The following is a 144,179-nucleotide window of genomic DNA, read 5'->3' as shown; positions in this document are numbered from 1 at the left end:
GCAAATAGAGATAATCTATTCAACTTTTGTATACGGAAAGCGAAATGATGTGGTTGTTAGAGGAACATACTTATTATCAAAAGATGACATTAATATAGAAATGAGTAATATTAATTAAATGAAATACTCAAACATATGAGGCTAGCTGAGGTAGGCTTATGCAAATAAACTTTATCATTTATAAGAAACAGACAAGATGTTACAAATGTAAGACAGTTTGGTACAATTAACAGATACAGGAAGTAACAGGTAATAGAAACACGAAATTACAAATGATACACAGTTTCCATGTAAAAGATACAGGTAACTGCAAGTAACAGAGCTATTTGTACAATACGGGGAGGGTTCAACGTTTATAGCGACCTCTCTCTCTCTCTCTCTCTCTCTCTCTCTCTCTCTCTCTCTCTCTCTCAATGCATATAGTCATCAAACATAGGGAATACAATGTCTCACAATACAGCAGGAATCACAAAAAGAAATCAATTCATTCACAAAGCACATGTAATATCGAGTGAGCGTGGGGGAAATACTCGTAACCAGATACAACACAGATGAACCGCTGATGCACGCACGTAAACACACATCTACTAATACACTTAACACAATAGAAAAAAAAATATCATAACAAATCAGTTAACAATGAAAGATCATGTAACTAGGGCCATCATTCACCTCACAGATGATAGAGGAGTGATTTAAATCAGGACATTTGATGATGCTACTCTTTTTTTTTTCAAAACAAGAACTTTTACATGTAGGATGGGACAAGTTTCACATGACGCTACTTATATAACGTCATGATGACCATAATACATCCCTATGAACTGAGTTACTGATACGCAAACATTGCCTGAAGAATGGTCCAGTTCTTGACGTTGGTTAATGGGTCTCTCTACAGCCGAAAGTGATGATTCGACTATGAAATATTGCCTTGAGTGCAGGAGGCTCACATTAACGTCCTGTTTTCACGACCCATGGCTTAGTTTGCCGAGCCTGCGTTCCTGGTCTTACAGAATGTATGGCCCTTTTATATCTCAGGACCAAGAGGCTGTGCAGTTTTAGAACACTGACGATCCACTAAGTTACCCAGAGGTAATGCCAGATGTTCCCCACGACACCACCTACCCACTCAGCTGAGAGAGAAAGACATGCTAAATTCCTAACAGATTCCCAGTGCGTCGCTGATGGCCGAATCGATCGACAGTTAGGATTTTAAACAACGGCTGACCCAAGGGCGAATTTACCCTTAACCTCAAATCTAACCCAAGATTAGCTTTGACGCGAAACCCGTGGCCTTTACTTGCTGGCGGTGTTACTTCCCTAACTCAGTGTTCTAGTAAGTCCCAATCGGATCCAATGTGGCCTCCTCCTGTTCTTCAAATACTAGGCGACAGTAACGAGAATTTCTTCACCTAAGTACTTCAGCCCTCCACAAATACTCTATCTTGCTGTACTTCAGCCCTCCACAAATGCTCTACCTTACTGTAGATTTAAGAATGCTACATGTTGGATCTACAGCCATCATCGACCTTTGGGTAGGTTAGGATGCGAAGGATCTGAACATCGATTTATCACCTCACACAATAGTCTTTCTCCTCTCCGTCTTCGTCAGTGAACAAGTGAACAAATTTGAAACAGGTTAGGGGTAACTTATGTATACGTATAAAAACAAACAAGTTGACCTAGTAGTCAAAGCAGTTCTTACTAATAAGGTGAATGTTTTCTTACCTTTCTATACTCATAACTTAGAAATTCAGCGACAAATAATCAACACTCACGACCAGACGTATCTTGATGATAATATGATAATACAAAAAGTTGTTAACAGAGGGAATGGAGAGACATATACAATACTTACATTTATCTTGTTCACCCTGTGTCTTTGGGCAACGAAGGGATAGTCTAGTCATTCTGTGATTTATTTCAACAGAAAATCTGAGTCACCTAAAGTATCAGCAAACTTGAAAAAGATATTCCTGACCAACTCCGAATTCTACTTCCTTGAGGGAATACGCCTACCCTAGCCCACTTACTACAAAGCCATTAGATAACTGGACGAATAACCGGTACAAGACCCAAGGATTTTCTTTTATGGCAATGGATATTGTCTCGTGGGCTTTACGCGATTCCAATAAGTAAAAAAGTACGAATAGCGCAAACGGGATATTTCTGTAGTCTAGTGGAACCAGACCTAAATTTAAATATGAAAAATGTTAATTACGCTTTACGGAACAATGATTGCCCAATTCTAATTCTATTATCATTAACAGTGAAAGATAGCCCATGATACTGTATCTTACTCCACATGGAATGTTTTGAGTGAACGTTGCTGTCGGATGTACAGTGTTTTGTCATCAATTACCCCACACACTGGGGTTACAATGTACGACTTTCAAGTAAATGCATATTTTGTAGCAGAAGCAAAGCCATGCAATTTATTAATCATGTACTTATTTCGTTAAGTCATTAGGCTGAGAGAATAATGTAAATGTGCCAATGTCCACCTGCTCGTGGTTCTCCCTTTGAAATAGTCATATATTGTTCCGTTTTAAATGAATATTAATCAGCTGATATAATCAAATATGTGATGGGAAATTTAAATCAGCTTGGTAAAGGATACATATTTATTATCATGAATATTTAACTGAAGTGGAGGGCTCCAAGTGAATGGTTATTATATATATATATATATATATATATATATATATATATATATATAAGAAAGGGTGATCGTAATTCAGTAGTTCATATAATTTAGTTTCTTGAAACTTTACAAAACACTTCATGATTCAACGGAAGAAATCTGCCTCATTAATTGAAAACAATTCGTTAAGTCTCAGCTCCTTACAGGGGTGTGTGATGTCTCCATGGTTGTTTAATTTGTTTATGGATGGGGTTGTAAGGGAGGTAAATGCAAGAGTCCTGGAAAGAGGGGCAAGTATGAAGTCTGTTGGGGATGAGAGAGCTTGGGAAGTGAGTCAATTGTTGTTCGCTGATGATACAGCGCTGGTGGCTGATTCATGTGAGAAACTGCAGAAGCTGGTGACTGAGTTTGGTAAAGTGTGTGGAAGAAGAAAGTTGAGAGTAAATGTGAATAAGAGCAAGGTTATTAGGTACAGTAGGGGTGAGGGTCAAGTCAATTGGGAGGTGAGTTTGAATGGAGAAAAACTGGAGGAAGTGAAGTGTTTTAGATATCTGGGAGTGGATCTGTCAGCGGATGGAACCATGGAAGCGGAAGTGGATCATAGGGTGGGGGAGGGGGCGAAAATTTTGGGAGCCTTGAAAAATGTGTGGAAGTCGAGAACATTATCTCGGAAAGCAAAAATGGGTATGTTTGAGGGAATAGTGGTTCCAACAATGCTGTATGGTTGCGAGGCGTGGGCTATGGATAGAGATGTGCGCAGGAGGATGGATGTGCTGGAAATGAGATGTTTGAGGACAATGTGTGGTGTGAGGTGGTTTGATCGAGTAAGTAACGTAAGGGTAAGAGAGATGTGTGGAAATAAAAAGAGCGTGGTTGAGAGAGCAGAAGAGGGTGTTTTGAAATGGTTTGGGCACATGGAGAGAATGAGTGAGGAGAGATTGACCAAGAGGATATATGTGTCGGAGGTGGAGGGAACGAGGAGAAGAGGGAGACCAAATTGGAGGTGGAAAGATGGAGTGAAAAAGATTTTGTGTGATCGGGGCCTGAACATGCAGGAGGGTGAAAGGAGGGCAAGAAATAGAGTGAATTGGAGTCATGTGGTATACAGGGGTTGACGTGCTGTCAGTGGATTGAAGCAAGGCATGTGAAGCGTCTGGGGTAAACCATGGAAAGCTGTGTAGGTATGTATATTTGCGTGTGTGGACGTGTGTATGTACATGTGTATGGGGGGGGGGGGTTGGGCCATTTCTTTCGTCTGTTTCCTTGCGCTACCTCGCAAACGCGGGAGACAGCGACAAAGTATAAAAAAAAAAAAAAAAAAAAATATATATATATATATATATATATATATATATAATGCTAATTCGGTTTCTCGCGTTGCGAGGTAGCGCAAGGAGCAGGAAAAGTAAACAACTGCTTATAAGCACTGTCTAGTTGTCAAGTATGATGCTTAGAAATCAAAGGCCCCTTCCCCTCCAAAGCCAAGCCCCACAAATCATTCTGGTTGTTCCTCTGACTATTTCATATACCATGGTTCAGCCTAATGACACCACGTGGTCCCTGATATACCATACAGTTTGTTCCATCTCACACCCTATACAGGGCCTGATACTTCCCATCTCTTTCTCCGTCTACCCCTCACCCTCGTTCCCTCCACTTCTCCCACGCGAGTCCTCATTGTCAATCTCCCTTCACTTATCCTCTCCATAAATCCAAAAACCATTTCAGCACACCCTGTTCATCTCGGTCATACTCAGCTCACGACCAGACCTCATGTACATACCGACAGACACATATACATGGATAAATAAGATGCACAAATGTTTCTGAATGATCGAAATTTAACCTGAACTACAAATCAGCATCTAAATATGCCTTGGGTATCCGTACGTACCAGATATATCCTGTGGTTGGCTGAACATATCGCACATTCAATCGTTCCAATTGCAGTAAAGAGACGAGCAGCACAATGGCGTTCTGTAGCGGCGCAGGATTACCCCATATTTTCCACTCCGTCGTAACGGCCGCGCCACTGCCCACGATCTTGCCATATCATTGACAATAAACCTATATCTGGGAATTATGACAAAATGCCATACGTTGGTATTGATAATGATAATATCTATAAGAGGGTTATCGTATTTATTGCAGCCAAAGTGTGAAAATATACGGTACACGAAGATATTTACTCAACAAGGGTATAGCGAACCTCGAAAGGGAGTTAAAACGAAGTCTTTCACAAGCATTGGGTTAGCAGTCTTGATTATTGAAGATGTTCACTGGAGGTGGCATAGGACTGTTCTTGTAGGTGTCTGTACGAGATAGGATGGGGGCAACTCCCCTAAAATCACTCATCCAACTGAACCAGGACATGTACTTCCCTCACACCATGCTGAGAGCGTTACGAGACTAAACAACACAATAAACCTCTGCCCATAAACGAAAGAATGAAGACCTGTTCCATGTGCGCCGAACAAAACTCCACATGGAAACTGTGTTCACCATCCCTACACCTGTGTGATCTGTGGCGACCTTCACTCTGTGCAGGGTAAGGTCAGAAAGGCCGTCATGAAAGGGAAATGCAAGGAAATGACAGGTAGCGCAGTACACTGTATATACCTACACTCCATAGACCCTCCTAAGACTCCACAAGAAAAAGATCTTCCTGTATATCTCGAAAACAAAGAAATAAAATTAATCGTCCTTAATGGCTTTTATCGTGATGATAAAGGACAGGAGGTCACAGGACAGACCCAGACCACACGAAAAAAAAAACATAAACCATGATGTACGATAGCAGAAACCTTCTTACGGCTGTGCTGGACCAGCCAGTTAAATAACTGCCTCAGACAAGCCAGGCTAGTCACCTGATCCACGTGTCTCCCAAGGCGTTAACCACACTGACTGCACCCATCCCAAGAGTAAGCCCAACCCTCAGGGAAAGTCCAACATAATCACCATTCTCAGGGTAAGCCCAACATGTTCACCATCCTCAGGTCAAGCCCATGTTCACCAACCCTAGGACAAGACATGCTCAAGATTGCTAGGACATGCCAACATGCTCACCATCCACAGGGCAAGCCCAACAAGCTCACCATCCCCAGGGCAAGCCCAACCTGCTCATCATCCCCAGGGCAAGCCCACATGATCAACATCCCAGGTCAAGTCCATATGCTCAACATCCCCCATGCTTACCATTTCCGAATCAAACCTACATAGCTCACCATCCCCAGGGTAAGCCCACAAGTTCACCCTCCCCAAAGTGAGCTCGTTAGCTCACCATTGTTGAGGCAAACCCACATGCTCACCATTCCTAAAGCAAGCAGCCTGTGCAGTGAAATGTGAATGATTGAAAGGAGTGCAAGGAAAAATGGCTGGAGGTATAAGGCAATGAAATGATGAAAAAGATGAGGACTCCAGAAAGAAGACTGGGGTGTTTAGAACATGGTGGTAAGCAGAATGAAAAAATCATGGTGAATTGTATGTTAAAAAGTGGAGGTACTAAAAGTCCTGCACAAGAAGGGTGTTAGAATAGCAGGAGTGAATAGAAATATAAAAAAGTTTAAAAAAAAGGGTAGGAGTGCTACTGACTGGAAAGGAATTTCAACACTTCTATGGCAAAAGGGAGGTATCGGAATACTAAGAGTGCTTGTATAGTGTCCTTGTATAAAGGAAAGGCGTACAAAAGTAAATGTTTGAAACACCATAATGTGTCTGTTTTGTATACCTGGTATATGGGGGACTGGTGACTAACAGCATGAAGTGGGGATAGCATTAAAAAAACATCTAACTGAACAGGAGGAACATGGCTTCAGTGACTACGTGGACCATATATTTCTGTGAAAATCTTGTGTGAACACCACTGAAAGAGAGAGAGGAAGTGTATGAAAGAACTGATAGAGAGATATTGTGGATGGTGCACAAATATATGGGGTAAATGGAAGGTAGAGTAGCTAATTCATATTTGTAAATGTCACTAGATCCATCTTTACTTATTAAAAGTGGTTAAGAAAATACTAAGCACAAAAATAAGGTAAAAATGACACAAAGAATAGAAAAGTACACTTATTTAAAAGATCAACTGCACATTTAAATAATGAATACATACAAGTAATGAAAGCTTCAGCATGAACTCTAAATAGCATAAAATTAAATGAATATTTCAGACTTGCAGGCAAAAAAACATTTTAGATGACAACACATGTAAATAAAGAGCAAAATATTTATCATAAAACATCTTTTGAAATACCCACTTATCATTCCATGCCGCTCAAATCCCAATGAGTTACTTCTCCCTAGCTGGTGCTACTGGATGTTGCTTGTTCTCGTGAACTCTTAAGTAATGTGTAATTATGGCAGCATTTTCCATCACTGAAGCCCATATCTTATGACCAAGATTGATCTAAAACTCATAACACTCATTCTGCTCTGATATTACAATGATCACATGACTGAACACTCAGTCAGTATCAGCATCAGAATGAGGTAATATGAGCACTGTTAAAGGGTTATAAGTTCTTCAAATGGAATCTCCCTGTGGTATCCTTGTAGGTAGCTATTAGCACTAAAATTCTGTAAAAATTCTCCAAGTTTATATCATGCAACTAAATGCCAAAAGATATCACTAAATGAAATGGAAAGTAGCTAATATACCAAAATATGTCACTAAATAAAATGGAAAGTACTCTAAATCTAGCAAAATCCCTAAACTGACATTCCTGTTTGGAGCCTGAACATTAAGAAAAGTGGGAGACATGAATGAGATAGCATGAACTGGATCAATGTGATACACAGGCAGTTACATACTACAAGTGGAATACACCAAGGCATACAAAGTGGTGGATGTGGGTGATACGCTCTGGTTTCGACACATTTCACAAGACAGATAAGATGTGGTTGTATGTAAATGAGGCTATTTTTCATCTGCTCCTAACACTACCTCACTGAGGAGTAGAATCATTTGTGAATAATGATCAGAAGTGTCTAAAGTAAGTGATGGGTATCAATAGTCAGTAATGCCTATTTCCTTAGTGCAAGCTTGCTATAATAATTACCTTAAATATTTTCTGACATTTAGACTACAATTTTACATGAGGTGTCCATTACAATTACACTTTTCTTTTTATAATATCCGAGTGATAGGAAAACAGTTTCTATATGCAGAGGTTTATTTTCAGTATAAACACGTTATCACACAAACATAATGACCATAACATAAACTTATTCACATGGAATGAATGTTTCATAAAGACAAACTGCTTAATGTGTATTTACATAATGAACACAGTAGTTATTTTTGTAAACTTTTATGTTTTTCTTACAAAATTTAATATTATATTATGCTTAAAACTAATCAAAATTCCTTTACTAAAATTTTTTTGGTAAGAAACTTGTACCTCACTGGCAGTCTAAGATGAATTATCTTTAAATAGCTTAAATATTCTTGACCTCAAAAATCTGTTTCCTGCTTTTCTAAAGTTACGACTGTTAAAACTACAAAAGAAAAGAGATTTATAAATTCTCTTTCTCATAGTAACCTCCCAGTCTTGACAAAGAAAAGAATAAATTCATTTATGTAAATATACTCAAATCCTGAAGACAGTATCATACCAATATGTATGGCAGTTATCATGTAGATTTTTTTATGACATGACATCTACAACTGGAAAATATAAATCAGATGATGCAAATGTGAGCTAAAATCAGTACACACTGAAATATGGTCAAAAAAAGGGAAAACACTTAAAAGCTCTGAAAGATTGATTCATATGAATTATTTTACCACAGAACTTTGAGGTATCTGTTCTGTTGCATAAGACGTCTAAGTACACCATAAGTCCATTAATTGAAATACAGACCAGTGTGAATGCTGTCATCCAAATTTTCAACACCAATCTTTAGCTAAAAGAAGAAAACTGGAGAATCACCACACACAACCCATGAAACTGCTGATATTTTTAATGAACCACAGTATCACAAGGTTGGAGGTAAAATGGAAACCCCTCACTATGAATAAATTAAATGTAAATCCATAAAAAAGCCACACACCTTGTAATGCATCAGTAGATATGAATAAATCCCTCATGTGACTTTTCAACAGTCAAGTAAGAAGCAGGTCATGTTTAATTTTCCCACATAAAATCTACATCTTTTTGACAAGTATTTCCATATTTGGAAGTACAACCTTCTAGATTTACCTTTTAGGAAGTTTTGATATGCATGTCACATGATGATGATAAGTGTGTGTGGCTCAACAGGTTCTGGGTGTGCTATCTTGATGGTAGGTGCACTTGTAATAAAATGGACAGGTTCAATAGGTCCAATGTTTATTCAGTAAAGTGAATCAAAACTGTCTCTTGGGATTCAAGGAATGTTTGTTGATATCAAAGCTGTGTCTGTTGATATCAAAGTTGTGTCCATTGGTAATAAAGCTGCATCTGCTGGTATCAAAATTATGTCTGTTGGTATCATAGTACAAGGATGAAAGTCTTCAAACACGTTTGCCAAACCCATATTTGATTTATCCGCCAATCAAGTTTCATTTCTACAAGCTCTGTATGCCAATACAAATGTTGTCCTCATTTCCATACACCTAATGTTTTTCTTTTAAGCAGTATTTCCTTGTTGATAAATTGCACATCTTATAATTCCTGCTTAAAATCTATTGGATTATAATAATCTAAAAAGATATGAGGATGGGGAGAAAGAATACTGCCCATGTATTCTGTGTGTGTCATAAAGGCAAAAAAGAAGGGTGGGAGCAGGAAATCCTCCATTCCTGTATTACTTTCAAAAAGAAAGAACAGAGCAAGGAGCCAGGTGAGAATTTTTCCCTCTCAAGGCTCCATCATCTGTTCTTGACACTACCTCACTCATGGTATGCACATATGGAAAAAGATATGAAGATTACAAAAACACATTTCCCTGGTAGGGTAAAATATCTGAAGAGAAATCCAACAATTGGAACATATAAAGAATATATCAAATAGATAAAACTGGTAAACAGCAACTTAATTCAAAAGAATATAAATTTACTAAAAGTTCTACAACAACATAATGTACTCAACAATAATCCTTTATCGAAGAATACCCTACTGCTTACTTTTGATATGTATATTTACAGGTTTAAACAAAGATGGGTACTATAAGGTTACTGACTGTTTTCAAAATATTGATCCAATTAAAAGTATTTCAAGGCTCTTCCTATTATAGCTCATTCCAGGATAAAATAGACGGGCAATATAATGTTTCTGACTGCTATGAAAATATTAATGAAATAAAAAAATATAGTCCTTTTTTATAACACTCAATCTGTCCTGAATGGTCATTGTAAATATCAAAGGAATTCAACATCAAAATACTTTACCTATTCAAAAGAAAATGTAAATGGAAACTCAGATGTCCTTGCTGAATATCCTAATAAAGAATAAAATGCTTCTGTAAAACTATTACCAAAATTATATTTTTATTATCATCATAAACAACGTTTTCATGAAATCACGTTTCACTGCAATAATAAATAAATATATTGCTACATTCATTACAACTACTTATACAAATGTACTGGTTTTTCATTGTGAATAAAAATGAACACTGACCTTACACACAAGGAATCTCTTGTTATAAAAGTCTCCTACCAGCAGAATATATTTCAATAAATATTTAAGAATTATAAGGTTTATCTCAAGATTTTCTTTTCCATTAATCACTCTTCTATTCTGCCACATTCCCAGTGGAGTGTAGGAAATCTTCACAATATCATTAACTGTACAATGACAATTAATTCTAAAATCTCTCTGCTTTCCTGTTGTGTAATCTAGCTAATATATTTCCTCTGGTAATCCTTAACTTTTCTAAACAGTATAAATTAATGCCAACTACCTAATACATGATAACCCAAGTAAGGACAAAATTTCTTTGGCAATTATTTCATATATTGTAGGTAGTCTATAACACATTAGTATGTGGATACATAAGGTGTCTGACGTACTGGCTGCATGCATAAAACCTGTTATAAATTCAAAAATCTTGATGTTGGATATCAATACACAGTACATATAAATATCAAACGCAACTAACTGACATCTGTAGCTTCCTTGCTTTTTAATTTCAGTTATCTCTCTCTCATATACCATTGGTGATTTAACATCCTTTAAACCACCTTCCTCTTATTGTGCATTAAAATCTACTCATCAGAATCATGATTCGTGTTATCAGCCTTCTGCACGACATAGTAAATAATGACCTGAATACCATGAAGACTGCAGGTTCAAACCTGTATCTCATGGCTTGTGAGTACAGTATGTTTATAATGCATGACTGCATACAACAGAAATACTTCATATTGAGAATGAAACCCTGACCTCCAGAGTAAAAGTAAGGCTAGCATTTAAGCAAGTGAAACAGATGAGAGCCATGTAAGAAGCTCTCCATTATAATTTCCACTCTTCAGTTGAACTAACAACTTTGCATAAACCTATTTGGAGATATCAAAGGTATTCCAAACTTAAAAAAATACAAAATAGCTTTACAAAATATGTGTTTGAAGGAAAGAAATACTTCTGAGTTTCCATTTATTAAAAAATATAAAGTAACTGGCAGTTTTTGGATGATACTTCAAACAGGTAATCTATGAATGAAGTACTGGACAGTAAAATGAAGGTTTATATCTAACTATATATCTACTGTATATAAAAGGTATCTGCATTTAAGGTACCATAGTATAAGAACCACAACCATGTCTACTCCTATGATTCACCACTAATTCTACATTCCACTAATTCAGTCACAAAGAGAAAAATTACACGATTTGATGGTGATAACATTCCCGGCTATTTGTGCGTCTTTGCTTGTAAACTGAGGACCCATCAGGTCCTCACAGGCATAAAAAATCCCACATCAAATCTCAAGTTTTCTATATAATCAAAAGGGAAACCCAGTGGCCTCCCACTTCCCCTCAAAGCCACAATTTCCCTACTATATGACTTGAACTTTATGTCAAATAAACCTTTTCAATAAGGGGTGTTGTGACAAACCAAAAATATTTACACTAGCTTAGTGGTGTAATTATAGCAAAAACCTCTTAAATCTTGAACAAAGCTATTGTCGGAAGAGAAATGGCGACAGTACAAAGAAATAAAAGCAACACGTTACTGATGCTAGACAATGAGCTTAGGGGTCAGTAGCCATCAAAGTGTTGGAGGAGAGAGTACAATATCTGCTCACTGCCTGACCATCTTTAGCACCTGCAGGCCCATCTAAAGCCTGAGATGTAAATATTGTATGGACAGTAAATATCCTTATACAAAAGTCTAATAAACTCTGTGAGGTATAGTTTGAAGAAGAAACAGTGAAAAAAGAAACTGATGGCCGATAACTCTGAAAACAGAACCGACACTGCAAATAGGCGACAAAAGCAGATGTAGGAGATCAGCTGGCAGTGGCTCTCCACATGATATTGAAAAATTAAATATGTACACATGTAATAATGATGAAAAAAAAATTTGACCTCAACCTAAGACACTGGAGAAAGAAGGTAAGTAAACCAACAAATAGCTTATCATCAAATGTTTCAGGAGATGGATACAGTGTACAGTATTTACGAAATAATCAAAGCCTTTTCCTCTAACTTTTCTTGCAAATATAATTTTTCTCTGTAGTCACTCACTCTATACAATACATAAATACTAGAAAGACAACTAAGACCTCCATAATGAAATAAAAGAAAACGTGGTCTGAATTAACTTTCCCGGGAAGATCTCTGCAATGTTCCAATATGTGTCAATGGTAATACGTATTCAGGAAAAACAAATATACCCATTCCAGAAAAAAATAAGATATTCAAACTAACTGATCTGTGCAAATGCAAACACTATAGAACCCACATGCATGAGTGGAATAAAAAAGTGGAAATAGGAAAACAAGGGAGAAAACTCATGCCTCAAGCAATGCTACTAGGACACTTATACAAACAAACTTTGACCCTTCTACAAAATGGTTATGGGAGTTACCAGAACATGTTATACTTGTTTTTACTTACGATTTCAGGTCAAAATATGAAATAATTAGCCCTCTGATTTATCAAAATCCCTCCTCACATGGGATATCTTTATATCTACAGTAGGCTGCAGAGAATGGATTACAATTCATTATAACCGTTTTCTCTATTACTCTATCTACACTATAAACCAAGAAATCAATATGCAACTGAATCTTCAAGTGACTACATCCAAGACACCATATATGTTATATGAAGCTGAAGCTGGTTACCAAATGGAAAATATGTATGAAAATATTGCAAATATAGGAAAGGAGATAGGTAATCAATCAACAGTAATAGATGGTAGTCCATGCACAAGTTTGCATCACCAAAATGGCCAGAAGCCAATGCAAAGGACAATGATATCTAAGACTTATCAGTAAAACTCCCTGGCATTTCCCTGTAGGAAATTCTTCACTTCTCTTTCCCTGTCTTCCTTGTTCTGTGGGGATCATGAGCCATGGCTTACAGTATATTTGCAAAACAATGACTTTCAAAGTTTGAAAAGGCTTGTACTGTGAGAAACAGAGAGAAACATTCCTCAGCTATTTCTAATTAAAATTTGTTAAAAATAAAAACTGGACCATTAATGAGGAACAGTTGATTTTTCTTACTCTTGACTAGCATGTAAATTCCATGCTAAACTGGTTGATTATAAACTAACCATGTTTCTGACAGCAACATATTCAATCAACATTAAAAGTGCTATCAACTACAACTGAGTACTGCGGCACAAGCAAGACTAATTTGATTCTGGAATGAAACGTCACATGTCTGTGACAGGTACACCTAGTACTCACTCACTTTTTAGATAAACAACATGCACAACTCCACTACAGTTTTCAGTTTGGCTTACTTTAATGACGTATTCAAATCATTTGTTGTATAGTTAGCAGTTTAGTCACAGCTGTCTGAAGCAATGACTTAGCAATGAGATTATACATAAAAGTGAATCAATTTCTTAAGTGTAAATTAGCCTAAAGGTGTAACAATAAGGGACTTTGAAAATCATCAACCAAACTGTAATAAATAAATGAAGCATTTGCCTCCTACAGTCCCCCAGTTTGTCAATCAACCAACACATTTTTGCTGGTTCACTCTAAACAATGCAAGTAATCATGATGCAGTCACCTGATGTCAATTCCAACACTGCTGGTTAATTTTTGGCTGTTAAGGCAGAGAAACTAGTGTTTACCAAATAAGACACAGTGGTAGTTCATGGTAGGGCCAATATCTGCAACTGGCAGGCAAAACACAAAGCTGGTTAATGGACGAGATAAACCACAAACACAAAAATGAGATTTTTGCTGACAGATGGAAAACATGGCAGATTTATAGTTGGAACTAAACTGGTTTACTGCTGGGAGAAAATGCTAAACGATGGGTGGGACCCATTACTGTGAGAGATATAAATACACTGTTGACTCATGGATGAAAGCCACTACTGTCAGATTCTAATATATCACTGGAAGACTGTTAAGACACATTACTTGCTGATGGTTGATTTGAACAATTAGATGATTCTTCAGACACACTACTTACTGAGTGAGTAACACTATTAGGCGACAAATGAGAAAAAATGGAAGATGACTGTTGAGAATCATTACTGGTTGATGGCTGTGACAAGTTACTGGGCGAATGGTGATACATGTTATCATTTGTTGAGGTCAGTATATTTCCAGGCAATAGTTCTGATACATTACTGGTAGATGGTTGAGTTAAACTGCTGGTTGATGGGTTTGAAACATTACTTGTTGGTAGCTGAGAAATGTTACTGATTGATGGTTCAAACAGAGTTTGATCATCTTCTGGTACTTCAATTATCTGATATCTATTTACTGATAATGGTTTATTTTTCTGTTGTGCCAAATGAATGTTCTCATGCCCTTTTGGCTCTTGAACACCTGAAGACTGGCCCTGGTCCTCTGAGCCTCTGTCTGTGTTCTTTCTTTGGTTACAATTTAAAGCCAACTCCCTCTGTAACTCTAGCTCTTCAGGATGGAGGAAAAGCTTCTTCAGATCATCAATGGTGACTGTATTTTCATCTGTGTGAGGTGTATCATGGTGGTGACGTAAGATATGATGCATTCTTTCTTCAATTGTTTCCCGCACCAAAAATCGGTGTACCACAGTTTCCTTAGTCTGGCCAATTCGATGAACTCTTCCAATAGCCTGCAACTCTGTAGCAGGATTCAGGATGGGCTCAACAAGAATGACATGGCGAGCTTCAATAATATTTAACCCGTTAGCACCAGATGATATAGGGAGCAGTAGTGCAGTGATTTGACTGCTGGTTTTGAATGAAGAGAGATGTCTCTGTAATGATAAATATATGACATCTGTAAAATGCAGAAATTATTCTCCAATATAATACTGTAAAATGTAGAGATGATTCTCCAATATAATAAATACCAAGAGCACAGAGTCCTGCAAAGTACGCAAAGAAAACCGAGTTAATTCAATTAAGGTGGCCAAACACCATGAGGTCTAACATCCATATCACCACTACATGCACTATCACTACATAACTTAGAAACTGACCCAAAAGTCCACACTCAAGGATAATATGCTGAGTTTACTCAACAGATGGCTACAGAACAGATCTGAGGGTGCCATTCACAATTCAACTTACTTAAATATGATACATCTACCCACATATATGAATCAACCTTTTTTCTACACTCGTAAAGGGATGTACATGAATCTTTCATCAACATTTTTGTTGTTAACCATCTTGAGACCTCCAAGAACTTTAAAAGAATACAAGACATTCAATGCACATTTCATCACATTAATCAAAATGTGTGGAAGAAAAAAGTACTGAACGTTAAATATTCATTGGTCTTCAATACATTTTGCATTAACTTCAGCGCTGCTTCTTAGCCTTTAGTACCTCATTCTAAACAGGCTACCAGCAGAGAGTAACTCTAGTGCAGTGTTTGCAGAGGATCCTACCTAATGTTCCTACTAACTACTTGCATCTAATGCTGCTGCCTAATGTTTATACCTACTACCTCCACCTAATATTTCTACCTAATGCTCCAGCTTAAATGTTCCTTCCTACTACTTCGATCTATTGCTCCTATCATTTTGCCAAATGGCAGGGCTAACAAAGAGTACTCACTGCAGGATAATCGAGAGTTACCAAGAATGAGCTGCGTGAGTTAAGGTCTCACCAAGTGTTATGTGTGACAAGAAGAGATTGTATGTTTGTGGACAGAATGCAAGTGGTCCAAGTGTAGGTGAGGCAGAGAGGCTGCCAATCAACCAAATCTTAGCAATGGATTCCACATGCTAACAAGCATTTGCTTAAAGTTCAATATACTGATCAGTGTTTACAGCAACAAGTTGGTATTCTAAAATTCCATGAACCAAATAACAATTGCTCTAACGCTACTAACCTGGAACTTTGAACGCTGGTGAAGAGCTCTGTATGTAATACCATTCTGAGCAAATGCATCAGCTATGACATCAAGAACATCCATCCAAGATGAAAACACCAATACTTTGGCCTCAGGGTCTGCCAGCTTAATTTTTTTCATAAGACGAACTACTCCCTCCATTTTAGTAGAAAGACTTCCTTGTACCTGTGAAAGATTTAATGCTATACCATAATGTTTATTAGAATCTCAATTCACAGATATTTTAGATATTCATCTATGATCAAATTACACTTTACTTAGACTTAAGAAAAAATTCAATGTACAGGTTAAACAATATGGTGTGCTTCTTTCAGCGTAATCTACTTAAAAATAATTTTATCTTTATTAGACTTGATCGCCATTTCCTGTGTTAATGAGATAGTGCCAGGGATAGACAAAGAAAGGCCACAACCAATCACATCTATTCCCTAGCTGTCATATGTAAAGCACCGAAACTACAGCTCCTTATCCACAAACCAGCCCTACAAACCTTTCCATGGTTTATTCCAAACTTTTCACATGTCCTAGTTCAGTCCAGTGACAGCATGTCAACCTGTATATACTGTATCACTCCAATTCACTCTATCCTGTGCACACCTTTCACCATCCTGTATGTTCAGGCCCCGATCACCCAAAATCTTTACTCCATCATTCTAGACAATTTACCAGGTAGACTCATTAAACCCATACATCCATAATTCGAGCATTCATTCTTGCCCGCCTTGCCTTCATACATGGGCACTACACGGGAATACTCCTTAGGCATCCCACCTTGAGCTGTACATACACTGAAAACCAAAACTAAAATTTTGTGGGGCCTGGATGTGGAAAGGGAGCTGTGGTTTTGGTGCATTATATATGACAGCTAGAGACTGAGTGTGAACGAATGTGGCCTTTGTTGTCTTTTCCTAGCGCTACCTCGCACGCACGCGGAGGGAGGGGGGGTGTCATTTCATGTATGGTGGGATGACGACAGGAATGAATAAAGGTAGCAAGTATGAATCATGTACATGTGCTGGAAGTGAGATGTTTAAGGACAATACGTGGTGTGAGGTGGTTTGATCGAGTGAGGAATAATAGAGTAAGAGAGATGTGTGGTAATAAAAAGAGTGTGGTTGCGAGAGCAAAAGAGGGTGTTTTGAAATGGTATGGTCACATGGAGAGAATGAGTGAGGAAAGATTGACCAAGAGGATATATGTGTCAGAGGTGGAGGGAACGAGGAGAAGTGGGGGACCAAATTGGAGGTGGAAAGATGGAGTGAAAAAGATTTTGAGCGATCGGGGCCTAAACATGCTGGAGGGTGAAAGGCATGCAAGCAATAGAGTGAATTGGAATGATGTGGTATACCGGGGTCAACGTGCTGTCAAAAGATTGAACCAGGGCATGTGAAGCGTCTGGGATAAACCATGGAAATTTCTGTGGGGCCTGGATGTGGAAAGGGAGCTGTGGTTTCAGTGCATTATACATGACAGCCAGAGACTGAGTGTGAACGAATGTGGCCTTTGTTTTCTCTTCCTAGCGCTACCTCACGCACATGCAGGGGGAGGGGGTTGTTATTTCATGTGTGGTGGGGTGGCGATGGGAATGAATAAAGGCAGACAGTATGAATTATGTACATGTGTATATATGTATATGTTTGTGTGTGTATATATATGTATACATTGAGATGTATAGGTATGTATATTTGCGTGTGTGGACGTATATGTATATACATGTGTATGTGGGTGGGTTGGGCCATTCTTTCGTCTGTTTCCTTGAGCTACCTCACTAACGCGGGAGACAGTGACAAAGTAAATTAAATAAATAAAGTATATAAGTGTATGTCTGTGTATGTATATATATGTATATGTTGAAATGTATAGGTATGTATATGTGCATGTGTGGACATGTATGTATATACATGTGTATGTGGGTGGGTTGGGCCATTCTTTCATCCGTTTCCTTGCGCTACCTTGCCAACGCAATAGACAGCGATAGAGTATAGTAAATAAATGAATAATATAATGAGTGGATGGGTCGTCATTTGTTTCCTGGCATTACCTCACTAACACAGGAAACGGTGATCAAAATAAAAAACAAAACATTCTATACACTCAGATTTTCCCTGTAATTATATCTACTTTTTTGAAAGCTTTATTTCATATAAAAAATTGCAACAAATTATTATCATATCAAGTTACACATGATAATAAATCAATTAAATAACCATAATATATACAAAAATACTAATGTAATTGTTTGTTTATTCTCAAATAATTGATGGTGTTTTACTTCAGGGAAGAGAGTGGGGGCTTACATATATATAAATTTTATGATATAGTGAGACAAGCTATGGCTGGAGAATGCTGGTAACATATATGGATAACTGTTGGAATCAATTATTAGCTGGGAATTCAAGTGACAGCAGGAACCATAAAATCGTCAATTAACAATAGGAGTAAGGAGCCATGCATCAACTAATGATCATGGCAATCAAATTAAGAGTTAAGGATGGAACAGTGGAAATGTAGATCTCTGAGAGGGTTTTGAAAAGCTGGTAAACTGATGGAGCTTTAAGGAAAGAAGTTAATGGAAATTATGGGGCACTGAAAAATACATTTGTGTTAAAGTGAGCCATGCTTACAGAGGAAGGACTGATTTAATAAGAGGTGGATGTAGCATTAAACAAAATGACAAGAAAAAGTGCTTGTATCACACAAGTAAAAGAATCAATTTTCTGAGGAGTATGCCATTAAATGTAAAAAAAGCAAGGTAGGAATGGTGAAATGACACTGAGAAACAGCACTTTGAATACAGTATTTGCTGAAATATAAAATGAAGTATTGGAGTCATACAGACATTCAGAGAAAGTGTTTGTAGAGTATGAATTAAAAGAATAGCATATGAAGAAAATGAAAGTAACATTTACTGGGAATGTATCTGGAAAATAACAAAAGACTATCTCATTAATATGAAAGTGACAAATAAAAAAGGGCTAAATTTAGGATGATAAATCACAGAGAATTAGTATACATGAGAAGGATGTTCTGGATGAAGAATCTTAACCAGTGAGCCACGGCAACAGAGTAAGGATAAAAGTTTAGCTGTATATCAGAAAAGAGGTCTGAAAGGGAACTATATCTCATTATGAATTAATTCCTACCTTGACCTCCTCCTCTTCTTTTGCTTTTGTATCCACATAAGAAATTTCACGAGTCTTGGTTGGCTGACGGCACATAGGACACTTTACAGTACTTTTGTCAATCCCATTAAAACCCCTATTTGACAAAGTTCTTATGCACTCCATACAATAGCAATGACCACAGAGGAGAACAGCCCACTTTTCTCCAAGTTCACCTTGGCAAATTGGACATGGCTCTGGATTTTTGCCACCTCCTTTCCCAAAGTCTGTCTTTGCAAGATTCTGTAAGTATAGAAGTTGACCCAGCTTGATCTTTAAGTCATTAGCAGCAACAATTTGGTCTGATTTCAATTTTAACTCTTGTTGAGGTACTTCCCCTGGTTCTATTACATATCTAAGGGCTTCCATCTTCTTTTCCAAGTTATCTCCATCTTTCTTCTTTTTCTTATGCTGTGGCACCTCCTCATCTGAAAAACGTAAACGAAGACGGATCGTGGCCATGTTGACTTCATCCATAGCTGACACAGTATTAAATACAGCACGCCACAGTATTCGATAATTCTTGAATTCTTTCTTTGTTGCTTCCCAAACCTTAAAATGAGTTTGAGAATCCTCATATATTTCCTTTTCTACTTTTTCTAATGATTTAGTCTGTAAATATCTCAAGACTCGCTCAGTCTCACTTTGGCCCCAGTTTCCTTGCCGAGTGGCTTGCTTCACTAGAGCTTTATCTTTTATGTCCTCTGTTTCTTTTGATACTCCAGTTGTTCTGCTGTGTTTCAACTCCCGCATTGAAAAGAGGGTTTCTTCATAGTCTTCAAAAAGTTCATGAGTAGCACATAATAAGCACTGAGGTGGCTTTGATTCTGTAGGGCGCAAATGACAATCAATGGCCCCATCGAGCATAGAAGCTGGATCCAAAGTCTGCAGATGTCTCACTCCATTAATCATATCCAGTCTCTGATCTTTAAGCTTTTTCATCTCAGCATTCATAACAAGTTGTAGGTGTGTTCTTGTTCTAACAGGAAATAGAAGGCATTTATGCTCCTCAAACCTAGAATATGAAGACAGCATCTCATCTCTAACCTCAAGTACAAAGTCATCATCAAAAGATTCCAAGGCACCAAGCCACCAATTGGTACGTGAATTATAATTATCTTCTAAACTCTGAACAGCTTTAGTGTTCTGAGTGCATTCTAAATCAGATGCTGTAACTTGCTGCGGATAATGCTGTAAATAACGTTTCCGGATAGACTCAGCTTCCTCCCTCAGAGTGCTGTCCCTTAATGTGGGTTGGATGTTTTGATGCCCTGCCTCCAATATTTCTGCAAGGTTATGAAGAACATGGAGTTGCTGAAGAGAGTCAGTCTTGATGCCAGCATGCTCTTGAATTGATCGCAGCACATCTCGGTACATTTCAACAGCTTCTGGCCACTCCTCCTTTATAATGTGAACACCAGCAAGACCATTCATAGAAGCAATCACAAGACGATGGGCTTCTTCTGCCTCTAATTTTGTCTTTTTAACGAGGTTTTCCAGAAGCATTTCCATTGTCATTGTCTTCCGGTTTATTGAAATAAACTGTCCTTTCACAACCTGCAATAATAATACAAAATTAAAAGAAGCACTCAAGCTTCATCACATTCATAAAATTCTTTCTTACTGCATATAAATGCAAAATCAATCTATCAAAGATTTAGTTCAAATGCAGCTGCACTATCTTTAAACCTTGCAATGTCTGTGTAACCTCTAAATTTCTTCAGTCATCATCTAACCCTTTGTGTAGCTGATACTTGTAACACAGTATTACTTACAATGATAGAACAAACATATCTATATGACACATTCACCCCTTGATCCCCAAAAGAACCTTAGTGACAGCTCATTCCTGCATTATTTCTGACCCAATCTCTATTCTTGAAGTAACCTTTATATCATTCAACTAACATCCCATGTACATAAAAAATTTTAAAGGCATTTTACCACTTATACCCTGATCATTATCATACAAATTTTCTTTTGAGCCTTAAAAAAATTCTTACATCGAAAATTCATGCTTAAGAAATTCCTCAATTTAAACAACATATTCTAAAGAATTAGTTTCTATGTTACAAAAATGGGCTAAACGAACTGACTAGTTCTCTGATGACTGAAACAAACTACATTCTTGATAAGATCCTTAATATTCTTTTGGTTAATTTTACCTCTAATTAACCCATTGCCTTCAGATTTGCCATATATGGTATCAACCACCTATGGCAGCTGACTGCAAAAGAGCTGCCTATTGTCTATGGCATTTAAAACTCCTAGGCATGGTAAATAGCAAAGTAGTGAACAAAAAAATTACTGGCAACTCAGACAGTTTCCACATCGTTTGCCAATATCTTTTTAACACAGTTGGTCAATAACCATCAAAATGCCTTGGAGGATAGTATTTCAATTTTGCGCTACCCACACAGCAAGTTAAGTATGCATAAATACACTACACAGATTTGTAAAAAAAAATGCATACAGATGTACACAAATATTAGAATAGACATTATTGGAAATCATGCCATCAGGAAGGATGCATCATAAAGCATTTATACATCTGATAAGCTCACCACACATGCTAATATTTTATAATACAGATATAAACATATTTTTTTCAGAAAAGAAAAACAACTAATGATGCAAGGTGAGGATTTTTGGGTGCTGATTTGTTTATCACACATTTTTTGTGAATCTGCTTCAGAATTAAATAATCCAAATGTTTAATCATACCTGAGGGTGGTTACATGCTTGGCGTAGTTTAAGTAGCGGATGAAGAAGAGAATTGAGAGTGGGTCTGTCCAATGAGCTTAGTTTCACTTGACTGTCAGGAAACTTCTTCAGTCTTTGCTGAGCATCATAAGAGCACTCTATATGCAACCGCTGGTAAAAGTGCTCTTCAACTCGAGTAAAGGACAACCAGTGGACCTAAGATGAATGACGAGGTCATATATCACTAAAATAGGCAATTTACTCATTGTCTTCAACACTTTAATCAATAACAAACATGTTCAAACATTCAAAATGCATGTATCTTTTTATGCACAAGAGCCTTTGCCTACTCCCGTTATTTTCTTTCCCAAAAAAAGGAACAAAGAAGGGGGCCAAGTGAGGATAATCCCTCTGAGGCTCAGTCCTCTGTTCTTAATGCTACCTCACTAACACAGGAAATGGCTACTATGTATGAAATTTTTTTTATTTATCATACTTAATTGCTGTTTCCCGCATCAGCGGGGTAGCGCCTGGAAACAGACGAAGAATGGCCCACCCACTCATATACATACATAAACGCCCACATACGCATGTATACATAAATATACATATCAACATATACATACACATACGCAGACATATACATACATACATATGTACACATTCATGCTTGCCTTCATCCATTCCTGTTGCTACCCTGCCCCACAAGAACCTGCACCACTACCACCACATCAACGAGGTAGTGCCAGAAATGAATATGCATGAAAAAAAAGAAAAAAAAAATATATATATATATATATATATATATATATATATATATATATATATATATATATATATATATATATATATATATATATATTTCTGTTGTTACATATGTCATACAAGTTAGCACAAATGAAGTATTTTCTTGCTCTTATCCACTTTCTGGACGTAAACACACATTAACCAGTTGATGCCTCTAACAAAGCTACAACCAATATCCTACTAAAACCCAATATGAGACCAACATTCATAATTCTCCAAGTCAGTACATAACCCCCTTGCCTGTTTAATATAACCCATGAAAAATATTAGGTAAGTAACTTACCTTTCCTGCTATTTCCAAGAGTTTTTGGTACATTCTAATCTTCAAAGAATGGCAATGCTTTTGGATATCTTCAGGCAATCTCATAAACATACTTTGTCAGCCTTTCCACATACACACAATCTGATATTTCAGATACATGACTTCATTCTTATTGTCACTACTTGGCATATTTCCAACTGTTTATAGTGGGTTGTTATTGGTAGGCAGCCAATGGGCAGGGAGGTATATTACCAATACCACCAGCCTAGATATCAGAAGGGTTAATGACAGCTGCATAGTGAGCCAGTGTTTCAGTGGTAGTCAAGTTAAACTCCTTTGATCCAGAAAGCTGTCTTTTCTTTCTGTCTTACCCATGCGTAGACTACTGGCATTCTGTCTACAAACATGCAATCTCTCCATGTCATACATAACACTTGACAACTTCTAACTTACACAACTCATAACTCCAAATTTTCCTGTGGTAAGCACTATGCCCAAGCCCTGCCTTTTAGCAAAATGGTAGGAACACTTCAGGAGCATTAGGTAGAAACATTAGAGAGCATTCGGTAAAAATATCAAGTAGAAGTAGCTGGTATGAATACATTTGGTAGAATTAGTCAGTAGGAGCATTAGGTAGGAGCCTCTACAAAACACTGTTCTTGAGTTGCCCTCTGCCAGTGGTCTGTTAAGGGTGAGGCACAAACAGCTAAGAAGCAGCACTGGAGTTCACAAGTTATAGAAACTGTTGCTATGGCCACCCCCACTGAGGGAGTTCATGTTGGTCACTTGACTTGCCCTCTGCTAGTGGTCTGTTAAGGATGAGGGGCAAAAGGATAAGGAGAGACTCTATTGCTATGGCCACACAGACACACACACACACACACACACACACACACACACACCTGCCGAGGGAGTTCCAGTTGGAAACAGGCATTACAGATATAGATATATAGATACATTCATACTACCTGAATAATCTATCCAAATCAAAAATAAAAGTATTCCAATCTTAATCCATTCATGCAAAGGAAAACATTCCAAGAAAAACACAATTTGAAGATATGCCTCACCTCTTCAAGTTGTGGAGGAATATCAATTTGGTGGATGACATCTTTCTTTGCAGTCCTCCACATGTACTGTGCAACCACATTATGGAGGGGTTCCTTAATGCCATGGCAATAGGGTACAAAAAGGCATCTGTTCCACCACTGTGCCACCCAGTAAGGATCTACTCCTAAAAACATCAACAAGCCCTGTTTGAAAAGATGAAATACTACAAAGTAAATGAATATAAAACAAGAGCAATGTTGACATTTCTGATTTCCTTTACTCTACTGAAAATGAGAATCTGTACAAATCGTAATTTCTAATTCAAATAAGTTGCAAGAACTTCATTCTCAAGAGAACAGGGACCCTAAGCATAATATGGTTAGGAGCCTTAATTACAATGTTATCATTTTCAATTGACTTTACACATGCATTAACAACATAAATTTTTCTTTGCATTAATTCCAAAGTCTATCAGCCTCATTAATCTGTTCAATTAATCAAACAGCATTATTCATCAAATTATCTTCTCTTATTCTAAATCTAAAAAATATATCAAATTCTTGAATATATTGCTTCAGTGTTGCCTTTTCATCCATAAAACACATATTATATCCTTTATCATCATCTTCACAATCTATCCCATATTCTCATCCACTCTTGTAAACTAGCCTTAATCTACCCATACTAATATCCTTACGTCTTTTCTTTCCCTAGGTATAAGATATCCAAAACCTGTGTATATTCCATCATATCATCTGGTACTCCAGTTTTTCAAAATATCCTATCTTTTCAACAGCTCTACTAAATTTCCTCATGACAATATTCTTTACCTGTCTTACATACAAGAAGATCCGTCTCACTCTTCCTATGTCCATCTTTAGCTTAGTATCACTTAATCTAATAAATGCAAGCACTTAGATGAATGTAACATTTCTTCTAGTTTTTTTAATTCCTAACACTACATCTAATTTCCTTAGCAAGGACAATAAATAGTGATGACTGTAATAGAATGAGTGAGAGAGGCAGCATGTCAGTGAGATGTGGTGGGTGGGTGGGAGGCAGTGGATATCATAAAGCTCTACTCTGGATGATGCTAATCCATCTCTGCATCACTAAAATTGATTTAGGTGGAAACCTCATAAATCAAACAAGGTACAAAATATAGAGGAAACAATCTTATGTACAACAGAAGTATCCTACCTGTAGCTCATTAACTGTTTTCTGAACTGGGGTGCCAGTCACACACCACCTGTTAGTAGCAGCAAGTCTGAGGGCCATATCTGCAGTTTTGTTGGTGGTACACTCCACCATCTGTGCCTCATCTAAACACACACGCCACCACTCAACACATGGGAGAGGGGATGGAGTGGCCATAAATCTCTTGGGATATCGAAACCTGTTGAAAGAAGATCAGGCCTTTTCAATATTCATAAGTGTGGTCTTTGATAAATGGGCTTTATGCATAGAAAACAGTGTGTGGAAAGGCTGTATGTGAGATTTACAAATATTTTCTGCCTAGTCATCCAACATCGTGATAAAATATTAAATGTGGATAGGCTCGTTTGTGCACTCTGACTGATGAAGCTTCAAATACATATGCTGGGGAGTCCTTTGTCTGCTGGAACTTGACAAAGAAAGTTAAACTACCTCATAGAGTATCTGCTCCTACCAATAGCTGTTGAAAGGCTAAACAATAACGATCTCTAAAATTAAAAAGAAACAGTTATCAAGGTGTTACCCCAACTGGAGTCACTGAGTTCATGACTTCAGATCCTGTAACCACCACCACAACCAAGAAAATAATAATCACACAGCTCTGAGGTTACAACATTCCTTGCAGGCCCCACAGAACTTTCCATGGTTTACCCCTGACGCTTCACATGCCCTGGTTCAATCCATTGACAGCATGTCAACCCCGGTATACCACATCATTCCAATTCACTCTATTCCTTGCATGCCTTTCACCCTCCTGCATGTTCAGGCCCCGATCACTCAAAATCTTTTTCACTCCATCTTTCCACCTCCAATTTGGTCTCCCACTTCTCCTTGTTCCCTCCACCTCTGACATATATATCCTCTTGATCAATCTTTCCTCACTCTCTACATGTGACCAAACCATTTCAAAACACCCTCTTCTGCTCTCTCAACCACACTCTTTTTATTACCACATATCTTTTACCCTTTCATTACTTACTCGATCAAACCACCTCACACCACATATTGTCCTTAAACATCTCATTTCCAGCACATCCACCCTCCTAAGCACAACTCTATCTATAGCCCACGCCTCACAACCATATAACATTGTTGGAACCATTATTCCTTCAAACATACCCGTTTTTGCTTTCCAAGATAACATTCTCGACTTCCCCACATTTTTCAATGCTCCCAGAACTTTCGCCCCCTCCCCCACCATATGATTCACTTCCGCTTACATGGTTCCATCCTCTGCCAAATCCACTCCCAGATATCTAAAACACTTCACTTCCTCTAGTTTTTCTCCATTCAAACTTACCTGCAATTGACTTGTCCCTCAACCCTACTGTACCTAATAACCTTGTTCTTATTCACATTTACTCTCAGCTTTCTTCTTTCACACACTTTACCAAACTCAGTAACCAGTTTCTGCAGTTTCTCACCCGAATCAGCCACCAGCGCTGTATCATCAGTGAACAACAACTGACTCACTTCCCAAGCTCTCTCATCCTCAACAGACTGCATACTTGCCCCTCTTTCCAAAACTCTTGCATTCACCTCCCTAACAACCCCATGTGTCTGTGGGTTGGGCTGGGCCATTCTTTCGTCTGTTTCCTTGCGCTACCTCGCTAATGTGGGAGACAGCAACAAAGCAAAATGAAATAAATAGAAAAATATTGTAAAACTTTATCAACCAATGACTACTTTCTGATAACCTTTAAAATGCCTGATACTGAAACACACAACCATCTTAATTCTTCTATTTAGCAGTTCCAGATATAATGCTCTACAATTTCCCATCATTGGGATATGATACATACTGGTACATATGAGCTATCTATCTACCTATCTATATCTATGATGCCAATTCCCTCCAGAAACTCCCTGAAAAGGATGGCCAAGACAAAACGAGTCTCTACAATTGGTGAACTCTAGTGCTGGTTCTTTGCCATTAGTGCCTAATCATTAACTTCATCCTTAACAGACAACAGTCAGAGGGCAACTCTAACTCAGTGTTTCCAGAGACTTCTACCTACTATTCCTACTGACTACTTCTATTAATGTGCCTACCTATCGTTCCAACCTACTACTTCTACCTTATGCTTCTGCCTAATGATCCTACCAACCACTTCCACCTAATGTTCCAACCTACTACTTCCATCACTCCTACCATTTTGCCAAAAAGAAGGGCTAGTGCACAGCCCTTATAACAGGAAAAACTAGAGTGACAAAGAATGAGTTGCATGAGTTAGGCGTTGTCAGTGAAATGTGAGAAAAGGACAGATGATATGATTATGGGCAGAATGCCAGCAGGCCACATGTAGGAGAGGCAGAAAGAAAAGAACACTACTTGGGTCAGAAGAGAGCAACTTGACAACTACTGAAGCACTGGCTCACTAAGCAGGTGTCACTAACTCTCCCGATACCCTGGCGGGTAGTACCAGTAATCTACCTCCCTCGTCAGTGACTACCTACCAACTACTACCTACTTACATATGAGCTGGCTTAAGAAATATAATAATCAAGATGCAAAAAAAAAAAAATTACCTTCTTCCAAGTTGGCTGTTAGTATGAGGCAAGTCCACATAGTTTAGTTCTCGGCTAAGAGTCTTATAGGTGGTGATGACAATATCAAAGTTGGCCAAGTACTGTGGCTGCATGTATCCCTGAGTAGCCACACCTTTATATACCAACATCCTAATGGCTTTGTGCTTTATATGTTTCATAATTTCATTTACCCACTGAAAAAGTAAATCAGAGAGTCAACTGCAAGAAATAAAAAGTTGGTTTTAATAGCATGAGTACATGTTAATATAAGTGAATTTGAGAAAAACCTTTAGAGGCAATTATTCCAAGATTTTACAACTGAAATATGTACTATAAAATAATCTAGTCTCTAAAAAATCAAAATCAATGAACATTTTCATGAAATCAATACATGCAAGCCACATGTCTGAATGAGAAACAAAGTCGAAAGTACCATTAATGTACATGCTACAGAAGATTACTGTACAAGGCAAAGGCAACTAGACTGTTAAGACTCTAGGAAGGTCTTCATAATTTTAATCCAGGATATAATTTGAGTGAGAACAAAAGTCACCTATAAGCCATTGAAAAAAAGATTAAAATACAGCCCTAATATTCCCTTACCTTCATGTACTTCTCTCAGGACCTATGGAGTTACCTAAGTAAGGAAGCAGACCACTTTAATCATAGCACAATCATGCAAAATGCACGACAATAAATACCAACCTGATTTGTTGGGAGGGTAGTCCAAAAAATCTGTCTTCTACATTTCTGATGTCTGTTACCTTCGAAAACTCCCTTAAGAGGGTGGCCATGGCAAAAGTGTCTCCATAACTGTTGAACTCGAGCACCACTTCTTAGCCTTTAGTGCCTCACCTTTAACAAGGTATCTATAGCCCACAGTTTTTTGAGGCTCCTACCTTGTGTTCCTACTGACTTTTTCTACTTAATGTGTCTGCCTGCTCCAAAACGTTCAGTATTTACTGCTTACATTACAACTACCTCGCACAACTGACTATGGTCTTATACTACTGAAAATCCTCCCACTTGGTCTACATGTACACCAGCCTTAGACCACAAAAGGATGTCAAGTGCCATTCTTAACATGTAAGAAGGTGAACTGGGCAATGAAGTGAGAGCTAACAAGAAGCCTGACTTAAAAATTTGCTTTTCAACAGCTCAAAGCAAAATTTTAAGCAAACTTCATCACTTGCCCTCACCTTTAAGAGGCCTTAACAAATATTTAACATGAAAAGTTTTCCTGACCAAGAAAATTTTCTGATGTTACAAACATAAAAAAATGTAACTCCCAGGTTAACTTTCCCATGAAGCAAACTATCTAGCTCTCACTTGTTTTACTAAGCTTAATCTTCCAAGGACCACACATCCTTCCAATGATATATCATTTATGCAATTATCATACAAAGAACCTTTCAAAAACCTTACTGTCTGATCAGATTTTAAAGAATTGATCATAATTACATTAAAAAATTAAAAGACTACTTTTTACCCTCAGGAATTTTTTAAGCACAAGGAGTGGATTACACGTATATGGTTGAGCACGAAAATTATCAGCAACTTGTATTTTGTAATGTGGGTAATGCAGTAAGTCATGATAAACACTGGTGAACACCTGCCAATCATCCACCAGACTGCACATAGCTACTACTGTGTGAAGCTATGCCCACATAATTAACACTCATCACCTAAACATACCTTTAATGAAGATGGCCTCTGGAAGAAAGGGCCATGGAATCAACAGGCTGACCTGATCATATATAAATACCAGAAACCAATACAATTTGTAACTGACCTGATAGCTGATGGATGATGGCGTGACAATAAGTGTAGCGCCTGACACAACTGGCTTTTCTTGTGTCCAACAATGTGGACAGATGTATGGTCCTCTGTAGGGATCCTTCACATCGTACTGCACACAATCAGCATGTTGCCATAAACTGCATACTGAACACTGCACTCTAAATTTATCATCACGAATTTCAATTTCTGCAGAACCACAAAGACATTCAAAATAACTCTTCTGGGCCACTTTAGTGTCAAAGAAGCCCTGTATAGTCCGTTGTGATACCACTTCTCTGGCACTGTATTTTGCAATACTGTTATTGTACTGAAGTTCTAGTCTTTGTTTCATTGACATCATGTAATATGGATCTTTTTTCCTCATCTTCAAAAACTTGCGAAACTCCTTATACGAGCCCTCCTTTTTGTATTCTTTAATTTTTCCATCCCAACATTCTTTAACAATAGCAGATTCAATGGATGACCAATAAGTGCTCTCTAATATTTCCTGTTCCACATTATAACCTGACTTTCTTACAGGAGATTTTTGAACTGCTTGTTTCTTCTGTGGAGGCTCATAATTATCTTCTTCCCCATCCTCATCATCGAAGGAAGCATAACCACTAGAAATCTCAGCAGCTTTTCTCTTTGGCCTTCCCCTTTTATTCAAATTTTCTTGTTTTTCCTCAGTATCTTTCTTTGGTATGTGAACTTTGATGCGACTACGGGGAATTTCAGCATCCTCCTTTCCTCCATTTGCAGTAGCTTCATCCTTTGCTAAAGATCCTGTATTTTTACAATTTTGTGAATGCTCAGACATCTCACCCAAGCCAGAATCCATGCTAATACTATCATTAAAACTATCATCCATGACAGAATTTCCAGTCCCCTCCTCCTCCTCCTCTAACACACCACTGAGGGTGAATATGTCATGACCAGTTAATCTCTTACTGGATTTTCTTCGGCACTTAGTCTTTTGAGACTGAACTTTGATTGGGTCTTGATAAGGTGGCTTTTGGACATTTGTTCTTGGGTGACACAACATACATGAAAGCACCTCCACTGTTTTCCCCAGCCCCATCTCATCTGCTAGAATACCCCCAGGAGTTGATAATACAGCCAGAGGTTTATCCTTAACAAGAAAACCTCCATATTTATTAAAATAAAGGATGATACCATCTTTACTTGTAATTTCCACAAATAAACAGTGCAAATCACTAGAGCCATCCATTCCTTCTTTCCTTACCTGACCAAATTTCTCTTGGTGCAACATCCACTTTACAGCTGACTTTTGATATGGCCTTAGCTGGGGAATTAGGCTAGGGTGTTGAACATCCACAGAGTTGTATTCTTTTTTGGCATGCCACTTTTTGATGGCAGAATAGAGATCTTCCACATCATGCTTCAGGTTCTTTACACCAGAGTATGTACACATACTGACACCAAAGAAGTATGATACTACCACACCCAGTGACTCATTACATTGTATAATATCACTGGGATGTTGTAATTCAGATAAGCCTCCTTTTTTTAAGAAAGCACTAAATGTCATTTCATCATTGGATTCATCAAAACTCTCTAGTCTAAGCTCAAAATAACGTTGAGTGGATAACCCTTGCCAAAGATCCACATCCAAGAGCCCTTCAATCATGTAATACCTAAAATTATCAGCAGCCTTTTTTCTCTGCTTTGACTTTTTTGGAGATCCCTCAGAATTCCATTCAAAGTAAAGTGCACTATTATCAGCTTCAAGACTCACATAAACCCAAAATTCAGAGCAAGGTATTTGACAAAAATCATCATGTGTCACATGATCTTTAAGTTTAAAAGCTATATTCCCAAAATGACAAAAAATGTTTCTGTCTCTTTCTTTCCTGGGATTTGTATTGATATTTTCATCCATTTTTGAAACTTTAGCATAAAACTGTGACTTGTCAAGTACATTCTTAAACTCTCCATATGCCACCTCCTCTCGTACCACTCTCTCCCTCCTCCTCCTTGGTAAGTACACAACTTCATCATCAAAATCATCAACAAAGTCATCATCACCATCTTCAAAACGAACTTGAGCATGTCTGCCCCAGTGGACTTCCCGTGGTCGTAAGACTGGATCTCCTACAGCTCCTGGTATAAAGTCTGCATCATTATCATCATCATCAATTAATTCATCATTCAGCAAGAGAGCTATATCATCTCCATCATCTCTTTGCTGAGCATCTTCTACTTGTCTTATCTCACCAGGAGCATTATCCCTCTGGTCATTTGCAGGACCAGCACCATCATTTAAATTCCACTGAGCCCTTCTTTGTTGTATTTCATTTAGCTGCTGTGGAGGCTGCTTGCTGCGCACCATGGTACTCTTTTACTCTGATGACAAACAATACAAGCTGTGATGATTTCATTAAGATACTTAGATAAAAATGGAACTGCTAACTGAAATGAGGTATATTAAGCTTATTTCTCTAATATACTCAAATATCATCAAATCAAATCAAATCAAATCAATCATTGCGCTACCTCGTAAACGCTGGAGACAGTGACAAAGCAAAATAAAAAAAAAATCAAATCATACCATTATTTCTCAAAAATCATCACTGAAAACATAAGACTGATTATTCATCTTTATAGGAACCATATTTTCCTTTTGGAGGGACACAGAAATCCTTATCATAACCTAAAAACTAGTGCAAATCTTTATTTGAACAAAAAAAATCTTTAAATCCCTCACAGAAAAATTTGCTAGTTGCTAGTGCCTTAAGTAAGGGTTAGAAAGGGAAAATTCTGATACAAAGATAGGCCAAGACCAAAATATTTGCAATACTTCAAAAAAAAAAAAAAAATCATGACATACATAAAACAATGTTGGTACTGAAGGCTGTGAATTCACTTCTCTAACTAGGGCAGAGCATTATGAAAATCTGCTAGTGCACCTGCTCAATACAAAACTTAAAAAAGTTTTACTTCCTAAAATGAGGTGTATCTAAGAAGATTCACATCCCTCAATAAACATAAAGCAAATGAGGCAGACAAATGCTTATTCACAATCGGTCCAGGACAACACAGTAACTCTCTCTGGACTATGATGTCCTGGCACGTAGGTGAGGTGGCATGAAGCAGCTAGCCACACCTATCATTCGCTTGCCATTGGCATATGTACCTTGGACCTACTATTGTCAAATACATAAATAAAAAAAAAAAGGGGGGTAGGAGAGGAAGGGAAATAAACTGGATGCTCACAGGATTTTGTCTAAAGCTGAGGCAATGTCTTTAATTTTTCATGACCTACATTTCTCATCCACAAAGAAGAGCCTTATTAGGCTCTGCATACATATCCACAAGGAGGAGTAGGGCTTAACTTTTTCAATGTGCAACTGATTTTTGTAGCCTCCATGCAGTGTGTAGAAAACAATGATATAACTTTACCTGGCGCTACCTCACTGACATGGGAAACGGCAATCAACTGTGGAAGGAGAGAATGTTATCTAAGAGAACAAAAATGGGTATGTTTGAAGGAATAGTAGTTCCAACAATGTTATATGGTTGTGAGGCATGGGCTATAGATAGGGTTGTGCAGAGGAGGGTGGGTGTGTTGGAAATGAGATGTCTGAGGACAATATGTGGTGTGAGGTGGTTTGATCGAGTAAGTAATGAAAGGGTAAGAGAGATGTGTGGTAATAAAAAGATTGTGGTTGAGAGAACAGAAGAGGGTGTATTGAAATGGTTTGGTCACATGGAGAGAATGAGTGAGGAAAGTTTGACAAAGAGGATATATGTATCAGAGGTGGAGGGAACGAGAAGAGGAAGACCAAATAGGAGGTGGAAGGATGGAGTGAAAAAGATTTTGAGCAATCAGGGCCTGAACATGCAGGAGGATGAAAGGCCTGCAAGGAATAGAGTGAATTGGAACGATGCGGTACACTGGGGTTGACGTGCTGTCAATGGATTGAACCACGGCATGTGAAGCATCTGGGGTAAACCATGGAAAGTTTTGTGGGGCCTGGATGTGGAAAGGGAGCTGTGGTTTCAGTGCATTACACATGACATTTAGAGACATTTAGAGAGACATTTAGAGACCCTGCTGATAAACACCCTCTGACTTGGCACCATTAGCAAATCATCTGTACAATGGTCAAAACCATGAGCCTTGGCATTTGTTTTCAACTACCCCACTAATGACAGAGGGTTATGAGATAATCTCGTCATACAAGACCACCATGCAATCGAACAAGAAATGGAAATCAAAACACATAAATTCATGGAGCCTAGTCATTGTCCAGTAAGAGGTAGAATTCCCAACTCCATTAGTTATTACAAAATCATATAAAGAAAACTAAATATGAAGCACAAAGTAAAATACACATAAAACAATAGAAGGTATTTGTAAAACTGATCATATCAAGAAGTGTATGAATGCTATCATATTGTGACAGCTGATGCCAGAGTGTTCCATGGTATACTATTCTTCAAAACACAACGAAGCACTTATGATCCTTGCATTGAAAACCACAGATAAAAGAAGAAGGATATCAATCCAAGATACCTGAAGGTTAGGAACAAACGTGCACTGCACTAGATGAAAAATAATAGTTTATGAGTGGCCAACTGCTCCACATCACCTTACTTCCACAATTCGAGATCACAGGCCTAGCTATGTTACTCGGTATTTAAGTTGCTGATATCACACAACTGACAGTGTCATGTGTTTTATCGCAGTTAAAGGTGAACCCTAATGGATAACCCTCATTTTGGCACGAAAAGTAGTTTTTAACCCTTCTACCAAGAAATTGTTCTCTCAGGTGCTTTCTATAATTCACTATTTATAAAAGGCTCCATACACACATAAGTCATTAAAAGGAATATCATTTGAAGAAGAAAAATGAAATTACTGTCAGAACAGACACTCCAGATAAACATACATAAAAAATAACAAAATCTATATGATACAAATCATTCTTATTTCAAGAAAATTTTTTGCTTTACATCAGTTTTTCCTAAAGCTGAAAGTAAAGAACTACATAAAGATTAAATGCAGTGAAAAAGAAAACCTACTTTTAGGAATGAGTTTTCCTTTGTATCATTGTCATACTAAAATGGCTACTGCCCTGTTGCACTAACTGTAGTCTGCCAACTGGCCCTGGATCAGGAACAGCATACAACTGCGGATTATTTCTCTTAGCAAATGAGCAATTCTTGTAAGCTCTTCATTAAAAATATTATGCTCCTGTTCATGCGCACCTGCATGGCACTTGCTAATCATGGGATACAAGACCACACTGGTCTTCAGCTGTTATGCTTCACAGTGCTAGAACACCTGCAAAAGGAAATCCAAAGTTTTTATTTGAAACCTACAGTATCATCTAAGGCTCTAATAAATTCTCAGCAAAGTGCAGAACTCTAGTTCAAGGACTTCACAGTTATTATCAATGGACTCTACACATGTAGTGGAAGTGATTTGTCTTTACTGACAGTGTTACAGTTGAAATGTATCAGATATATACATGATTTCAGCATTGTAGCAACTCCTAAAAAAGGTAAACACTAATTACAACACATGGCACCTAAGACTCTTCAGAAGGAGTAACGCCATGCAATCTTCAGTAACTCATCACAGTACCGTTCCTATATTTCTACCATAAATCTCAGCTACTAGGAAATTTTGGAGAAGTTTCCATAGGTTCTGTTGACTTTTGCAAGTGTTTTACTTACTTTTAAGTTCATAAACCTCCCATATTCCTTAATCTTACTAGTCCTCCCCATCAATTATTTGTCATTAAATAATACAATGAGGCTAAACCAGTCTATATAATGTCCAGTGATACATGACTCTTTCAAATCCACAAGTTGTTTTGGTACTATCCCTTAAGTAATATATTAAACTTTCTTCCTACATCAACCCATATCTTCAACATTGTATAACTCATCCTTGTATCCTTTATATTACTTTTTTTTTTTAATTTTCCAAAAGAAGGAACAGAGAATTGGGCCAGGTGAGGGTAGTCCCTCAAAGGCTCAGTCCTCTGTTCTTAACGCTACCTCGCTAATGCGGGAAATGGCGAATAGTTTGAAAGAAAAGAAAGATATATATATATATATATATACATATATATATATATATATATATATATACATATATATATATATATATATATATATATATATATATATATATATATATATATATATATATATGTGACAATCCTATCATCTCTACCATTTCTTAATCAATTAAAAGGGGCTACAAAAATTACCGTAATTACCAAAATATTTTAGAATTTCTAGACATTATGATCTGGTTTGACATTATTCTTAATCATCAGCCCACGCCACATATGTATCAAGAGACCTGTGCAGCATTATATGATGTGCCTGAGAGTGCTGAGGTAAAAGTCCACTTCAAAACTGTGATTACATATACGTAATGATCTACTTGCACAGTTCTCGAGGGCATTCTATACTCGTGGGGTATCATATCTTGAGTTCATGCTACTTGAAATTACAGCAACAGGTTAATAGTCAGACTCTGAGGATGTAGTTAATAGTTAATTCCCTTTGTCAAGACAGTTGCCTGGAAATGTCAGAGTCCACCAAGACTAATGGCCATAAACACACATGGATTCCACCGACACGGTCAACCACAGCGTGACACACCATCAGTTTGATAAGTCTAGTCCCAATCCATCACACAACAGACTTTATGCACAGCAATCCCAATAAATCCCCTTGTATTCCTGGTCCCAGGTTCATTACCCCTTGTTTACTAATCTCCAGCGACATGGCACTCATCCTGTCATTCTGCCAGGTGCATCGCCACAAGAAATTGCGCATCTCACTCAAACTTACTTATGACACTCGCAACATGGACGTTTTCCAAGGGAAATTCAGGTTGTTGATGGTGGACGGGGCGGGCCATCCGCTGTCAACACCTCACGTTCCTCAACATCAACAAGCCGCGCCGCCGCCGCCGCTCACGGCCATTCACAACCTTTACCTCCAGCAAAGATGTCTATTAAAATGGTAAAATCACTATTTTTTCTACATTTTACATATCATTTCAATAAAAAATACACTCAAATATATACAGAAATTATCAAATCGAGCGGAAGACTTTACAAAACACAAAATTTTATCGTTTTACTACAGCTACAGGAGATCTCTGAAGTTGTCTACAGGTAATGGAGAGGAAGCCCCTGGTTGTAGTGGTCCTCTAAACGTGTTCACATAAACCCCACAGCCGCACTTACAAAACAACTGTTAACACTCAGTTATCTACACTCATGAGTGTGTAATTAATGTTAATACAAATGAGCAGTTCTTCGTAATTATATCACTGTATCTCTTGTAATCGATTCAACAATCCCTCATTCTTGACATTACGTATAACGCTACTGTAGTTGGGTCTGTCCTCCAACATGATTTCCGTCACAGAAAATATCTCTAACGTAATGTTAAAGGTTCGATCATTTCCTCTTAATTTATATGAATTACCTTAAAATGATATTTAGGGCCAACAAACAAAATTCTTAGAACTTGACTTTCGTCGGCTACACAAGTTCAACCGGGTATTTTAAACAAAATGATCGTGTAAACATTTGCTTCTTGTTTTACGCTAAATACGTTTGAACAAATATTTTCACAGGTAATCAAAGTATAGAACTTCACAAACCAATGACAGTCATCCCTAGACAATGGAAGAGATTGAGGAAGGGTCCATCTGTTTGTTCAGTTTAGTTTAAGACGACATCTTGTGTTGCAACTAAGGCATTTCATACAAATAAAAATGCTGATTTCATGCATGCAATTTGTATTTAGAGTTTTTCTTTCATAAATTTAAAGTTTTCCTATACATCAATTTATTCTTACTTGAGTCGGTCAATGTTTACGAGCAATGATTGGGTAACTGGTCAGGTGTGGTTGGGTGACGGGTCCTACCTGGTGACTGGGGAGTGGGAGAGGCATGAAGGTGCATTTCCAATACAAATATCAATTTACCACCTACCATTCATAACAAGGCTTTCTTGTATTGGATTGTTTGACTTGCCGGTGTGATACTGTATCTGTCTTCATATACACTACACATGAATAAGAATTCCTTTACGAGATATCTTCATTTGCGATGTTGTTCTGGTTCACAATGCACACTCAGTCCGACCTTGAATTCCAACCCCGATAGAACAACATCGCATTACGGTAGTTGATCACAATCACTATTCTCAAACAATCATACATAACTTTCGCTATTAAAACTAATACTGATGTATTTCTACTCTTGAGCCCTATTTGGATAATAAGTCGATGAACACTGTATTCTGAATAGAATGGTGCTATTTCATTACTATGCTCAGTATTCGTATTTCGTTTGAGTAAAATATAAGCAGGCCTGATATGCCTGTAAAGTTATACCCATGACTGCTTTGAAAATGTAAACTACGTTTTTGTAACTACTGGACGCCGCAGGAAATCGGTGAAACACGTTAAATAAAGTGTATAACCAACCCCTCCCTCCCCAACACCGTGACATCCGCTCAGCAGTCCTGTTTATGCAGGATGCCAGGCGATGTGTGTAGGTCTACGTTCTAGTATTACCTTGGCATTTCTTTGTTGTACAGCCCTACTACATAATCTTACGGGTCTAGTGTGATGTTGATTAATCGAACATATCAGAAGCGGGTATCGTTACGTACCTTTCTGTGCAAATAAATCGATTGATGCAACTGGTTTCAGTAACGCGGTGTAAAGCAAGCGGACTATGCAACACTGATCACCATAATGGCTGTATTCTGAAGCTATAATAGTACAAACTCACACATACATACACACAGTCAGACAGACTGAAGGACAAAGAGACACGGGACATGCTAAGCATTACGTAAAGCTAAGAAATATAATTTCCATTACACGCGCCACAGCTATTGCTATTGATTGCCTGGCTTTTTAAAGTCCCAGGCATATTATCGATGTGGGTCATGTACGTATTACTGTTTTATTGACCTTCGAAGTAATTTTCTATTTGCATACGTCATATTTGGCTCGCAAATTTGCTCCACCGATGTCGGTAGGGAAGTAGTGCACTTAATCTTAACTTGTTCTTCAAGACGAATCACTAATGGCATGGAGAGACATGTCTCACAGCAAAAAGAAATCTCTCGTCCTTGTGTATCATAACGCTGACCCAAAAAGATAACAAGTTATTCCTGACACTGAACTAAATCGTAAGAGACACCTACTTTATTATAATAATAATAATAATAATAATAATAATAATAATAATAATAATAATAATAATAAACGAAATATGAAAAGGTTAACAAAATGATGGAAAATTTGTCTGCTTTGAAGCAAGTGGATAACCTATTTGCTATATATATATATATATATATATATATATATATATATATATATATATATATATATATATATATTACAGAGGTATAAGTTTGTTGAGTATTCCTGGTAAATTATATGGGAGGGTATTGATTGAGAGGGTGAAGGCATGTACAGAGCATCAGATTGGGGAAGAGCAGTGTGGTTTCAGAAGTGGTAGAGGATGTGTGGATCAGGTGTTTGCTTTGAAGAATGTATGTGAGAAATACTTAGAAAAGCAAATGGATTTGTATGTAGCATTTATGGATCTGGAGAAGGCATATGATAGAGTTGATAGAGATGCTCTGTGGAAGGTATTAAGAATATATGGTGTGGGAGGAAAGTTGTTAGAAGCAGTGAAAAGTTTTTATCGAGGATGTAAGGCATGTGTACGTGTAGGAAGAGAGGAAAGTGATTGGTTCTCAGTGAATGTAGGTTTGCGGCAGGGGTGTGTGATGTCTCCATGGTTGTTTAATTTGTTTATGGATGGGGTTGTTAGGGAGGTAAATGCAAGAGTTTTGGAAAGAGGGGCAAGTATGAAGTCTGTTGGTCATGAGAGAGCTTGGGAAGTGAGTCAGTTGTTGTTCGCTGATGATACAGCGCTGGTGGCTGATTCATGTGAGAAACTGCAGAAGCTGGTGACTGAGTTTGGAAAAGTGTGTGGAAGAAGAAAGTTAAGAGTAAATGTGAATAAGAGCAAGGTTATTAGGTACAGTAGGGTTGAGGGTCAAGTCAATTGGGAGGTGAGTTTGAATGGAGAAAAACTGGAGGAAGTGAAGTGTTTTAGATATCTGGGAGTGGATCTGGCAGCGGATGGAACCATGGAAGCGGAAGTGGATCATAGGGTGGGGGAGGGAGCGAAAATTCTGGGAGCCTTGAAGAATGTGTGGAAGTCGAGAACATTATCTCGGAAAGCAAAAATGGGTATGTTTGAAGGAATAGTGGTTCCAACAATGTTGTATGGTTGCGAGGCGTGGGCTATGGATAGAGTTGTGCGCAGGAGGATGGATGTGCTGGAAATGAGATGTTTGAGGACAATGTGTGGTGTGAGGTGGTTTGATCGAGTGAGTAACGTAAGGGTAAGAGAGATGTGTGGAAATAAAAAGAGCGTGGTTGAGAGAGCAGAAGAGGGTGTTTTGAAGTGGTTTGGGCACATGGAGAGGATGAGTGAGGAAAGATTGACCAAGAGGATATATGTGTCGGAGGTGGAGGGAACAAGGAGAAGAGGGAGACCAAATTGGAGGTGGAAAGATGGAGTGAAAAAGATTTTGTGTGATCGGGGCCTGAACATGCAGGAGGGTGAAAGGAGGGCAAGGGATAGAGTGAATTGGAGCGATGTGGTATACCGGGGTTGACGTGCTGTCAGTGGATTGAAGCAAGGCATGTGAAGCGTCTGGGGTAAACCATGGAAAGCTGTGTAGGTATGTATATTTGCGTGTGTGGACGTATGTATATACATGTGGATGGGGGGGGGGGGGTGGGCCATTTCTTTCGTCTGTTTCCTTGCGCTACCTCGCAAACGCGGGAGACAGCGACATAGTATAATAAAGATATAAATATATATATATATATATATATATATATATATATATATATATATATATATATATATATATATATATGGGAAGAAACATACATCACCATGGCTTTACCCTCCACTCCCCAAGGATCATACGTGGTCTAGATGATGACGGAGACACAAGCAGCCAACTCTCAGAAACTGATTCAATAACTATAGCAAATGGGGACAAGTGTAATGATAGATTGGATTGCTTTGGACTCTACTTGTGAAAAGTTAGAACCTGCATATATATATATATATATATATATATATATATATATATATATATATATATATATATATATATATATATATATATATATATATATATATATATATATATATATATATATATGAGAGCAGTACACTAGCTCAACAGTACAAACGATGTCTGCTCAGAAGAGACGATTTTAGGCATCTGAGCAGGAACTCGGACATTTAATTTTCCACGTAGACTTGGCCATCTTCATGTATTCATATAGAGTGTGTCTCCAAGATAAGATTAGATAATAAGGTGACGTCAAGCATGTTTGATGTGCGGGTCTGCAGAACTATGAGGCGAGATGGCAAAGTTATGAAGGGTTTAGAAATGGAAATACGGAAGCTATTGGTAATGATAACATATCGAGAAAAAAAAAAGACATTTCTATGTTATCATAGCACAGTTTCTGGTGAGCAGCCGAGGTTGTACGTGAGACTGTAATCAGTTTCTTATTGGGTTAGAAGAGGAGGTCAAGTATAACACGGGTGATAAGGTCTGGCCTGGGAGGCAGTATTGTTGTCAACCTGTTTTCGTAGTGGCAGTACTCGTCTCCTGTTCAGCAACCATGGTCGCGTGGCTCCCTTGGCTGGCCTTTTCTGCTCTCCTGCTGCAGGTGGGTACTAGCTTCTGCTATAAGTTCGTACTAGCTCCTGCTGCAGGCTTCTACTGGCTCCTGCTGCAGGTGGGTACTAGCTCCTGCTATAGGTTCGGGTTAGGTCCTGCTGCTAGCTGCTACTGGCTCCTGTTACAAGATTGTTCTAGCTCCCGTTGCAGGTGGGTACTGACTCCTGTTGCAGGTGGGTACTGACTCCTGTTGCAGGTGGGTACTTACTCCTGATGCAGGTGGGTACTGACTCCTGTTGTCAATAAGAGCAGGGCCTTTGAGAGGAAGGTTGCAAGGGGTACATCGTAACCGGGCCTAGGGGATCCAAAAGGGGGCCCGGGAATTTCCTGGGATCTCAGAAGATGCAGAAAATCACCAGATCGGAAGCTCCATTCCACCCCACACCCCCTCTCATCTTCCATACCGTTTTTGGCCTTACAGATCATGACATAAAACCGTAGTGGATAAATACAGGATGACTAATGGAGATGAGAAGGGAGCACAAAAGAAGCTTTGTACCTCCCCTAGTAACACTGCTCTCACGGGCCTGAAACACATCATACTCATGGCGATAATCACACTGTAATGATGAGTCATGATAACGATGATAGTGATTTGTCAAGCTACCAGTCATGCTGATGATGGTGATGAAGGTGATCATGCTGATGATGGTGATGAAGGTGATCATGCTGATGATGGTGATGAAGGTGATCATGCTGATGATGATGATGAAGGTGATCATGCTGATGATGGTGATGAAAGTGATCATGCTGATGATGGTGATGAAGGTGATCATGCTGATGATGGTGATGAAGGTGATCATGCTGATGATGGTGATGAAAGTGATCATGCTGATGATGATGAAGTGATCATGTTGATGATGGTGATGAAAGTGATCATGCTGATGATGGTGATGAAGGTGATCATGCTGATGATGGTGATGAAGGTGATCATGCTGATGATGGTGATGAAAGTGATCATGCTGATGATGGTGATGAAGGTGATCATGCTGATGATGGTGATGAAGGTGATCATGCTGATGATGGTGATGAAGGTGATCATGCTGATGATGGTGATGAAGGTGATCATGCTGATGATGATGATGAAGGTGATCATGCTGATGATGGTGATGGAAGTGATCATGCTGATGATGGTGATGAAGGTGATCATGCTGATGATGGTGATGAAGGTGATCATGCTGATGATGGTGATGAAAGTGATCATGCTGATGATGATGAAGTGATCATGTTGATGATGGTGATGAAAGTGATCATGCTGATGATGGTGATGAAGGTGATCATGCTGATGATGGTGATGAAGGTGATCATGCTGATGATGGTGATGAAAGTGATCATGCTGATGATGGTGATGAAGGTGATCATGCTGATGATGGTGATGAAGGTGATCATGCTGATGATGGTGATGAAAGTGATCATGCTGATGATGGTGATGAAGGTGATCATGCTGATGATGGTGATGAAGGTGATCATGCTGATGATGGTGATGAAGGTGATCATGCTGATGATGGTGATGAAGGTGATCATGCTGGTGATGGTGATGAAAGTGATCATGTTGATGATGATGAAAGTGATCATGTTGATGATGGTGATGAAGGTGATCATGCTGATGATGGTGATGAAGGTGATCATGCTGATGATGGTGATGAAGGTGATCATGCTGATGATGGTGATGAAAGTGATCATGCTGATGATGGTGATGAAGGTGATCATGCTGATGATGGTGATGAAGGTGATCATGCTGATGATGGTGATGAAAGTGATCATGATGATGATGGTGATGAAGGTGATCATGCTGATGATGGTGATGAAGGTGATCATGCTGATGATGATGAAGTGATCATGTTGATGATGGTGATGAAAGTGATCATGCTGATGATGGTGAAGTGATCATGTTGATGATGGTGATGAAAGTGATCATGCTGATGATGATGAAGTGATCATGATGATGATGGTGATGAAAGTGATCATGCTGATGATGATGAAGTGATCATGTTGATGATGGTGATGAAGGTGATCATGATGATGATGATGAAGTGATCATGTTGATGATGATGAAAGTGATCATGTTGATGATGGTGATGAAGGTGATCATGCTGATGATGGTGATGAAAGTGATCATGCTGATGATGATGAAGTGATCATGTTGATGATGGTGATGAAAGTGATCATGCTGATGATGGTGATGAAAGTGATCATGCTGATGATGATGAAGTGATCATGCTGATGATGGTGATGAAAGTGATCATGCTGATGATGATGAAGTGATCATGGTGATGATGGTGATGAAAGTGATCATGCTGATGATGATGAAGTGATCATGTCGATGATGGTGATGAAAGTGATAATGCTGATGATGGTGATGAAAGTGATCATGCTGATGATGGTGATGAAAGTGATCATGCTGATGATGATGAAGTGATCATGTTGATGATGGTGATGAAAGTGATCATGTTGATGATGGTGATGAAAGTGATCATGCTGATGATAGTGATGAAAGTGATCATGCTGATGATGATGAAGTGATCATGTTGATGATGGTGATGAAAGTGATCATGCTGATGATGATGAAGTGATCATGTTGATGATGGTGATGAAAGTGATCATGCTGATGATGGTGATGAAAGTGATCATGCTGATGATGGTGATGAAAGTGATCATGCTGATGATGAAGTGATCATGTTGATGATGGTGATGAAAGTGATCATGTTGATGATGGTGATGAAAGTGATCATGCTGATGATAGTGATGAAAGTGATCATGCTGATGATGATGAAGTGATCATGTTGATGATGGTGATGAAAGTGATCATGCTGATGATGGTGATGAAAGCGATCATGCTGATGATGGTGATGAAAGTGACATGAACGTTTGAGATGAGCGGCCTGCTTGATTCTAATTGCAGGTGGCTGGCACACGCCTTTCTTTCTGCCGATAAGATAGCCCAAGTCAGCGTGCACCGAGTCATAACAGTGGACACACGGAGGATTATAGAGGACCGTTGAATGGCGGGAGTCTAGAAGGGAGTTGTGAAGTTCATAGTCATCTGCATGATCAGTTACTGGCAACCCATGACCTGAGTGGTGAGGCAAAGTCACAGAAGGTTAAACAAAGTCCCTTGAGGTGCACCTGATCGGGTCGAGTTGTTTTACGTGACTGACATCAAATCACTGATTGAGACATTATGCCGAACATTTGTGCATCAGGGTATGAACCTGCAATGCTGGTATAATAATCAAGTCATTAAATGTCAAAGAAACATTAGCAACTCATTTTGTCTTGAAGTGATCATCAATACTCTATTTCTCGTTTCAGCAAAGTTTCTACTTCAATCGAAAGAAAAATTGATCATTATCTTAAGATTTCCTGTACTGTCTCAGGTCGGTGGCATTTCGGCAAGTTCAGTCCAGATTGGCAGGTCACTTATTGCCAGCTATTATGAGAACAGTGACGCACTACCTGGCGTTGTGGTGCTGGGGGACATGCTGATGCCTCAAGACCTGTATCTCCACCTCACCAGTGATTCCAACTCCTCTAGGAAGGGAGTATCTTTGACAAATTTTCTATGGCCAAGTGAAAACGGTCAACCAACGGTACCTTATCTTTTCAAAGGTACGTCATCTTATTTCAAATGCGTATATATATATATATATATATATATATATATATATATATATATATATATATATATATATATATATATATATATATATATATATATATATATATATATATATGTATATACACATGTATATACATGTGTATGGGGGGGGTTGGGCCATTTCTTTCGTCTGTTTCCTTGCGCTACCTCGCAAACGCGGGAGACAGCGACAAAGTATAATAAAATAATATATATATATATATATATATATATATATATATATATATATATATATATATATATATATATATATATACTGATATCTCTGTTAATGTTCTGCAATATAGAGGAAATAATTTCTCAGTAAACAAAAGCATTTTGGATAAAAATGGTTCGATTGGTGTCCGCAGATAAGAAGTACAAGGAAGAAATACTGCATGGTATGCGACACTGGGAGGAACACACTTGCATCAGGTTCCGCGAGGCTACAGGTGAGAGGAAGTCACTCATGTTCTGCTAGGCCACAGGTTAAGTACCGCTGACCGCAGTATAGATGGAGTCAGGTGGGCCATCTTAAATAAGCAGCGTCCGACAACAGGGTTAAGGTGGCACACCACTGATAAGCACAGTACATTTGGGTAAAGGCTGACCAGCTCTAATGAAAGAGAACTCTCAGTGTATTGAAGTGTTTTCGCAGGTGTTAAGTAAAGACTTTTGGTAAACGAATGTTTATGGATTTGTTAGTTCATCATGTTGACGTTCTCAGAGTGGTATACGAAATAAAGCTGTCGTGATTACGAGAATGTGAATGCTATCTTGGTCACTTTCCATGGGAAGTGAATGGAATATGATGGTTAGAATTGACGATGTCATCTCAAGCGAAGGTGCGGTTAGGTTGGGTTATGTAAGTGCTTAAAAGTTTGGTGTTACCTGCGGAACCCTCGCTGGTCATGTATGTCTATTTTGGTTCGAAGAAATATTCCTAGGAGCTAAAGACTCTGATGTAAATATATATTTGTGGTGAAATGCCTTGAACTTGAAGTTTCGCTGATCTTGGTTTTAATTTCGTCATAATTCCTGCTCCGAATGAACCAGTCTTGTTTACTGATACATTCTCCTGTCATATCCACGGACGTTGTCTGACCACATACTACACCATACAGTAGGATGTGCTTATTTTTCTGTGTGACGTTCGATTCCACTTCATTTCATTACGGATTTCTATATGAATCAATTACTGTTGAGAGGTCTGGGCAGTGCGCATGTTCAGAGTTTCTGTTGCTTCCCTTCTCACGCTTCACCTAAAATCATTGGAGAATAGCCAAGAAATGCTTAGATTAAATACCTCATATGCGATAGGACTGGATGACGTGAAATTCATTCATCTATTGTTTTGGTAACACGTAAACTTCGCAGTAAGCGTGTGTGTGTGTGTGTGACGACCCCCCTCCCTTGTCTCCCACATACAGACGACGATCAGAATTCGTTGTCGTTCGTGAAGGAAAAAAGCTGCTGGTCATACGTCGGAAAACAGGAAGAACGTACCCAGAAGATCTCCATCGGCGACGGATGTCAGCAGGTGAGTGGATACCAGTCAGTAGCGTAACAGTTCCATGTGACGTGAATATTAGACTAGGCTGTACCTTTCGTCCAATCTTTCGCCTAGGATCTGCTCCTGTCGCGATGGTATAAAAGTGCTTAACGTAGGAGGAGGTTGGCACCGTGCGCACCAATGATTTTGATGGCAATACTAGGCTTACGTAACAGTAGCAGTAACATCCCCAGTAACTAACACCGCCCATGCCCTGGCCACCTCCCTCAGCTAAAAACGGTGGTGCACGAGATCGGCCACGCCCTCGGCCTCTTCCACGAGCACATGCGACCAGAGCGGGACGACTTCCTCTACATCAACGAAAGCAACATCCTCCAGACCAACTGGGAACAGTTCGAGAAGATCAACACGACGGTGGTGGACGGACGCGGGGTCAAGTTCGACTACACCTCCATCATGCATTACAGCGGACTGGTATGTAAAGTACCTTAACAGTTTGTAGTTCCCACTCAGTGATAAGAACGAAGAAAAATACGAATGTATTAGATAAAGAAAGGTTGTGCCAAGCCTGCTACGTGAAGAATAGGTTCGAGAACTGCACACTGCAATAGGTGACCAAAAAGTAAACAAAGGTTTTTACTTTATACTTATCTTTTTTAAAAAGAAATATAACCAGTTTTGCTCTGTACCTTAACTCTCCGGAGGAGGAACGCATGTGTACCGCAAGTTCTGCCCTTCACACACCCAGGGATAGAAAGCAGGTCCTCTCCTGATGACTTATGACCTCTAACAGTACATGGTGACCTTGACTTATGACCTATAACTACATTGTGACCTTGACTTATGACCTATAACAGTACATTATGTGACCCTGACTTATGACCTTTAACAATATATTGTGACCTTGACTTATGACCTATAACAATACATTGTGACCTTGACTTATGACCTATAACTACATTGTGACCTTGACTTATGACCTATAACTACATTGTGACCTTGACTTATGACCTATAACTACATTGTGACCTTGACTTATGACCTATAACTACATTGTGACCTTGACTTATGACCTATAACTACATTGTGACCTTGACTTATGACCTATAACTACATTGTGACCTTGACTTATGACCTATAACTACATTGTGACCTTGACTTATGACCTATAACTACATTGTGACCTTGACTTATGACCTATAACTACATTGTGACCTTGACTTATGACCTATAACTACATTGTGACCTTGACTTATGACCTATAACTACATTGTGACCTTGACTTATGACCTATAACTACATTGTGACCTTGACTTATGACCTATAACTACATTGTGACCTTGACTTATGACCTATAACTACATTGTGACCTTGACTTATGACCTATAACTACATTGTGACCTTGACTTATGACCTATAACTACATTGTGACCTTGACTTATGACCTATAACTACATTGTGACCTTGACTTATGACCTATAACTACATTGTGACCTTGACTTATGACCTATAACTACATTGTGACCTTGACTTATGACCTATAACTACATTGTGACCTTGACTTATGACCTATAACTACATTGTGACCTTGACTTATGACCTATAACTACATTGTGACCTTGACTTATGACCTATAACTACATTGTGACCTTGACTTATGACCTATAACTACATTGTGACCTTGACTTATGACCTATAACTACATTGTGACCTTGACTTATGACCTATAACTACATTGTGACCTTGACTTATGACCTATAACTACATTGTGACCTTGACTTATGACCTATAACTACATTGTGACCTTGACTTATGACCTATAACTACATTGTGACCTTGACTTATGACCTATAACTACATTGTGACCTTGACTTATGACCTATAACTACATTGTGACCTTGACTTATGACCTATAACTACATTGTGACCTTGACTTATGACCTATAACTACATTGTGACCTTGACTTATGACCTATAACTACATTGTGACCTTGACTTATGACCTATAACTACATTGTGACCTTGACTTATGACCTATAACTACATTGTGACCTTGACTTATGACCTATAACTACATTGTGACCTTGACTTATGACCTATAACTACATTGTGACCTTGACTTATGACCTATAACTACATTGTGACCTTGACTTATGACCTATAACTACATTGTGACCTTGACTTATGACCTATAACTACATTGTGACCTTGACTTATGACCTATAACTACATTGTGACCTTGACTTATGACCTATAACTACATTGTGACCTTGACTTATGACCTATAACTACATTGTGACCTTGACTTATGACCTATAACTACATTGTGACCTTGACTTATGACCTATAACTACATTGTGACCTTGACTTATGACCTATAACTACATTGTGACCTTGACTTATGACCTATAACTACATTGTGACCTTGACTTATGACCTATAACTACATTGTGACCTTGACTTATGACCTATAACTACATTGTGACCTTGACTTATGACCTATAACTACATTGTGACCTTGACTTATGACCTATAACTACATTGTGACCTTGACTTATGACCTATAACTACATTGTGACCTTGACTTATGACCTATAACTACATTGTGACCTTGACTTATGACCTATAACTACATTGTGACCTTGACTTATGACCTATAACTACATTGTGACCTTGACTTATGACCTATAACTACATTGTGACCTTGACTTATGACCTATAACTACATTGTGACCTTGACTTATGACCTATAACTACATTGTGACCTTGACTTATGACCTATAACTACATTGTGACCTTGACTTATGACCTATAACTACATTGTGACCTTGACTTATGACCTATAACTACATTGTGACCTTGACTTATGACCTATAACTACATTGTGACCTTGACTTATGACCTATAACTACATTGTGACCTTGACTTATGACCTATAACTACATTGTGACCTTGACTTATGACCTATAACTACATTGTGACCTTGACTTATGACCTATAACTACATTGTGACCTTGACTTATGACCTATAACTACATTGTGACCTTGACTTATGACCTATAACTACATTGTGACCTTGACTTATGACCTATAACTACATTGTGACCTTGACTTATGACCTATAACTACATTGTGACCTTGACTTATGACCTATAACTACATTGTGACCTTGACTTATGACCTATAACTACATTGTGACCTTGACTTATGACCTATAACTACATTGTGACCTTGACTTATGACCTATAACTACATTGTGACCTTGACTTATGACCTATAACTACATTGTGACCTTGACTTATGACCTATAACTACATTGTGACCTTGACTTATGACCTATAACTACATTGTGACCTTGACTTATGACCTATAACTACATTGTGACCTTGACTTATGACCTATAACTACATTGTGACCTTGACTTATGACCTATAACTACATTGTGACCTTGACTTATGACCTATAACTACATTGTGACCTTGACTTATGACCTATAACTACATTGTGACCTTGACTTATGACCTATAACTACATTGTGACCTTGACTTATGACCTATAACTACATTGTGACCTTGACTTATGACCTATAACTACATTGTGACCTTGACTTATGACCTATAACTACATTGTGACCTTGACTTATGACCTATAACTACATTGTGACCTTGACTTATGACCTATAACTACATTGTGACCTTGACTTATGACCTATAACTACATTGTGACCTTGACTTATGACCTATAACTACATTGTGACCTTGACTTATGACCTATAACTACATTGTGACCTTGACTTATGACCTATAACTACATTGTGACCTTGACTTATGACCTATAACTACATTGTGACCTTGACTTATGACCTATAACTACATTGTGACCTTGACTTATGACCTATAACTACATTGTGACCTTGACTTATGACCTATAACTACATTGTGACCTTGACTTATGACCTATAACTACATTGTGACCTTGACTTATGACCTATAACTACATTGTGACCTTGACTTATGACCTATAACTACATTGTGACCTTGACTTATGACCTATAACTACATTGTGACCTTGACTTATGACCTATAACTACATTGTGACCTTGACTTATGACCTATAACTACATTGTGACCTTGACTTATGACCTATAACTACATTGTGACCTTGACTTATGACCTATAACTACATTGTGACCTTGACTTATGACCTATAACAATGGCAGTTGTGGTGAGTGGGAGGTAGCTATACCCTCAGGCGTGTAATGGCGTTTGGTTTCTAGTAATGCACGCTCTTGGTACTGTAGGACTTCAGCAGCAACGGAAGGCTGACCATGGCGACAACAGAGCCGAGACATCAGGGTCTGCTGGGAAGGGCTGAAGGCCTCACACACCGGGACAAACTTCTTGTCAACCATATGTACGGATGCATTGGTGAGCACTGCCCACAGCCTCATATCTTCCTAACTTTCTCCTGCTCTCGGTAGATTATGACCAGGCTTAAATAAAAAGAACTCCTTTTCAGCAATGTATTGGATTGTATGCTTTGTAGAATCAAACTGTAGCCTTTATCGATGATAGCAACAGCTGTCTAAATTGGCAATAAAAAAAAACATAAGGCTTCGTTATGTTCTTATCTCCCATCTTTATACATAGAACTTATTCTACAGACAAATGGACGGCATGTTGCAGCCTCACAGACAACTACTGCAAAGGAGACGGTTACGTGGGACGCAATTGTTTGTGTGTGTGCCCTCCAGGGACAGAAGGTGACTTATGTCAGAAGCAAAAAGGAGATTATTACAGTGAGTATGTCGAGAACGTCGCAACACCTGGCACTGGTGTATGTAAGAGAGAGGTGCCCAGGGCGTTTAGGTACCAACAGGTGGAGGGGCGTAGACCTCGTGTGAAGGGAACTAAGACTGAGTGAAGGAAAACGAGTTGTTGGTACGTAATGATCCTGCCATCACTTGCAAGGATCAGAGAAGTTAGTTGAGGACGAGGAGTCGTCGTGTCTGGTCGCTCCTGCAAATCAGGTCTCGCCATTTGATCACAGTTTGCACGGGGTCACCATCATGGTACGCGGTAATGAGGCGTTCATGACGACGCCCTGTATGCATTTACTTGATCACCTCACCCATATAAGATATACTGTCCTCACTGGTAGGCGTTACATTAGGTTTAGGTACAAACTTAAACTAAGATAACCTAACCTAGCTAAGAAAAAAAAAAAGAAGGATATTCAGGTAATCCGTTTCTGCTCTGTTATTTTGATCATTAAACAAAAAGATAATTAGTTTAGACAATACAACACAATGTATTAGTTGAACGTGTATTTCTCCCAGGTAACATGATGCCAGCCTGCAGCCAAGTCATTGTCAAAGAGATGACCTTCACCTCACCCCAATACCCAAGACCCATCCCCACTGGTGAGTGCCATTCCTATTCCATCATGTCATGGCAGGAGGGTGTTGGGGATAAAGAAGCCTCGACTCAAGTGAAGGAAATCGAGTTCAACAAGCAGCCACTGGAGGAGGACCTGGACGCCTCGTGAAAGTCGTTTCCTCGATGTGGATAGGCTTTCGGTCACTATCATATAACTTGTTTATAAATGATAGATATCTCTTCCTGCTACTAACATACTACTTTAGTTAAGGCTTCGTATTCCTCTATGCATGTTTTAGACGAGACAAAATTAATGAAATACATTACCTTTACCCTGCCAAGACTAAAGCAAATAAGTCTCACCAATTATTTGCATATTAATGGAATATTATGTTATAGATAAACTTAAAAGTCACCTGACATTATAATACTCTTTATTGTCTGATTAGATTAATCAATCTAGCAAATTATAACAAGAAACGTAACGTGAATTCTGGTGTCTCTTGGCTACAGACACATGGTGTGTTTACAAAGTGCAGGCACCCCCCGGCAAGGTGGTGGAGGTTACCTTCAGACACTTTCATGTGAGCAAGACCAGCAGTAAATGGCCTTGGCGATGCCAGAATGCCTTCCTCGAGATCAGGGAATCTGGATTATACGACGGCGAAATGTAAGTTACGTTGTGCCTGTTGCTTTTAGCATGTAAATCAAGGAAGTTCATGGTTGACATTGTCTCTGGACTCGACTGCCTCAGCCTTTTAGCAAAGTAATTACAAAATAGATGTAACTATACTTTCCCACCACTTGTTCCATCCCCTGTGTCATAAGATGTATTTTTACAGTTTACGCCTCACTAAAGTCACAAAATTCATATGCAGTTAACAGATATCTTTTTAAGAAGGACTCTAATATATGTCACTTAGCTAGGGACATTCAACTCTTACTTTAGATCAAGTTCGTATCGCTCACCAAGATTTGTGGCTGTACCAAAAGCGTACTTTCCTCCAATCGGATCATTCTTTGCGCTGAGTCAGGACTCCCTCTGTAACGCCTGTTCCTACTCCAGTACTTGAACTTAACCTCCCACCACTCGTTCGTTCATTCCTTTCCCTGTACCAGAGGTCCCTTATCTGTACCAACACTGTCCTTACAGGTTCTGCGACAAAGACATAAAGACCAACCAGAGTTTCGTCAGTACCAGCAGGATTATGATTTTATACCTCGATGTCTTGCTTCCCGGATCAAAGGGCTTCACGGCAGACGTGAAGTTCTTTAAAGCCAGTAACCCGCCAATGGAGAAGCCAGGAGGCGCTGGAGGCCTGAGAAGTCAACTGTGGCTCCAGGTGTGCTTCCTGTTCGTCGTCTACCTCACCCATAGCCTAATGTAGGTGGAACTGGTGGGGTTCTAGGCTTCCTAACAGACTGTCGGAGTAACCGCGGGCTTGACACGAAGTCCAGGAGCCTGGACTTACTGCAGTTTATACTTCAAGGACATGAATCATTGACGGATCAAAACACATAAGTATGATAATATTAGTTTTTACTTCTGCACTGTTAATCAATTCGCTGGCTCGAGTGATATTGAGTAAATGGGGTGATTTTAGTTCCACAAGAATAACGTCCGGCCAGGCCTGTTACACAGAGGTGGTGCGGTGTGCCCTAATGACAGTAAACAGGTCGCGATGGTTAACCCAAGCCAGGTCGCTAGGTTTGACTTCAGGCCGGGGGAAAAGTGTTGATCAAAGGCCAGGTCGCAATCTGGCCCGATGCTAGGTGACTAATTCTGATTCGAGGCCAAGTCATAAGGGTTGACCCATGGTCAGGTTCCTTAAAGCTACCCAAAGCTAACGTACTAGGATTGACTTGAGGCAGGTTACTCGAGTTGACCCAATGCTGTGCACGACGACAGGACGTCCTGACCTGGGAGCAACCCGCCTCTATCTGCAGCTGTACCAGTGGGACCCGTCTTCTCACGGGCGGTGACTACGTTAACGCCGTCCAAGTGAGGGCTGGCACGTACCTACCCCCCGCTAGGGCTGCAAGAGGCCGACCCGAAATCTGCCTCTGTGACACATGTCACAAGCCCGGTACCCTTAAGTACATCGCTCAGGTATGCCCACGTACCTACAGGGGAAAGATGAAAAGACACGATACCATCATTAACTTTATGGCCGGCCAGTTAAGATATAAGGGATACAATGTGGTCCGTGAGCCTCGTATCCCCAACGCAGGGTCCTTAGGAAGCCGCCAGGCACTGTGGCTTCCAAAGGCATAAATACGATTATTATCGACACACAAGTCTCGAGTTTGCTCCGCACTCTCAGCTGCACACGAACACAAGTGCAGCTATTACGGTACCCAGGAAGTCCTTCCGAGCGTACGGGATTTAACCAGTCAAGACTCCGTGCGGGTCACGTCAGCTACTCTGAACTGGCGTGGCGCATGGTGTCAGGAGAGTGCAAGTGCTCTCAGGAGGTTAGGGCTTTCCTACCGAGACCTCGAGGTGTGCTCCGTGAAGGCCCTAAGCTGGACCCATTCCCTTCGCAGGACGTGGTCCAAGTTCACAGGTTAAGATCGGCCAGCTTGCCTGTAACATCTGGTGTTCGGCCCTCGGGCTGGCGTGGATGGTGCGCCCCTTTGCGCGTTTGTAGAAGGCGAGAGCTGGTCATGCCCCAAAGGCTGCTACCGTGGCGGGTACCTTTGTACCTTTTCCCGAGGGAGGTTCGACGAGGCGGAAAAAAGCCATCTCGGTAGGGTAAGCCTGTTACTCCCGTCCGTCCGACAGCACTGGATGATGTGCGATAATGGGGGAACCTACTGAGGCTCAGGGGGGTGAAGTAAGGTATCGACCCAGCTTTCCGAACTGTCAATGGTCTCTCCTTACTTCTGGCTTTGCTATCCGCAGTCTGATCTGTTACCTTCCTCTTGATGACCTCCACATTTCTGATCAACAATTTGCTTCACTATCTACACGTATCCTCTCCCCCCTCTCAGTAGTTACTTCCCTTTCATCCTATACTGACAATTGGCGGTAGAAAAAAAAAATGGCGTGACGTGACGAGCCTTTGGTAGATGACTCAGACTTTCAGAATGACGCTCACGAAGCCCTTGTAGACTTGGGGTTTTATTGTTATCTTAATAAACTTGTATCATGGGATTATGTAATTTCAATCTTCCTTATCACTTTCTGCATGTATTAGCTCTATGAGTCATTTGGCTGTAGATGACCTTTTAACATTGGTTATTTTCACCCTTGTAAGCTTTCTTTATTAAGATTATTCCAATATGTCTTTAGCCTTTTAAGATGTCGAAGACTTAACATGATACATCTTTGGCTGACATGGTTTACCGAGAAATCAGCAATTCTTTCTTGATATTTACAAAACATTATTACGGCGCGGCAGCTTTGATTTGGTCATTCCTTTTTCCCAGTTTCTGCTGAAGCAGTGTAGTACGTTGGGGACAGTAATCCATACATCATTCATGAAGGTTAACGGAGGAGTAAATTCCTCCTAACCGACACATCTGTGTATCAACAATGCGCCGCCATATTGGAGCCTCTTTCCAATTCTCTTTGTTTACTTGGGTTATTCACTATTTACACGTTACTTTAGGGTAATTAGTGTCGTTGTAATCGGAGTCATTTGTGAGAGGTTTACTGATCCTCATTTATGATGATAAAATGTTCACATTTACAGTGTATTGTTATCTTTCCAACGTGGGAATTTGACAAGGCAATAAGTACCCCTGAAGTGCACGGTCATTTGCCGCCATAGAGCACACTTCCTGAGCGTGGGATGACGCCGTTTCAACAACGCCGCGTTAAAGACTTTAATCTTCCAGGGATGAGCGGCGCGTAATTGGTAAATCACATCCTCCTTAAGTAGCTCTTGCGTCGATAGGGCCTAAATTGCCTCTTATATACGACTCGTGGATCGATGGGACTGTAGACTTGAGGTGAAACATGCTATTCATTCCAAAGGGCAAAAGTGGTGGCAGACGCCACTTCAAGGCTCCTAAAGTGAGAACAATCTGCAGCAGACGAATGTTGAATGGACATGCTTGGATCTGATGATGTCTGGAGGAGGAAGAACTGGAACACAGATATCCCTGGCAATTTTTATTATTATTATTGAAAATTACAAGTTTAGGTTTATGACAGACAGACAAGAGAGCCTTTGATCTCAGTATTCTGATAGATGTTATTGGTCATACACTGGAAGGTATACACTCTGGACACTCGGAACAGCGTTCTTGCGGAAGAAGTTCATCTCAGATGCTTTAAGGTAAGGCGTTGTCCTTGTGAGGGTGTGAGGGAGGGGCCAGCTCCTCACCGCGAGAGCCCTCTGCTAGAAGGCGCCCGTGTCCGAAGGGAAATTCCACCACCATGGCTTTCTGGGCGCCGATGGGTCCAGCATTGCCGAGTCTGCTGAAGACGAAGGCCTCCCTGGGGGGGTTCTGCTGCTGTCGCTGGTGGTAGTAGAACGGGTGCTGGAATCCCTGGAAGTCCTTCTCGCTGCTGTCGAAACTCTGGATGTCTGCCATGGGGGACACAGGTCAGAGCTGAGGTCACAAGACTTGGACTGTGCAGAAAATCAACAATGATGTGTAACTGTGAGATGCATACTGCACAGTGTCTCTTCCACTGCACAGAAACGACTTTGATGGGCCATAAGAAAATGGCGCTTATATTATATAAGTAAAATCTTAAAGAGACACTAAACAAATCTGCATATGGATGTGTGCATATTTTCTACTTAAAGAACGAGGAATCTCAAGCGTAACTAAAGTAAGCACTCAAGATATGGATACTTGAAATTGAAAGTCACGCGCCCAGAAAACACAGTAAAATATATTCTCATTTTCTGAACGATCGTGAGTTTTGACTGGCTTTGTGATAACATAGGAGTGAACATTCAGACTTACTCGTGGGGCGACAGAAGTCAAGACTAATAAGAAACGAAGATATCTTAAAAAGGCATTCGATAAGAAAGGAAGATGTCGACAGCCAAGACTGCCACAGCAGACAGATGAGGAGTGGAATAGACGAAGAAAATGATGATCATCGTGCTCATGAAGAAAACGAAGTCCAGGGTGACAACTGACGAAGATGAGGAGTGGAATTTACGAAGAAAATGATTATCATCATGCTCATGAAAAAAAAAACGAAGTCCAGGGTGACAACTGACGAAGATGAGACTGGATAAGGAAGATGAGGGAGGACCTTCCGTGGAGGACACCCTCACTTGTCCGTGTCAGGTGAGGATACTGACCTCATTTGTCCCGAAGGGCGAAGGTACTGAACTCACTTGTTCATTCCAGGTGAGAATACTGACCTGTTGTCCATGTCGGGTGAGGATACTGACCTTCGTCAGCGTCGGGTGAGGATACTGACCTTCGTCAGCGTCAGGTGAGGATACTGACCTTCGTCAGCGTCAGGTGAGGATACTGACCTTCGTCAGCGTCAGGTGAGGATACTGACCTTCGTCAGCGTCAGGTGAGGATACTGACCTTCGTCCGTGTCAGGTGAGGACGCTCACTTCCCTTATCCCCGTCAGGTGAGGGAGGACACTAACCTCGCTTGTCCACGTAGAACTCCGGGTCGTTCTTGAGGAGAGTGTAGATGATACGGGCGTCCCTGAGCTGTTGCTTCCCGGAGATGAGAGAGAGCCAGTCCTGCGAGTGGTCACGGGTCGGCGAGTACCGCGCTGCCACCACGCCCACCACACCGGCCACCTGCGCCACACAAACACCGCTTTATGCACTCCCTCACCACCTCATCTACATTGAAATGGTGATGCATGCAAGACAGCGGGGAGAGGGAGGACCTAGCTGTAGCGTAACACCCGTGCTAACCATGTTGTGATACAGGAAAGATGTCTGGTACAATCTGTCTACCATACATTCCCTTGGTACAACCATACTACCATACAAAACCACCCTGGTACACCCACTTTACCATACAACACCATCTTGATACAATCAGTCTACCAGATACTACCATACTCATACAGCAGACTATGCCACACTCCACGACATAATTCAGCCAAGCTTCCAAATAAAACCATTCTGTCTGTTCAATCAGTCACCCATACCACACCGTCCAAATACATCTATCCATCCATACAGCATCATCCTGTTGATACAAACAACCACTACCCTGATACATCCAGTCAACCAGACCACTATACACTCTCGACCATAGACAGCCAGCCAAGCCAGTCAATCATACTCCCACTCCTTATACATCTCTATGACCATGTACCTCCAAGCTAATTCAACCAGTCAGCCATCCACCCTCATTACGCTGCAACCAGTCAACCACATGCCCTTCTGTAACACAACCAGTTACCAGTACACCCGTAAAACACAACCAGCCAACCAAAACTCGCTCTACCACAGCCTAGTCGCTCACACACCAAGACTCGCTCAAAGTATATTTCCCGTTGACACAAGCTCCACCTCCGTGTCAGTATAACAGGAGGGGAACATGCGGGCACTTCACCTCTTGCGTTCACTTTTGCACGGAACTCACCAGGAGAACAAGAGAACAGCGCATGAGGACGATGGTTGAGGGATGACAGAGAGAGGAGCTCTTGTCAGAACGGCTGCTACCACTAATCTGAGGTTGCTCCCCACACAGCCCCTGTTTATATACCCGCTGGCGGTCCCCCTGTGTGCCCAGGGATTGCAAGGATAAGCAGCTTATTGGAACCCATTCACCGTTCCACTCGCTCGTTTCTGCTCAGCTTGGGGCGTTACCTACGCTTGTGAAGGGTTAGTGGGAGGAGTGAGGAGGAAAGTTAACCCAGCAGTTCTTTATTGTTACAATAAGGATAATAACAATTACTATCATTATTACTATCATTATTACTATTATCATTATCATTATTATTATTATTATTATTATTATTATTATTATTATTATTATCATTATCATTATTATTAATCATTATCATTAGTATTATTACTATTATTATCTTTCTTTTCTTTTTTTTTTAAACTATTCGCCATTTCCCGCGTTAGCGAGGTAGCGTTAGGAACAGAGGGCTGGGCCTTTTTTGGAATATCCTCACCTGGCCCCCTCTGTTCCTTCTTTTGGAAAATTTAAAAAAAAAAAAAAGAGAGGGGAGGATTTCCAGCCCCCCGCTCCCTCCCCTTTTAGTCGCCTTCTACGACACGCAGGGTATACGTGGGAAGTATTCTTAATCCCCTATCCCCAGGGATAGGGGATTATTATCATTATTCGGGAGGATGAGATGCGTGCAGGGAACAGCGCAAATTGTACCCGTGTGGTACATGGGGGGCGACGTGTTGTGAATGGGATGAACCAGGGTATATGGAGCAGTCAGGAAAAAAACACTGAATACTGGGAAAGCTGTGGGAGCTTGGCTATGGAGAGGGGTGTGTGGTTCTGGTGCATCCTACATAACAACTTGTGTGGGTGTGAACGAATGAGGTTCACTGTTCCGTCTGTTCCTGGCGGTACCTCGCTCAAGCTTGAAACTGCCAACAAGTGTGATAAAGAAAATCATTGTCTATTATTATCACTATCATCATAATCATTATTATCAACACATCGTGCCTCCAGCTACGCCTCCACCCTCACACACATCGCCTCCCCTGGACAAGGTCAGGAGTCATTCCCCGACACCTTCATCTTGATACAGTGCCGCCTCTGAATACTTCACTCACGGCACCACTCCTCCCTCTTACTCGTACCTTTCGCGAGGGGAGGAGCTGGGATGGGGCCGTCTGAAGCTGGGGCCCCATGCCAGACTGAAGCCTGACGAACCAATAGCAACACAACTTCAACCACACATCACCACATTTCTCGCCTCTCTCTCCTACCCATATACTCACGCCATCCTTGACACTGGAAAATGATCTGATCATGCCAGAGAGGATGCGAGAGAGGCAGCAGGACCTGAGCCAGCGTTCCCTGGACGTATTCAGGCAAACAGACCGGAGGGAGGATCTGAAGTGTGGCCCATTGTTAACGGTGGTCAAAGCGGGCAGCGGCAGTCCAGGCGAGGACAATGGCATCGCTTGTCTCATCCCGGGCCAGTCCTCCTGCCCCTGTTGACACTCTGGATGATACGTCTAGCATTCCCCAACCTCTCCCCTCCCCTTCCTCCCACATAACCACCACCACACCCACATGACTCCAATACCAACCACGCCCACTGCTAGCTACCTTCCACCGCGCCCACGTCAGAGGTCCACGCCCATCTTCCTCCAGAACTAGAACTGGCCAACATTGACATCATCGCCTGCCAACACTGGTACCACCAGTACCTTGCACTAGCGCTTGCCAACACTGGAAACCGAGGAAGGTTCTAAATATCTCATATCTTCCACGTCATGCACGCTTGGAGCGCTGATTGGCTGGCCAGGTACTGACGTCGGAACTGTGAATCTGACTGGATGTCCAGATGCTGACGTCAGGACTGTAAACCTGATTCGCTGGCCAGGTGCTGACGTCGGATCTGTGAACTTGACTGGCTGACCAGGTGCTGACGTCAGAGAACATGACCGACTGGCCGGGCGTTGACGTCATTATTGAGTCTGGAGGGACACGACGATCGTTCCTTCGTCAGAAGGAACAACGCAAGAGGCGCCCTGCCGTAGAGGGCCCGGCCCTACCCACCCTCGCTACAAACGCCCTGTCTCCCAAGGAAGGAGCCTACCCGTCCTCAGCCAAGCAGACGCCGTGTATGGAAGGTATGAACAGCGGCGCATGTTGGCTCCTGTGCCTCACAACTCCTCCGTAAGTCAAATTCTTTCGCCACAACTGAAGGAAATGGACGCCTGGGTTCTTGATTGTAGGTTTTCACCAAGAGTTTGGGAGACTCGTCGCTCTGCCGTCCATCGAAATAGAAACAAATACTTCGTTTGGCTTCACGTGACTTGTGTTCTAGGTTATCCACTTTTTGGCTTCTCAGTAAAAACACCTCCAAACGTTGCCTCCCGAGCTCCACTGTAAGATTACCTCAAAATGATACCTTGAAGTTCCTCGGTAGGATTCTACTCCAACGCATTTCATCTGCTATAGGTATACTTGAGGTCTTCTGTCCAGCAATTAACATGACTTAATCAGTTTTACTCATGAACTCATGAACTAGCGTTATACCCAACCCAATGTCTGCAGGATTATTTTTTTTTAATTTTCCAAAAGAAGGAACAGAGAAGGGGGCCAGGTGAGGATATTTCCTCAAAGGCCCAGTCCTCTGTTCTTAACGCTACCTCGCTAATGCGGGAAATGGCGAATAGTACGAAAGAAAGATATATATATATATATATATATATATATATATATATATATATATATATATATATATATATATATATATATCCCTGGGGATAGGATAATATTTATATATCACCGGACTCATGAGGTTACTTCGTCAGTGGACAGAAAACGAAGAGAGGGGTACAGCCTCCTCGAAAATCTATTCCCTCTGAAGGAGTCCATCGTTTCCCTGCTACTGATTGTAGGGCATCCTAGACGCATAGAAAGCTCCACTTTTCAGCAGGTTTTTGGTCACAGTGGGCAAGGTGACCAAGACACGTTTGCTACAATTGTTGAGTTGTTCAATGGCTGTTGACCAAAACATAGCGATGCGACATATAAATTACTACGTCCTATTACTATCAATAGGTCAAGGGTCAAGGTTGGAGTTCATGAGGTGGTACCAAACGCTTGTGCACCGAATATATCCTGACTGGGACAACAGATATTGACTAAATCTACACTACAAATACTACATATAAAGTTGTACTACAGATACTATATATGTAGTTGTACTACATATATTACACATAAAGTTGTACTACAGATATTACATATAAAGCTGTACTACAGATATTACATATAACGTTGTACTACAGATATCACATATAAAGTTGTACTACATATACAACGGATAAAATTGTACAAGTATTAAAGTTTTGTAGGTTGGGAGTCAAAGATTAAAGTCACTTAAGGTCACAAGGTGAGACTCGTCCATGGGTGGGTCAACATTACACGCAGGAGGCGCAAGTGTTCTACAAACTTCTTTGTTTTCTTCATCGTTTTAATCAAACGTCTGGATCTACATTCTCTCATTCAGGCTCCTGAATATATAGGTATGAGGCAGACGTCGAAATACTTATAAACCGAGAGGCCAAGTGGGGCTTCTTGGGTCTTCTTGAAGAGAGTCCTGGTTTCCAGCCTCCCTCTTTCGAACCTCACTCCCTCACCGTCCTCTGACCTGTCTACCGTCTCCCTGAGCTGTGGACAGGGTCCATGAACCTATGGTTGACAGGAATGTCTGTTGGGTAACAAATTCTGTCTCTTGAATCATTGAACCATTATCCTGTGAAGCTTCATATACAGAGAGACTGAACTTGACATGAAGTAGTATACAGATCAAGTCAAGGGTAAGAAGCTCATTCTCCACAGTCGAAGAGTCCGAAACGTGTGGAAAGGTTCACTTCCCACCGCAACATAACGAGAGAATCTCCAAGGAAAGAAAGGTTTACGCACACATGTGGTCATGAGATGAAAGCGTCCGAAGTACCCTCTTACGCCAAAAAAGGACCATAACTTCACTGTTTCCAATTCAGCGACACCATGTACAGATCTGCTTCAGAAAAAAGCAGTAAACCATCGATTTGAATTCTGAGTTGCTTCTTTTCTCGTTGTTCCTCCTCTCTCTGTTAGCTATACCGATTTTGTCTTCTTCTTTCTCCAGTTATTGATATCCGTTATTCTTTTATGGATTTCTGTCTACGGATCCCGAAGGTGGATCTAAACAGCCACATTTCAAAGTTACTCCTCAGGTCAGGAGGTACAAGGTACTTGTTGGATCAGGGGGATACCCTTCGGAACTAGGTACTGGTTAGATCAAGGGGTACCCTACAGTACAAGGGGCAAGTGGGGTAAGGGGTACCTTACGGTACAAGGTGTCTGCCGGGGATGATAAAAGGCCCTGAGGAACGAGCGGAGGTCGTCCTCTAGTGAGGGAGGCATGAGTACTGGAGGTGGACCTCCAGCCATCCTGCCTCCCACGGTGGAGGAGGACCGCCTCCACCGTGGAAGGCAGGAGCAGAAGCGGGAGGCAGCAGGGGAGACTGTTTACTGACCAAGCTAAGACCCAGGCCCAGATGTTGACATACTTGCCCTAGCAACCCCCACGGTGACGGGGTAGGGGGACGTGTGTGTGTGTGTGTGTGTGTGTGTGTGTGTGTGTGTGGGAAAGGGAGAGAGCCAGAAGTTGGTATATTCCAGTACTCACCCTCGGCATCTGGGGACCTTATTTCAGCAGCCAGTGTTAGCATGAGCCCGCCTCTGCTGAACCCCCAGCCTCACACAGTCATCTGTATCTGGAAAGGAAAAGAAAGTCGGTGAAACAATATACTTCTTAACCTCTGATGATAAGAAAATCTCACGTTCACTACCGATTTAAGTGGAACTAGTAGGAAGGTGTGTCACTCCAAGATACGTTTTCAAACGAATCAGTTAAAGTCCTGAAACGTTTCGTTGCCGAGGAGAAACGTTTGTTGTATCTACAGATAACGTTTGTTATGGTTGGTTAGGATTCACTGCCGGTGTTAGGTCTACACCAGTCTGGTTTTAGAAGTATAAACACACACACACACACACACACACACACACACACACACACACACACACACACACACACCAAGCAAGCACGACGATACGACCCCTAATCACGACGGTGCGACCCTAGGGCACGATGGTCTGGCTTTTGAAGTGACCCTTAAGGGTCAGATTAAGAGCTGGACCATCATACCCAAGAAACCGTACCGTCGCAATCAACGTTCATACCGTCGTAATCAAGGGTCGTACCGTCGTAATCAAGTGTCGTACTGTCGTAATCAAGGGTCGTACCGTCGTAATCAAGGGTCATACCGTCGTAATCAAGGATCGTACCGTCATGATCAAGGGTTGTACCATCGTGCCGATCCATATCCTCAATATCCTCGTATAACTGAGCCATGGCAGGGGTTAAACAGCCCGCAGCCGCGGGTCAGTAACTGTTCTACAGACAGATGGTTGATGTCGAGAATGGTGATGGTGTAAGTAATCACGGGAGGAAGGTGGGTGTGTAGGTAGGTGCTGGATGTATCAGAAAGCAGGAAGGAGGCAGTGTGTGTTGTGGTTGTGGGAGGATGGGTTGTAGTGAAGTTGTGGAGTGTGGTAGTGACTGGTTGTATGTGATAGTTTTAAGGGTTTGGATGTATGTAGGTGGGGTTGTGACATGTGTAAGTGATTGTGTGGCAGCTATGCATGGTCTTGTGGTGGTTGTGAGTGGTTGTATGTTAGTCGTGAGTGGTTGTCTGGTAGCTGTGCATGCCTTAGAGATAGTGTGGCAGTTGTACACATTTGTATGACAGCTGTGCATGGCTGTAGGACAGTTTTGCGTGGATGAGTGGTAGTGGTGAGTGGTTGAGTAGTAGTGGTGAGTGGGAGAGCGGGCTGGGGTGGTGGTAGTGAGAGGGGAGGGGTGTGGGCGCTGGGGGAGGATGTGGGGGGTGGAGTGGCAGGCAGGGGGGGCCGAGAGTGAGCGACGCTTAGTGTGTCGTTGGACGCCGATTGGTGAGGAGTATTTCTCACCACTCTCACCCCAGTTCTCACCACTCTCACCGCCCTCACCCTCGACTCTCACCGCTACAGCTGACCAGTTGCGTCTGACTACACAGTGTGAGTGAGTACTGGCCTCGCTGCCGTATCCCCCTCGTGTTATAAGGCCCACAATTTCAATATATTAGTTTGTTGTCCAACTCGGGCAATGCTGAGTACATTTCCTTCTCGCATCTTTGTCTTCGTAATCTTCTAAGACAATTGTTTAAGTTTGTCATAGAGAAAAGTACCTGAAGTAATTCATGAATTAAACGTTTAAGTTTTAGTTATAAAACGTTCGTTGTATCAAAATAATTTCACTGTACTTTTTACTGTAAAGTAAATACGGCAATTTTCTTTTTTTTTTCATCTTTTGATGGATTCAAATTTTCTTTTCACGTCCACGACCACTGGAATTCTGGAATTTTAGTAACGTCATAATGCATACTGAAAACAACGCACACCTTGCTATCAAACTCTGTTTTTTAAACGCACATATCTATATCATCATCATCATCATCATTTTCCCTATCATGTAGTATTTCTGTGGCAGTTGGAGTTTTCGTGTCATTAGTTTTAGTAAACAGATTCATTATTATGGCCTCCGATCACATACTGATACGGTTATTACTTAATCTGTTCTGTGCTGCATCAGGCTACTGTTTTGTAAACAGTGCTCTGTTAGCTTCTACTACAATAACAGGAGAAGCATGGCCCACATCGTGTCCATAACAGATTAGACATATAATCATAAAGTTTGATCAAAGGAGAAAAGAATATAATACGGCGATAAATGTGTGCTCATGTGAGGTCAAAGATGAAATAACAGGATTGTACATCACTGTATCGTACGGTCAACCCTAGTATGGCTGGCCTGAACACATAAAGTGAGGGAAGCAGCAGGCTATCGCGTGCCTCGGTTCTAGGCCTCAGCGTCTAGGGACATACGTAGAGACCTCACGAGAGCAGTGGTTGAAGTCATGTTCAAAGAAAAAAGAGAGAGGAAAGCGACATCACAGAGGACAAATGTTCAGTGCGAGAAAAAGAACAAGCAATAAGGGAAGGAAAGTGAGCTGATACATGTGTAGAGTGGAACGAATGGTCGGTGTTAGAGACCATTTCTCAAGAATGAGACAATATCGCACTTTATGTGCTTTGCCTTATTTACAATATCCTTACTTCCCATCGATATCTTTCCCTCTTTAGCCACCTCTCTCTCTCTCTCTCTCTCTCTCTCTCTCTCTCTCTCTCTCTCTCTCTCTCTCTCTCTCTCTCTCTCACTCTCTCTCTCTCTTTCTCTCGTTCCCGTCTGCTGTCTATCTTCATGCCATTCTTTCATCGCCGTCCTCTGTGGCCACCATCCAACACTTCACATGACGACAACACATGACGGTCATATATGCCTACGAAACACTGTTCATACATTACTCTATAGATCAATTCATAATCCATAAATCGATTGGTCAATAAATACCTCTAAGATCATAATCTATAATCAAGAGCTATGAATAAACTAGCTTTCCCACCTTCACCTGCAAGTAAAGCTATAGGAACTTCTACATGGTCTACTAACATGGGACATATATTGCCCAGCGGGAGAATGTCTATCATGGGATCATGGATCTTAATCATGATTTTCCCGCCATGTCTGTGACGCAATGTGGCTGACACCCTGACACCCGTACTACCCCGGCTGCTTTGATGTAGTGACAATGGCTTACTTAAACTGATGCTTTACACGTAAATATTTAACTCAGAATTCGCTATTTACGTATGTATCTCGTGCGTTTCGTAGAAAGAGTCTAAGATCGTGCGAGAGCAGAGAGCTAGAAATCTTGTCATTCTGTGTTATCATTTCTTACAAGGCGATACAGATGCCAAGCAAGGATTTTCTCTCTCTCATAGGTTGAGTCCTCTGTTCCTGACGCTACCTCCCAAAGGTGGGAAAGGTAAGTAGTAAGAAAGCTGCATATTTGATTAACTATTTCGTGGAGTATGGGAAGGGAGTTCTACATTCTCTGCAGACCAGAGCAGCCCCACACACACACCAGCCCCGAGAACCAGGACAGCCCCACACACACACCAGCCCTGAGAACCAGGAGAGCCCCACACACCAGCCCTGGGGACCAGGACAGCCCCACACACCAGCCCTGAGAACCAGAACCCAACAGAGAGAGAGAGAGAGAGAGAGAGAGAGAGAGAGAGAGAGAGAGAGAGAGAGAGAGAGAGATGGAGCGACTCCACACATGAACCCTAAGAGTCAAGGCGTTCCCCCCTCACAAGACCCTTGTGGACCTGGCTGACCCATGATGTCGCACTTAGTGTTATCCTGTTGGCTGAGCCAGGCCATGACGTCAGTGACATAAGACCGTAAACAACAGTTTACCAACAGTTTATCTCGTAATGAGAAATTCACATGAGAGTATCATCAGTCCTACGGTGAACTGCTTCGTATCAGCGATTTTCACCCCGTGGGCTGCAAACACCATGAAGTATCTTCCCTTTAGTGAACACATCAGGGAAGAATGATCAGCTATGGTTAGGATGCGCTGTATTAGTTTATCAGATTTTGAGAGCGAAGTTTCTTCAGAATATTTCTGGTTATTGTGAAGATATGCTATGCTAGAATTACGACGGTTTGTTGAATGGTCACTTGAGACTGAGGGTTATTGACTGCCGGAGTCATTCAGGCCGTCTGCGTCAACTTATGGCAGCCAATGGAAGAATCTTTAACACCGTTTTTTTTTTTATCAAGCAAGATAATTTCACACTTCAGATATGGCCTTTCAAATGTGAGGAGAGATGCACCGGTGACGAACCTGAGTCGTCAAGACTGACACTGTCTGCCAGGCGTGTGGGGACTGCGTCTGGTGGAGGCACGATTGCCCATACGTTCTTAACAATCTCTCTCTCTCTCTCTCTCTCTCTCTCTCTCTCTCTCTCTCTCTCTCTCTCTCTCTCTCTCTCTCTCTCTCTCTCTCTCCCCAGGGTCAGTGAGGTCTGTGTATCTATGTAACTCTCTCTCTCTCTCTCCCCCCCGCTGGTCTCAGTGGGTTAACAAGCTGTGTAAAATTCTACGGTGATGTCAAGCCACGTTTCAGTACTGGTGTTTCCGAGGCCGGCGGCGTCATGCCAGCTGGAGAGGGCCTGACCACCGCTCCCCTGCCAACACATGACACCACCGTGACACCATTACAGCTGTCATGGTGCTTCACAACGCATGACCAGCGAAACCATTCACCGTCATGCACTACACTACAACACACAAAGGTATATCGCCATACAACATGACTACCACCACGCTATATAAATCACAACACCCCACCACATCTGCACCACCGCAACCCTACCACGTCAGTACCACACCACATCAGTCCTTACACACCACCACCATCACAACCCTACCACACCAATACCGCAATCCTACCACACAGTACCACACCACACCAGTCCTAACATACCACCACCACAAAAACCCTACCACACCAGTACCGAAATCCTACCACGAAGTACCACACCACATCAGTCCTTACACACCACCACCACCACCACCCCGCCACATCAGTACCACCACATCATTAATATCACATCACATCAAATCAGTACCACGACACCACAACTCTCACATCCTTGTGAAGACAGCGAGGGAAATAAGAGTGTTTCTAACGGCATGAGAGAAGCACCAGGTCGTGCCTGCTCCCTGGCTCTTGTATTTTGCATGGAACACAAACTGGAAACACGAGCAGTGTTGTTGTGTTGCCAGGTGTCCCCCGCTGCCCCCCCACTCCAGCCGAGACCCCAGGGAGAGGGACATGCACGTTAAAAAGCATGTAACCTAGCCTCAACATCGCACCTCCCCGACAACTCCTCACCTCGCCATCATTATTTTCACTTATTTTTAGCTCGGGGCAAAAGGTCAGCAAGATAAATCAGCCTGTAGAAGTAATATTAACGACTGGACACGACTGTACCGTTCAAACAAAGACTTTGAAAAGACGATATTTGCCGCGCAATAACAGAACCACAACCCTAAATCGTCTACGCTTGGCTTCGCTATTACAATGATAACAATTATATGGGACAGATAATACAACCTTCATCTATAAGGAGACAACAGTAAACGAGCAACGCGTACGGTTGCGTTCTTGTATTTCTAAATTAAAGGCAGGAATTGTCGAGTGATTATATAAATGAAATTACCCCCGCCTCTGTGTGTGTGTGTGTGGCCCTGCTGCTGGTGCTGCTCGGGGACGCCATTATACATGCGTGCGGAGGTCGCCGCCTCACCAACCGAAAATGTGAGCTCAGGTTATCTGTTATTTATCCCCAGGTCATGCTAGAGGTCAGCTTCAGGTCATGACTGAAGTTAGGTTCAGGTCATGCTAGAGGTCAGCTTCAGGTCATGACTGAAGTTAGGTTCAGGTCATGCTAGAGGTCAGCTTCAGGTCATGACTGAAGTTAGGTTCAGGTCATGCTAGAGGTCAGCTTCAGGTCATGACAGAAGTCAGGTTCAGGTCATGCTACAGGTTAGTCTTTCGTCGTTTAAGGCAGTCTTTGGGTCATGCTTAAGGTCGCCAGGTCATGTGAGAGGTAGTCTCCAGGTCTCGCTAACTCGCCTCCAGGTCATATATATATATATATATATATATATATATATATATATATATATATATATATATATATATATATATATATATATATATATATATATATATGTATATATATATATATATATATATATATATATATATATATATATATATATATATATATATATATATATATATATATATATATACGTTTAAAAAGGTTAACAACTGCAATTCCATCCATATATTCTCCTTGATCTATAGGTTAACCCAATTCGCTTGATTTGAGCCTGAAGGTTTTACTTTACCGAGAGCGGGTCTAGACCAGCATTACTGAAACACCAGCAAAGTTAAACTAGTTTTACTTGCCCGTATGCCACTTTAAGCTAGCTTTGCTTGCCTTCCTGTCACACATCTGATTTTAAACTGGATTTTCTTACGCCAGCCACAGTTTTACATTAGTTTAATTTCTCCTATTTTTTCTAAATTCTTCAATGTGACTGTTTTTGCTGTTGCAGTAAATGCAGTCCCCCCCTTCTCTCCCTGCCTCTCTCTCTCTCTCTCTCTCTCTCTCTCTCTCTCTCTCTCTCTCTCTCTCTCTCTCTCTCTCTCTCTCTCTCTCTCTCCTGCATATTTGAAGCAGATTTGCCTCCTCCCTCTCCCAGCTTCTGCAGTTTTAAACCTGCTTTTCACATTCTGTTTCCTGGATATCAAAATAGTTTCCCCCTGTTATCTTTTGGCAGCTTTGAACATTTGAACACGACGGCACGACCCTCGAACACAACAGTACGACCCTTGAGCACGACGGCACGACCCTTGAGCATGACGGCACAGCCCTCAAACACGACGGTACGACCCTTGAGCACAACGGTACGACCCTTGAGCACGACGGTACGACCCTTGGGTATGATGGACTGACGCCCGCCGAACTCAAAGGGTTGATAACGAAAGAGTGGCACGAAGTATGATAACAGATTCTCCTGTTATCATGCTGATCCCATAAGCCCTGAGCATGATATTCGTGATAAAGTATGTCTATCTTTATCGGTGCGATAACTTACTTTCCCAAAGTACGACGGCAGCCTCTCGAATCCTGGTGACATGATAAGCACGATAACTGACTTAAAAACGATACTGTTCATTTGGGCCTTAGGCCCATAGTCACTAAGGCCATTGATGAGGCCGTTCAACGTCATGTTATGCCCACTAATTGAATAATCTTGAACACTTTCTTCACGTATTCAAGGTGATTATAAGACTATACCACGTTCATTATGTCCCATCATAGCTCAGATCGTTAACGTGTATCTCATCAATACGATACCTGTATGTGTACGATAAATTGTGTACTACGCGCCATCATCAGTCCCCTAATGTGTTCATTTCTAAGTATCATAACTTAATTCCATGTTATTCTGTTGAGTTTAATCACCTGCTGGATGGTCATTACGCTGTGATCCGTGGCATACACGTCCAATAATTGGTGCAAACTACTTTGATTGTTATTTAATAAACACGATATCTAATCAGATTGGAGAGCTGCAGTAGGATCATTCGTACGGTAGGATTCGAGGGTTTTGAGTCAACACGTCAGCCACAGTGGAGCATCATCGGGTGACGCTGAGATAACGATCATGGAAGTGCAGTCTGAAGACGGATATTATTAAAGAAGAAGACCTGTTAATCCATGTCCTACTTGACGGTACGATAACTTAATGGTGGATAACGAGACTCCAAGCGTACCCGAAGTACGATAACTGTCAGGGTGGCACTCGAGGGTTTTCAAGCCAGCATGTGGGCTTCGAGGAGCTAACCTGGGCGGATTAAGAAATGCCGCGGTGGTCCTCGAGACAAGGTTTGAGGACCACCATTATGACATCAAAGGTGGAGAGCGTGGAGCCCGGGAACGCCACCCACCTCCACCCTTGGCTAAGGGTCTCCTCCCCATCCTCCTCCCCTGGCCAAGGATCACTCCCCCACCACCCAACCGTGAAGGTGTAGGCATAGGGTCCTAAGCCTTTCCTCAAGCCATAGGATCCTCGCTCCTACGCAAGGGAGACGCAGCAATGGGTGTTGCCCTGCCGGCCACCTCGCATGGTGTCCCCTGGCCCGTGCCTGCCCACGTATTGATTTTATAGCGCCAGGCCACAACGCTGTCAACTATGGCCCAGTTTTTGTCTCTCGCCACATTGATTTATCGTATGCTTTTATTTTGACCATAAGGACCCTACTTTTTTGTTTCCTTCTAATTCAGACTTGCTCTTGCTCTAATTGACGCCGTAATATGCTTCCTAGTGGAGGAATTATCGTCAGCCTCAGCACTGGTGTTTATGGAACTACTAACGAGAGGAAGAGAAAATTGTTAAGCAGTTTACGCATGGTATGAGGAGGTCCGCTGGTGGTTTACGTGCGCGGGCGTCCATCCAGCCAGGACCATCCTTATCTCTCCCAGACTCTTACATCACCCCTTCCCTTGCTTCTCACCCTTTCCCATACCTCTCACACCTTCCTCTTACCACCCTCTCATACCTCTTACCCCTCCCCCAGACCTCGTACGCTCGCCCCTTACCCTTGTCTATTCCCCACTTCCCATAACACATTACCTCTACCTAAACTCACCCTCTCCCTTACTACATATCCCTTACCCTTACCTCTCACTTCCCTTTACCTCACCCCTCTCCCTCTCCTCACTCCTCTCACACCCTACCCCAGCACCTCCTCTCACTCCTCTCACACCCTACCCCAGAACCTCCTCTCACGTCAAACGGTCGGAGATCCAAGATCAAAACATTGTATCGTCGCTAGGTATCGCAAACTTCGCTATAATGCGCTACAACACTGATGCTAAACCGGGTCAAGCTCTCAGACCCGAACACAACGCTCGAGGAAATGTGAAATAACTTCAGAAATGAAATACATGTCATCACAGAGAGAGAGAGAGAGAGAGAGAGAGAGAGAGAGAGAGAGAGAGAGAGAGAGAGAGAGAGAGAGAGAGAGAGAGAGAGAGAGAGAGAGAGAGACGGTGTTTCACGACTGGGAAACTGGTGGTGAAGATAAGCTGGGCTGGATGACTAAACAATTAAATAATATTTAAGCATAAATGAGTTATATGCATATGATCTAACTCAGGTGGCAACCCACAGGATTACCTGTACCGTACTTAAATATTTAGAAAAATAAATAAATCTAAATATGCCAGCTATTGCTGACGGTCTCTGCCAGAATGTTGAGATAAGCCAACAAATTGCATTTCCAGTCAACAATATTCAACACATCTTGAGGAGAAGGAAAGCGTCCAATGTCTGGGAAGTTGACCATGCAACCTATTTTTTGAATATGGAAATGTAAACGCATTCTTATTCCCGTTTTCTATGGCCTTTTTTCGTTTCAAGAAACATATTATGGAACATATGAAAAATTCATTCAATATTCAGAAAGAAAGAAATTGATAACCGGTTATGAACACGGGTTTATCGTGTTTATGATCTAAAGAATCTATCGTTTTTATCTCTCGTTTCTACACCGGAACTCCAAAATACACAGGTGTCATACATTCAGACTTCCAGAAGCTTTGAACAGAGTACGATAAAAAAAAAAAAAAGACAGTTATGAAGGGCTAAGGCCCACGACCCCGCGAAATGAATGGACAGGTGGACAGGAGACGGGCTGGCTTACGAGACGGGAAACAGATGGCATGAAACATGGACGCTTCTGCTGCTTCGTGGCGGACCGTGACGTGCAGGGGTACCACAAGGATCAGTCCTGGTGGCCAGGCTTTTCCTTATCAGTTATCCGGGAACAGAACTCAACGGTGGAATTTCAAAATCTGTCAATAACACAATCATAGCTCAAGTGGGGTTAGATCCTTCCAGATACAAGTACTGAACTACAGCAGGTAAGATTGCCGCTGACCATCATGTCCCCTTCTTATGAAGTTCCCAGGTTGTACCCCTCTCCCCTTACCTCTCACACTTCCCCTTTCATATTCCCTTTCCTTAACTTCCCCTTCCCTTCCTTCCTCCTTACCTTATCCTTTCCCCTTTACATCTCGATTAGTTAACCTAAATGTAGGTGAAACACCTCTAGATGAAAATGTGGAAAAACTCACCTTAATTCGCTTCGGGACCAAGATTTACCCTAATTCAAACATTTTAGTTGGGAATCTACCCAGATTATTTATTGCCTGTTGCTTTCCGACGCATGGCGCAATATATGTTGGAAAGTATTATACTTTAGGATCCTTATTTATGCCAAATTAATGGCAGGGTTAACACGTAGGGCTTACTACACGTAAGGGGACCAGAATGTTTCGACGTATTCCAGGTTAGGGTCAACATACGTGGTACGATATCTTCTGCTGAACATCTTGCTGTCCATATTCCTGTATGCGACCTTGGCATTAATCCAGATATAGTTTGTCTCTCTCACGATCCTTCTCACATACCAGTCTGACGTGCAGTCAGCTCCCAGGTTCCCTCGCACAGCACGACTGTTACAAGGTATATTTCCCTCGAGGGCGTACTCAACTCTCTGCTCTACGTTACCACCTTCTTATCTTCGTGAATTTACATCCTGCATTTGTCTGACCACTGCTGCTTCTTGCCCAGGTCCCTCACTGCAGAACGTCACAGTCCTGCTCGCATGGCCGTATCCTTACGGTTTGTGCCCTCATTAGCTGTCATATTTTGTCAGGAGTCCACCTCGTGCTCCTAGTTGGAAACACATGCCCCGTGGCTGAGGATTGTAGCTAGGCAATTGTGCGAACGCGAACTTCAAGGATAGGGACGGACCGTGGCTAGGTGAGGGGACCGTGTCGGGAAGAACACGTGCCCCGTGGGTGAGGATCGTGCCTTATCACACGCCTGACTCCCCCCCCACCACCGGCTGCTTGACTCCCCCTCCCCACCTCCCTCCTCGTCTTCATTCCACTGCTCTTGTCTTAGGTCTGGTGTGCCTGGCTCTCCTGCAGCGTTATCTTCGTCTTTCGTCACGTCTCTCCCTCTCCCTCACTGATGGTTCTTTTCAGTTCCCCCTCGGGTGGAGGGAGCGCCCCCTCCTCCCTGCCGCATCTTCCTCTCCCTCGACTGCCATCAGTATCACAGTCTTGCTTTATCTTTCTCACGTGTCCTCCCTGTTATCAGTAGCTCCCTCCCCTTGCTTCATCAGGGCCTCTGCCTGCCTCATTTACATGTTATTTCCTTCATCTCGAATTCTCTAGTTTTCATTTTCTTCTTTTTTTTAATCCACAGTTGTATGTCTCCTTTTGTTCCTTCTCTTCCTTTCATCTTACCCAGTTATCCTTGCTCCGCCCTGTGAGGTCATCCTAATCCTGTGGGATCATCCTAATCCTGTGAGGCCATCCTGGCCTTGTGAGGTCATCCTAATCCTGTGGGATCATATTGGCCCTATCGGATCATCTCGGCCCCGTGGGGTCATCCAGGCCCTCTGGTCGTTCCCCTGGACTAAGGATAATGTGCGGGATCGTGGGAACCTAGTGGTAGTGTCTTGGGAACCTAGGAGGAGGAGGGGGCGGGTGCATGATGCGGATGGGTGTGTTGTGTGAGTCTATATATAGCCGGGGGGTAAGACCACCTCCCCGTACCAGCCATATTTCCCCTGTTCACCCGTGGGCCGTCCGTCACCTTGGTAACCAGACGCTGGCGACCAGCCGTCCGCCTTACTCTAGAGATCCTCCTCTGGGCCTCTTCCATTACTCTCTGGCAATCCCCAAGGGCCTCTCTCTCTTGCCTCGGGTGCCCCCTCCCCCCAGGGCCTCCCTTGACTCTAAGGTGCTACCCAGGGGTCACACTCCTCACACCAACACCTTCAGGATTTTAATACACTTACACTTGTGTTATTAAACTTATACTTATCCTAAGTAGCCATACACTTATCCTGTGGCACTTGCAGGTTCCTTATTTGCTCCTTCTCTTGCCTTAATGCCATTGTACACGCCTGAGCAGCTCTCGTGAGCCTGGCTGCCTAACACGGTACATGGAGTTAAGTCCTCGTTAGTTTAGGTGTTGTTGTGACCCTGTGAAGCGATGATTATGCATAAAGCATTCATACAACACTCTACTCCCCTTGAGCACGACGGTACGACCTTACGAGCACGACGGTACGACCTTACGAGCACGACGGTACGACCCCTCGAGCATGACGGTACGACCTCATGAACACGACGGTACGACCTTACGAGCACGACGGTACGACTCCTTGAGCACGAGGGTACGTCGTGATTAAGAGGCCGTACAGTCCCGTTTCTTCCATGTCACCTAAACTGTACCCATGACGGGTGCGAGGTACGTGTGATGGTACACTAACCGTCGGCCACTATACCTCAACCACTGTTGACCTATTCCCTGACCTCATTATACCCCCGCCCCTAACTACCTTACGTGGCCATCAACGACAGGATCACCCGAAGCATAATAATTACCCGTCAGCCACTGGGCCTCATGTTATATTATACACACGTCTCGTCTGAACGACCAGGTCGGCCGAGAGACCAAGACACCATAGCGATTGTGTCTCTATGTTATCAGCGTGTCCGTAACCATGAGATCTGACACACGAAACTCTCGATATGACACTAACCCCCAGACATGACACGGACTCCAAGACATGACACTAACCCCAAGACATAGACTAACCCCCCGAAACTAACCCCGATCATTCCAACAGGTCCTGCAGCGGGAGTCGAGCCCCCTGAAGGTGCAGATGATGCGGGAGACTCCTGCCGGGGAGGCTGAAGGGGAGGACACCGCCGCCGCCCCGGCCTACGTGGGTGGGGAGGGGTTGTCCCTGGCCGTGCCCACGCCCACGGCCACGCCCCTCCACCCGCCCACAGACGCCCCTGTGGCCGCCATCAGGAAGTATCTGGACTCCATGCCACAGCATCCCTCACCACGCAAGGAGGTGAGCTGGGAGAGTGGTGTATGCGGTAAGGGGAGGGTGGGGGAGAATGGAGCGTGAGGGAGAGCGTGCTGTGAGGTAGTGTGCGATATGAGGAAGAGTAAAGTGTGAGGTTGAGCGATGTGTGTGAGGCAGAGTCCTGAAGGTCCTTGGGAGACCAATGAGGTCTGGTGGAGAGTAGGGAAAGTTTGTATAACACGTTATGAGGGAATGAGGGAGAAGCCTTGTTGTGAGGCACATGTGGTTGTGGGTAATGCAGCAAGGGGTAAGAGTGATAGTATGAGGCTATGAATGAAGGGTTTGAGTCACAGTATGAGGGTATGAGTGAGAATATAAGCGCTCACGAGATATATCCTCCTCGATTCACAAACCTGTTACCTTCCGCGGTGGCACTTTCTCCATGATCATCAGTCCTGGGTCGATCCGGGACTTCTCTTTTCTGCTGAACTTCCTACTGTCTTTTCAAGGTTTTGATCTCGCACGGGACATATTCCTGATCCCACTGGACAGAGTATTAAACCACCACTCCATATCAACGTACGGTGTCTATCGTAAATGTTCCCGGGTACGGTTATAGATCTAATCCCTCCTGTGTCTGCCTGTACGTCAGCATATGACCAATGATACACGAGATGTGTCCCACTATGTGTTGCTGTGCATATATATCACGTATCTTCCCCGTCTTCTATCGAGGTCGCTTAGTTGACCTGACCTTCATGGTAAGGTCAGGTGTTCCATTTCCTCAGTCTTACTTGTGATGTAGTCTTTGTGGTTTACCATTTCCTTGTTCGTTTCCATTCGTTTGGTTCACGATCATGCAACGAAGCATTGATCAAATGCGTCTTATTTACACACGGAAGATTCTCACGCCTCACCACCAGATTTCTGTCTCTCGTTATGATAGTTCTCATTATCATACCACTCATCACTTGCCTTCATATTAGTCTCATCAAATGTGTTCTTTCAGTTCAGGTTTCTCGCGTGTTTACGCAGCTTCTGCTTTGTTGACGTTTTCGGGGTCATCTCTTCTCTCCTACTCCTGCCGCAGGTGACGAGCGGTGTTGTGTGGCGTAGCGTCAGGGGTGAGGTGGTGGCCTCCTTTCTGATGACCTTCGTGACCTCCAGTGCTGCCCTCCAGCCTCCACAGCCCTCGCTCATGGCGCCTTGTGCCCAGCCAGGTAGGTACTCCCTCCCCACTCCCTATGCCAAGCCAGTTTCTACCCATGACTTTACCCCGACTCCCTGTTGCCTATCTAGGTTCTATCCACCACTTTTCCTTCACATTCATGGTTCATCCGTAGCTTGAGGTGCTCCAGGTTCCTCTCCCAAGACACATGCCTCTCAGGCAGGAAGTGTACTAGAGTTGCGACGTCCATTTCCTTTCCTACAGCGGTAAGCTTTGGAACTCTTTCCTTCCCATGTCTTCCTTAACGGTTACTACCTGACACTATATTCGTAGCAAGTTTTAATATTTTTCACTTGACTCATAATTCATTATCTATTCAGCCTCTTCTCCTCGTACTCATGATTTCTGTAGCACTTTCTTTTATGCTATATTTAAGTCTTGACCTGGCGGAGGAACATTGTTCGAGTCTCAAGCGGTCCACATGAAATGATAGACATATTACAATATCGAATGTTTACCATGGTTCATGTAATCCAAACCCCATATTCTTCAAAGTTCATGTTCTCCGGTGTTCATAAATAGTTCATACATTATCTGTTCGGTATTTCAGTGTTCAAGACTGGCGCAGCTCATGCTAGTATGGCTAATATTCTAGGGTTCAAATATCCCGATGTTCAGGTTCGAATCAGAATGAGTCGGATCACATTACAGGGTATGAATACCAAGTGGTTCATTTATTCAAATGTTCGATCCCCCGTAGTGAAGCAGAAGAAGCTAGTTGAACTGTGGTTCAAATATCTCGTTATTCAAGTGTTCCATCGTGTGAAGCCGGGGTGGCTGGGGTTTAAATTCCCCCTGAATTCAAGTGTTGAGATTTGAGGCTTAACTCTTGTGTGGGTATCGCTAGGAAGCGCGACCTTAAAGGCGTGTGTGTATTCGTTCCCCAGACAAAATAAACCGCGCCAGCCGCCGAGCCAGATTTCAAATATGCATTTCTTTTCTTCTTTTCTTCCTCTGCCTTGTACTATCCTCTTTTGTTTGGGTTCTCGGGTTGGGAAGAGTCAAGGCGGATATGTGTTGTTGTCTATAACTACGAGGGGCAGTTGCACGTGAAATTATATATATATATATATATATATATATATATATATATATATATATATATATATATATATATATATATATATATATATATATAACTACGACTAGTGGTGATAATTAAACAGAAATATTTTGTTAATCTACTTTAGATTATTTCGGAATAAATTCTTACTCGGAGATATTTTCGGATTTTTTTTTCTATTATTTCATATTCTTTTTTCCTGTTCGTCTCGTTACTGTTGGTAGGGTTGTGATTTTCAACATGAACAACCATCCACCCTCTGGCTAGCACCAGGAATTAACGAGATGTCCAGAAAAACTATAAAAAAGTAACAGATTAAAAGTACATTTTCTGCGGAAACGTAGAGAAGTATAAGTGGCGGAAATTCGAAATGTATAAGTAAATGCAAGTGATATATTTTACTCAAGTAATATGGTATTCTTGCTACTTCAATTACCGCCAAAGCTCACCAAAATTTCCATAGCCTTATCTGAACACCATTAAATATAAGTGAACCTCTCGAAAACAATACCTTTATCATTCTGCACTCCACGCAGGAGCAGGGAAATGATGGACTCTTGGAGCGAGAAGGACCTTGACCTACTAAGTGTAGCAAATTAGTTGAATAATACGTAACTAGAATCTAGTACAGTTATTCCCTGGGGGAGTTAGGCTGGGTCATGAGAAGCCGGTGGTGAATCACTGATTATAGAGCAACCTGGTTATATAAGACACTATACAATGTAGACACTTTTTTTTAACCTAAGCATGCGTTTCTTACACTATTTATCATCTAAAACGCACTGTTATGCTTCTAACAAAGGCCTTCCTGTATCTAATAGAAAATCATGTTTCCAATTTAAAACATCATACCCACCATAGACTTTAATATTTCTAACCCACGCTTTCATCAGTCTAACTCAGACATTCATATTTCTAACCCAGACGTTTCCAGTCTCAACCCTTACCAAGAATCTTTTACGTTAACATTATGTATTGTAAACACGAAGCCATACGTCTTTCAAAGTAGTATTTCATGATTCTTAACCAGTCTTTTCTATACGGTATCCTGAGCTTCTATATTTCTCTGATCCTAATGCACTTATTATAACATTATGTTACGTTTATCAATCACATTTCCATGTATGCAATCCAGGATTACTTTTCTTTTTCGTGGAGTGGGCGGAGTAATGGACGGGTCGTCGGACAGTGGGTGGGGTTGGGCTGTGCGGTGGGCGGTGGGCCATGGACTGGCGATGGGCGCCCTTAGCTGGGCCGTCCGTGGTGCCCACATGTCCCCGCCCACCACCATAGCTCTTCTCGTCACCAGGAGGGTAAGTCAAAACCAACAGTTACGAATACAGGAACTAATGAAGAGACTACAACCATACCTTGTGTAATCCGAAGGCACGTTCTCGCTGAATGAGTCACACCTGAAAAAACATGGCCTTGATACATAAACAGTATTTAATCCCTGGTAAATTTTAAACAAGATCGTACATTGATCATTAAACCCATGAACGAATATCAAACGCCATGGGCACTAGAGGTTTCCCTTTCTCCGGTAGGTGTCTCTGCTGCGAGCGTGTTTGCATCTAGTGGCGCAGGTTTGTGGAGCGCTGTTGGCTGCTCCCGTCCTGCTGGGGATGCTGCCGCGCCCTCCGCGTCCTCCACAGCTCGCCACCCACCTCACTGCCGTCCAGGTAACCCTCAGTTCGCCACCTTGATCTCACTTGACCTACCGCGTACTACTTCTCATCGTTAGCTTTGTCAGGTCCAAGATTGGTACGGGTTCTGTGTCAGTGTCTTCACATACGACGAATGAATATTTTTGGAAGTAACGGCAGACGCCTGTTTTCCTGGTAATCATTAATGGAATTCTTAAAATGTAAGCAGCAAAATTCGTGAACAATTCTATTTTGAATTACAGTTTTAAAGTCTTTAGGAACTGGATATTACATTTCCTCCCATAACTAACCATTGTAAGATAGTTTGTCCTTAAGTGTAGTAATCATAACAAAAAACGGATAATTGGGATGGTCAGGATTACAGAAAATGGAATACTGCCTGAACGATAAGAAATAAACTCATGTTGCTTTCTTGTTGTAAGAGGCAAGAACAGAAAGTTTCTACACACGATGAAACAAAGTTTTACAGTGAAGAGATTAAACTTCGTTCTCTGCAAGAGTATTATTATATGGAACTCGAGCAGCGTACTCAGGAAGTAATGAGTTTACCCTCTCGTACCCCAGAGAAAAAGTTGATATACCGGAAGAGTCATCTTTGTTCACAAAAGAACGAGCTCTTGCTTGTTAATCCATTATACTGACCTTGTTCAGTAATCTCCATGGGCAGAGGCGTCACACTTACAGATTTACACAACTGTAATGAATGCATCTAATTTTTCTTAAGGGAAGACATCTTGTCCAGAAATTACGAGTATTCCTTATCAACCAAAGTTATATGTACAGACGATTTTTCCTTAGATATTCATCTGTTGATCTATTGCATTGTTAGATTGCGAAGTAAAAAATGTAATGAGGTGAACATCGGTATTGTATGTATTTATAAATATGACTATATTTTCTCTTGATCTTTGGCTGGGTTCCGGATCTCTCTCTGCTATCCTATGACGAAACAAGGTGGCCTTTCTTATCCTGTCATGCGGTGTAAGGTGGGACAATTTTGATCCTTTTTTGATTTGATATTTGTAGTTTAGTCGTTCACGTGTCACCATGCCACTTTCTGTATGACCAAATTCCTCTTCTCCTATGCTTGTACATTCAGTAAACCCTGCGTCTGCTGTGTTTAGACTGTGAAGGCACCAGATTATTCTGATCAGTGTCATCCTCTCTTATCTCCCGGTGGTGGTGAGTGTAGGGCTGGGGAGCCGAGTTCTTGGCCACGCTGATGGTCACCTTGATCACACTGTCGGCTTACGAGGCCTCACACAACCCTCCTCGCCACAGTAAGGACTCCAGCTGGCACCAGACAACGCCCACGTTTTCCCCCAACGCTGCCCTCCCAGTTGCAGCCGCTCACGTTGCTGCTGCCCTCTTTAGTGTAAGTGCTTTTCTGTTTTTGAATTAAATAACTGTGCACACAGTGTGTGTGTGTGGGGGGGGGGGTACATTTAAAGGCCATTAACCCCTTAATTACGACGTTACGATCCCTGAGCACGACCTGTAGGTACGATGTCTCGGCCCTTAACCAAACCCTTAACCTTCAAGTCAAAACGTATTCATACCCAAGGATAGTACCGTCGTGCTCAAGGAGTGTACCGTCATGGTTAAGTGTCGTACCGTCGTGTTATAGAGGTTAAAGTATATTTGTCGTTACGTTGTGTCAGTGTTAAGTTGGCGCAGACTGTTTTGACTCTGGTGTCCTTGAAGTCTTAAAGTCCATTGGCAGCTTCTGTAAAACTGGCTCCATCACACAGTACCTTGTCAATGGCCATATCTTAACTTTTCATCTCATATTACTTCACCTTGTGTTGAAATACACACACACACCAGGTGTAGTAATATCAACCCCACCTCACAATGGTTTTAAAACGGATGATTCAAAAGTTTCGAGTATCATTGATAAGATTGGGACTTGCTACGTGATTTTTTTTTTTCACAAACTTCCAACGGAAGTCTTTAAGTACAAACTTCATTGTCAGCTTCCTGATCGCGTCGCCCCGACGCTGCTCCAACAGGAGAATACTTTAACATCAAAAATGATGATCAAACAAGCGCTACCTAACAACGTACTTTGGCAATAAATATTAGCTTTCAAACCCTGGCATTAATAACGGAAACGTTCGCCGACAGCTGATATTGTCAACACAAAACGTTTAAAACTATACAGTCTTGTCTGCAACACATGACCCCAGAAACACAGTGACAACACAATCTAACTAACTACAGAGAACTGTAAGTCATAGATACATCAAAGAATAATATGCAACAGTTTCCAGTAAAAATATCATACACCAACCTACTTAAATAAGTGATTCAAGTATGTTCATGTGTGTCTGTCTGTCTACAGGCGGAATTTACGGGCGTGGGGCTGAACCCGGCACGCTCCCTCGCCCTGGCCTCCGTGACCGGCGCCTGGGCCTGCCACTGGGTACGTAACAAGTACGGTCCTGCACGGCCCGCCAGCACTGCACGGGATCTGGTCTAACCACACTCATTTGTTCACTGATAGACATCTAACGGGAATCTGATACTTAGGTAACATCTCTACCCGATAAAACCCCTTTAAGTGAAGTCCCACCATATGTAACATCTGCGTCTGTTGACTTTCACCGTAACATATACAGATGTTAGTGGTGGAAGTCAACATACACAGGTGTTTACAAGGATGGAAGTCAACATACACAGGTGTTTACAAGGATGGAAGTCAACATACACAGGTGTTTACAAGGATGGAAGTCAACATACACAGATGTGAAATAGGATGGAAATCAACATACACGTTAGCTATGATCTCTGAATTAACCCTTTATATCCAGGGTTCGAAGCGTTGTGGTTCAGGGGTCAAGAATTTCATTAAAAGAAACACTGGTATTAAAGCTTACCCGGATACAGACACAAAGGTGCAAGAGACGAAGCAGTACCGTGAAACACACACACACACACACACACACCTGACAACTCGTCTTTATTTCTTTGCTTCAGGTGTTCTGGGTTGGTCCAGCTCTAGGGGGTCTGCTGGCTGCCTTCACGCACGAGTACACGGCCACCAAGGATGATGTCTTCCCTCCCTACCAGCAACCTCACCTTGAGCGCGACACATCGAGACCCTCAGCCATCACCTCCGCCCTCGCCTCACCATGCTGAACCACACAGACCAACGGAACCGACGGTGGTTTCCATTACCTCCGGAGTCCGTGCACCAGTCAGTACCTCTACCTTAACCGACCTCAGCTGAGGTGCCACCCTGGAGCTTCCACAAGCTCAGTTCATCTTAAAGGCCTCTCTTTGTTACCTGAAATTATGCTGAAATACCACGCCAAAGTTCCTGGAAAACCTAAACAATCGCCAACATCTCCAAAACCTAAACAAGCCAATCCCATTGCCGTAACAGTTTGCGTACACAAGCACACCTACAGTTCTTGTACATTGTTACACGGCTGATTTCTATTCGTCGACAGTGTTGGGCAAAGCCTTCACTTTAAATGTTATTGTATTCATAGTCTTTCCCTTATATCAAGTAAGGAACAGTTGCTGTTCTGTCCATTCGTAGATTTCGAGGGTGAATTTGGGGTGACTAAAGGTTTCCTGTGCTGCTTAGTGCTGGGGTTAAAATGTTTATTAGTCTCGGTGCAGGCGCAAAGTTATTAGCAGTCTCACAGAGTAAAATAATGGAAAAGATATTGTAAGACGTAAATACTATATTATCATATAAAGACCCCCTCGGGGGTACTTGCATCTTGAAGTCTGAGCTACAATCAGCACACTTATCTCGCTGAGTAGATCTCAAAATTGTGATTTTTTGGTCCACCATAATACAAAGGTCACTGACATTTGCTTTTAGCAGCGAGAGACCCAACGTCACGCAGGACATCGCTCACACACACACACACGTGTTCTGTTGTAGGGCAGAAGCTTGCCTCTCCTCTCGATACATAATTATTTCCAGTAACGTTTTATTTTTTGATCATTTATTTTTTTTCAAATCAGACAATGAATCAAGATTATCGTCTGTGATTATTTCCGTCCCACGCATGTTATTTCTCCGTGTCATAACATCACAGAATAACAATTCATCTTTTAAAAAAGATTTTTTTAAGGTTCAGATATGTATACCACTCAGTCATTGTATTTATGAGTTTAACCATTTTGCCGTTAAGGCAATCTCGCATAAAATTTAACCACACCAGCAATTTGCAGCATATGCCCAGGTACCGACCACTGCAAACCCATTTCTCATATTGGTCATATTCCTAAGAACCAGCCACTCCTCACTCCCCACACTGACCATATGTCCAGGTGCCACATGCTGTATGACAGCATCGTAAGTCAATCAAGATAATAAGTTTATGTAAGCCTGACGTTTGAGGCGTTAAGCGTGGGCCAATATTACTCTGTGAACCGCGAAAGAGATGGGAGAAAATGAGATTGTATGGCTTGCGTTCTTACACAAGCCACCTTCATCACTTTCATGCGAGTACGTTACGACAATGAAACAAAAGTTGCTAAGAGAATCGCTTGAAAGCAATTTTTGGGTTTTATAGTCAACAGTAAGCAGCTATGTGGATAATACTGAATAGTGAAAGGCCCAAAGTACACCTTTGTGTGTTTTTGCGTACGAACGCCTATGCTAATGGAAGGTACAAAATGTAAAATTATTTTTGATGAAAAGACATTGAAATGTATATTTCCTTGCATAGTACGGTGGAACATCAGATGGAAGACAGGAGTGACGGCATGTGTTGAACGGTAGCAGGTCACCAACAATAGGGGGACCAATAATGCAAAGGAAGGAAAATCACAGCATGTGTAACGTAAACAGTAAACGAAATTTAAATAAGAACACATGGAAAGCATGACTGAAGGCGCAGACAGACAGGTGAAATCATAATCATCATACCTGCGTGTCGTAGAAGGCGACTAAAAGGGGAGGAAGCAGGGGGCTGGAAATCCTACCCTCCCGTTTTACTTTTTCCAAAAGAAGGAACAGAGAACAGTGCCAAAGCACTGACTCAAGCTCCTCCCAAACTGAGTTTCTTCCATTTCGTGATGCATAAGCTGGAACTGTCACCCATCTAACATCATCCACTTTCATTGTATCCTACATTAAGAGCAAGTCATTGCCTTACTCTTTAAAAACATTCAGAGTTACATCTAACAAAACACCCCTTTCTTCACCGTTATCCTCTCCCATACCCGAGCCAATCCAACCTCTTCCCTTTCTTTACTTTTTCACACAGCCAGAGCATCCATATGTACATCATCAAAAATTAAAACTATCCCTCCTTTCGCCCTTGCACACATCGACTTCAGCATTTGGGGAACAGTCTTTGTTTGATTTCCTGTTCATACTTTTAATAAGTTATAAGGATTTCCATAGTTACTACTTTTAGGAAGAGGAAGGATTTTCAACCACCCATTCCCACCCCTTTAAACACCATCAAAATGAACCAGGTATGTGGATGGTAACCTTTCTCCATTATCCCATACATTCATACATATGTGATTACCTACATGTACTGAGAGTTTAACACAAGTAGAATCCAATGTGTTATAATTGGACACCCAGAAGCAATTATGGGTGTCAGAAAATGTTTGTGGCTCAACTGATTGTTGTGTATAGCTCATAGTTCTTGGAAGACCACATCACGTGTACCATAAGATTTATGCTTGTGGTAATATACCAATAAGGCATTTTCTTTGGTAACCAAACTGTCTTCCCTTTAACTGTCATCTTAGGATGTAATATCAGTCACCTTGAATGAAATACAACCTTTACAATATGTTTTTGGTTTAGTCCTCATTTCTGGCAAATACTAACTAGCTGGATGAGGGACCAATTTATTGGTTCCAGAAAGCAGTCAAGCTTGGGGATTTCATTAAACATTTATACCAATGTTTCCTCAAAAGTGCACTTTGAGAAACTGCTATCATCAGTCAGTGACATTCTCTTGTCGATGTGCTCTTAAAAATCTAGATTATAATGTTGAACCATATACCATCTCCTTTGAAGCAATATCCAACTTCCCTAACAACTCCGAGTGAACACTGTGGGGCAAAAACCATGTACTGCCCAGCATACCTAGAATTGTAACTTTTCATACATTCCTGATTCTTTCTAAGTAATATCTATGTCCATCCACAACTCTTGTACCTGTTGTCTTTGTTAAATTAAGCTACATTCCTAATAAAAAAAAGTCTAAAAGACACAGAGCTTCACCATAATATCTAGTTTTATTACCCACTACCACAGCAACTTTAAGAATCCTTACAGCACCAAACTAGTCCTCAAAAAGAGAGGAACACGAGAAAGGACATAGATGATGCTCATCTCTCCCAAAGTTTCTTACAAATACATCAACTCCAAACAGGGGTATGAAACAATAAATCTTACAACACATGAAACATTACTTTAAATACTGTATCTTGACCTATAATAAGTTTTGTATTCACCAAGTACAGCAGTCAAAATCAATGTCATGTGTTCATTCTTCACCACATGAAGCCTTCCTGCCAACACTTGTAGAAATTTTATATCTCATTCCTGTTGGTCCCTCAAATGTTACAACAAAGTACCTCCATAATGCAGATTTCAGTATAACACCTAATTACAGGTGATATTCACATTTACTCTACATTAATTTTTGACATTTACGAGGAATATCACACCACAATAATACAGTCATGGACAAAACTCCACATAGAAGATGGGTCTTAACTGAATTATAGAGAGGATTATGAAAGGGAAAAAAGGAGACATGGAAAAATATTCACAAGTTAAAAATCTGACATTCAAAACGTTCATGGTCATAATTAATGGAAAAGACATGAATGAGAAGGTAGAGTTCCAAAGCTTCAAGGTATGGGGAAAGTTATCAATACCTACTGATAAAACCGTATGCAATACTGAAACCCTTTTTAATTAAACATGGATTGTATGTGTGCACATAATCGTATTGCAACACAACCATATATAATCTACTTAACGTTGACTATATACTTCTACCCTGGCTTGTCTGAAAAAAAAAAAACAGCTTTGTTACATTTCCACAGTTGTACTGCATCTGGTTATCACATATTGGGTAGGCCTCTAAATCAATTGACTACTGGTCAACATAACATGACTAAGCCTGTCCACAATGAATCATCTAAAATACCTGTTAGAGGATTGCCATACTTAACCTTAACACTACAGATTTTTAATTGGAGGGGGAGGGGCTTCCAAGTCTCATCTATCCTGACATGAACATCCCACAAAAACACCTATTCTGCTGCCATGCACAATGCAAAATGTAGCTTGTCTAGCTTCAGGAATTGTTCATTATCAGTGATACCATGTCCTGGACTCGAGCAAAATTCTACACTCATGTTCCTTATGGGGTCTTACAATCTAAATTTAAGACATTTTCATATTTGAGATGCTATAAGTCTTGGGTCTTAAATAACATGGAAAAACAGAAGTAAAGATAAAGATGGACATGTTTGAAGAGACAATATTCTCGAGTGCTGTATGGATGGGTTTTGGTCCTTAAATGTTAGGAGGTTGGATGTTTGAAATAAAATGCCTGATAACAATAACCACTTCAAAGTACAAAAATGCATGTATAGTGTGCCAGAAAAAGGTGTCAGTAAGCAGTGTATGACTGAGAGGACTGAACAGTGTGTTGAAATAGCTCTGGGATAGTGGCAGAATGAAAGAAAAAACGGCTAAGATATTCTGTCTGTAGTGTAAATGAGCAAGGTATAGAAAATGACAAAGTTGAATGGAGGCTTTGGGGAATCAGAGCCTAGCATTCAGGTGTGAACTGAAGGGCACAAATTGGTTCACATATAAACTGGACGAGGGAGAGTTATGTGCTGTCAGTGGGTGGAACCAGGGAATATCCATTACACAATGTGGTCACATGTGGGTCTGAAGATGGTTTTCAGATTCCAAGGATAAATTCTACACACATCACAAAATCTTGGAGTTTGTGAGAAACTGAACACATGTATGGTAGTGAGGTCCAATAGCAGTACAATACAGGATAAGCAGAGAGCAACCAAATGGGAAGGATCAGGCGCAAGTAGTCAAAGCACCTGGGACTGGATTTAGTACTGAAACCCATGAGGGTTGAGGTGCTATATAGGCTGAGAGGGAGCTGAAGTCCTGTGCATGCTAGTGTATGTGAACGAAAAGGCCATCCTCTGTTTAACCAAGGAGGAGTTTGTTTGAAGGTATAGTAATTCCAACAGCGTTATATTCATGTCTTTGGCCCTGAATGCAAAACAAGAGTGAAGCTTATGAGCACAATATATGGCGTGATAGGAGACTGTAGAACCATAGCCAAGCACTGATCCTGACCGATATTCATTGATTTTTTGTATGAAAAAGACATCTAAACACTAAAAGATATTACTGTACAATCATATATCTTGACCTTAAGATACCTAGAACCTTGAAGCTATTAAATCATACACGTACTTTGTCTTTCTCTAGAACCTTGAAGCTATTAAATCATACATGTACTTTGGCTTTCTCTAGAACCTTGGAGCTATCAAATCATACCGTACTTCGGCTTTCTTTAAAGGTTAAATTTGTATGTATACTTATTTCAATACACCCTCTTCTGCTCTCTCAACCACACCCTTTCTATTACCACACACCTCTCTTACCCTTTCATTACTTACTTGATCAAAAAAGGAACTGCAGATATGATTTTTTTACCACTGTGCGTGCAGCTCTAGGAAAATCTGAACAAGAACGACTTGTCAAGGATTTGTGATGAAATTTTCACAATTATATCCTTGAAAACAGCTATCATGTGCCATAAAAGATGGTGACCTTTGACGAGACATTTGCCTCAAACAAAAAAATTTCTGTAAACTCAAATGTCGTTGCAATGCTAAATTTCATTCACGAAGTGTGCAAATTTAAGGATAGCTGAATAAATTCATTGAAGTAATCAAAATTAAAATCATATTTTAAAAAAATGTGCTGTCCATAAGAAAAGTAAAGGTTAGACAAAACAAAAATTCTTAATTTCTTTAATATATTTTCATTGTTTATTTCTTGTAACCACAGCTAGACCTCCTGCCTCGAGCCCTCTCGAACTTGCGTCCCTTGCTGCGCACCAGAGGTTTGGTGTGACTGTGAGGAAGACCAGGAGCAGGACCAAACCTTTTGCATGCCTCACGAGCCTTACGTTTGCCTGAAAACCAAGCAGAAATCATTGTAAATGATCAAAACTTTTTTTACTGTTGAAGCTGAAAACAACCCTGAACTGCAAACTCTGAAATACCAAATGAACCACTAAAAATAGAGATGAATTACCACAAGTCCAATGACAACAAAGAAATACATTAAAGTCACCCCATGAAAAATGACACCAACACTCAATTATATGAACTTTAAAGACAGCCCTGTATTAAGACAGTCTGTCATCATTGCACAAGAGCACTATCAACAAAAATCCCAGTTCAAAGAAATCATTCATGATAGCTGGAACTTTGTCTCAATACATTTTCTTTGAAAATTAAGCCACTTGGAAAAATTAACCTGAAATAACACATAACATTGAAAATGCATGAATCAATATGCTAAGACAATGGGCTGACAAAATAATTTACATTTTCAGGTCATGCCTGGCATTAATGCTGGTATCCTTCATGTTGGATAATTTTCATATCTATACTTAATTAGGCCACAAAGTCATTCTTAACTTCACACAGCAGAAAAATTCATAGGGCTTTAATTGGCAATAACAAACATTATCTGTATAATTCTATAACCTTGAATTAACAAAACTGATAACTTACCTTGAATCAGAATTGTGTTCTTGCCTGTAGGAGCACGACGAGCAAGGACATCAAAGGTAATAATTTCTCCACCAGCTTTCTCAATGCGTGCGCGCGCCTGCCCAGTCACATGTAGAGCACAGACCTTGAATATATCAAAACATTATCAATACACTCTGTCATGGTCTAAACACACCTTAATTTAGTACAATTCACTGTTTATTTTGAATTTGATTTCACAGTGCAAAAACAAAAATTAAAGCTACACCCAAATTACTATACAATGAAAGAACAACTGTCTTCAGTTGACATGACAAGTAATGAGCTCTGTCCATGCCACAGTAACTCGAACTTATTTCTCCATGGGCTTTCAACATTCCTCTTATAGTAACAATAACCACCAAAAATCTGATCTCTTCAGATAGTTTTTTTTTTTTTTTTTTGCGGTCTCCCACGTTTGCGAGGTAGCGCAAGGAAACAGACGAAAAAAATGGCCCAACCCACCCCCATACACATGTATATACATACGTCCACACACGCAAATATATATACCTACACAGCTTTCCATGGTTTACCCCAGACGCTTCACATGCCCTGATTCAATCCACTGACAGCACCTCAACCCCGGTATACCACATCGATCCAATTCACTCTATTCCTTGCCCTCCTTTCACCCTCCTGCATGTTCAGGCCCCGATCACACAAAATCTTTTTCACTCCATCTTTCCACCTCCAATTTGGTCTCCCACTTCTCCTCGTTCCCTCCACCTCCGACACATATATCCTCTTGGACAATCTTTCCTCACTCATTTTCTTCATGTGCCCAAACCATTTCAAAACACCCTCTTCTGCTCTCTCAACCACGCTCTTTTTATTTCCACACATCTCTCTTACCCTTACGTTACTTACTCGATCAAACCACCTCACACCACACATTGTCCTCAAACATCTCATTTCCAGCACATCCATCCTCCAGCGCACAACTCTATCCATAGCCCACGCCTCGCAACCATACAACGTTGTTGGAACCACTATTCCTTCAAACATACCCATTTTTGCTTTCCGAGATAATGTTCTCGACTTCCACACATTCTTCAAGGCTCCCAGGATTTTCGCCCCCTCCCCCACCCTATGATCCACTTCCGCTTCCATGGTTCCATCCGCTGCCAGATCCACTCCCAGATATCTAAAACACTTTACTTCCTCCAGTTTTTCTCCATTCAAACTTACCTCCCAGTTGACTTGACCCTCAACCCTACTGTACCTAATTACCTTGCTCTTATTCACATTTACTCTTAACTTTCTTCTTTCACACACTTTACCAAACTCAGTCACCAGCTTCTGCAGTTTCTCACATGAATCAGCCACCAGCGCTGTATCATCAGCGAACAACAACTGACTCACTTCCCAAGCTCTCTCATCCCCAACAGACTTCATACTTGCCCCTCTTTTCAAAACTCTTGCATTCACCTCCCTAACAACCCCATCCATAAACAAATTAAACAACCATGGAGACATCACACACCCCTGCCACAAACCTACATTCACTGAGAACCAATCACTTTCCTCTCTTCCTACACATACACATGCCTTACATCCTCGATAAAAACTTTTCACTGCTTCTAACAACTTGCCTCCCACACCATATATTCTTAATACCTTCCACAGAGCATCTCTATCAACTCTATCATATGCCTTCTCCAGATCCATAAATGCTACATACAAATCCATTTGCTTTTCTATGTATTTCTCACATACATTCTTCAAAGCAAACACCTGATCCACACATCCTCTACCACTTCTGAAACCACACTGCTCTTCCCCAATCTGATGCTCTGTACATGCCTTCACCCTCTCAATCAATACCCTCCCATATAATTTACCAGGAATACTCAACAAACTTATACCTCTGTAATTTGAGCACTCACTCTTATCCCCTTTGCCTTTGTATAATGGCACTATGCACGCATTCCGCCAATCCTAAGGCACCTCACCATGAGTCATACATACATTAAATAACCTTACCAACCAGTCAATAATACATAGTATGGTTGAAAAAGGGCAAGAGTGCTTCCGAAACCCCTGGATAAGAAAACAAAGAGCAATAACCTTAAAAGTTAAATTACACAAATTTTCTTTCATGAAGCTGATAAATAAGCTGCTGACATTGTCTGGGTACACCTGCTTCCAGCAACACTGGTAAGGAATACAACATTCTTTTTTCATACCTGATCATTTTATCACAAGTTAGCAAGGTAGCACCAGAAAACAGACGAAGAAAGGTACATCTGCACACACGCACACATATACGTACATGCACATACATATACATTTATAGACATACCTATAAATGTATAAATACCTGGCTGAAGTGGGGGGTATATGTTGATGAATATATGTACGTATATGTGCGTGTTTGGGCGTTTATGCATATGAGTGGATGGGCCATTCTTCACCTGTTTCCTGGTGTTACCTTGCTAATGCGGGAAACAGAGATTAAGTATAATAAATAAAATACACATATATTCACATGGGACATAGATAGGGGTAGTGCAGAGGAAGGTGGAAGAGACGGAAATGAAATGTTTGAGGACAATATGTGGTGTGAGGTGGTTTGATCAAGTGAGTAATGAAAGGATGAGAGATGTGTGGTAATAAAAAGAAAGTGGTTGAGAGAGCAGATGAGGGTGTGTTGAAATGGTTTGGTCACATGGAGAGAATGAGTGACGAAAGATTGACGAAGAGATTATATGTGTCAGAGGTAGAGGGAACGAGGAGAGGCGGGAGACCAAATTGGAAGAGGAAAGGCATGCAAGGTATAGAGTGAATTGAAATCATGTGATATAACAGGGTCGACATGCTGTCAATGGCTTGAACCAGGGAATGTGAAGCGTCTAAGGTAAATCATGGAAAGTTTTGTGGTGCCCAGATGTGGAAAGGGAGTTGTGGTTTCAGTGCATTACACATGACAGCTAGAGACTGAGTGTGAAAGAATGTGGCCTATTTAGTCTTTTCCTAGTGCTACCTCACCTTGTGCTATTTCATGTGTGGCAGGGTGGCAACAGGAATGGATGAAGGCAGCAAGTATGAATATGTACATAAGTATATAAGTATATGTCTATATGTATGTAAACAATAAAATGTATAGGTATATATGTGTGTGTGTTGGTGTTTATGTATATACATGTGTATGTGTGTTGGTTGGGCCATTCGTCTGTTTCCATGCGCTACCTCGCTAATGCGGGAGACAGCAATAAGTACAATATAAATAAATATTCATGTGTATAAATTCATTCTCATTCACTATCATCCATTCTTGATGCCACCCCTCCCAACAAAAGAAAAGCATAATGTATGAAAGACAATAATGATAACATATTCTTTTCTTCTCCCCCACACTTGACTGTTGCCCCCAGTGTCAGTGAGACAGAGCCAAGAAACAGACTAAAAAGGCCACATCTGCTCACAATACATCACTAGATTCTATAAAGATGAATTATTTTCAGAAACTCTAGCTGCTTCACCTTCTACTCAGATAAGGAAGGAATGTACTTGATTATGGATGAACAAGAGTTTGTTTGAGTATCTGAACAAAATCCCCATGGGTTTTAACAGAATTAAGAATTATTGGTATGTTTCTCATTCTGAGACCCCAAGCTTTGAAAGGATTCTTTAAGAAGTGTTTTTCAGTCATCTTGAGGGCTAACAAGAAAGCTTGGATAACCTTGATAATCTTTGAAGTCTGGTTTATTGAATTATTCAACTTTTTTGCAATCAGAATAATCTAGCAAACAGGGAATTGCTTGTACATGATAATGCTTCACGACATCCTACAACACTTTAGGAATTGCTAGAGAATGTAAAAGCTAGCCACCAAACATGATGTCTATACTGCAGACCATGGATCACAGTGTAAACGATTTGATTTCAAGGCCTACTACTCGAGAAGAACATTTATCAAGGCCATCATGGCTAGAAATAGTGACTCAGATGGCACACTGAAGAAATTTTGGACCAGCTTCAACATACTAAGGCCAAGCCAGTGAAAACATACATGGTTCAAAGTATAAAACGACTTCATGCAATATAAATGGTGTACAGAGCAAGTTTTGGCAGGACTGCATTAATATGTTCCTGGTGTGGCAAGTTAATCTATTTGACTGAGTTTTGACGATAAGAAAGTGAGTCATAAGGTGGATATGGGGCAAAGGTTCTGGGTCTGGGAGTACTGAAGAATGTGTGGAGATAGTTACCTGGAAAAGCAAAAAAATTGGTATATTTGAAGGCATAGCAGTACCAACATTATCATATGGATACAAGGCATGGGCTATAAATGAGTATGTGTGAAAGATGGTGGATGTGTTTGAAATGGTGTGAGGTGGTCTGACTAAGTACAAAAATTGTAAGAGAGCATTGTGGTAATTAAAAAGGTGGCTTACAAAGAAGCAGAGGGTGTCCTACAATTGTTTAGACATATGGAAGGAATGTGTGTGGAAAGGTTAGCAAAGTAGATATATGAGGCAGAAGTGGAGGGAAGGAAAAGGGGAGACCAAAATGGATATGGAAGGATGGAGAGAAAAAGATTCTGATTGAACAGTGCCCAAACACACAGGAGGCTGGAAAATGTGCAAGGGAAAGAGTGAACTGGAACAGTGTGTTATACAGGGGTTGATGTAATGTCAATGGACTGAACCAGGGAATGTAAAGTGGGCAAGGTAAACCATAGAGAGGTCTGTGGGGCCTGGTTGTGGTTTTGGTGCAATGCAAATGACAGATAAAGAATAGATGCAAGAAAATGTGGTCTTTCTTCTTCTGTTCCTGTTGTTCCTTTGCTAATGCAGAAAATGGCAATCAAGTATGAAAAAAGGAAAGAAAGTTGCATTTTCCAAGAAAGCATCCCTGATGTTAATAAAGGACTTCCCATTCTAAAAGCTTAGTATCAAATGGCCCAACAATACATTACACTATGATATCAACCACTTACTTTAATGTACAGTTTATCTCCAAATAAATGAAATAACAGCAATAATCAATAACAAATAACCTATGCCACAAAGAAGCATTGCTGGTATGCAAATTCTACACTGTAAACTTTTTGATAAGATTTTACATGACAATTTTTGATAAGGTTTTACATGACAATCATTAAACTATAAAATGCACACACTAAAGGTTGACCAACTGTATGCAGGAAAATCAAGAAGATCAAGTAGCATTCTGTGATCTTCCTAAAGGCCTGTATATTTTATCTATCCCTTGCGTATAACATGTCATGCTAAAACCACATGACAGTAAAATTAAAGGGATAAAGGAACAGAAAAATCAGGTTAAAACAAAAATATTGCAACTTACTGTAAGTTTTGGAACTTTGAAGATGCGAAGGTCATCAGTTACAGTTCCAACAACACAAATAATCCTATCGTTACAACGTGGTTTAGCGGCACAGCGCACAAGGTGAGAGAGTGAAAGAGGAGGACGATTGATGCGCGACATAAACAGTCTCTTCAAAATTATCCTGTTAAACTTGGACTTTGTGCGGCGAGCCAAGAAGCGGTACAGCTGCAAAGCAAAATAAATGGTTTTTATCCTAAAAACATTTCTTAATTAAAAGGAAAACAAATTAAAGCCATATCAAAACTAATACTGATCACTCACAGTAAGACTACTATAGCAAAAAAATTTCTGGGTGCATAAACTCCTTTAACAGAATGATGATATTTCCTTTAGTAGATATAAATTCAACAAAAGTTTACCATAATCTTAAATGGTTACTCCTAAGCTCTTGGACTCAACCTAACCCAGCTAATGAGTGATAAACTAAATCATTCAGTGAACACCCAACTCATTTTTATTCATAAAGAAAACGAGAGGTGAACGAACCACAGCAATAAGTCACAATCAAATAGTCTCCTCTAACCACTAGGGATGTGATCCTGGATACAGCAACTTTACAAAAACATGATGTTGTGGATTACATATTACCAAGGGATTGAACAGGAAATGTGGGAAAGGAATTTCTTAATCTGCATACTAAAGGGTGACTAAAATGCCAAAATACATTTAGAAAAATGCATATACTTTATCAATTAAATCATCTAAGTAAAGAATACATGCTTACTTAACCTTATAGCATTAAAATAATACATAACGTTAGAAGTTCTGGCCATATCAGCAACATGTTGATCAGTGTTGAAATGCCAATGTCGAATTTACTTTTATCTGATGCTCTTCCTTCCCAGAATAACAAGATTAATGATGGTTTCCTACAATACATTACTGTATGCTAAAGTTTTGTTTTATTCCATTGATGTACATCAGTACACATGGGTCAAATAGCATCACAATATGCTGACAATGAATAACTTAGTTATGCCACTTTAAATGAATAATCAAATGTTCATTTTTTTTGTTTCATGATTATATCATGTTAAGAATGCTTAAAACAACTAAAACAGTGTTTCCCAAAGCTAGTTTCACTGCAAAGCTAAACTTGCAATTTTCTACTACTTCTGGAGGATTATTATGAAGCTCAAGGGTTGGTTCTCTATATCGATTTGGAAAAGAATATCTACTTTCCAGTTATAATAAAATGTTACCAATAATACATAATGGGAGGGGGAGCACCATATGAAGCATTAATTTCTACCCTGCTAAAATAAGACAGTGGGGAAGGCCATGAAGATCATAAAGAACTAGGATTAAATAATGTGCAAATAGGTGAAATAAAGCTGTTAAAGAAAACAACTGAACACATGAAAGCTACCACAGTCTACACTAATACCAAGATATACAGCACAGATTTAAAAACTGCCTGACGGGTTAATGTGGAGGTTTATCTTCGACCGTCATCAAGACGGCAAAATTACTTCAGACAAAATGTAGAAATCCTCTCCTATTCTAGAAACATACATCTTGATGAAAGCGGAATTCATCAGTTCCATACAAACAAATCATGATTCAGTTCCATACAATCTGAAGTTATATGGAGTGAATCTCCCTAAACCATTCCTTATATTTCAATGTCCTGCTCAAACGTGAAGACTAATTAAGAAAGGTACTATACCTACAAATTCACCCTTTATCTACTCTCTTTCCGTTATATCAACAAAGATAATCTTCCACCGGTCTACACCACTTGTAATAAGCCCGATAATATGCGTTCATAATACATGTGGTCTGGTTACCACAAACACCAGCCCCTAATATCTACTACGACTGAAACTACCGACAGTTTAACCCCGATCGTTTAAAGGCATAGGTTAACCTAACCTTAAGAGAAAAAATATCGGCAGGGACCGAGGAGTCGACCAACTTTATGTACGACCATACTTAAAACGAACATCATGCCTTCAATAGTCTACCAGATTAATTTCATCAAGAATGTGATTACAAACAAGAAGTCTTATCGACACCCTGATTATAAGTCATTATTTCAAGAAGACATTGAGCAAAACGAACGAGAACAATAAACAAAACAGCTTACCTTCACCAGAAGCCTCAGATAAACATCCTGAGACTTGGGCTCCCGCCTAACGACCTTTCGGTCGTGTTTGTGAGATATATCCTTACCCTGAAACGAAATAACCGTTCATGAAACATACATACGGGTCTAATTTGCCTGATTTCATTGATAGGGGTATTCAAAATTATTAGATAACACAGATGTAGTCAGATTAAACGTGGCAGTACGTCTATCCACCCACCATTACGACCCAGAGTTCTTAAGAAGGGCGAAAGGCATTGTGGGTATTGTATACATTGTGATAATGGTAATACATCTTTCGATTTTGAAAAATGATATTGAATATTTCTATAATTTCATATCATTGCTATACTCACATAATTTTAAACGTACTACTCACATATTATTCACATATGTATGCACATTCATTCTAACAGAAAAATTTGATTACACAATACATTAAGGAATTTCTGCAGAACTAATTGTTTCAAGATTAACAAAGATATTACATTTATACAAAATTTACCATATGATTAGTTCGACCTTTAAATAACTTTATGTTTAGTTACTTTCTTAAGTAAAGAGCAACTATTTGCTGGAGTTAAAAAGATTCAGTTTCCTTAAGTACTCAACAAGGTCTAGTATTACAGATAAAACCAACGAATATATATATATATATATATATATATATATATATATATATATATATATATATATATATATATATATATATATATATATATATATATATATATATATATATCCCTGGGGATAGGGGAGAAAGAATACTTCCCACGTATTCCCTGCGTGTCGTAAAAGGCGACTAAAAGGGGAGGGAGCGGGGGGCTGGAAATCCTCCCCTCTCACTTTTTTTTTTAATTTTCCAAAAGAGGGAACAGAGAAGGGGCCCAGGTGAGGATATTCCCTCAATGGCCCAGTCCTCTGTTCTCAACGCTACCTCGCTAATGCGGGAAATGGCGAATAGTATGAAAAAAAGAAGAAATATATATATATATATATATATATATATATATATATAAATATATATATATATATATATGTATATATATATATATTATATTTATTATATTAAATATATTATATTTATTTTTCATTTTGCTTTGTCGCTGTCTCCCGCGTTTGCGAGGTAGCGCAAGGAAACAGACGAAAGAAATGGCCCAACCCACCCTCATACACATGTATATACATACACGTCCACACACGCAAACATACATACCTATACATCTCAATGTACACATATATATACACACAGACACATACATATATACCCATGCACACATTTCACACTGTCTGCCTTTATTCATTCACATATATATATATTTTTTTTTCATACTATTCGCCATTTCCCGCATTAGCGAGGTAGCGTTAAGAACAGAGGACTGGGCCTTAGAGGGAATATCCTCACCTGGCCCCCTTCTCTGTTCCTTCTTTTGGAAAAAAAAAAATGAGGGGAGGATTTCCAGCCCCCCGCTCCCATATATATATATATATATATATATATATATATATATATATATATATATATATATATATATATATATATACATATGATGTGATTATTACACGAAAGTGCGCTTTGGAACTTTTCGTGTTTCATTTTCCCCGTGGACTCATAGGAATATATATATATATATATATATATATATATATATATATATATATATATATATATATATATATATATATATATATATATATATATATATTGTCGCTGTCTCCCGCGTTTGCGAGGTAGCGCAAGGAAACAGTGGAAAGAAATGGCCCAGCCCACCCCCATACACATGTATATACATACGTCCACACACGCAAATATACATACCTACACAGCTTTCCATGGTTTACCCCAGACGCTTCACATGCCCTGATTCAATCCACTGACAGCACCTCAACCCCGGTATACCACATCGATCCAATTCACTCTATTCCTTGCCCTCCTTTCACCCTCCTTCATGTTCAGGCCCCGATCACACAAAATCTTTTTCACTCCATCTTTCCACCTCCAATTTGGTCTCCCACTTCTCCTCGTTCCCTCCACCTCCGACACATATATCCTCTTGGTCAATCTTTCCTCACTCAATCTCTCCATGTGCCCAAACCATTTCAAAACACCCTCTTCTGCTCTCTCAACCACGCTCTTTTTATTTCCACACATCTCTCTTACCCTTACGTTACTTACTCGATCAAACCACCTCACACCACACATTGTCCTCAAACATCTCATTTCCAGCACATCCATCCTCCTGCGCACAACTCTATCCATAGCCCACGCCTCGCAACCATACAACATTGTTGGAACCACTATTCCTTCAAACATACCCATTTTTGCTTTCCGAGATAATGTTCTCGACTTCCACACATTCTTCAAGGCTCCCAGGATTTTCGCCCCCTCCCCCACTCTATGATCCACTTCCGCTTCCATGGTTCCATCCGCTGCCAGATCCACTCCCAGATATCTAAAACACTTTACTTCCTCCAGTTTTTCTCCATTCAAACTTACCTCTCAATTGACTTGACCCTCAACCCTACTGTACCTAATTACCTTGCTCTTATTCACATTTACTCTTCACTTTCTTCTTTCACACACTTTACCAAACTCAGTCACCAGCTTCTGCAGTTTCTCACATGAATCAGCCACCAGCGCTGTATCATCAGCGAACAACAACTGACTCACTTCCCAAGCTCTCTCATCCCCAACAGACTTCATACTTGCCCCTCTTTTCAAAACTCTTGCATTCACCTCCCTAACAACCCCATCCATAAACAAATTAAACAACCATGGAGACATCACTCACCCCTGCCGCAAACCTACATTCACTGAGAACCAATCACTTTCCTCTCCTCCTACACGTATACATGCCTTACATCCTCGATAAAAACTTTTCACTGCTTCTAACACCTTGCCTCCCACACCATATATTCTTAATACCTTCCACAGAGCATCTCTATCAACTCTATCATATGCCTTCTCCAGATCCATAGATGCTACATACAAATCCATTTGCTTTTCTAAGTATTTCTCACATACATTCTTCAAAGCAAACACCTGATCCACACATCCTATACCACTTCTGAAACCACACTGCTCTTCCCCAATCTGATGCTCTGTACATGCCTTCACCCTCTCAATCAATACCCTCCCATATAATTTACCAGGAATACTCAACAAACTTATACCTCTGTAATTTGAGCACTCACTCTTATCCCCTTTGCCTTTGTACAATGGCACTACGCACGCATTCCGCCAATCCTAAGGCACCTCACCATGAGTCATACATACATTAAATAACCTTACCAACCAGTCAATAATACAGTCACCCCCTTTTTTAATAAATTCCACTGCAATACCATCCACACCTGCTGCCTTGCCGGCTTTCATGTTCCGCAAAGCTTTTACTACCTCTTCTCTGTTTACCAAATCATTTTCCCTAACCCTCTCACTTTGCACACCACCTCGACCAAAACACCCTATATCTGCCACTCTATCATCAAACACATTCAACAAACCTTCAAAATACTCACTCCATCTCCTTCTCACATCACCACTACTTGTTATCACCTCCCCATTTGCGCCCTTCACTGAAGTTCCCATTTGCTCCCTTATCTTACGCACTTTATTTACCTCCTTCCAGAACATCTTTTTATTCTCCCTAAAATTCAATGATACTCTCACCCCAACTCTCATTTGCCCTCTTTTTCACCTCTTGCACCTTTCTCTTGACCTCCTGTCTCTTTCTTTTATACATCTCCCACTCAATTGCATTTTTACCCTGCAAAAATCGCCCAAATGCCTCTCTCTTCTCTTTCACTAATACTCTTACTTCTTCATCCCACCACTCACTACCCTTCTAATCAACCCACCTCCCACTCTTCTCATGCCACAAGCATCTTTTGCGCATATATATATATATATATATATATATATATATATATATATATATAAAAGATGTACATACAGTGGATGCATATAAAAATGTATACAGTATAATTATAAACCGTTGAAGAATTAGGCCAAACGTGAATTTATATTAACGTTTAAAGACTTAAAGACTTATTTGATCAAAATTGTAACGTAGAAGCGGTAATGCAAATGATGGTAGCAAAATATCACTATAGTTGAAAAGTAAGAGTTTCTTTTTTTTTTTATCTCACAAAACCAAACCGTTAGAAATGTCAATCGGGCAGCATAGGTCAAAAACCAAACCTGTTGTGTGCCCCCCACCCTCTCCCCCCTTCTGAAAAGTGGCGCCCAGGGAACCTGCCATACACTAGATACGCCGCTGCTTAGGAGTAAGTAAAGGAATGGCGCCTGCATTGGTCAACTTTCCTTCCACTTCAAAAGGCTTGTCACCATGACTAAGGTTACTGATGACAGCTGGTATCCAGTATCTTTAAGAGATTTGCCGGAACGATGAAGCGAACGAGGACAGGAGACAGGCTAGAAGTAAGCTAAGACCCAAATAGGTTCAGTAACTGGAAGGCAAGAAAATAAAGCCAAGGAAATGAAGATATATAATTATGCGTTTGGCTTGGGGAACATTGGTTACGTGGTTTAGTTTACCATCTCTGTTATTAAAGATAGAACAAATAACTTTTTTGATAACTGAGAAATGAGCAAATACTTAGAAACTTCCAAAAAATAATCCTGGTTACATGAACTGTATAATCCACTAATTATAAAATTGAAAACTGCAGGTCTCATGACATTCTTATAACCGTATCACGCAAAGGAAATACATTGTCCATTTAGATCAATTTTTTGCTATTCAAACATGCTGTTTTTTTTAAAGAATGTCTTTATAAGAGTAGGTATAAGAAAATAAAAGATTTTCAGAAGAGTTCGTACTCATCACAGGACTTTTTGTACAACACCAGTTTGAACATGATTTTGGACAGCAACTTGACATGAGTTAAAGGTTTGTAGATATTATCTTTACTAGTCGCTTATACCTGCCTGACACTGATAGTAGGTATTAAGCTAAATAGTAAGGTAGAGAACTAATTGAGCATGTATTTATTACTCAGAAATGATTTGACATTGCGATATAAGTATGGAAATGAGTTTTTTGTAAGTGGCAGTCAACAAGTGGTTAAGGATACTTAGGGTACTGAACAGGTAGACGAATAACTCATTATGTATCTAATTTTCAGATATTTTATTGATAATTCATATGATAATTGAAAGGGTATGCATCAACTGACAACCGAGACCTCTTCTTTGTTATCAGTGCTCTACTGATTATATATTAGTAAGTGCTGGGACACGGGGAAGATGGCCGACAGGGCCATATGTCTTTTCAGTTGACCCATAGACTATATTGTATCAGCGTAGGCTCACCGATGTTTAGAGATTCGTGAAAGTATATATGTACCTTAATGATGAAGTCTTTGCAGGGTATAGATTAGTTGAGGGTTTGGTCGAGTCGGCTTCCACAGGTAACTGTCCAATCCAAAAGTAATGACCCTTAGTCCAAATTTTTTTCTTAGGGCCAATGCGTCGTCTTGCACAGCAATGTTTTGTCACCATATCAGTTATATAGTCTTCCAGAGACATTGAAAATATGTGATCTTAGAAAAGATTCAGTTACGTTTTTACATAGTATGTGAATTTGTTACTGACCAGTTGAAGCTTGTCATTTAAAAAGGCAGAGGTACTGAGGTAACAGATGTATTTGTTTGTATTAAGGAATTAACTTCCCCTAGTATGTAAAAGCTTTCAAATGTAAGATGCTTTAGTTGGAAATAAAGCTATGATTTGGCATATTTATGTAATTTGTAAGGCACACATGAGTTAATAAGCTTTAACCCCCCTTATTTCACTTAGAAACTCTTTTGCAGTGCATATGGAATGACAGTAGAATTTAAAGTTCTACAGTTTTATACCCAGCTCTTTTATTTTCATGCAGCTAGAAAGCATGGTACTGCATAAGCAAAATTATATGCCATTTTTTTCAGCAAGATTTTTCCATCTAAAATTATTTTATGATATAATAGGAGTTTTATATGTCATTTTTGTCTCCTGTGAACATGAAAAAAATCATAGTTTTCAACTCACATTTTTACACTCACACACACACACACACATACAAAAACCTATACATATGCAAAAATAGTTTTGAAAAAACGAATATTATATAAAACATCTCAAAAGAATATTTTTCCACTGAACATAAGATGGATTTTTAGAAACATGCGACATGTACCTGCTGAAATACATGGTGAATCTTTCTTCATTTCATACCACTTGATGCCTATTCTTTCTGTAGATCATATATTACTGAAATTACCCCTATGTATTGGTATATGTATTGATGATAGTAATTTCAGTGCTGATGCATTTGCCAATGCATTTCTATCACCACACATATTGCAGTCACTTTACACAAAAAAAGAATATGTCAGACTGATGAAATGCCACACCTCGACCATTTGGCCAGGAAAAATTTATTATCCACCCAAATTGACTATATAATGTTCGCATCAGTTGCCAGTCATGGCTTTAGGTTCGTAAGGAGATGGAGACTCTACTGTTAAGGGAAGAAAATCCAATAGTATAGGACTCATCTAAATGAGACTGTACCAGATGTGGGTGTTAAGAAGCAGTCTAGCCTCCCATTGTGGACGTTAAAAAGTAAATGGGTTAACCCTTAGACTGTGGCTAATATGTATATTAAAGTGCCTCCAGTGCAAGACTTTCAATGAATTGACTGGAAAATTATATTTTTGTATTGCCATTTTTAAAAACTTTTCATAAGGGCTCCACAATGTGAGACTAATTATTGTTCCCAAGCAAAGGAGATAACTTAGGCTGGTACTAAAGAGAGTAATTAAAATCATTATGTTTGTAAGAAATGACTGAGAAATGAGAATTTGTGTCAAGTGGGGAAAATAAGAATAATGTTCAGCTGCTTTGCTTTAGATGATGGAGGAAAAGCAGGAAAAAGTGGCAGGAGAGTCTACTGCTCTGTCATCTGATGTGAAGGAAGGCTTCAATTATCTCCCTGTTCAGCTAACTGAAGCATTGAGTTTAAGGTAATATTATTGCCTGTTTTGATGACTGGAACAGGTTTTGCTGTCTTAATACACGAAAGGTTTACATTGAATACATATATATATATATTTATATATATATATATATATATATATATATATATATATATATATATATATATATATATATATATATATGTGTGTGTATATCCTTGGGGATAGGGGAGAAAGATTACTTCCCACGTATTCCCTGCGTGTCGGAGAAGGCGACAAAAAGGGGAGGGAGCGGGGGGGCTGGAAATCCTCCCCTCTCATTATTTTTTTTTTAGTTTTCCAAAAGAAGGAACAGAGAAGGGGGCCAGGTGAGGATATTCCCTCAAAGGCCCAGTTCTCTGTTCTTAACACTACCTCGCTACAGCGGGAAATGGCGAATAGTTTGAAAGAAAAGAAAGATATATACACATACACATATGTGTCTAGGATGCATCAAGGATTGAATAGAAGGGAGGTTACTGTCTTTTATGGGAAAGGTGGGTATATTTGAAGGTATAGTATCCTTGAAACTGATATTTGGATGGAGTCTTGCACCCAGAATACAAAATAACAAAAGGGGTTGGGGTTGTTGGAAAGTAGATTCCAGAGGACATATATATGATGTGACGTGGGTTAATCATGTAAGGAAAGACATGTAACAGAGAGGCGTGATAATAACTGGAGTATGATTGAGAAAGTTGACCAGGATGTGCTGAAGTGGTTTGAACATTTGGAGAAGCTGGGCTAAGAGAGACTTATTAAGAGATTAGATATCAGATATGGAGGGAACAAGGATGAGGGGGAGACCAATTTGGAAGAATGAAGTGTAAGACATTTTGAGTTATTAGGAGTTGAACATGCAGGAAGGTGAGAGGCATGTATAGGATTTAATGAATTTGAGCATTTTGGCATTCAGGGGACAGTGTGCTACTTTTTTTTTTTTTTTTTCATACGATTCGCCATTTCCCGCATTTGCGAGGTAGCGTTAAGAACAGAGGACTGGGCCTTAGAGGGAATATCCTCACCTGGCCCCCTTCTCTGTTCCTTCTTTTGGAAAATTAAAAAAAAAAAAAAAACGAGAGGGGAGGATTTCCAGCCACCCGCTCCCTCCCCTTTTAGTCGCCTTCTACGACACGCAGGGAATACATTGGAAGTATTCTTTCTCCCCTATCCCCAGGGATATATGTATGTATATATATATATATATATATATATATATATATATATATATATATATATATATATATATATATTTATTTATTTATTTATTATTTTGCTTTGTCGCTACTTATGGAGTGAATAATGAGAAACTTTATTTTCCCAATCCTGGAATTTGCTCCAGATACTTGGCAGTGATTTTGATTAGTCTCAAAATATCCATCACTGCTACCTGGTCTCATACATGAAAGCTTCTGAAACACTTACTCAGCTGCTTCCAAAACACTTGCCTCTCATAATCTTTCTTCTCATGGCCAGGTGCATAAGCACCAAAAATCACCCATCCACTTTCAGTTTCACCCACATCAACCTAGAATTTGCTTTCTTACACTCTATCACACACTCCCGTAACTCCTGCTTCAGTAGTGCTACTACTCCTTTAACTCCTACCCTCTCACCAACTCCTGACTTTACACCTATTTCCAAACCATTTTCCCCTTTGTGCTTGAGTTTTGTTCCGCTCAGACCTAGAACATCCAGGTTTCCTCAAATTTACTACCTATCTCTCTTCTGTTTTCATCTTACATCCACACACATTCAGACACCACAGTCTAAGCCTTTGAGGAGTATGAGCACTCACGCCTAATCCCCTTTAGCTACATTCTATGACACGTGGGGAATACAGAGTTAGAATTCCTTCTCCTCTGTCTTGGGGAAGAAATATAAAGTGCAAAATTTTGGCACTGTATACATTGTTCCTAGTTAAACCTTTTCATTTGTTTTTATTCTTAGTCACCTTAATCCTTTTGATTTCTCTTCATCTGCCCTTCAAGAGGTTAAGTCATCTTTGCATGATGAAGCTGTCATGCAACACCAGCTTTCCTGGTTACTAAACTTTTCTTTTAATAAGGATAATCCCCATTTAGTTTGTTTGGCACTTTATGTGCTCTGAATCGATACATTAGGAGGCACTGATATATGAAAGAATGAATAGATAAATTAGTAGGCAGTTTCTGTTTCCAGGGATGTATGCTCAGAAGCTGGTACGATATTTGAAATTTCTGAGGATCAGAATGCTTCAAAGGAACAGAGGCATAATGAAGGGAATTGCTTTGATGATGAAGCACTTATCAACAGCCTCAGTCATGACAGTGCTATGTTTGATGAAGAAGAAACTTCTTGTGAGTTTTTACACATCTGTTGATTACTAATCATGCAAAAATGTAAGATAAGAAATTTGCAATTTGATTTTATGTTGTTGGATGTTCTTTTGATTTAAGATTTTCCCCAAATTAGATATATATGTACTTTTTGTGTGAATGTAGATTTTAGAATGAAAATCATCATAATAGCATATACAAGACTTCATTTTTTTTAATCAGAGTGACTTATGTTGTCGCTGTCACAGAAAAAATGAGAAATATTCTTTCATTTATTATCTTATTGTATTCCCCATCCACACTGAAAGGAATGGGATTTTCTCATAGGTAGTGAGACAGAAAATTATTCATATTTAGATACTTGACATTTTTGGGTTGTTGATTTTTTATTAGTAAAGAGTGTGGTGTAATATGATTTATGTTTTTCTCTAAAAACATTTGGTTGATAATAAGACCCTGACAAAACACCTACATATGTTTGGAACTTGTGGTTTTGTATATATCATTCCTTTCATATGCCTGTTAATGTTTTACATATTAAAACAATATACTTCAGAGGTGATTGATGACTATTTCCATTCTGTAAGTTACCTTTAACTAGATTAAAAAAATGCTGACTTCTTCAGTAGGTAAGCTCAGTTCAGGCCAGAAGTTGTTACTTACCTGTTTACTCTTTGTATCAATATATGTCTGTGCCTGCTTGTATGGTCTCCAGCATTGTCCAATGCGAATCAACCAGGAGTTTGAATTCATGTTTATTTTAGAATGATAGCTTTATTTGAATAATAGTTCAATTTTTTATTTTTGCTGACATATAGCATGTTTTCCTTCTAATTTTTCTTCTTTATTGACAAAGTTGTGCCAGTTCAGTTGATTAAAGGAGCAGTTGGGTGAGTGGTGTCATAAAGAAGTCATTAGGGAGTGTTTTATTCATTACACATGAGTATTTGACAAATCTTGATATTTGCTTCACATAATTCTTGGCGTTGAAAGAAGGAAAGTTATGTAATGAATTATGGTTTTCCATTAGGTTCAGATGATGAAGCAGAACCCTTTGAAAAACTTGCAAGAAAAATGGTGGATATGACTGGAGATGGGGGTGTCCTAAAAATGGTAAGCAGATTAGCTTGGACTGGAAAGATTTAATAATTGTATGTTTGTAGTGATTATTACATTTGATATATGGAAGACTCATCGGTTGTAATATGAAAAGAATAGGATTGGAAAGAAAGACAAGGAAGAAAGCCAGATTGATCAGAATGAAATGAAAGTTAAACAAGAGACTGATCTTTCCTGTCATAAAGCAGCACTTCTATGTAAATTGTTTAAGGCATGATAAAGAAATTTTTTTTAGATTGTATCTTTCGTCTTATTTTCATATCTGTTGTATATCATGGGCCCCATGCTATTCATCTCTGCTTGTGTTTACCTATGGAGACACATTTTTGTTTTATCTTTTGATTATTAATACTTCTATACAAGCTCTAAACTTTTCCATGTTTGTAGTGTATACCTCACAACATTTATTTATCATTGATTTTTTTTGTGGTAGCCAGTATGGCTAACAAGACCTCTTTCACTTTTGGTTAGTTACTCATTGGCTAAATTCTGTTTCAGTAATTCATTCAACTCCTTATCTTTGGTTCTTTCTATTTCCATTTTTGCCATAATGCATTGATCTTGCAAGCTGTACATATTACAAAACCTGCTGTCAGGTATACCTTATTTTTGTGTAATAGATTTGTCACTAACAGAGTATAGTGTCTGCTTTATAGCTTCACTTCACTTAGTATATTATACAGTAATCCCTGTCATATATTGTCTGCAGGTAACTATTTCTTCAGCTAGAATTTTATCATTTTCTGTCTTCCCTGTACTTCAGCAGTTTCTTATTCTCTCCACAGAAATGAGAATTTTGTATGGCTTATCTATCTCGTTTTCCTGGAAAAAAAAACGTTTTATTTCTCTCTAACCCTATCCACGAGTAACAATTTTCTTTGTTTTATTTTCTCTTTCTTTGACTGCAATGATTTTGTAATGTTTATTTATTTTTTTTATTTTGCTTTGTCGCTGTCTCCCGCGTTTGTGAGGTAGTGCAAAGAAACAGACGAAAGAAATGGCCCAACCCACCCCCATACACAATGTATACACACACACACATCCACACACGCAAATATACATACCTATACATCTCAATGTACACATATATATACATACACAGACACGTACATATATACCCATGCACACAATTCACATTGTCTGCCCCAATTCACTCCCATCGCCACCTCGCCACACATGGAATACCATCCCCCTCCCCCCTCATGTGTGCGAGGTAGCACTAGGAAAAGACAACAAAGGCCCCATTCGTTCACACTCAGTCTCTAGCTGCCACGCAATAATGCCCGAAACCACAGCTCCCTTTCCACATCCAGGCCCCACAGAACTTTCCATGGTTTACCCCAGACGCTTCACATGCCCTGATTCAATCCACTGACAGCACGTCAACCCCGGTATACCACATCGATCCAATTCACTCTATTCCTTGCCCTCCTTTCACCCTCCTGCATGTTCAGGCCCCGATCACACAAAATCTTTTTCACTCCATCTTTCCACCTCCAATTTGGTCTCCCACTTCTCCTCGTTCCCTCCACCTCCGACACATATATCCTCTTGGTCAATCTTTCCTCACTCATTCTCTCCATGTGCCCAAACCATTTCAAAACACCCTCTTCTGCTCTCTCAACCACGCTCTTTTTATTTCCACACATCTCTCTTACCCTTACGTTACTTACTCCATCAAACCACCTCACACTACACATTGTCCTCAAACATCTCATTTCCAGCACATCCACCCTCCTGCGCACAACTCTATCCATAGCCCATGCCTCGCAACCATACAACATTGTTGGAACCACTATTCCTTCAAACATACCCATTTTTGCTTTCCGAGATAATGTTCTCGACTTCCACACATTCTTCAAGGCTCCCAGGATTTTCGCCCCCTCCCCCACCCTACGATTCACTTCCGCTTCCATGGTTCTATCCGCTGCCAGATCCACTCCCAGATATCTAAAACACTTTACTTCCTCCAGTTTTTCTCCATTCAAACTAACCTCCCAATTGACTTGACCCTCAACCCTACTGTACCTAATAACCTTGCTCTTATTCACATTTACTCTTAACTTTCTTCTTTCACACACTTTACCAAACTCAGTCACCAGCTTCTGCAGTTTCTCGCTTGAATCAGCCAACAGCGCTGTATCATCAGCGAACAACAACTGACTCACTTCCCAAGCTCTCTCATCCACAACAGACTTCATACTTGCCCCTCTTTCCAAAACTCTTGCATTCACCTCCCTAACAACCCCATCCATAAACAAATTAAACAACCATGGAGACATCACACACCCCTGCCGCAAACTTACATTCACTGAGAACCAATCACTTTCCTCTCTTCCTACACGTACACATGCCTTACATCCTCAATAAAAACTTTTCACTGCTCCTAACAACTTGCCTCCCACACCATATATTCTTGTAATGTTATCTCTTCATATTCTTCAGTTTCTTAATTTTTTCACTTTTGTTAACTTTTTTGTGTTCTTTGATAAAATTACTGTTTCCTAATGTTATTATCCATTACCTGTAAATTTTCATTGTTTCTCATTATTAGAAATTGCTATTAAGGTCCAGCTTTTTCATCCCTAAACATTTCTTGTACATTTGTAAAAACCACAAAATCATCTTCATTCTGCTTTCTTTTATCTGCACTGAGAATTTTATGCTCACTTCTTTTCAAGGTTGATGTAAACTCAGACTTAGCCAAATATCATTTTTAATTTAAATTGTAGTTGAAAAGTGGTCACAACTTTCTCAAAATCATCAGATTGTACCATTTATTCACAGAACCTTCAAGTCCTTGGTCATGCTTTTGTTCAGTCAAACTTGCAAAAAGAGTGATGAGCTTATTGTTTTAAGATTGCTGTGTTGGTAATGTTTCTTAGACTATTCTTTTCTTTATGGAAGGAAATACGTCCAGGCATAGGTGGAGGCATACCCTCCAAGGCCAGTGTCACCTTCCATTATAACTGTTACATTCAGTTTGTTGATGAGCCCTTTGACTCCTCCTTCCTTCGTAACAAGCCTGAGAAGAAGGTTGTTGACAGTGGAGATATGCTGCCAGGACTTAACATTGCCATTAAAACTATGAGGAAGAATGAGACATCAAGGTTTCTTATAAGATCACAGTATGCTTTTAAAGAGGTAAGAATATACACTTTCATTTTTTTTCATGCAAGTAACTCTGATGTAATTGATGGGTTAAAGGAGGTAACTCTAAAGATTGTTTTTGGTGAAACTAAATGTTAAATGCTCATACACAGTTTAACTATGAATAAGACTAAGTTGTCTGGTTAAGCATAAATGGGAAAAGTGTGAGTGTTGATATTAAAAAGAAGCTGTATTGAGATATTTTGCTTGTTTAGAAATAGGAAAATCTCTTGATATGACGACTTGTTTTCTTTATGTTTTTTATTGATTTTATGTGTATTTAGTAATCTTTTTAAAATATATTTTGTACCAGTGATTGTCATCTGAAAATAGATTAGTACAGTCCAGTGCACATGGTATGAAGCCAGACAAACCTATCTGGTATCTTCTGAAGGTTTAATTATATCTCTTTCCAAGGACTAGCTCATGTTGTATGTACACTGCTAGGCAATGCTGTAGGGCTTTCCCTGGCCTACACCTCTGGTCAGACCCATAAGGTCACAGGCACATTGTTGCACTTCATCACTCCAAGGTTACAAAAAGTCATGCCTCCACACAAAATGTTTTTGTCTCATTGCAGCATATTTCTGTATGAGAAGTTTTCCTAATTTCTTATTTTAGTCTTTTAAGTGATTTTTTAAGTTCTTTGCAGTGGTTTGATTGCAGACGTAAATATTTGCATGAGTCCTGTGCAATAGTAGCTTTGAATGTGGCTGTTGTTTTGGTGTTTGTTTAGTTTCCTTCTTCTTTTTCCCACTAGCCAGAAGTCATCTATTTGCATGTGAAATTCTTCCTCTAAAAAAGTGTGTTTAGAATTTTAGATAATTATTCACCTTCATTAGTGCTACAGGTACACCACCGAATTTCCGGCAACTGATGGTTCGGCACCTCCTTTAATCTGGACAAAATTACGTAAGGGAACTTGAAATTACCTTGGCCAACAGACTAGTTTACTGGGCAGCTACAGATGGTGTTGTGTGTAGGGCGTGCTTATTTACAGTCTTTACACTGCACTTTTTGGTGGTGATACTGCAATTCTGTGAGATTCTTAGCTTATTTTGCTTAAATTTAACCCTAGCTACAGCTTCTAAGACTTATGAGAGTGTTAGTCATGGTATCAAACGTAAACACCAGTCCATATTGATCCAAGATAAAGTAGAACTGTTGAAAAAAATGGACCATGGTGTTTCGGTGCATAAGCTGTGTGACATCTACAGTATTGGTTCATCATCTGTTTATAAAGAAACAAAGGGAGAAAGTATTGAAATTCTATGCAGACAGCAATTCCAAGAAGCAGATGAATATTAGAAAAACTATGAAAGATGGTAAGAGAACTGAGCACGATTGAGTGATGATGGAATGGTTTCGACAGCGTCGTAGTGATGGGGTGGACTTGTCAGGTAGCATGATAATGAACCAGGCTAAGTTGTTCCATAAAGAACTTGAATTACAACATGAAGGATGGCTTCAAAGATTCAAGAAGCATCATGGAATTTCCATGAATAAAGTGTGCGGAGAAAAGCAGTCTGCAAATCACGAAGGAGCTGCTGAGTATGTTAACGAATTTGCGAAACTCTTAGCTGACGAGCACATCAGTCCTGGGCAGGTGTTATAATGCTGTCAAAAATGCATTATTCTGGCAATGCACACCTAGGAAATCACTAACAACAGAAGACAAAGAAGACCCCACAGGATCCAAACAATTTGAGGATGGACTTACTATCTGAGGGTGCTCAAACATTTAATATTTGTTTAAATTTCTAGCAGTCCATGGTATACTTTAGACACATGGGAGATGTATAATTAGTGGGTTATAGGTGTATTGATGAATTATTATTACGTGACCACAGTTGGTCCAGCAAAATAGTTAATCTGGCAAGGCTTTGGAATCAAGAGTGCTGGAAAATTGGTGGTGAACCTGTATTTAGTTACAGTAGTTCGCTGCTTCCTGGTTGAGAATTTTGCTGTATTAGCTAAGTAGCTATGGTTCAGATTTTTTCCCTCTTCACTAGATATTTTTCTCTCATTCAAAGATTTTCACCTCATATAACATTACTTAGACTGATGTCTCCTGACCATAATCGCTTACATTGGAGGTTAGTGAGAGCTTATCCTTACGCTGTGATTCAAACTCCACCTGAAAGATTATTGGAATTAACTATGCACCCAGCTACCTCTGGAACTGAGTTTCTTTAAAGTCATTATATTTAAGCTTGTCTGAGGGAAGCCTACAGGAAAAGGTAAAAGAAACCATGGATTACAGTTCGTGAAATTATCATTGCTACTTTTGTGAGGAACTTGTTTAACACACTTGAGATCAGCACTGCATAATGAACAAGGCCAAGAAAATTATTATTTTAGGGAAAATGGGTATTCTCTTCCATACTATTGCTTCTGTGATAACTAAAGTTAACCAGATTGCTGCACAAGTAAAGTTCATTCACTTTTCAGGTTGGATGCCCTCCTAGGATTCCTGGTAATGAGACGATTCTGTATGAAATATACGTTGTAAATTGTGTTGACTGTGCAGCAGCAGATGCTTATGATGATCTGGATGAGCTACAGCAGAATACTGCTACTTTCCAGGAGAAGCTAAATGCTGCTCGTGGATTCCATCAAAAGGCTAGTTTATTGTGTTGTTTTGTAGAATATAGATTCCCATATTTATTGAATGCATTTATGTAAATTATCATGCCAAGGATTTTGAAACCTTTTAGGTAAGATTTTGAGAGAAAATTTTTCATTTTAAAAGGTTAGCTTTTCATGAAGTTTCTGTTCAAAAGTTTTATATACATACATATATATACATATATATACATATATATACATAAATATACATATATATACATATATATATATATATATATATATATATATATCTTCATCTTACCCCAGGGCAATTACCATTACCATGCGGGAAACCTGGTTGCTGCAAAAAATGCCTATTCTCGTGCAGCATGGATAATGAAGGATGCTCGTTTGAATGATGAAAAGGAGGAGGCACAAAGAGGCTCCCTTTTAGTCAAGATGCATAGTAATTTAGCACAGGTAAAACTTTTTAACCAAGATAGAGTACTTCAAAATTATATAGCACTGTATCCACAGAAGAGAGAAGGTTGATAACATTGTGCCATAGATCAAGTCGGTCATGTTATGAGGTTAAACTGGGAGAAGTTATGTCAAAGTGCTCTTTCTAGTGAGTATGTGAAAGCAGAACTTCATACAAAGAAGGATCCATCCTTTGTATGCATGGAACAGCTGTTCTTAAGAGAATATATGGCATCTAAACAGAACTCCCAGTTTTTAAGAGGCACAGTTATTTGTGTAATGTGAGGTTTCCAAGACAGGTAAGATTTTACATTGAAACCATGAATGTTCAGTGTGTTAAGTGGTGGAATTATGGAACCCTTTAAAGATATGGGAAATTTGTGAGGGGCTCTAGAGAGAGAGAGAGGGGAAGGATTTGGGTTCTGAAGGTATAAACTTTAAACAAGTTCCACCATCTCCATTGTGATATCCTGGCCTCGTATGAATTATCAAAAAAGTTGAGTTGATTAAGCGAGATATGATGGAGTAGATTTGAAGTATGCGGACAAATGTAGTGCAGTCACCAGTTTAGAGCATGAGTGTATTTGGTTATCTGTTGAAGAAAGGAAATTGTTGATAAAAAGGAGGAAGAGTATTGGAGACAAAAACAAAGCCTTGAGAGACACTGTTGTTGATAGGGAAAGGGGGAGAGGTTGATTCATTAAAAAATCTACAGAAGTAACTTAAACAAAGAGGATGCTAGATATATCAATAAAAGGTGATAAGTCACTGCCTCGAACCACCTTTTCAGACAGAATTGTGAACCATTCAAAGGACCACCACTTAATAAACATTTCTCAGCATGGTTTTTGATGAAATTACTGATATCTGACATCTTGATTTATGATATAATCAATGTTTATGGTGAAAGTAAAGCAGTTGATGTAGTCTATCCAGGTTTTCAGAATGCTTTCGGTTGGGTTTCACATGAAAAGGAAAAAGCAAAATTTGAATTATGTGGCATTGATGGAGTTGTACTTCAGTGGATAGGAAATTGGTGTACTGGTCATAAACGAAGTTATGATTAATGTTCAAGCCTGCGAATGGTTACATAGAAGAAGTGGAGTGCCACAAGGATCAGTCTTGGGACCTGTTCTCTTTCACATATATATATTAATGTTATAGTGTCATAGTGATGGGTGATTTGAATGCAAAGGTGAGTAATGTGGCAGTTGAGGGAATAATTGGTATACATGGGGTGTTCAGTGTTGTAAATGGAAATGGTGAAGAGCTTGTAGATTTATGTGCTGAAAAAGGACTGATGATTGGGAATACCTGGTTTAAAAAGCGAGATATACATAAGTATACTTATGTAAGTAGGAGAGATGGCCAGAGAGCGTTATTGGATTACATGTTAATTGACAGGCGTGCGAAAGAGAGACTTTTGGATGTTAATGTGCTGAGAGGTGCAACTGGAGGGATGTCTGATCATTATCTTGTGGAGGCTAAGGTGAAGATTTGTATGGGTTTTCAGAAAAGAAGAGTGAATGTTGGGGTGAAGAGGGTGGTGAGAGTAAGTGAGCTTGAGAAGGAGACCTGTGTGAGGAAGTACCAGGAGAGACTGAGTACAGAATGGAAAAAGGTGAGAACAATGGAAGTAAGGGGAGTGGGGGAGGAATGGGATGTATTTAGGGAATCGGTGATGGATTGCGCAAAAGATGCTTGTGGCATGAGAAGAGTGGGAGGTGGGTTGATAAGAAAGGGTAGTGAGTGGTGGGATGAAGAAGTAAGGGTATTAGTGAAAGAGAAGAGAGAGGCATTTGGACAATTTTTGCAGGTAAAAAATGCAATTGAGTGGGAGATGTATAAAAGAGAGACAGGAGGTCAAGAGAAAGGTGCAAGAGGTGAAAAAAAGGGCAAATGAGAGTTGGGGTGAGAGAGTATCATTAAATTTTAGGGAGAATAAAAAGATGTTCTGGAAGGAGGTAAATAAAGTGCGTAAGACAAGGGAGCAAATGGGAACTTCGGTGAAGGGCGCAAGTGGGGAGGTGATAACAAGTAGTGGTGATGTGAGAAGGAGATGGAGTGAGTATTTTGAAGGTTTGTTGAATGTGTTTGAGGATAGAGTGGCAGATATAGGGTGTTTTGGTCGAGGTGGTGTGCAAAGTGAGAGGGTTAGGGAAAATGATTTGGTAAACAGAGAAGAGGTAGTGAAAGCTTTGCGGAAGATGAAAGCCGGCAAGGCAGCAGGTGTGGATGGTATTGCAGTGGAATTTATTAAAATAGGGGGTGACTGTATTATTGACTGGTTGGTAAGGTTATTTAATGTATGTATGACTCATGGTGAGGTGCCTGAGGATTGGCGGAATGCGTGCATAGTGCCATTGTACAAAGGCAAAGGGGATAAGAGTGAGTGCTCAAATTACAGAGGTATAAGTCTGTTGAGTATTCCTGGTAAATTATATGGGAGGGTATTGATTGAGAGGGTGAAGGCATGTACAGAGCATCAGATTGGGGAAGAGCAGTGTGGTTTCAGAAGTGGTAGAGGATGTGTGGATCAGGTGTTTGCTTTGAAGAATGTATGTGAGAAATACTTAGAAAAGCAAATGGATTTGTATGTAGCATTTATGGATCTGGAGAAGGCATATGATAGAGTTGATAGAGATGCTCTGTGGAAGGTATTAAGAATATATGGTGTGGGAGGAAAGTTGTTAGAAGCAGTGAAAAGTTTTTATCGAGGATGTAAGGCATGTGTACGTGTAGGAAGAGAGGAAAGTGATTGGTTCTCAGTGAATGTAGGTTTGCGGCAGGGGTGTGTGATGTCTCCATGGTTGTTTAATTTGTTTATGGATGGGGTTGTTAGGGAGGTAAATGCAAGAGTTTTGGAAAGAGGGGCAAGTATGAAGTCTGTTGGGGATGAGAGAGCTTGGGAAGTGAGTCAGTTGTTGTTCGCTGATGATACAGCGCTGGTGGCTGATTCATGTGAGAAACTGCAGAAGCTGGTGACTGAGTTTGGAAAAGTGTGTGGAAGAAGAAAGTTAAGAGTAAATGTGAATAAGAGCAAGGTTATTAGGTACAGTAGGGTTGAGGGTCAAGTCAATTGGGAGGTGAGTTTGAATGGAGAAAAACTGGAGGAAGTGAAGTGTTTTAGATATCTGGGAGTGGATCTGGCAGCGGATGGAACCATGGAAGTGGAAGTGGATCATAGGGTGGGGGAGGGGGCGAAAATCCTGGGGGCCTTGAAGAATGTGTGGAAGTCGAGAACATTATCTCGGAAAGCAAAAATGGGTATGTTTGAAGGAATAGTGGTTCCAACAATGTTGTATGGTTGCGAGGCGTGGGCTATGGATAGAGTTGTGCGCAGGAGGATGGATGTGCTGGAAATGAGATGTTTGAGGACAATGTGTGGTGTGAGGTGGTTTGATTGAGTGAGTAACGTAAGGGTAAGAGAGATGTGTGGAAATAAAAAGAGCGTGGTTGAGAGAGCAGAAGAGGGTGTTTTGAAGTGGTTTGGGCACATGGAGAGGATGAGTGAGGAAAGATTGACCAAGAGGATATATGTGTCGGAGGTGGAGGGAACAAGGAGAAGAGGGAGACCAAATTGGAGGTGGAAAGATGGAGTGAAAAAGATTTTGTGTGATCGGGGCCTGAACATGCAGGAGGGTGAAAGGAGGGCAAGGAATAGAGTGAATTGGAGCGATGTGGTATACCGGGGTTGACGTGCTGTCAGTGGATTGAAGCAGGGCATGTGAAGCGTCTGGGGTAAACCATGGAAAGCTGTGTAGGTATGTATATTTGCGTGTGTGGACGTATGTATATACATGTGTATGGGGGGGGGTTGGGCCATTTCTTTCGTCTGTTTCCTTGCGCTACCTCGCAAACGCGGGAGACAGCGACAAAGTATAATAAAAAAAAAAAAAATAATTAATGTTATTGACAATGGGCTGCATTGCGGGATTTTAAAATTTGCCGATGATACAACACTGAGAAATAACTCTACCATTGAATTTGAATATTTGCAGCTTCAAACTGACATAAACTGATGGCAAATGAATTTTAACATCGATAAGTTCAAAGTTTCAAATATTGGTAGTAAAAACGAAAAGGAAAGGTACAGTATGAATTCTGAAGTGCAAAAGGTAAATAAGGAAAAAACCTTGGGTTGAATAATCTCTGGTGACCTAAATCCAAGGAAGCAGTGCACAGAGGCAGTGAAGAGTAATCAAAATTCTTACATTCATAAGTAGTGCCTTCAAATTTAAGTCAGGTGAAATCATCCTTTCTCTTTAGAATATATTGGTTCAACCATATCTTGTATATTTTGTTCAGTTTTGGTCACCCTTCCTGAAAAAAGACAAAACAAAGAGAGTACAGCATTGAGTCATGAGATGATTCATGGTCTGGTGAGCAGATTGAATGACTTGAATCTATTCAAAAATTATCGAAAGCTGTGGTAGTCTTGATCTATCAAGGTATTTAAGACTTGATTCGTCTGATTTTACTTGTAGTAATGTATGTAGACTCTAAGCCAATTGTTTTCCCTCAAATGAGGCAAGGTACTTTTTCATCTGCAGAGTTGTTAATGTCTGGAATGATTTGCCAATTAGAGTAGTTGAAAGCAGTTACTCTAGATATGTTTAAAATTTTTTTTTTTTTTTTTTTTTTTCATACTATTCGCCATTTCCCGCGATAGCGAGGTAGCGTTAAGAACAGAGGACTGGGCCTTTGAGGGAATATCCTCACCTGGCCCCCTTCTCTGTTCCTTCTTTTGGAAAATTAAAAAAAAACGAGAGGGGAGGATTTCCAGCCCCCCGCTCCCTTCCCTTTTAGTCGCCTTCTACGACACGCAGGGAATACGTGGGAAGTATTCTTAATCCCCTATCCCCAGGGATAAAAAAATAGACTTGATTAATACTTTGCTTCAGGTCCATGTTTTACATTACTTGCACTTCCTTACTCACAGTGACAATTTACAGGAGATTACTATCACAGGAGAGGTAGTAGTCTACCAAAGGGCATTCAAAAAAGAATTTTTTAAAGTTAATCCAGTCAGCATTATTAATTCTTGGGTTGGGATGTGCCTGTAGTCTCAAAGATTTTGTCAGCAGTGTTTTAGATTCCTAACTTATGTATGATTATGTGGAAGACACCTCCTAATTAAATAGATAAAAGATAATAGCAGTTTTTTTGATAGTGTTTACTTTGCAGGTTTACATAGATTTGAAGGAGCCAGCGCAGGCATGTTCCCAGTGCAAGCAAGGGTTAAATGTGCGTGGAGTTCAGTTAGATGACATAACTGCCAAAATTCACTTTAGGTGAGTTCAAAGATGATACTGTATAGTATTAGCATAAAAGTATGAGCCGACAAGCTATGGAAGTACATTTATTCAGTTCATAAATGAAAATGTTTCTTAGTTAAATATCATAGGCTTTTAAGATTTTGAAATATGTAAATCCTTTAGTTTGTTTACATATCTTGGCTTCATAAGGGTCTTGCAAGGAATCTAGGTTTTTGAGCTGATTGATATGATTTTTTTTTTTTTTTTTGCTTTGTCGCTGTCTCCCGCGTTTGCGAGGTAGCGCAAGGAAACAGACGAAAGAAATGGCCCAACCCACCCCCATACACATGTATATACATACGTCCACACACGCAAATATACATACCTACACAGCTTTCCATGGTTTACCCCAGACGCTTCACATGCCCCGATTCAATCCACCGACAGCACGTCAATCCTGGTATACCACATCGATCCAATTCACTCTATTCCTTGCCCTCCTTTCACCCTCCTGTATGTTCAGGCCCCGATCACACAAAATCTTTTTCACTCCATCTTTCCACCTCCAATTTGGTCTCCCACTTCTCCTCGTTCCCTCCACCTCCGACACATATATCCTCTTGGTCAATCTTTCCTCACTCATTCTCTCCATGTGCCCAAACCATTTCAAAACACCCTCTTCTGCTCTCTCAACCACGCTCTTTTTATTTCCACACATCTCTCTTACCCGTACGTTACTTACTCGGTCAAACCACCTCACACCACACATTGTCCACAAACATCTCATTTCCAGCACATCCACCCTCCTGCGCACAACTCTATCCATAGCCCACGCCTCGCAACCATACAACATTGTTGGAACCACTATTCCTTCAAACATACCTATTTTTGCTTTCTGAGATAATGTTCTCGACTTCCACACATTCTTCAAGGCTCCCAGAATTTTCACCCCCTCCCCCACCCTATGATCCACTTCCGCTTCCATGGTTCCATCCGCTGTCAGATCCACTCCCAGATATCTAAAACACTTTACTTCCTCCAGTTTTTCTCCATTCAAACTTACCTCCCAGTTGACTTGACCCTCAACCCTACTGTACCTAATTACCTTGCTCTTATTCACATTTACTCTTAACTTTCTTCTTTCACACACTTTACCAAACTCAGTCACCAGCTTCTGCAGTTTCTCACATGAATCAGCCACCAGCACTGTATCATCAGCGAACAACAACTGACTCACTTCCCAAGCTCTCTCATCCCCAACAGACTTCATACTTGCCCCTCTTTCCAAAACTCTTGCATACACCTCCCTAACAACCCCATCCATAAACAAATTAAACAACCATGGAGACATCACACACCCCTGCCGCAAACCTACACTCACTGAGAACCAATCACTTTCCTCTCTTCCTACACGTACACATGCCTTACATCCCCGATAAAAACTTTTCACTGCTTCTAACAACTTTCCTCCCACACCATATATTTTTAATACCTTCCACAGAGCATCTCTATCAACTCTATCATATACCTTCTCTAGATCCATAAATGCTACATATAAATCCATTTGCTTTTCTAAGTATTTCTCACATACATTCTTCAAAGCAAACACCTGATCCACACATCCTCTACCACTTCTGAAACCACACTGCTCTTCCCCAATCTGATGCTCTGTACATGCCTTCACCCTCTCAATCAATACCCTCCCATATAATTTACCAGGAATACTCAACAAACTTATACCTCTGTAATTTGAGCACTCACTCTTATCCCCTTTGCCTTTGTACAATGGCACTATGCACGCATTCCGCCAATCCTCAGGCACCTCACCATGAGTCATACATACATTAAATAACCTTACCAACCAGTCAATAATACAGTCACCCCCTTTTTTAATAAATTCCACTGCAATACCATCCACACCTGCTGCCTTGCCGGCTTTCATCTTCCGCAAAGCTTTTACTACCTCTTCTCTGTTTACCAAATCATTTTCCCTAACCCTCTCACTTTGCACACTACCTCGACCAAAACACCCTATATCTGCCACTCTATCATCAAACACATTCAACAAACCTTCAAAATACTCACTCCATCTCCTTCTCACATCACCACTACTTGTTATCACCTCCCCATTTGCGCCCTTCACTGAAGTTCCCATTTGCTCCCTTGTCTTACGCACTTTATTTACCTTCTTCCAGAACATCTTTTTATTCTCCCTAAAATTTAATGATACTCTCTCACCCCAACTCTCATTTGCCCTCTTTTTCACCTCTTGCACCTTTCTCTTGACCTCCTGTCTCTTTCTTTTATACATCTCCCACTCAATTGCATTTTTTCCCTGCAAAAATTTGTATGTAGCATTTATGGATCTGGAGAAGGCATATGATAGAGTTGATAGAGATGCTCTGTGGAAGGTATTAAGAATATATGGTGTGGGAGGCAAGTTGTTAGAAGCAGTGAAAAGTTTTTATCGAGGATGTAAGGCATGTGTATGTGTAGGAAGAGAGGAAAGTGATTGGTTCTCATTGAATGTAGGTTTGCGGCAGGGGTGTGTGATGTCTCCATGGTTGTTTAATTTGTTTATGGATGGGTTGTTAGGGAGGTGAATGCAAGAGTTTTGGAAAGAGGGGCAAGTATGAAGTCTGTTGGGGATGAGAGAGCTTGGGAAGTGTCAGTTGTTGTTCGCTGATGATACAGCGCTGGTGGCTGATTCATGTGAGAAACTGCAGAAGCTGGTGACTGAGTTTGGTAAAGTGTGTGAAAGAAGAAAGTTAAGAGTAAATGTGAATAAGAGCAAGGTTATTAGGTACAGTAGGGTTGAGGGTCAAGTCAACTGGGAGGTAAGTTTGAATGGAGAAAAACTGGAGGAAGTAAAGTGTTTTAGATATCTGGGAGTGGATCTGGCAGCGGATGGAACCATGGAAGCGGAAGTGGATCATAGGGTGGGGGAGGGGGCGAAAATTCTGGGAGCCTTGAAGAATGTGTGGAAGTCGAGAACATTATCTCGGAAAGCAAAAATGGGTATGTTTGAAGGAATAGTGGTTCCAACAATGTTGTATGGTTGCGAGACGTGGGCTATGGGTAGAGTTGTGCACAGGAGGATGGATGTGCTGGAAATGAGATGTTTGAGGACAATGTGTAGTGTGAGGTGGTTTGATGGAGTAAGTAACGTAAGGGTAAGAGAGATGTGTGGAAATAAAAAGAGCGTGGTTGAGAGAGCAGAAGAGGGTGTTTTGAAATGGTTTGGGCACATGGAGAGAATGAGTGAGGAAAGATTGACCAAGAGGATATATGTGTCGGAGGTGGAGGGAACGAGGAGAAGTGGGAGACCAAATTGGAGGTGGAAAGATGGAGTGAAAAAGATTTTGTGTGATCGGGGCCTGAACATGCAGGAGGGTGAAAGGAGGGCAAGGAATAGAGTGAATTGGAGCGATGTGGTATACCGGGGTTGACGTGCTGTCAGTGGATTGAATCGGGGCATGTGAAGCGTCTGGGGTAAACCATGGAAAGCTGTGTAGGTATGTATATTTGCGTGTGTGGACGTATGTATATACATGTGTATGGGGGTGGGTTGGGCCATTTCTTTCGTCTGTTTCCTTGCGCTACCTCGCAAACGCGGGAGACAGCGGCAAAAAAAAAAAAAAAAAAAAAAATAATTAATGTTATTGACAATGGGCTGCATTGCGGGATTTTAAAATTTGCCGATGATACAACACTGAGAAATAACTCTACCATTGAATTTGAATATTTGCAGCTTCAAACTGACATAAACTGATGGCAAATGAATTTTAACATCGATAAGTTCAAAGTTTCAAATATTGGTAGTAAAAACGAAAAGGAAAGGTACAGTATGAATTCTGAAGTGCAAAAGGTAAATAAGGAAAAAACCTTGGGTTGAATAATCTCTGGTGACCTAAATCCAAGGAAGCAGTGCACAGAGGCAGTGAAGAGTAATCAAAATTCTTACATTCATAAGTAGTGCCTTCAAATTTAAGTCAGGTGAAATCATCCTTTCTCTTTAGAATATATTGGTTCAACCATATCTTGTATATTTTGTTCAGTTTTGGTCACCCTTCCTGAAAAAAGACAAAACAAAGAGAGTACAGCATTGAGTCATGAGATGATTCATGGTCTGGTGAGCAGATTGAATGACTTGAATCTATTCAAAAATTATCGAAAGCTGTGGTAGTCTTGATCTATCAAGGTATTTAAGACTTGATTCGTCTGATTTTACTTGTAGTAATGTATGTAGACTCTAAGCCAATTGTTTTCCCTCAAATGAGGCAAGGTACTTTTTCATCTGCAGAGTTGTTAATGTCTGGAATGATTTGCCAATTAGAGTAGTTGAAAGCAGTTACTCTAGATATGTTTAAAATTTTTTTTTTTTTTTTTTTTTTTTCATACTATTCGCCATTTCCCGCGATAGCGAGGTAGCGTTAAGAACAGAGGACTGGGCCTTTGAGGGAATATCCTCACCTGGCCCCCTTCTCTGTTCCTTCTTTTGGAAAATTAAAAAAAAAACGAGAGGGGAGGATTTCCAGCCCCCCGCTCCCTTCCCTTTTAGTCGCCTTCTACGACACGCAGGGAATACGTGGGAAGTATTCTTAATCCCCTATCCCCAGGGATAAAAAAATAGACTTGATTAATACTTTGCTTCAGGTCCATGTTTTACATTACTTGCACTTCCTTACTCACAGTGACAATTTACAGGAGATTACTATCACAGGAGAGGTAGTAGTCTACCAAAGGGCATTCAAAAAAGAATTTTTTAAAGTTAATCCAGTCAGCATTATTAATTCTTGGGTTGGGATGTGCCTGTAGTCTCAAAGATTTTGTCAGCAGTGTTTTAGATTCCTAACTTATGTATGATTATGTGGAAGACACCTCCTAATTAAATAGATAAAAGATAATAGCAGTTTTTTTGATAGTGTTTACTTTGCAGGTTTACATAGATTTGAAGGAGCCAGCGCAGGCATGTTCCCAGTGCAAGCAAGGGTTAAATGTGCGTGGAGTTCAGTTAGATGACATAACTGCCAAAATTCACTTTAGGTGAGTTCAAAGATGATACTGTATAGTATTAGCATAAAAGTATGAGCCGACAAGCTATGGAAGTACATTTATTCAGTTCATAAATGAAAATGTTTCTTAGTTAAATATCATAGGCTTTTAAGATTTTGAAATATGTAAATCCTTTAGTTTGTTTACATATCTTGGCTTCATAAGGGTCTTGCAAGGAATCTAGGTTTTTGAGCTGATTGATATGATTTTTTTTTTTTTTTTGCTTTGTCGCTGTCTCCCGCGTTTGCGAGGTAGCGCAAGGAAACAGACGAAAGAAATGGCCCAACCCACCCCCATACACATGTATATACATACGTCCACACACGCAAATATACATACCTACACAGCTTTCCATGGTTTACCCCAGACGCTTCACATGCCCCGATTCAATCCACTGACAGCACGTCAATCCTGGTATACCACATCGATCCAATTCACTCTATTCCTTGCCCTCCTTTCACCCTCCTGTATGTTCAGGCCCCGATCACACAAAATCTTTTTCACTCCATCTTTCCACCTCCAATTTGGTCTCCCACTTCTCCTCGTTCCCTCCACCTCCGACACATATATCCTCTTGGTCAATCTTTCCTCACTCATTCTCTCCATGTGCCCAAACCATTTCAAAACACCCTCTTCTGCTCTCTCAACCACGCTCTTTTTATTTCCACACATCTCTCTTACCCGTACGTTACTTACTCGGTCAAACCACCTCACACCACACATTGTCCACAAACATCTCATTTCCAGCACATCCACCCTCCTGCGCACAACTCTATCCATAGCCCACGCCTCGCAACCATACAACATTGTTGGAACCACTATTCCTTCAAACATACCTATTTTTGCTTTCTGAGATAATGTTCTCGACTTCCACACATTCTTCAAGGCTCCCAGAATTTTCACCCCCTCCCCCACCCTATGATCCACTTCCGCTTCCATGGTTCCATCCGCTGTCAGATCCACTCCCAGATATCTAAAACACTTTACTTCCTCCAGTTTTTCTCCATTCAAACTTACCTCCCAGTTGACTTGACCCTCAACCCTACTGTACCTAATAACCTTGCTCTTATTCACATTTACTCTTAACTTTCTTCTTTCACACACTTTACCAAACTCAGTCACCAGCTTCTGCAGTTTCTCACATGAATCAGCCACCAGCACTGTATCATCAGCGAACAACAACTGACTCACTTCCCAAGCTCTCTCATCCCCAACAGACTTCATACTTGCCCCTCTTTCCAAAACTCTTGCATACACCTCCCTAACAACCCCATCCATAAACAAATTAAACAACCATGGAGACATCACACACCCCTGCCGCAAACCTACACTCACTGAGAACCAATCACTTTCCTCTCTTCCTACACGTACACATGCCTTACATCCCCGATAAAAACTTTTCACTGCTTCTAACAACTTTCCTCCCACACCATATATTTTTAATACCTTCCACAGAGCATCTCTATCAACTCTATCATATACCTTCTCTAGATCCATAAATGCTACATATAAATCCATTTGCTTTTCTAAGTATTTCTCACATACATTCTTCAAAGCAAACACCTGATCCACACATCCTCTACCACTTCTGAAACCACACTGCTCTTCCCCAATCTGATGCTCTGTACATGCCTTCACCCTCTCAATCAATACCCTCCCATATAATTTACCAGGAATACTCAACAAACTTATACCTCTGTAATTTGAGCACTCACTCTTATCCCCTTTGCCTTTGTACAATGGCACTATGCACGCATTCCGCCAATCCTCAGGCACCTCACCATGAGTCATACATACATTAAATAACCTTACCAACCAGTCAATAATACAGTCACCCCCTTTTTTAATAAATTCCACTGCAATACCATCCACACCTGCTGCCTTGCCGGCTTTCATCTTCCGCAAAGCTTTTACTACCTCTTCTCTGTTTACCAAATCATTTTCCCTAACCCTCTCACTTTGCACACTACCTCGACCAAAACACCCTATATCTGCCACTCTATCATCAAACACATTCAACAAACCTTCAAAATACTCACTCCATCTCCTTCTCACATCACCACTACTTGTTATCACCTCCCCATTTGCGCCCTTCACTGAAGTTCCCATTTGCTCCCTTGTCTTACGCACTTTATTTACCTTCTTCCAGAACATCTTTTTATTCTCCCTAAAATTTAATGATACTCTCTCACCCCAACTCTCATTTGCCCTCTTTTTCACCTCTTGCACCTTTCTCTTGACCTCCTGTCTCTTTCTTTTATACATCTCCCACTCAATTGTATTTTTTTCCCTGCAAAAATTTGTATGTAGCATTTATGGATCTGGAGAAGGCATATGATAGAGTTGATAGAGATGCTCTGTGGAAGGTATTAAGAATATATGGTGTGGGAGGCAAGTTGTTAGAAGCAGTGAAAAGTTTTTATCGAGGATGTAAGGCATGTGTATGTGTAGGAAGAGAGGAAAGTGATTGGTTCTCATTGAATGTAGGTTTGCGGCAGGGGTGTGTGATGTCTCCATGGTTGTTTAATTTGTTTATGGATGGGTTGTTAGGGAGGTGAATGCAAGAGTTTTGGAAAGAGGGGCAAGTATGAAGTCTGTTGGGGATGAGAGAGCTTGGGAAGTGTCAGTTGTTGTTCGCTGATGATACAGCGCTGGTGGCTGATTCATGTGAGAAACTGCAGAAGCTGGTGACTGAGTTTGGTAAAGTGTGTGAAAGAAGAAAGTTAAGAGTAAATGTGAATAAGAGCAAGGTTATTAGGTACAGTAGGGTTGAGGGTCAAGTCAACTGGGAGGTAAGTTTGAATGGAGAAAAACTGGAGGAAGTAAAGTGTTTTAGATATCTGGGAGTGGATCTGGCAGCGGATGGAACCATGGAAGCGGAAGTGGATCATAGGGTGGGGGAGGGGGCGAAAATTCTGGGAGCCTTGAAGAATGTGTGGAAGTCGAGAACATTATCTCGGAAAGCAAAAATGGGTATGTTTGAAGGAATAGTGGTTCCAACAATGTTGTATGGTTGCGAGACGTGGGCTATGGGTAGAGTTGTGCACAGGAGGATGGATGTGCTGGAAATGAGATGTTTGAGGACAATGTGTAGTGTGAGGTGGTTTGATGGAGTAAGTAACGTAAGGGTAAGAGAGATGTGTGGAAATAAAAAGAGCGTGGTTGAGAGAGCAGAAGAGGGTGTTTTGAAATGGTTTGGGCACATGGAGAGAATGAGTGAGGAAAGATTGACCAAGAGGATATATGTGTCGGAGGTGGAGGGAACGAGGAGAAGTGGGAGACCAAATTGGAGGTGGAAAGATGGAGTGAAAAAGATTTTGTGTGATCGGGGCCTGAACATGCAGGAGGGTGAAAGGAGGGCAAGGAATAGAGTGAATTGGAGCGATGTGGTATACCGGGGTTGACGTGCTGTCAGTGGATTGAATCGGGGCATGTGAAGCGTCTGGGGTAAACCATGGAAAGCTGTGTAGGTATGTATATTTGCGTGTGTGGACGTATGTATATACATGTGTATGGGGGTGGGTTGGGCCATTTCTTTCGTCTGTTTCCTTGCGCTACCTCGCAAACGCGGGAGACAGCGGCAAAAAAAAAAAAAAAAAAAAAACATCCTATGAAACTTAGCCTTCGTCTTACCATGATTAGAGTATAATTTTTTTTCTAATTTTGTAAGCTAGCATGTCTCGAGAATAAAATATTTTGTTCATAGATTCAGATTTAATCGTAAGGCTGGGGAAAATGTTGGCATTCTATTTGGTAGGTGCTGAATGGGTCAGACTCATGTACTGGCCTCTAGATAGGCTGACTCTCTGTGTATGGAATGATGCCACACAACTTTAGCAGGATATGGTTTGTTTTATAATTACACTTTGTTATTTACACAGTGCAGTCCATTTGTAATTACATCTAAGCATGTAAAAAATTGGCTAGTTTACTCTTCCTACCTCACTTTTTCAGATTTGGCAAAGCAAAAGCAATGTTGCATGATTTTAATGGTGCTCACAAAGAATATTTGTTTGCTCTGCATCTCAAACCAAATAACACAGATATTAGCACAGAGCTGGAGCATCTGTCACAAAAGAAACAGAAATATGAAGCACAAGAGCGATTCCTGTACAAGCGAATGTTCAAGTCTTATAAATGCACCACAGCTAAAGATAAAAGTAATGTGACTAATATCAAAGGTCTAAAAGGATCTAAGAAGCAGAAAGACACAAGTCATAATAATGTATTGCATGGCATACGGCCAGAATTTGAACAGATAGTTGAGGAAAGAATTTCAAGTTTTGTTGCAAACCCCAGTGTCAGTGAGTTGCCATTTCCTTCTAACATCTCTCAAGCAGATATTGCATGTGTTGCAGCAGCTGCAAAAGCTGCTAACTGCTCTATAAGTGTTAAATATAAAGGAGCAGATACCTTCTTAAAAGTTTTGAAAAAGAAATAATTCATTTACGGAGAGGGCTGTTTTTACATTTCTGCCTCCTTACTCCCTGATGAGAAAATATTTTACAATTAGTTCTGTAGATGAAAACCCAAACTATCCAGATTAGCTGATGCTTAGGATATCTGAAATTGTCAGATTTGATTAGAATACTTTAAAATCAAGATTATGACAAAGTAAATTTTGAACTGTTGAATAACACAATGATCTTTGTGGAATTTGAAGTGTTAGACTAACCTTATGGTTAGTCACTGCTTTTTAGGATGTAGAAGATTTCTAAAAGCTTAAAAAGCTATTTATGTGGAACTATATATTTTGGACTCCAAAAAGCTATTTATGTAGAATTATATATTTTGGACTTCTTTGAAATATATCTAAATACTTAAAACCATAATACAGGTACACCACCAAATTTCCAGCAACTGATGGTTTAGCACTTGAAATTACCGTGGCCACCAGACTAGTATACTGTGCACCCACACATGGCGTTGTGTGTAGGGCGTGCTCATTTACATTCTTTACACTGCACTTGGTGGTGATACTGCAATTCTGTGAGATTCTTAGCTTATTTTGCTTAAATTTGACCCTAGCTATGGCTTCTAAGACATGTGAGTGTGTCAGTCATGGTGTCAAACGTAAACACCAGTCCATATCAATCCAAGATAAAGTAGAACTGTTGAAAAAAATGGACCGTGGTGTTTTGGTACATAAGCTGTGTCACATCTACTGTATTGGGTCATCAACTGTTTATGATATAAAGAAGCAAAGGGAGAAGGTATTGAAAATCTATGCAGACAGCAATTCCAAGAAACAAATAACTATTAGAAAAACTATGAAAGATGGTAAGAGCACTGAGCATGATTGAGTGATGATGGAATGGTTTCGACAGTGTTGGAATGATGGAGTGGACTTATCAGGAAGCATGATAATGGACCAGGCTGAGTTGTTCCATAAAGAACTTAAGTTACAACATGAGCATGACTATAGTGAAGGATGGCTTCAAAGTTTCAAGAAGGGTCATGGAATTAGTGGGTTAGAGGTGTGTTGATGAATCATTATTACGTGACCACTGTTAGTCTGGCAAATGGTTAACCTGGCAAGGCTTTGGAACAAAGAGTGCCGGAAAATCAGTGGTGTACCTGTATACTTAACTGAGTACTCATCATATGCCAAAGGTTGACAATGTGGTAGATAGAATAATGTATGCATTGGAAACTCATTACATTAGCTGAAGTTGATTTTGTATTACAGTCTATTCTATCCATTTATCTAAGTCTATATCTCTGATGTCCATTCCATTTGGGCACCATTATCAAGGGGTTGGCCACAGCAAAAGAATATCTACTTGTCCGTGTCCTTACATGCCTCCTGTGCATACACCATTCCTTGTGTTCTTCCGCCATTTCTCTCCCTCCAGTGCCCTTCCACTCTTTCTCTGTCACAGTTGGTCTTCCTCTCACATGAACCCCTTTAATCGTAATATCATACACTCTCCTTGTAAACTCTGTCTTGCATTCTTTCCTTAAGCCCAAACCCCCTCAAAGTATTATGTTTCATATGTCTACCACTTCACGATTCAGTCCTTGCCACACCAAATCTCTCATGCACCTCCTCATTTATTTCTTCATTCCATCAACTCATACTACATTCTTCTCTCAAATAGCTTATTTCCACAGCCTGTATTCTTTACCTGTGTGACTCATTTCATGTCCATGTTTTGGCTGCATAGGTCAGGCTACTGTTGTGTTACTGATTGCATGTTAAATAAGTTCCTTTGTGGGTTTACCCTTTCATTTCATTTTCATCAGGCTTTTCTCTCTTAATGGTAACAAGTTCAGTCTTTATGTCCATCATGCTTTACATATCATTAAGTGTTGGTTTCTTGATACCCCCCTTTTTTTTATTAGCACAGTCACGCTTATTGTTTTCTAGTATTTCCAGGATCTCCAATTTTGTGCCAGTGGAGTTAGTTGAATGTCATTGGTTTTCTTGTCCATTAGATACCAACATCTTAGCAAAATACTGTTGGTTTTAAAGTAGAAAGATATACTGAAGATTTATGATTTGCCTCTGTACCGTTCATCATGAGATGTATGGGATGCAGTTTTTGTGTAAGGAAGGTAGAACTTAATTGAGGGAAGCAATGGAATTAGTCAGCCAAACACCATTCAGCCTCTGTTGCTGGTATTAAAAAATGCACATGTAGAGTGTAATTGAAAAGGAACATTTTGTTAATTATTGTTCATTTTTCATTCATTACCATCCAGTTCAGATTGGAACTAGATTTTTTTCTTAATAGCAATAATTAGTTTTGATTTTGAAGAATTATTGGGAAGCATAGGCAAAATTGATGCCATCCACTTATTGGTGAAATTATGTTATCTCAAGTCTGGATAATTGGGGTTTTACAGTATTTGTAAAGTTGTGTTGAACTATAGAATAACTAGAAGTACAATAGTTTTACTGAGTAAAGCAGTTGAAACTAGTAACATTTTTGTAAAAGAGAATGTTCTTGGATTTCTCAAAAATCATTGGTTTTTGTTATTAGAATAATGTTATTTTGGCTCGTACATGTAATGGCATCACTAGTTTAAACTCTTAGCCCAAATCTCATTTGCTTCAGCCCTGGAATTAACTTTTGACATTAATTATTGTTTTGTTTAAAAGATTTTGGTTTATAGATATGAGTTATACTTAAAGCAATAAAAGTGTTAGAATGTGATAAGTAAGTAGAAAAAAGTTATTTGCATTACCTTTACAGTCAGGTACAGTTAGGTTTACAAAGTTTGTCCCTGTGGATAATATGAAGTTAAGTTCTGTATTTTCTCCGATAGGTACATATATCTTTTTTGTGCTTTATATACGGAACATGTAACAGTGATCGTTCAAGATTATAGGGTAATGTATTTTTTATATCTGTTGTAGACAGATGTAAATGGATGATGTTGTCGTCAGTAAAAAAGGAAATTGGTTGGTTATAGGTGGAAGGCAGCCAGCAACCAGGGAGGTATAATACCAGTGAGTACTCCCTCTCAGGGTATCTGGAGAGGTAGTTACAGCTGCGTAGTGAGCCAGAACTTCATTGGTTGTTAAGCTGTGCTCCTCTGACCCAGGTAGCTGTCTTTTCTTTCTGCCCTACCCACACTTGGACTACAGGCATTCTGTCCACAAACATACAATCTCTCCTTATCATATGTAACACTTGACAAAACACTTAATTCACACAACTTATTCTTTGTAACCCTACATTTTCTTGCAGAGCACTATGTGCTAGCCCTGCCTTTTGGCAAAATGGTTGGAGCAGTAGATAGTACCATTAGGTAGAAACATTTAGGCTGGAGCGTTATGTAAAAACAGTAGGTAGAAGCAGTAAATTAGGGGTAGGAGCCTCATCAAGTGCTGCACTAGAGTTACTTGCTGCTGGTGGCATGTTAGAGTGAGGCACTTAAGGCTAAGAAAAGGCACTGAGTTCCCTTGTTATAGAAACTTTTGCCATGGCCATCCCCTTGAGGGAGTTCCAGTTGGGAACAGGCAACTATGTATAACAAATGAAATATATATATATTATATTATACTTAGTCGCTGTCTCCCGCGTTAGCAAGGTAGTGCAAGGAAACAGCCAAAAGAATGGCCCAACCCACCCACATAAACTTGTATATACTTAAACACCCACACAAGCCCATATACATACCTATACATTTCAACGTATACATACACAGACACATACATATATATAAACATGTACATATTCATACTTGCTGCCCTCATCCATTCCTGTCGCCATCCCACCACACATGAAATAGCACCCCCCCCCCCCCATGTGAGTTAGTGCTAAGAAAAGGCAACAAAGGCCACATTCGTTCGCACTCAGTATCTAGCTGTCATGTGTAATGCACCGAAACCACAGCTCCCTTCCCACATCCTGCGAGATAGTGTCAGGAAACAGACAAAGAATGGCCCATCCACTTATATACACATATATACATAAACTTCTATACACAGACATATATATATATACACATGTACATATTCATACTTGCTTGCCTTCATCCATTCCTGTTGCTACCCTGCCACACAGGAAATAGCGTTGCTACCCCCTGCTTCAGCGAGGTAGTGCCAGGAAAACAGAAAAAGAAAAGCCACATTCGTTCACACTCGGTCTCTAGCTGTCATGTGTAATGTACCGAAACCACATCTACCTATCCACATCCAGGCCTCACAGACCTTTCGATGGTTTACCCCAGATGCTTCCCATGCCCTGGTTAAGTCAATTGACAGCACATTGACCCCGGTGTACCACATTGTTCCAATTCATTTTATTCCTTGCACACCAGTCACCCTATTGTAAGTTTAGGCCCCGATCGCTCAAAATATTTTCCACTCCATCCTTTCATCTCCAATTAGGTCTCCCGCTTCTTATTCCCTTCACCTCTGACACATATATCCTCTTTGTCAGTCTTTTTTTCCTGAGGGCTAAGTATATGAGACAGAAACTAGAAGGTTTATGCACTAATCCTCACCATGTAAGTGGGAAATGTGTACAAGATGATAGAAAATGAGAAATGCATACATGCCAAACTAAACAGTAATGGAATGTATCTTGAAGATTCAACTGGGATTAACAAAATACAAAGTGGAGTGCAATTTTATTTGGCTTTGATTATGAAAAATTATAATACAAAGACTGTAGCACATTATTCCTCTGAAGCTGGATATATATATATATATATATATATATATATATATATATATATATATATATATATATATATATATATATATGTATTATCCCTGGGAATAGGGGAGAAAGAATACTTCTCACGTAATCCCTGTGTGTCGTAGAAGGCGACTAAAAGGGAAGGGAGCGGGGAGGCTGGAAATCCTCCCCTCTCGTTTTTTAATTTTCCAAAAGAAGGAACAGAGAAGGGGGCCAGGTGAGGATATTCCCTCAAAGGCTCAGTCCTCTGTTCTTAACGCTACCTTGCTAACGCGGGAAATGGCGAATAGTAAGAAAATAAATATATATATATATATATATATATATATATATATATATATATATATATATATATATTCATATGAGTCCACGGGGAAAATGAAACACGGTAAGTTCCCAAGTGCACTTTCGTGTAATAATCACGAGAGAAATATAACAGTCAGTAATATACATCAAAGAGACGAAGCTAGGGCATCATTTGGTAAACATGCGATTTTCCAAGACAGACAACGAGCATTCATAAACTTATCATTTTACAAATTTTATCAACAATAAGTTATCTAATTTGTGTACACCATCACTAATATTAAGATTATAATTCTTTAAGTATTTAATGATAGAAGATTCAATGATATCTCTCGCGGTAATAGAGTTAGTTAATAACTGAGATGGCATTACTCCAGTCAATACAGTGATCATAGTTTTTAACGTGATTAAACAAGGCATTTGATTCTTGTCCCATTCTAATACAACTGATTTCTTTGCTAACTAAAGGAATTTATCAATAAATCCCTTAAGTTAGCAAAGAAATCATTTTATAGAGTCAAGCCCATACCTCCCATTGAAACCAAGAATCTTTTAGTTCTCCCTTTTAATAATAATTTTACTTTACTTCCCATGTTGCTTAAATCCTTTAATGTAAATGTTGCCTTCAGCAACAATAATACTATAAAGAATATCTTAATCAGGAATTCACCAAAAAATTCTCCTGGATGCATCTATAAAGTGCCATGTAGAAATTGTGATAAATTTTATGTTGGGCAGATTGGTAAGGATTTTTTTGTTAGACTTAAGCAACATAAATATAGTATATGAACGGGACAAGAATCAAATGCCTTGTTTAATCACGTTAAAAACTATGATCATTGTATTGACTGGAGTAATGCCATCTCAGTTATTAACTCTAAAACTCTATTACCATGTGAAATATCACTGAATCTTCTATTATTAAATACACAAAGAATTATAATCTTAATATTAGTGATGGTCTATACATATTAGATAACTTTATTGTTGATAAAATTTGTAAAATGACAAGTTTATGAATGCTTGTCTGTCTTGGACAATTGCATGCTTACCAAATGGCGTCCTGGCTTTGTCTCTTCGATGTATATCAATTGACTGTTGTATTTCTCTCATGTCTCCCCTGATGATGTGATTACTACACGAAAGTGCACTTGGGAACTTATCGTGTTTCATTTTCCCTGTGGACTCATAGGAATATCTTGATCACGAGCAAAATTGTGATCCTTTCCAATATATATATATTGTTTATGGATGGGGTTGTTAGGGAGGTGAATGCAAGAGTTTTGGAAAGAGGGGCAAGTATGAAGTCTGTTGGGGATGAGAGAGCTTGGGAAGTGAGTCAGTTGTTGTATGTTGATAACAGCGCTGGTGGCTGATTCATGTGAGAAACTGCAGAAGCTGGTGACTGAGTTTGGAAAAGTGTGTGGAAGAAGAAAGTTAAGAGTAAATGTGAATAAGAGCAAGGTTATTAGGTACAGTAGGGTTGAGGGTCAAGTCAATTGGGAGGTGAGTTTGAATGGAGAAAAACTGGAGGAAGTGAAGTGTTTTAGATATCTGGGAGTGGATCTGGCAGTGGATGGAACCATGGAAGCGGAAGTGGATCATAGGGTGGGGGAGGGGGCAAAAATCCTGGGGGCCTTGAAGAATGTGTGGAAGTCCTGGGGGCCTTGAAGAATGTGTGGAAGTCGAGAACATTATCTCGGAAAGCAAAAATGGGTATGTTTGAAGGAATAGTGGTTCCAACAATGTTGTATGGTTGCGAGGTGTGGGCTATGGATAGAGTTGTGCGCAGGAGGATGGATGTGCTGGAAATGAGATGTTTGAGGACAATGTGTGGTGTGAGGTGGTTTGATGGAGTAAGTAACGTAAGGGTAAGAGAGATGTGTGGAAATAAAAAGAGCGTGGTTGAGAGAGCAGAAGAGGGTGTTTTGAAATGGTTTGGGCACATGGAGAGAATGAGTGAGGAAAGATTGACCAAGAGGATATATGTGTCGGAGGTGGAGGGAATGAGGAGAAGTGGGAGACCAAATTGGAGGTGGAAAGATGGAGTGAAAAAGATTTTGTGTGATCGGGGCCTGAACATGCAGGAGGGTGAAAGGAGGGCAAGGAATAGAGTGAATTGGAACGATGTGGTATACCGGGGTTGACGTGCTGTCAGTGGATTGAAGCAGGGCATGTGAAGCGTCTGGGGTAAACCATGGAAAGCTGTGTAGGTATGTATATTTGCGTGTGTGGACGTATGTATATACATGTGTATGGGGGGGGGTTGGGCCATTTCTTTCGTCTGTTTCCTTGCGCTACCTCACAAACGCGGGAGACAGCGACAAAGTATAAAAAAAAAAAAAAAAAAAAAAAAAAAAAAAAAAAAATTTTCATACTATTCGCCGTTTCCCGCATCAGCGAGGTAGCGTTAAGAACAGAGGACTGGGCCTCTGAGGAAACATCCTCATCCAGCCCCCTTCTCTGTTCCTTCCTATGGAAAAAAAAAAAAAAAAAAAGAAAGAAAAGGCAGAGGGGAGGATTTCCAGCCCCCTGCTCCCTTCCCTTTTAGTCGCCTTCTACGACACGCAGGGAATACGTGGGAAGTATTCTTTCTCCCCTATCCCCAGGGATATATATATATATATATATATATATATTAGTATGGCCGGAACTTTCTGGAAGCTCTCATCATGCTTATCCTCTTCTTGTCCTCTTCAAATTTCTTTCGAAGCTGTGCAAGATCTAAGCAACAAAAAACAAAAAAAAATTCCATGAATGTAAATGATTATTGAAATTACATCTAATTAATAAGTATCTTGGCAATATGACTCAACTACATCATATTCCATTCCCCACTAAAGTTATCGTCCTGGATACTACCATGGAATGTATGAAAAAAAAAAAATTACGTGAAAAAATGGAGTCCAGAGTGATCAGATGATTAGGATGCATATAAAAGGACATCACGTTACAGCATGATCAATTCTGAAGTACTACTTTAATATGAACTTATGAAATAATAAATCAATATACCATACACGTGAATTAAATAAGTAAGCTACTTTATGGGAAGACAAAAATTACTTTTCATACTTACGATCCATTTTGGTTTGTCTGCGTTGAAAGGTATAGAAATTAACCAATTCTTTATTCTTCTTCTTTCTTTTACTCTTCTTGTTTTTTAATTCATCAATCTTTTTCAGCTGAGGCTTTTTCTTCTTCCTGAAGATATTTTTTTATGAGCAAACTCAAAAAGAAGCAATGAGCAATCTCAAAGTACATTTTCCTTAGTTTCTTCAATTGGCCTGCCATCACAGAGCATTAATAGTGCAAAGCTGAGGGAAATTCAGTGTACTTAAAATATCAGGCAAGCTCAAAAGTCAGTATAAAAGCAATACTTAAATTCTGAAAGTGAGCTGACCCCAACTTTTCATGTAAGATTTGAAAGCTGAAGAATGATACAATATGTGCTAAAAACAAAAGAAAATTAAGCACACTACATTAGTACTGACCCTGATGTAACTGTTACCCAGCCTTCATCATCAGGCTCCTGCTTGGCAGCTGCTCGCTCTTGTTCACACTTGTTGTCATACTCTGACATCAAGGACTTAATTTCACCACTCAGGGCTGTTCTGCTCACAAATTCTTTATTATATTCCTGCTGCCATTCTGGAGAATTGTACAGCTATGATCAGAAATAAAAAAGGGAAACTTTTAAAGTAAAAAGAAGTTATTTTGGGATGGGAAACTGGTGAAGGCCACTGTAATCAGTGTTATGCATTATGGAAGTCTGGAGAATTAAATTTTTCTGTCGAGGGAAATTACATAAAAGTCAGATAGAATATACAGGTATAGGGTAGTGTGTGAAGAAGAGATTCATAATAAATATGCACCTGAAGAATTATTCCAACTGTGAAAGCTGATTTCTAAAATGGCATACACTCAGAAATACATTAGACACGGCTTTATTTCAGCCATTGACATGAAAATGCATTTGCTTGAAATACTGTTGTAATTAGGTATGCTACTTGTCTAGATGTAATACTATACACAATTTTCCCATTCAAATAATAAAGCACAACACAATATTTCTTTTAAGTTTCTGGCTTTGTCCATAACCTGACATGACCTTCTCCCTGAAACCATGTGGTCCTTCGATTGGTAGCTTCTCTTCAGGAAGTTATCCATTTGCCTTTTCAGTACCTTACAGACCACATTTGTAAGGGAAAACATTCTGTAGGTAAGCGCCTCCTCTTGGTATTCTTTCTTACAGTCACATCTGACATTTGCCCTCATCCACTCCCTTAAAAATCCACCTTTCTTCTAATAACTAGAGCATTTCAAGTAGTGTACACCTAAATTACAGTAAGATATACTGCATTAATGATTAAAACAGAAGAAAATGGAGGGTGCATTAATTTCAAGTGTAATCTTGGAAGATGCAGTCGTAACAAATGGGCTAGAAAATAATTACAGAAAACTTGATACTCACTCTGCATTCCTGTTAAAACTGGATGTTCCTTTGTGGATAACACTAGGACTGTTGATGGTGGTACAGACATAGCTTTCTTAATGGCAGAGGAATGTTTAAATACAACATATGCCACTTTGAAGCCCTGAGGAGAATGAAGTTTTAATGAAGAAAGCTAACTCTGACCATGTGAAAAGTGTTTTCAAACTTAAACCTCTCAACTGTCCTTCTTTTAGTTTTTTGTGGGCTGTTGAATTAACCTACATGAACACACACTGACTTATACCACCACAGTCACACTTAATGGATGCAATAGGTGACTATATTGTATAGCCACTCAGAATAATCTACATAAAATCAATAATGTATTCACTGGCAAAATCATAACCACCTCAAACAACTATCCACAAAGTTACGTCTCAAAACCCTTTCACCTAGCTACCCCACCACCAGTCTAGAACCCTGAAAGGAGGGCAAGTAAGCATTCTATCTTAAAAATATAAGTTTTGAAAATTAGTTTTTTTTTTCTAAATGGTGTCCCACAGAGCATGAGATTCTTTGGAAAATTCTCTAGAAAAAAAGTTAGGACCTTCCAACTCTCAATGTTTATGATGAAGTCCTGGCTTTCCCAATCCATCACTTTCTACCTGACCATGGTTGCAGGAGCTTGTATGTTTTGGACCTGCCTTTGGTCAAACAGAGACCATGATATTCTACATTAGGAGGAAACCTGCTTTAAGGTGCAAGCATACATGATTCAGTGATTTAACCAGACATATTTTCTAAATCTGCTGTATCCCACTACCACTTTGGTGACATCAATTTGATTAAGAGGGAAGATATAAAACAAGTAATGGTAACTACATACTATACTAAATACAGACTTTCTTGACATCCATCTATGTTTGTATAAATTTTTACACATATTGTGGAGTCCCTGTAATGTGTTGTTATAATCATGTTCATCCGGAATCTTTCCATGTGTAAGACACTTACAAAAACAGGAACCATGCTGGAAAAGTGTGGGTATTTTTCTTGTTCGGGTGGACTTGATGATGGCTTTTTATGGAAATACACATTCTCTACCTTCCCAAATTCTGCAAATAGCCTTTGGAATGCATCCTGGAAATGAACATAAAGTATGCAAATTACTCAGGCTATTCTGTTTGCAAAGGGGACACTGTAATACCTCAATACATAAATTACATGAATATGCAGTATATTAAAATGAACTTTCATATGGTTTAACAGTAATGATGGCCAGTATATTAACTTATCTCTACCCAATGAAGGTAAAGGAATAAACAGCAGAATTTTTCCTATGATCTATCAGATTGCCTTAAAAGCTAATTTCATTAATTCTGAAATAAAAGTATCAATGTAATAAGTGTCAGGGCATAGTGACAGTACTATGTGCATTTCACAGGAGATGCAGCTTCTGCCTTTTGGATGAACAGGTTTGGCTACGTATTATTTGCTATGTAATTATTATCTATTTGTACAGTACAGGGAAGGAGTTTTACACTCATAAAGCACCATCTCTTGAGCTTCAAATGTATTTGACAAGATCCACAAGTGTCAGGTCAAAAGCATCTTTGCTATACCAGGTTGTGACTTCTGAAAACAAACCATAACAATAAAGTGATTCTGAATCTCACTAACTTTTCCTTTCTGATCCTGAAAATTTAAGTATTTCAGGTTGTTAGAAAATGTATTTCACTCTAAATATTCATATAACAAAAAAATCACTGAAGTATATTTTGTCCACTATTTTCACTCTAAGAATGTGTAAAGGTTCTGTAGACATTTCAGCACAATATGCTAAAAAGTGCAGGAGAGGTGCATGAGTATCAAATGAGTTGCCACTGGACATTTTAATGCTTATTTTAAGTACACAAAAAATTACTAACTAATTACTATTATCATTCATCTTCTATCATAAATATTTTTGTCTTATAATGCAGTGATTCATTAATTTTCTTATCACAACAGCAAAACTAAAAATTTGTAGAATCACTAGCAGCACCAATCAGATGCAGATGAAATGTTGTTAAGGTCTAGCAGGTGCTGGCAACAATGCCTCTATTTTTGCTTGAAAACCTGTAGCCTCCTCTTGGTCAACTTTAAATGATGAAGAGGAGGAGCCTATGAACATAAAATCACTTCACAGAATCAAAAGAAAGATCATCATTGTCAAATACTTCAGGATCATCTGCCTGGTTCTCAAAATCTTATTAGGAGCCACTCAGTTTCCCTCTTAGAAAACTCATCAAGAAGTGTTCTTATTGGCATGGCTGTAAAATGACTGACTGTGGGGAGAAATTATCATGCACTACCCCATCAGCCACCAACTAGGCTTGACAGATGGCACAAACCTTGTGAAATATCCGTCAAGAGGTGCTGATCAGCTTTTATCATGTGCTTTTATTATGCTAAAGACAATGATCATATCCATGCAAATATATCCTAAATATTCTAATATTTCATTGTACATATCTTTAACTCATTCGTCATGGCTATCCTATTTATGTGACACATAAGCCATAAACCCTAAAACTTTATGTCAGATGGCTCATTAGGCATGGAAGTCTTAAGAAGATTTTATATTGATTCGTAATGAGAAAGTTAAGACTTAGATGTAAAATAAGGGTGTAACTTCCTTTATTTTGAAATGAACCACACAGGGAGGTAACCTCGTTAAGCCTGCCAGAGTAAACGGGTTGAAAATGATGTTCGATAAAAGCTGAAAAACATTCCAATTACCCTACAGTTTTAATTGCTTTTGGAGAAAGAACCATACGGCTTTAAAGAGTGTTCCATTTCTTCTTCAAATGACTTACCTTCGTGCAGTATGGTGGTACATTCACAATAAACAACGTGCGGTCAGGTGGTTTGCTTTTATTATAAAACCGTACTGAGTGTTTTTTCCATAGCAGCTGGTGAACCCCTTTACTCTCCTCACTGAATCTGAGTCCCACAACTGGAAAAGATGTAATAAGAAAGAATTTTTTTTGAAAAATTAAATGAGAGTTACTACAACACATCTAACACTGAGAAAACAAATTATAAACCTGGTACTAAAGAAAATATGTACCAAAGAAATTCAAGAAGTAAGCCATATCAATGCTAGTACAATTTTACCATTAATCTTAACTGCTAAAGATATTACATGAAATTTTAAGGGATCTGTATGAATTTTAAAAGTTTTTCCTCCACTTCTACATAAATTATTACATTGTTCCTGTTCCTTATATCTCACCCTACTGTCACTTACTACTGTGGGATGAAAAAAGAAATGCCCTCAGTCATGTAGTCTAAATCAGTGTGTTTGAGATTATGGAATATACTGTGCCTTGTTAAGATTTGAAAATTCATTGTGCTTGAGATTAGGTATCGTTGGAATTATGGAATTTTCAGTGACAAAACAAGATCCACAGATGTCTAAATATCGTGTGTTTTCTTTAATTAACACTGATTCTAAATGTTGATTGTAATGGCAAACCTTAACCAAAATCATTTAATGGTATATCACTTCAAAACCGAGTTGGAAAGGCAGATGATGAGTACCCATAATCTGGCTTTAGCATCTGTCCGAATACACTCTCAGCAGCATATATTTTGGGCCAAATTCATGTTTCTAGTTCAGTTGATTCATGCATAGAATCAGCCAACCTTTTCTGTCTTAAGGTTTCACTAAATCGAGAATAAACAATTTACACACGTTCATCAACGTAAATATCACCAAAAAGAACAGTTTGGCCAATAGGGTCATCATCTATGTGAATTATACGGAAAAGAATCGCAGAATTCCTAAAATTCCTCTGCTGAGAACCATAATCCTGAGGGTTAAACTTATCTAAAAGTACTTATTGCTGGTTAAGTGACTATATAAATACCTTGGAACCCATACACGCTGCTTACTGTATCGATAGCCATGTTTGTTTACATCTGAGATGTAAGGTTTCAAGTTCATATGAAAAATAGTAAGAATGCTGAATGAATAATGATCAACAAGTATACACTAAGAAATAAAAATTGCTAAATTTCATAAAGTAGAACTTTTCAGAATATATGAAGGAAACCCCCAGAATATTTACTGATGATGTTTTGTGTTGCCCAAATTGTCCTTTACCTTATCTTTGATATATTCAGTACTTACCCCATGCCTTATAAATTTAAGAATTTACTCATTTAAAGATAAAGATATGATGTTACGCACATTTTTCCGATGGTAATGCTAAGGAATAGATAAGAAAAATCCGTTTCGTCGATGAAGTATTTTTTTGTATTGAAGACAAAAATATTGTTAGATAATAATTCACAGCTTTAAAATCTATATAACAATCTTTGCTAGTGAGAGAAAGTAAATTAAAAAATCAGTAATTCTTGGTGGGGTGGGGGTGGTTCGTTACCCCTGGTGTTCCGTCAACACACCGTGGTGCACCACCACCCCGCTCCACCTTCAAACTCTTATTAAGTGATAATCAAGATGCTCCATCACATACTACGGACGGGAGGAGTCGTTTTTACTCTTTTCGTGACCTACTTGGCGAAACCTGGCTCCTCACTCTTCTCATACCACCCTACACTTATGACAGTGGCCGTAAGTTATTCAGTTCATGACAGAAAGCAAAATATGGAATAGTAATATGCTTTGCTCTGTGATGACGTGACACTTGCTTTCGTACTGGATTGATAGGAAATATGCCCTTTATATCCACTGTTTTCAGTTTTTTCTATATAACGTTAAAAGAGTGTTGATATGAAGGTGCAAGAGGTGAAAAAGAGGGCAAATGAGAGTTGGGGTGAGAGAGTATCATTAAATTTTAGGGAGAATAAAAAGATGTTTTGGAAGGAGGTAAATAAAGTGCGTAAGACGAGGGAACAAATGGGAACATCAGTGAAGGGGGCTAATGTGGAGGTGATAACAAGTAGTGGTGATGTGAGAAGGAGATGGAGTGAGTATTTTGAAGGTTTGTTGAATGTGTTTGATGATAGAGTGGCAGATATAGGGTGTTTTGGTCGAGGTGTTGTGCAAAGTGAGAGGGTTAGGGAAAATGGTAAACAGAGAAGAGGTAGTTAAAGCTTTGCGGAAGATGAAAGCCGGCAAGGCAGCGGGTTTGGATGGTATTGCAGTGGAATTTGTTAAAAAGGGGGTGATTGTATTGTTGACTGGTTGGTAAGGTTATTTATTGTATGTATGACTCATGGTGAGGTGCCTGAGGATTGGCGGAATGCTTGCATAGTGCCATTGTACAAAGGCAAAGGGGATAAAAGTGAGTGCTCAAATTACAGAGGTATAAGTTTGTTGAGTATTCCTAGGAAATTATATGGGAGGGTATTGATTGAGAGGGTGAAGGTATGTACAGCATCAGATTGGGGAAGAGCAGTGTGGTTTCAGAAGTGGTAGAGGATGTGTGGATCAGGTGTTTGCTTTGAAGAATGTATGTGAGAAATACTTAGATAAGCAACTGGATTTGTATGTAGCATTTATGGATCTGGAGAGGGCATATGATAGAGTTGATAGAGATGTTCTGTGGAAGGTATTAAGAATATATGGTGTGGGAGGCAAGTTGATAGAAGCAGTGAAAAGTTTTTATCGAGGATGTAAGGCATGTGTATGTGTAGGAAAAGAGGAAAGTGATTGGTTCTCAGTGAATGTTGGTTTGCGGCAGGGGTGTGTGATGTCTTCATGGTTGTTTAATTTGATTATGGATGGGGTTGTTAGGGAGGTGAATGCAAGAGTTTTGGAAAGAGGGGCAAGTATGCAGTCTGTTGTGGATGAGAGAGCTTGGGAAGTGAGTCAGTTGTTGTTCACTGATGATACAGCGCTGGTGGCTGATTGGTTGAGAAACTGCAGAAGCTGGTGACTGAGTTTGGTAAAGTGTGTGAAAGAAGAAAGCTGAGAGTAAATGTGAATAAGAGCAAGATTATTAGGTACAGTAGGGTTGAGGAACAAGTCAATTGGGAGGTAAGTTTGAATGGAGAAAAACTGGAGGAAGTGAAGTGTTTTAGATATCTGGGAGTGGATCTGGCAGCGGATGGAACC

The 144,179-nt window shown here is 40.0% G+C and overlaps 8 protein-coding genes across 10 annotated transcripts in view; 4 read left to right on the top strand and 4 right to left on the bottom strand.

Moving 5' to 3' along the window:
• Window positions 1-13,843: 13,843 nt before the first annotated feature.
• Window positions 13,844-36,590, bottom strand: LOC139759849 (E3 ubiquitin-protein ligase SHPRH). Its single transcript, XM_071682353.1, has 10 exons — window positions 36,452-36,590; window positions 34,661-34,922; window positions 29,625-31,978; window positions 27,833-28,026; window positions 25,289-25,484; window positions 24,109-24,291; window positions 21,991-22,185; window positions 19,249-20,823; window positions 16,085-16,270; window positions 13,844-14,999 (listed from the first exon to the last, which is right to left on the bottom strand). The coding sequence occupies exons 3-10, from the start codon at window positions 31,962-31,964 to the stop codon at window positions 14,160-14,162; spliced, it is 5,709 nt and encodes a 1,902-aa protein (XP_071538454.1). The 5' UTR covers window positions 31,965-31,978; window positions 34,661-34,922; window positions 36,452-36,590; the 3' UTR covers window positions 13,844-14,159.
• Window positions 36,591-41,258: 4,668 nt separating this feature from the next.
• LOC139759848 (blastula protease 10-like) lies at window positions 41,259-55,103 on the top strand. The gene is made up of 10 exons (XM_071682352.1): window positions 41,259-41,407; window positions 44,796-45,027; window positions 45,427-45,507; window positions 46,486-46,595; window positions 46,839-47,042; window positions 50,869-50,995; window positions 51,232-51,366; window positions 51,907-51,990; window positions 52,460-52,616; window positions 53,100-55,103. Exons 1-10 carry the CDS (start codon window positions 41,360-41,362, stop codon window positions 53,332-53,334), a joined length of 1,413 nt encoding a protein of 470 aa, XP_071538453.1. The 5' UTR covers window positions 41,259-41,359; the 3' UTR covers window positions 53,335-55,103.
• Window positions 55,104-56,053: 950 nt separating this feature from the next.
• Window positions 56,054-79,714, bottom strand: LOC139759847 (uncharacterized). 2 transcript variants are annotated; one of them, XM_071682351.1, is made up of 4 exons: window positions 79,698-79,714; window positions 63,226-63,313; window positions 57,523-57,682; window positions 56,054-56,484 (listed from the first exon to the last, which is right to left on the bottom strand). In XM_071682351.1, exons 2-4 carry the CDS (start codon window positions 63,232-63,234, stop codon window positions 56,228-56,230), a joined length of 426 nt encoding a protein of 141 aa, XP_071538452.1. In that variant the 5' UTR covers window positions 63,235-63,313; window positions 79,698-79,714; the 3' UTR covers window positions 56,054-56,227. The 2 variants fall into 2 exon arrangements, with proteins under 2 accessions (XP_071538452.1, XP_071538451.1); XM_071682350.1 differs by lacking the exons at window positions 63,226-63,313; window positions 79,698-79,714 and adding an exon at window positions 58,482-58,679.
• On the top strand, window positions 64,528-86,173 carry LOC139759845 (aquaporin-1-like). Of its 2 annotated transcripts, none has more exons than XM_071682347.1 (8): window positions 64,528-64,655; window positions 75,848-76,081; window positions 77,127-77,256; window positions 79,486-79,640; window positions 79,875-80,009; window positions 81,187-81,369; window positions 82,339-82,419; window positions 82,974-86,173. In XM_071682347.1, exons 2-8 carry the CDS (start codon window positions 75,884-75,886, stop codon window positions 83,133-83,135), a joined length of 1,044 nt encoding a protein of 347 aa, XP_071538448.1. In that variant the 5' UTR covers window positions 64,528-64,655; window positions 75,848-75,883; the 3' UTR covers window positions 83,136-86,173. The 2 variants fall into 2 exon arrangements, with proteins under 2 accessions (XP_071538448.1, XP_071538447.1); XM_071682346.1 differs by having other exon boundaries at window positions 64,538-64,659.
• Window positions 86,174-89,003: 2,830 nt separating this feature from the next.
• On the bottom strand, window positions 89,004-97,521 carry RpL18 (ribosomal protein L18). Its single transcript, XM_071682349.1, has 5 exons — window positions 97,469-97,521; window positions 97,249-97,335; window positions 95,118-95,324; window positions 89,787-89,910; window positions 89,004-89,179 (listed from the first exon to the last, which is right to left on the bottom strand). Exons 1-5 carry the CDS (start codon window positions 97,469-97,471, stop codon window positions 89,034-89,036), a joined length of 567 nt encoding a protein of 188 aa, XP_071538450.1. The 5' UTR covers window positions 97,472-97,521; the 3' UTR covers window positions 89,004-89,033.
• A 4,801-nt stretch (window positions 97,522-102,322) lies between these two features.
• shu (inactive peptidyl-prolyl cis-trans isomerase shutdown) lies at window positions 102,323-131,364 on the top strand. Its single transcript, XM_071682345.1, has 9 exons — window positions 102,323-102,681; window positions 104,165-104,277; window positions 106,450-106,607; window positions 107,617-107,699; window positions 110,613-110,849; window positions 113,307-113,477; window positions 113,751-113,903; window positions 119,091-119,197; window positions 128,171-131,364. The coding sequence occupies exons 2-9, from the start codon at window positions 104,165-104,167 to the stop codon at window positions 128,655-128,657; spliced, it is 1,509 nt and encodes a 502-aa protein (XP_071538446.1). The 5' UTR covers window positions 102,323-102,681; the 3' UTR covers window positions 128,658-131,364.
• Window positions 131,365-135,297: 3,933 nt separating this feature from the next.
• On the bottom strand, window positions 135,298-142,132 carry LOC139759842 (ribosomal RNA-processing protein 7 homolog A-like). Its single transcript, XM_071682344.1, has 7 exons — window positions 142,027-142,132; window positions 140,971-141,110; window positions 139,127-139,252; window positions 138,152-138,275; window positions 137,172-137,328; window positions 136,757-136,881; window positions 135,298-136,401 (listed from the first exon to the last, which is right to left on the bottom strand). Exons 1-7 carry the CDS (start codon window positions 142,064-142,066, stop codon window positions 136,316-136,318), a joined length of 798 nt encoding a protein of 265 aa, XP_071538445.1. The 5' UTR covers window positions 142,067-142,132; the 3' UTR covers window positions 135,298-136,315.
• Window positions 142,133-142,531: 399 nt separating this feature from the next.
• Window positions 142,532-144,179, top strand: part of LOC139759841 (transmembrane reductase CYB561D2) — a 15,956-nt gene continuing 14,308 nt past the window's right edge. The window contains exon 1 of the mRNA XM_071682343.1: window positions 142,532-142,733. Within this exon, the coding sequence (XP_071538444.1) occupies window positions 142,620-142,733 (114 nt within the window). The 5' untranslated portion in view covers window positions 142,532-142,619. The remainder of the gene's footprint in view (window positions 142,734-144,179) is intronic.

This window comes from Panulirus ornatus, chromosome 34, assembly GCF_036320965.1.
Source record: "Panulirus ornatus isolate Po-2019 chromosome 34, ASM3632096v1, whole genome shotgun sequence".
In the NCBI taxonomy this organism is placed as follows: domain Eukaryota; kingdom Metazoa; phylum Arthropoda; class Malacostraca; order Decapoda; family Palinuridae; genus Panulirus; species Panulirus ornatus.
This window is presented reverse-complemented; position numbering and strand designations above follow the sequence as displayed.

Coding starts and splice junctions, on each gene's coding strand:
- LOC139759849 (XM_071682353.1), bottom strand. CDS start 31,964: ATGGTGCGCAGCAAGCAGCCTCCACAGCAGCTAAATGAAATACAACAA. Junction 28,027..29,624: donor CATCATCCATCAGCTATCAG/GTCAGTTACAAA, acceptor TTACTTTTTCAG/TGGGTAAATGAAATTATGAA. Junction 22,186..24,108: donor TTCCTCCACAACTTGAAGAG/GTGAGGCATATC, acceptor CATTCATCTTAG/GTCCACTGGTTGTCCTTTAC.
- LOC139759848 (XM_071682352.1), top strand. CDS start 41,360: ATGGTCGCGTGGCTCCCTTGGCTGGCCTTTTCTGCTCTCCTGCTGCAG. Junction 41,408..44,795: donor TTTCTGCTCTCCTGCTGCAG/GTGGGTACTAGC, acceptor GTACTGTCTCAG/GTCGGTGGCATTTCGGCAAG. Junction 45,028..45,426: donor GGTACCTTATCTTTTCAAAG/GTACGTCATCTT, acceptor TGGTGTCCGCAG/ATAAGAAGTACAAGGAAGAA.
- LOC139759847 (XM_071682350.1), bottom strand. CDS start 58,505: ATGCGCTGTTCTCTTGTTCTCCTG. Junction 57,683..58,481: donor GCTGTTCTCTTGTTCTCCTG/GTGAGTTCCGTG, acceptor TGTGTGGCGCAG/GTGGCCGGTGTGGTGGGCGT. Junction 56,485..57,522: donor GTTCTACGTGGACAAGCGAG/GTTAGTGTCCTC, acceptor CCCCCATGGCAG/ACATCCAGAGTTTCGACAGC.
- LOC139759845 (XM_071682347.1), top strand. CDS start 75,884: ATGATGCGGGAGACTCCTGCCGGGGAGGCTGAAGGGGAGGACACCGCC. Junction 77,257..79,485: donor GGCGCCTTGTGCCCAGCCAG/GTAGGTACTCCC, acceptor TTTTTCGTGGAG/TGGGCGGAGTAATGGACGGG. Junction 82,420..82,973: donor GCGCCTGGGCCTGCCACTGG/GTACGTAACAAG, acceptor TCTTTGCTTCAG/GTGTTCTGGGTTGGTCCAGC.
- RpL18 (XM_071682349.1), bottom strand. Junction 95,325..97,248: donor ATCTGAGGCTTCTGGTGAAG/GTAAGCTGTTTT, acceptor TTTGCTTTGCAG/CTGTACCGCTTCTTGGCTCG. Junction 89,180..89,786: donor GAACACAATTCTGATTCAAG/GTAAGTTATCAG, acceptor CTTGGTTTTCAG/GCAAACGTAAGGCTCGTGAG.
- shu (XM_071682345.1), top strand. CDS start 104,165: ATGATGGAGGAAAAGCAGGAAAAAGTGGCAGGAGAGTCTACTGCTCTG. Junction 106,608..107,616: donor TGATGAAGAAGAAACTTCTT/GTGAGTTTTTAC, acceptor GTTTTCCATTAG/GTTCAGATGATGAAGCAGAA. Junction 113,478..113,750: donor CTCGTGGATTCCATCAAAAG/GCTAGTTTATTG, acceptor ATCTTACCCCAG/GGCAATTACCATTACCATGC.
- LOC139759842 (XM_071682344.1), bottom strand. CDS start 142,066: ATGGCTATCGATACAGTAAGCAGCGTGTATGGGTTCCAAG. Junction 139,253..140,970: donor TACCACCATACTGCACGAAG/GTAAGTCATTTG, acceptor GTTCATTTCCAG/GATGCATTCCAAAGGCTATT. Junction 136,882..137,171: donor TGGGTAACAGTTACATCAGG/GTCAGTACTAAT, acceptor AAATATCTTCAG/GAAGAAGAAAAAGCCTCAGC.